General features: G+C 38.7%; 2 protein-coding genes across 6 annotated transcripts in view; both read right to left on the reverse strand.

The window, feature by feature from the left end:
- Window positions 1–24,506: 24,506 nt before the first annotated feature.
- Window positions 24,507–88,709, reverse strand: DICER1 (dicer 1, ribonuclease III). Of its 4 annotated transcripts, none has more exons than XM_088166181.1 (29): window positions 88,644–88,709; window positions 71,032–71,097; window positions 70,030–70,130; window positions 64,143–64,335; window positions 63,074–63,236; window positions 62,534–62,664; window positions 61,581–61,715; window positions 60,671–60,831; window positions 59,255–59,423; window positions 56,650–57,122; window positions 52,905–53,037; window positions 51,666–51,908; window positions 51,414–51,568; window positions 50,012–50,144; window positions 49,482–49,557; window positions 48,227–48,366; window positions 44,583–44,762; window positions 43,534–43,747; window positions 43,299–43,452; window positions 42,060–42,242; window positions 41,648–41,753; window positions 41,376–41,551; window positions 40,316–41,099; window positions 38,783–38,938; window positions 34,741–35,623; window positions 32,498–32,766; window positions 29,796–29,958; window positions 29,628–29,703; window positions 24,507–29,336 (listed from the first exon to the last, which is right to left on the reverse strand). In XM_088166181.1, exons 4-29 carry the CDS (start codon window positions 64,284–64,286, stop codon window positions 29,171–29,173), a joined length of 5,766 nt encoding a protein of 1,921 aa, XP_088022307.1. In that variant the 5' UTR covers window positions 64,287–64,335; window positions 70,030–70,130; window positions 71,032–71,097; window positions 88,644–88,709; the 3' UTR covers window positions 24,507–29,170. The 4 variants fall into 4 exon arrangements, with proteins under 4 accessions (XP_088022307.1, XP_014739949.1, XP_014739947.1 ...); XM_014884463.2 differs by lacking the exon at window positions 88,644–88,709 and adding an exon at window positions 88,423–88,550 and having other exon boundaries at window positions 64,143–64,332; XM_014884461.2 differs by lacking the exon at window positions 88,644–88,709 and adding an exon at window positions 88,423–88,550.
- Window positions 88,710–100,834: 12,125 nt separating this feature from the next.
- Window positions 100,835–144,179, reverse strand: part of CLMN (calmin) — a 68,371-nt gene continuing 25,026 nt past the window's right edge. Inside the window, exons 2-13 of one of the 2 annotated variants that reach the window (XM_088166184.1) lie at window positions 119,862–119,923; window positions 117,243–117,338; window positions 115,686–115,769; window positions 113,026–113,118; window positions 111,583–111,770; window positions 109,615–109,808; window positions 108,566–108,648; window positions 106,086–107,396; window positions 104,875–105,053; window positions 103,585–103,645; window positions 102,501–102,562; window positions 100,835–101,020 (exon numbers count right to left, since the gene is read on the reverse strand). In XM_088166184.1, coding sequence (XP_088022310.1) covers window positions 100,867–101,020; window positions 102,501–102,562; window positions 103,585–103,645; window positions 104,875–105,053; window positions 106,086–107,396; window positions 108,566–108,648; window positions 109,615–109,808; window positions 111,583–111,770; window positions 113,026–113,118; window positions 115,686–115,769; window positions 117,243–117,338; window positions 119,862–119,923 — 2,567 coding nt within the window. In that variant the 3' untranslated portion in view covers window positions 100,835–100,866. Of the gene's footprint in view, window positions 101,021–102,500; window positions 102,563–103,584; window positions 103,649–104,874; window positions 105,054–106,085; window positions 107,397–108,565; window positions 108,649–109,614; window positions 109,809–111,582; window positions 111,771–113,025; window positions 113,119–115,685; window positions 115,770–117,242; window positions 117,339–119,861; window positions 119,924–144,179 lie in introns of both variants that reach the window. The other variant, XM_088166183.1, reaches the window with a different exon arrangement.

Genomic DNA, 144,179 nt, shown 5'->3' on the forward strand with positions numbered 1-144,179 from the left:
AAGTCTAGGACAGCAGAAAGGGTGCTGAAAGTACTTTCCAGGTGATCCAGGCAGTCATTTCACCACCATCCCACTGCTTACACTTACAGGCAGTGTTCCACCAGGGGTGCAAACAGCACCTGGTTACAGCTGAGCAATGACTGCTTTGATGGAAACAGCTCTTACTGGGATGAACTGGGTAACTGCAACCTTCCTCCACACTGTCACTATGAGACCTTCTCAGCAGGGAAATGACTCCTCAGGAGAGTGGCAGAGCTTTTCTCACACAGGATGTTAAACACAGCAAGATGCTGCTGGAGCACCTGTAGGTGAGATTCCAACCAGCACACGTTGTACTGGCCACTGGCAAACCAGGGGGCATCTGCCAGGTCCTGACATATCTTCTTTCCTCTTATTCCCAGATGATACACTGCATTAAAAAAAAAATTAAAAATAAATAAATAAATAAATAAATAAAGTGAAATGAGGAGCAAAATTACTTTCTTCATGTCAAAGTGTTTGCTACAGAATTACAGGGAGATGATATGATCTCAGAGAGGAGGGAATAGGCAGTGGGACGGATCCTTCCTGTGCAGGAACAGCAATGAATCCACACAAAACTGGGACAGTGACTTAAAAATAATCTATGTGCTCCATTTGCTTAAAAAAGCAGGGTAACTGCTACCTGATCTCCTGCTCTTCAACCCTGAATAATGAGCTTGCTTCCAGTTCCAAAATTTTCTGTGTCATCATGACATCTAGAAATTTATATTTCTACATGCAGAGGTTAAGGAATATTGATTGTTTAGGCTTTCTTTTTTTTTTCCCTTCCAACACAGTGGGGCATTATGCAATATACTGGATATCATGATATTGGGTAGTTTTTCATATTGCGTTTCCATCAATATACAGCCACAGTTAGAAAAAAAATGGAGAAATCTTATGTACAATTCATAATCTGACAGACCTATCCCATTTATTATTTCTATGGGCCAAACCCTGAAGATATTTATTAGCTATGGATAAAATTCTTGCTTATTTTTCAGTGCAGATAAAAGACCTTGTCTCAGAGCAGGACCTTCTGCTGGATGCTGTATAAACCTTCCTTTTAGTTTAGGGAAAAGAACATTTACACACTGTTTTCCAGGCAAACATTGCCTTGCTCTGCTCATGCCCAGAGCAGACTGCATGCAATGGGGTTGTGTTAGCACATTCCAGGTAATTAATAGAGCTGCAGTAACCATAACTTCTGGTCAAGACAAGCCATAGCAGAGAAAGTTTCTGTTTGTACAGTAAGATATTAAACCACTTCAGAAAATGGACAGAGCAGGCTCAGATATAGGCAAGCTCTACAAGTAGGTGGCAGAAGCTGCTAAAGTTGGTGAAAGATGTAGAATTTTCTGCTGCAACTTAATATTTTTTATACATAAAAGAGGCTGAAGACCTTCTGAAGCCATAAATGTGTCTGGTGACAACCACAGAAATTGATGGAAGTTTTGTCTAACCTTCCTGTAAGCACCATTTGGTGATGAAGGCAAGACAGGAGTAGTACCTGGTGTAGCTAACTCTTGTGGTTAGCTCTTTGGAGTTCCATCACCACCCAAAACACGTGGTTTCTACAAAAACCCCAACACTTCTCCTGCCCCATGTTCCCCTTCCCACTTTACTCTGGAGCTGACTGACCTCTGAAGAGAGACTTGCCTGGAGAGCTGATATTTGGCAGCTGACACTGTGACCATGTTTCAGGCCCAGTCAAAAGATGCAGTTTCCAATTTTCAGCATTGTGCGGCACAGAAAGAAAATTAAGCTTCTTTGTTGGCATTCTTGAGGCAAAGAAGTTCCATGGTGTGCCTGGCATCCAAAGGCAGGGGCTTTCCTCTAATTCTCATTACTTGTGACAAGCTCTGGTTGCATGTAAATAACTCCTGCACACAATAATGCTATTATCCAGTAGTGTCTTTTTCTTGCCTTTCAATATCATTGTCAAGTTTATTTACATGGTCCCTTGCTCTTCAGTTAACACCCTTCCAGACATACTATTTTCTTGCTCTATAATTATCTAGCCATTGTAAAGCTGAATTGGCAGACACTATATTGTAATTCTGGCACTTTTAGCCTAATTGGGGATAACTACATCAAGAGAAGATGGTCAGTGGCAAATGAGCACTTTTTTACCCTGAAAAATAATAGTTAGCTGCTGCTTCAATCACTTTTTTTGACAGCTCAACATTTTTATATTTTTTTAATATATATTTCTACAAAGAGAAAGCTATTACCAACACACTATACAAGGATGTCCTGTCCATAAATCCATATTTTTTTTTATTATGGTATTGCTTCACAACTCAAAAGGGTGTGGGTGACTTTTTGCATTAATTTCAGTAGGCATGCCCAGCAAGAACTACAGCCTCTCCACCTGGTGAAGCAAGACCAAGAACTGCTAGACATCCTGTGGGCCACTGAAGGGGTCATGGAACAGCTTAATGGACAAACCAGAGAAATCACAGACTTTTTCTGGGCTCAAGAGAAACATGTGATAGCAGCAATGTGAAAATCTGGGACTGCTATCCCTGGGATTAAAGAGGTTTTCCTGCACTTTGCAAAGTATTTAATCTCATTCATGACATTTGGCCTTGGAAGTCACACAAGTCTTGTGAGATATTAAATATGCAAAGCCTTGTAGTGACAAATGTGCACTGCTGAACAGAGGCTAACAGGGGCCATGTCCCCTGCTAGAGCTGTCCAGGCACAGGTGTGGCATCCCAGGGGTGAGCTGTCACCATGCAGGCTGCCCACACCACACTGGCCCTTTGGCTTCCTTCTCTGTGTCTTTCATATTAATTCCTTCAGCCAAAGAGCAAAGGAATTTTTTTTAATTTGAAGAAATTCAAAGGAATTTCTTTTGGTGAGAAGCAGTTTGTAATCTCTTTGTGGGGGTTGATGTGAGCACAGAGCTCAGTGCTGGGACATGCCAGTGCAAACATTCTCCATGACCTGTCCAGCTTCCCAGCCAACACAGATCCCCATGGGCTGTCAGAAGAGACCTCAGATCCTCCAGAAAACTTCTCATGACACCACAGGGCCCATTGGGATGCAGGAGATCTCCTGCCTTTTCAAGTCTTTCTTCTCACCTCAGGTCAGCTCCAAAATCCCTTTGGTCTGTGGGAACCCAAAGCACTCTCAATGAAACACTCTTTCATTTCACTCCTGTGTTGGTATCTAGGGCAGCACAAGAATGAAATTACTCAAATCTTTCATAGGCCTTTAAGTGTTTCAACCTACACATTTGTACCTCTCTTAAATATCTTTCGTATTCCATCTCCAAATTTCTGCATAATCCATTCATCCAATACACCCTATACCAAATACTTTGGCCTGTCATCCCCTTGTAAAGAGAGGGTGTCAAATACACGGCCAGCTCATTGGACACAGCTAGGGAAATAGTTTAGTCTTCCCAGTGGAGTAATTAAAGAAATCATCCCATCTAGCTGGTCAGCTCTAGCCACACACCTAATCAGCCAGACTGGAAGCAGGAGACTTGTGATACACATGGAAGGGGAAGGACATGCAGCACATGCAGTCATACATGGAGAATTCATGTTTTTGGCACCTGTGTTCTCAAGGATCCAGCAGTGGGACTCAGTCTGAGAAAAGTGGCTCTAAATAGTGGAGAGCTGTTAAAAGGCCTGTGATGGACTGTCCTGGAAATGCCTCCAGGGAAGGCAAATCTGTGAGCTCAGCTGTGCTTGTGTACATTGTGTCCCTGGTTGATAAAATTGCTATGGTACTTTGGGCAGCAACTCTCCAGCTGCAGTCACAAGCAAGGAGTATTGCCCACCCAAACAAGAAGAAGGTTATTCACAAAATTTATTTTTGGCCAGTATTTGTATAGTTCATAAAGCACTGAACCGCATTGTATCTCACCACATGCCTGCCACAAACTCTGAGCAAAAAGGATCTGATAACCCAAAGACTGGAGATTCCTCCTTTTCTCATTTTCTTGAAGTTTCTTTTTGCCCTGCTTAGATTTGTGCTGCATGTTAAAATAACCCAAATTCTCCAAAACAATAATTGTCTGTTGTGACAATGCTCTAACTCAATAACAAGTCTGGAATTTAATTAAAATCTCTTCTTTCAGTCCTTCTATTTACAAGTTAGTAATCCTTGAACTTTTTGTGAACTAAGGGTCTTTTTCAAAGATCCAGGCACTTTGGCAGAGGAAAGAATGGAGATGAGTAAATTTGAGAAGTGCATTGGCATAGCTGCTCCTGCTGTGTCTTCAGTTCTTGAAGGGGAGACAAGAAAAGGAACTTGACTAATATTGACAGACAACACTCATCTTTGCTGTGTCCCATGCTGGCAGTGCAGGAATTGTTTCTTGGTTTTTTTATTTAGTACTAGCATTTTAATGGGCTTTCTTATTTTTCTTCTTCATCTCCATAGGGAAGAATATTTCTTTTCCTTTCCATTTTCTTTCCATTTGCCTCACCAAAGGAGCTCTTCAAAGAAAAAAGAGGAAACTACAACAGAACTGTTCATCCTAATGTGTTTCTAGCATGGTTCCACATTTATAGATGAGACTTAGCTGTGCTTCTGTTATGTGCTTTAATTAAGTCAAAGTGCAAAATCCCACCATACCCAATAGAAACCTTTGGCTTGGAAGTGTGACTGGAGGCATCGAGGGAAACAAGGAATTCAGTGGAACAAGGTAGTCAGTGCGCTAATTAGTGTCCAACATCTGCATCAGAAGTCTGAAAAATGTGATTTTGAGCCTGCATCTGAAAGGGCATGACCTGTTCTTTCCTTTGTGCTCAGCCACATGTACCTGTCCCTCGCTGTGCTCACAGCAGGACTCGAGGAGTTGAGCCCACTGGATGAGGGAACTGACCTGACCGACCTAGGGAAACACGAAGCAAAAGGACGGGAAAATCCAATACAACCAGTATGTCTCTAGGATGATGAGGAGGCAACAGCTGGCTGTAAAACTACACCCAGATATATGGAAAATAACATTTAAGACATCTGATCTATGATTATTTAATGCTGTGCATCAGCAGAATATCCTGTTAGCATAGAATAAATTTGCTCCAGAATTCTCCTGCCTCAGCTCACCAGAAAATTTGTATATTTATGTTCTCAAACACAAATATATTTCTTTGAAGAGTGAAGTCTGCTTGGAATTAATAAAAAGTGTTCTTGTATTATGGGTTTTAATATTTATTTTAACTTTCTGAAGAACCAGAAGAAAAAGCTCATTTATCAATGGTGCATTTCAGCAGGAGAAATTTGCTTCCATAGGGGTGTCTGTCTGCTGCTGTTAGGAGGAGAAAGGCAGCAGGTTTCCAAAGCTTTGCCTATTTCCACCAGAGGTCTCAATTAGGTCAGAGTGCCTTGCTTGCCAAAACAGGCTGCTTTGAGATTTCCAAGCTGACATTACTAAAATGCTGTGACAGAAAGAAAAACTATCTGACTTGTGAACTGAAATGAGGCTTTTGATAACTGCAGAAGTAAAATACATCCTATTCATCAGTGATGTTCAGATGGGTCACAGTGTAAAACACATTTCAGAATCATTGATTAGACATCTGCCAGAGAAAGGCAAGCAAACCTCATAGGAGAAGACATTTTTCAATCAGTAGAGCTCACAACACTGCCCATGGAAGCTGTTCCATTACAAACAGCTCTGTTTCCTCTCCTGAAGGTAGAGTGGAAACATCTCATTTTTATTTAGATGATCAGACAACCATTTCTTTGCAAAGTGGAGTGTGGTATAAAACATGCAGAATGAGGTCTTTAAGAAATTATACATTTTCTTGGACAGTTTTTAACTTCAGACGTCTGAGTCATATTACTGTCCAGTCAGAGCTTGCTGGCACTTGGGGAGTGCCAGCTTCCTTAGTGTTTGAAGTGACAACTACATGAACTGTGACATTTTAAAAGCATGAAGTCTGCTAGGTATGTCTCAAAAGTTGTATGTGTTTGTTAAGTCCATTAATCTTCATGTCCACTTGTTGCACTACAGTTTTAAATTCAGATTCCAACTTTTGCTTCTTTTTGCCAAAAATAATGTATATGCCAGTGTTTAATATTTCACTGCAAATTTATTAAAACTGGAAGAACTCATGTAGGGTAAGGCTCTTAGACAGAAGGTGTGTCTATACTGGAGCAGCCTGGAGGTGTGACTGTGACTTGAGCAGACAGCAGGAATAGCTTTCATCTGGCTTGCTGAGTACTGATAACAGTGCAGTGATGGCAGCAGAAAGCTGAGTAAGCCATGGAGATCTGTGCACCTTCCCATCATTTCCAAGCACTCTGAGGCTGCTAGTTTCAAGTTGGGTTGGGGAGTTTCCATGAGCTGCAATCCCCTTTGGGTTTCCATGCGTCGACAGAAAAAAACAAAAGGAGACTATATTATAAAAATATATTTTCCAAAGTATATGCAAAGGTAATTTTTGTAATAGCCAATGGCTATTGTGGTGGTCAAGTGAACAAGTCTGGAGTTTCAAAAAAAGGTCAGAGACCTGCTTTTCCTTGTGCCAGGGGTCTTCAAGTATAAGGTTGAGCTCCTCTTGCAGGTTAAAAATGGCTGGAATAAAAGGTATTAAAAATGCATTTCTGGTCTGACTCAAAATGGCCATAGTTCCATTCTTACAAAAAATATAGAACTATTTTTCATTTGTACAGTGGAAAGAAAATACCCACAAGGAGTTGTCTCAAGGAGTTGTTCCTGGAGTCATGCTCCTTAAGCAGGCTCAAAAACTGCTTGGGAAATAGAACTGGGACTCACTGTGGCTTGTCCTCTGAAAGTATCAGCTCTGGGTTTCACAATAGTCTAAAGAGCAATTGTGAATTTGGGGTCAGAAGAACACAACCACAGTGCTCATGGTCCCACTGTGTAAATGCACAGGGTCCCTACATTGTGAATCCCTGATGCTATTTTGGCTACCCTGTCTTTAGCAGGATGCATCAGAATTCAAAAGGGAAAGGTAAAAAATATTGGAGAAAAGTGCATAGAGGACAATGAAAGACAAGGATATTTGGAGCTTTCATACATGGAAGCAGCCAGTGGAAAAGGTACTTTGAAATTACTTAAGTTTATTCAGGTGGCAAAGATGAGCAGATAGAAGTGTGTAAAGTCACAAATGCTACAGAGAAAGTAGATAGCAAAAACCAAGAGGAGGCACCTTCTTACTCAGAAGGTGAGATACCATGGGATAACACTGCTACAGCATATAGTGATGGCCAAAATATAACAAGTATTCAAGAAGGAATGAAAATTTTAAAAGTGTGTATTAATCCCTGTGGTGGGGATATAACCTGAAGCTCCACTAGGAATCCACAAGGTATGAAGCCCCACAATTAGATGGTTTACCAGGAAGAATAACTCTTCCCTAACTCCACTGCTTGTGTTCTTTTCTCAGACACCTACAGACAACTGCACAGGTCCCTCCTGGGCAGGGCAGTCTTCCAGTCTGATCTGTTCTGACAGTTGTATATAGCTCATCCCCCAAACAAGACTGGCTTTTTCCCTGTATATATTTTCATTTCTAATGAGCAGTGAGACGAAGTGACAATGAACCATTCATATAATGGCAATCTACAAAAGTGACAATCCGGGATACAATAAGATATTGTTTTTTATATTGTTTGAACAAGCAGTTATTTTCCAGAGCACAGAAAGAACCAAGGTGAGTGCTGCTTTAATAGCTCTAGAGTACATCTGGAATACTGTATATTTAATAGGAAAGGTGCTTGACAGAATGGACCAGACCAGTGGTCTACTGTCTTCATCAGTAGTTATTCCCAGAGAGTTCACAGGAATGTGAGAGACATCCCACAATAGACCACTAGAAAATAATTTATTCATTAGAAAACCATCTCCTTAACTCTGTTTAATGATGTCCTCCCTACTTTGAAGGTTGATACCTTTTCCACTTTGGACCTCTTATTATTCGTATAAATTCCTAACCCTGCAGAGTGGTTGGCCTCAGTAATACTTCCTGGCAGAAAGTTCCACAGGTTAATTATGTGTTAATTACTTCCCATGTTCCCTTTAAAATATCTGCATCCAAGTCAAAGAAAATGCTCACCTCCCTTTGGTTTCAGTGGACTCAGGGGCTCTCGGCCTTGGCAGCTGGGGGTGGCACTGACAAGGTGGTAAGGAATCCAGCTATGCATGCAGTTTACATTAAATGGAGCATACTCCAGCTGCCCTGATTTTTGATAGAGATCTGAGCACTGCAGAGATTTAAGGTTCCCTACAGTGATCCATCACAGCTCTAGACACAAGCAGAGCTGCATTCTGGGATGTGCAGCTCCCCGTGGAGCATTTTTCCAGTCCAACAAAGAAGTCATTGTGTGTGTGTTTGTGTGTGTGTGTGTGCTCAGTGGATGGGGAGCAGGGAGCGAGCCACAGCACACAGACTGATACCTGCAGAACTATTAAGTAAATTGTTTCTGTCCCAGCCTCAAGGTAAATTGTTAAATGCTGTCTTGTGTCTGACATGAGGATGCTGAGCTGGTGATTTGATTCGTGCCTTCGTGCAGGTCCAGTTTCACACCACACCTATTCTGACCCACTGTCAACCTGAAACAAATGGCCCAGGTCTCTCTCACCTGTCAACCATTTCCAATGAGTTCCTTGTGCTGGGGCCACAGGGCTCTGTACAGACACATCAGCTCACTGAGCAACCTGAGCACCAGGGCAGCAGCTGGTCCTGGTGACACTTGCATGGCTGGTGTGATGGGAGACACGGGTTGGGAACACATGGCTGGGGATCTCACAGAAGCTCATAACCAAAGGCAGGGGAGATTGCTGTCAGCTCATGCTTCCCCTGCCTCCAGCAGCCCTGACTTCTCTCTCCTGTTGATGCCAGTGCTCCTGACATTATGCAGTAGGTCAGATGAGGAGCCTGATCCAGCTTAAAGCTAACATGACCTTAAACTAGAAAAATACCTAAAGACAGGCTGTGATGAGAACAGTTCCCTTGCCCAGCTCAGTGTGAAGGCTGCAAACCCTGCTGCTGGGATGGCAGGGGCAGGAACACAGTGCTGGGAGGGCAGGAAAGCAAGGTTGGATGTCAATCTACGCAGTGATTAGATTACAGGGATTGAAAAATTATAATCTTTTTCACCTTTTAGTCCTTTCATTTGGGAAACTCTAAACATGCTACCGACACAGCCAGCAGCCTTGGGTTTGCACAGCATGTTGTGCACAGATGCTGGCCCGTCAGTGAGGCTGAGTGCTCCCAGCACAGGCTGCACTGATCCCATGTGCCCTCTCACACAGGGGCAGGATGTGAACGGGAACATGAGATCCAGCAGGAGTCTAGATAAGGGGAGCCTTGCAAAGAAAAGGAAAACAAGCAGCACAAGAGAGTTCAGGGACATGAAATCAGAAGAGAATGAGGAGGGTAAGAAGCAGATTTGCTTTCCAGGGTACTCAAGCTTTATCACAAGAGCTCTGGAACATCATATGTTCGTTTGTTCTCTCCCTCTGGGAACAGTAGCTGCTTGGACATGGTGGGAGGTGACATCTGATAGCCTGGAACCTCTCACCCAGGTCTGAGAGACCAGACCAACACAATAGCCCTGCTAGACAGGATGGGCATTTTTTTGCAGACCAGAACACCAAAGCTATTATAACTGTGCTTAACGTCACCAGAGTTTCAATCTTATCTTAATGGATAGGCAGGCTCTATTTTTAGAATCAGTCAAGAATCTAAGATCAGCTCAAAAAACAGTTTCCTCCAACACCTAGGTTACATTGCTCTGACTTTGAGGAAAGAGGATAGATAAACCCAGAGGCCAAAATTTCAAACTAGAAACACATGAAAAGGGATATTTTAGGATATAATTTTCACAGGTCATGGAGTGCTTGATGGATGTGTCTGATGTGTGCTAGCATGAGAACTGCTGGCTTCTGATTCAGTAGCCTTTTACTTCCATATTTCCAGATGCAGAATATTTTTTTCCCATAGTCTTAGTGATACATTAAGGATGGCAGCAAAGAGACAAGGACCACTGGCCCTGGCCCTGCTGGAGCTTTCCTAAGTAATGGCACAATGACAAATGTCCCCACTCCAGCCTCAAAGACAGAATCTGAAAACCGGGCCTTCATTCTTTGTCTCTGTAAATGTTTAGTTTTCCTAGCAAGCCAAAAATCATAGCACCTAAATACTTGGGAGAGAACAGTCATCAAGAACAGTATAAGCACTTCTGCTACACCTTGGCATTAGCAATGACTGCACTGTTTTCTTTAGAAGCTTCTGAGTGGCAGGAAAGTGGATATAAAAAGAAGAAATAGTTAGAAATTGTACAATATTCAAGCAGACTGTAATAATGTTAAATACCATTTTAAAGCCCCTAAACTACTTTAAAAACAACAAAAAAGGGACTGATTTACAATCTGCTTCACAGCTGAAGGGTGGAGTCCAGTAGGAATATTTGCCTTTGGATATGCTAGTAAAATAACAAACCTATATTAATCCAGTCTTGAACATAACTGCCAACATTTTGAGTGTATCCGTCTGTTAACAGCATAGCAAAACAGTCAAAATAGACTTTATTTTAAAAAGGAATAAAAAGATGAAGGCACGACTAAGACAGAAGTCAGTTATTCATTATAATACTTTTTTCAGCAGTGCTTTACTTCAGAAGCTGGAGAGCTGGTGATTTTCTTTGCTTTGTCATCAGATGTTTGACATGCAAGTCATAGATGAACGAGTCACGTACGCACCCACTTACAATGTGTATGTATATATGTATATATATACAGATATATATATGTACTAAAGATTGAATTAGTGAACATTTTTACTTGGGGAAGAGCCATGAGGTATAGACACAAGTTCCAATGCACAGAGAAAATCATATTTTGATCGTGGTTCATGGGCACTGGGGTAGAATTAGGTCACCAATCATGTACCCTCTTGTGACCAGCTTATCACAGTGTCAACAGCTAATTGCCATGAAACAAGAGAGCAACTACCTCCATTGCACAGAACAGGCATGTTTGAATTGAGGTGATACATGGTGGGGTGCAGTCATGACTGGGAAGCAAAAGGGGGAAGAGTTACCCAATACCAGCAGCTCCCACGTTACACTGCCCTGTAGGAAGAGATGAGCTGCCAGAGCAAAGGGTGAGAGACAGAACAGCTCAGCAACATCTCTGCAAAGCTCAGCTGATCAGCTCATGGTGCTAACAGGCTTGCTCGAAATTGCTAACAGATTGCAATTATTCACACCACACAGAATACTGGGTGTGAGCCGAGATGTCTCTTATGGAAGCCATTACAGAACAAACCACTGGGCCCTATCTTCTCTGCATAAATGAACAGAGCTTGACAGAGTCAGCAGAGGCTCTTTTAACATGAGCAAAGAACGTGGCTCCCCTGCTTCAAGCCCTTAAAACATGCCAAAACTGTCACCTTTAAGGTCTGAGTGATCAAGGTTTACTCTTTGCCTCCCAAACAATTCTTTCACCAAGTCCCTCAACATGGTAAATCAAAATAAATTGAAATATTCCATCCTCTACTTGAATAAAAATTAAAATAAAAAGGACAGACTTACAGCAAGAAGTGCTTGATTCTTAGTACTAAACTCTTCTTCAGTGAGAAGTTTGACTTTTGTCTATTTGACAGGTAGTGGTAGACAATGTGATGAAAGCACGGGCCTGCCCTAGCACCAGCACCTGGCAGATGACACAAGGCACACGACAGGAGGAAAACACCTTCCTGTGATGTGCTGGGATCTTGGGGAACCATGCTGCTTATTGCCCTCACCCTTGCCAGTAGTTTGCAACTAAATAATAGCATCCAAGGATGTCAGTAATAGCTTTTCACTGTGGGGATTACTCTAAAAATGAGTGAAGAAACCTTCCCTTCACCACGTAACTTCAAACACAAAAAGTAGAAGTCAAAGGGCATAAGGACAGGCAATTCTAAAATAAAACAATTTTTATAACAGCTCCCTTACACACCTGTCCCAAGAAGTACTTGTTGGGCACCCCTCATTGTTCACGGCAGAACAGGAACATTTGGGGTTGAAGACAAGTGCTATCACCATGCTTTTGCTTTGCTTCACTGTACAGAAAGCAGCCCTCCACTACAGCACCATTCTTCAGTTAGCTTTCTTCTGGTATATCCACGTTAAATTCAGGATGACACTGACACCCCAGCTATCTTGGTCAGTCAGCTCCAAAATGACAGCTCTTATTTTAATGACATAAGTTTATAATTGTGTGATAATTATCTGTGACTTGGGCTTCTGGGTACCATGCTTACATAAAGCAAAAGAAAACATTGGCGAGCTCCTGAGTACACTGAAGCCAATGGGTCTGATGGATCAACCGAGGCCAACAGTTTGAGGTTCAAAATTTGGCCACAACAACCCCAGGCAGTGCTGCTGAGGGCAAAGTGTCTGGAAAGCTGCCCAGCAAAAGAGGACCTGGGAGTGCTGGTTGGCAGCAGCTGAATGTGAGTCAGTGTGTGCCCAGGTGGCCAAGAAGGCCAATGGCATCCTGGCCTGTGTCAGCAATAGTGTGGCCAGCAGGACCAGGGCAGGGATTGTCCCCCTGTACTCAGCACTGGTGAGGCCACACCTCATCCTGTCCTGTGTTCAGTTCTGGGTTCCTCATGACAAAGAAGATATTGAGGGGCTGGAGCAAGTCCAGAGAAGGGCAACAGAGCTGGGGAAAGGTCTGGAGCACAGCTCTGATGAGAAGCAGCTGAGGTAGCTGGGGGTGTTTAGTCTGGAGGAAAGGAGGCTCAGAAAGGACCTTACTGCTTTCTACAACTACATAAACAGAGCTTCTAGCCAGGTGAGGATTGGTGTCTTTTCCCAGACAGCAAGTGATAGGACAAGAGGACATTGTCTCAAGCTGTGCCATAGGAGGCTTAGATATCAGGAAGAATTTGTTCTCTGAAGGAGTTGTGTATTAGGCTGCCCAGGGAGTGGTGGAATCGCCATCCCTGGAGGTGTTCAAGGAATTACTGGACATGGCACTTAGTGCTGTGGTCTAATTGACAAGGAGGTGATCAGTCCAAGATTGATGATCTTTTCCAACCTAAATAATTTTGTGATTCTGTGACTTTGACCATCAGCACCAAAGGATCAGGATATAAATCCATACTCTAGCTCAGCCTATTAACTTAGCTGGGCAAATCACTTAATGAACCATTTAGCAATTTATTGCTTTTGGGAGAGTTACTTATTTTCCCCTGCCTTTGTTTTCTCCTCTGATAGAACACTCAGAGCTTTATAAACCATAATTACCAAGTTTTGAAAGCACTTAGAGATCTTGACATGACAGCACTCTACAGGTGCATGGTGTATTTATTTTTAACATTTCAGGCCAGCAGTCCTCAACCTAGGAGCTGCAAAGCCATAGCTTGCAGAGTTGGGCTGCAAGTTCATTGGAAGTACAAACAGCTCAGAAGTAGAAACCGTGACATGAACCCAGAAGTGGTTGGGAGTGAGGTCACGAACCTGGTGGTGAAACCAGAAGAAATGTCCATCAGTTTTGCTAGTTCCAGAAGAGCTTAAAATAGTAGGCTTTGTGCTGATAAATATGTTTCCACTCAAGGCTGCAATGTAAAGTCCCACAGACGTGCTTTTCTGTTGAGGTATCCCTCAAGAACAACAACAGAAAGTTCTGCCTATGCCAGTGATCTACTCAATTAGATTTTACTTCAATATGTGTTAAGAGATTGGAACAAGATTTTAAACAAATGTTTACCCCCAAAAAGAGCCTTAACAGACTCAAACCTATATTTCCCATGTGTATGCATCATCCGAAGAATAATAATAAAAAGTCTCTGGGACATACTGTGAATATCAGTTTGGCTACCAGCTTTACTGCATGGAAAACTTCCCAGCAGGTGGTTGTAATCTTTCTAGAAAGGAGCAGGGCTGGATCAGCAGCACCTTGGGGTGTTAGGTGCCCATCTCTTATTGGATTTACACTGTGCTAATCTAAGCACAAAACCATTGCTTCTTGGGTTACTTCATTAATAAGCTGACATTTTGGTTCATGAAGCCGTGTTTAATCTAAGCACTTGGCTTGCATTCAGTTTATCAATGGTAAGAAACTGTTGTCTTCAGCTTTTACAAAGCTTACTGTTTTTTTCCTGGGCATTGGACTTTCTCTTTGTCCTAAAAGTATATTTCATTTTCCAGGAACATTATGTCCTGGAAAGCATTTTTCATGGGGCAATGATAAATAAATAAAGAAATCCCCCTCCAAAGGGTTTTCATTTGTCACATATAATTTATGCCCACATAAGATTAATTCCTTAAAATAAGTACTGAAACCTCAGAGAGAGCCCTTGTTCAGGTCTGCAAAGGGGAAGAAGTGCCATGTAAATGGGAGTGGTGGTTCAGCACAGCCTGAGCCCCACTGGTACCCTCAGAGAGCAGAGCAGCAGACTGGGGTTTTTACTGGCCTCTGTTGTGTCTGTTGAACTGTTGCTCCGTCTTTAGTGAAATCTCAAGCAACAGAAATCCTCTATTAAAACCACCTGCACAGCTTTGTCAGCCGAGCTCCGTGCTGTCAAATGACTTAGCTTCTTAAGCCAATACAAGTCATTAAGAAGAAGGTGAATTAGAGATTTAGACGTTGCCGATAGTAACTATCTCTGATCAATTGATATCTTCCTCTGATAAAGCGGCGCTCCCCGGCCGACCCCCTTCCCTGCCTCATCCGTGCAGACCCCGACCACTGGATCTAATTATGGGTGAGGAACACCAGGCCCTCGTCAGCGCTGAAAGGCCATCAGTAGGCCTATCCATTAATAACTCTCCTGTGCGCTGTACATTGTAATTGTCAGACTGCAATTTACAGTAATCCTCCAATGCAAAAACTTAAATAGCTGCAGCTGATTTGAAATTCATACAACCAGTTGAAAGAGAGAAAAACAAGATGCACGGGTTAAAAGGCCAAATTGTGCAAGTGTGTGCGCTGAGTGACAGACATTTTAGTACTAGCCTGGGACCATATTTTAAAAGGTCACTGAAAACTTTTGGCTTGGGCCCTCTGACAAACAATGAACTTTCCATATATTTATTTGCCATCTCTTTGTTTTTACAGCAAGCAGAATAAATGAGTTAAATGACGTTGTGCGGGTCTGCACATTGTCAGCACAGGTTATAAGTCATTATTAAACTCCATCAAATCAGACCAAACCCGGTCTAGGCAATGAGACTAAAAGTTATTTGCATTCCTTCTGTCATAAAAAATCATATCCCCTTACCCAAGACTTTCGTTTCTTTATTAAATGCAGCCACAAGAGTATTTCAGGTCTGGCAATGTGAGCTCAGGAAAACCTACTCTGTATAACTCAGTGTAACAGCTTAGAACCGATTCCACTAAAATGTCCCAGTTGAGTGTATCTGGGCACTCAATCAAGACACACATATTACTTTTAAATAAGATTAGCCTTTATATTTTGCTGCTTAAGTTAAAACTTTTCATGTCATTCTCTCATTTTATGTAAACTCCAACATAATTCTGTTTTAGAGAATACTTCAAACAAATTAAAATCCTCAACTTGAATGTGTCTAGCAAAACTCGCCTAATGGCATAGCAAGCCGTTTGGTGACACTAAAACACTTTTAAATAAGATGAATTTTCCCTGCGTTGCCCTGGCTTTGTAATTACTGCTGCTGAACAGCAGACGCCTTTGGTTACAATGGCAAAAGCAGCGGCTTGTGCTCTGAAACTTATTTGACAAATAACTTACAAGTGACCTGCAACATCTGTTTAAAAAATCGTCCTTTCGTATCTGCCTCAAGTTGAGTTCAGCATCAATTATGAAATGCAAACATATCATCTGGGGCCAAGGGCAGCTTTTACACATACACAAGGCACGGTGTGGGGAGGGGTGGGCTGCAGGCGCCTTCCTTACGCCAGTCAAAGGGAAGGAAAATGTTTGAGTAAGACTCCATCCGAGCTACCAGCTTGTAGCATCATGCTAGTGAGATCCAGTGACACTCAGCCATGGGCCTGATTGCAGTGCTGCTCCGCTCCTGGGCTCAGGAGGGCATGAGCCATGGTGGGATGGGACTTGGAGAGGTGGGCAGTGAAGACCAGGACTTTCAGCCACTTGGACGTCAGCTGCAGCAGTAGGACCACAGAACCCCTGAAACTCAGCCATGAGCTTCACTCATCTGGAAGGTGCCAGCAATGGCTATGGAGGTGTGTAAGTCACAACAACCCCTCTGGAGCTGAAAACACCTACTTAGCAAGCAAAGGACTCTACACACCAAAGAACAGCAGCAAAAGGCTTTCATAAAACTAATGACAGCCTGGTTTACACTCAAAATCCTGTCGTGATAGAGATGATGTTCTTCAGCCTCTAAAGCTCTCCTCGACCCTACCTCTCAACAGATTAATACTGTGCTGCTTGGCATAACATCAGCTCAGGCTGAGATTTAGCTCATGGTACAAAAGCAGATGGAAGAGTGAAATAGAGCACTTCTCTCTTCTTCAGAGACTGGAAAAAATTTTTCAAGTTCTTATGAGTCTTTTTATGTGGAAGTCAGTAAAAAATAAAAATAAGAAATTCTGACTGTATGTAATCCCGAATTACATTATTTTGGATCTGATTTAAAAGCTATACTACAAGGTTTGATTCAAATAACATGTGCAGTACAGATATCCCTTCACATCAATAAATATAAATAGTTTAACTATTGAATATAAACTTTTAGAGAACTATTTCATTATTGCAATCAAAATAGTCTGCTTCTAACTTATGTGGAAGCACATGTAAAATACAGGTTGAACAATACTGAAAATATTGATTTCTGCAGCTTTAAAAGATATTTGCTTGTAAGAGATCAAAGGCACATGTAAAAGTTTACTTGTGCAGGTCTCTGCTGCTTTTTTCATTTACCTACTTATAGATGAACTTAGTCAGCAACCAAGCTCAACCATCAAGTGATAACATTTCTGCAGCTAATTGTAGCATATTGGAGCCTAGTAAGGAATATTATTAAACTGTCCTATAACTCACGTTTTGTGTGAAAAACTGGGACTTGAAAAACACCTGCCCAAACAATTCATAAACACACAGCACAGCAAATACCTATGGTAATTCACTGGATTTACAACCGTCATATTATATTAAACATACAGTATCAAAATTTATCACCTATTACACAGATTCCTGTTTTAATAATATCTTGTTCTCGTACAATTGCACCTTCTCTCCCAAAGGGTCCCAAAGCACTTTAAAACCATACATACAGGAATTGCTTCATCCACTGTGGAAATACAGCTGCCTCTGGGGTGGAGTGGGGGTTAGGGGAATTGTGCACATTGTGCACAGCCATTATAAACACTGACAGTCGAGAGAGATGGCTGGGGATGGGGAGCAGAGAAAATTACACCCAAATCTCGGGAGCATCGTATAAAAAGCACGATCACAGTTGCAGGTGAGGGAGGTGCACAGGCAGCTGTGGCAGAACCTAGCACAATTCGGGGCATTCTTGCCCTAACCATCACTGGCAATCCAACATCACTGTAGGGCCAGCCCCAGCCTGCAGCTCCAGCCCTCAGGCAGTGGGTCACGGGCAGGGAAGAACCTCCTCGTGGTGCAGCTCTGGCTGGTGAGGGAGTTGAGCTGAAGGCTCAAAGGCTCTGTCTTGGTAACACCACACTGCAGTGCCCAGATTCCCCAGAGATTACCCCAGCTGTGTTTCTGGGAAACCACAGGAAAATGGGAGTGCACTGATAGATATCTCTGTGGTGGGCAACTGGATGAAATTGTACATAAACAATGCAATATTAGAACAGATCAGGAAATGCATGGACTTTGCTAGGCTGCTTACCCAGTTAGAACTTCACTGCCAAAGACTGCTGCTGCCTACACCACTGAAAAATGTTTGTGCTCCTCAGTTGGCTTCAACTGCAGCTTCATCTCCTTCATACCTGCCATAATTGCCAGTCCCTTGTGCCTTCATGTCAGCCCAAATCTCTCCAGCTCACTCTCATTCAAGATCTTCTCTGACCCTCTTTGATCAAGGCAAGGAGTCCACTTCTGAATGGTTAGATTTAGCTTTACAAGGAAACCAAGTGAAAAGCTTAAAACTGGTCCTTGAAAGTCACTACAAATGGATTTACTCCTGCCTACTAGACTACTCTGGTTCTGCCTGTTGGCACCACTGCCCAACTCTTCCCCACAATGCTCATCCCTTTCTGGGGGTGTTATTTCTGTGCAAGGTTTGTAGAGGTCAATTTCCTTTCCTCTGTGTATTTGAAGTGTCTCTGAATCTTGGCATTTCTTCCAGCATATTTTCAGTCTACACCTTTCTCTATTTGTTGATACATTTCAGAAGTTTATGCAGGTCCCCCATCACTCCTTTCCTCAGTCACTGCAGTTTCTGGGATTTTCTGACACACATCAACAGACCATATCCTATAGAAAAAGCAGTTGTTGTATATCTAGCGTAGACTACATGCACACATGTAGTTTAGCTCCTACAGTCTACATGCCATAAGGCTCTTCTGCATCAAGTAACCCTTCATCTTAGCTAACCTGCCAATAAACCAACATCATTTTACAAGAAACCTTCCACAGAGGTTGCTGTATGGTTATTTCACACTAAATTCAACAGCTTGCAATTAAATGTTGAGTAAAATAAGGATTTCCCTCTCAACGTGCATGCACAAGGAAGTGTGTTTGATTCAGCCCTGCAAGGTGGATGGGGAAGGTCTCACTTGACTTTCTCTGCCTTGCTGTACCTGCTGAGAAGAGTGTCATTCTTTGGGAATTCAGCCCTCTGTGGCAGGCAGTATATTCCTGCTCCGTGCAGGAAAACCCTTCTAGCTTACAGATTCCACAGAAAGAGCAACTTTTTAAAACCCAACAAAGGCATTTGGTCCAGCAAAAAATGGTTACTAAATCTTCCACAGATCCCTTGCCATCTCCACCACAAGCAATTTCAACACTATTGTTGAGGCAGAGTCCTAGGAACTTTTGCCTTTGTTCTATGGGAGGTTTTTGCTGGCACAGCCCTGCACAACAGCCAGTTGGCCAGACAGAGACTACAGCTGCCTATGCCATGCTTGTTTGTATAATGAGATCTCTTTTGCCTAGAGCACATGTACTGTGTAAAGCTGGGAAAAAGGTGATGAGTGTTGCTGGTGGGAACATAATGCCCTGTTATTGCAGCTAGAATCACCCTGAAAGCAATAATTTCTTAACTTGAAATTGGTGCTGCAAAATACCATAAATTTGTATAGCTGTGTGAGAATAGGGCAGATCTTAGAATAGGCAGAGAAGTTGTGGATGCCTAGTCCCTGGAAGTGTTGAAGACCAGCCCAGATGGGGCTTTGAGCAAACTGGTCTAGTGTAAGGGGGTCCCTGACCATCGTGGGGCAGGATGGAACTACACTTTCAGATCCCTTTCATTCTAAACCATTCTATGACTCTGCAATCTTAACTATCAAGCTCCTGAGGCTCTACTGAATTCAGGAAGCATTCCATTCAGACTCTTTAGACATACAGGTCTTGTCTAAAGTCAGGCGGTCACTGGCAAATGAATGCACAAAAGTAAAAATAGCTGATCTAAGTGCCTGTAGCACAAGAACATGGAAGCAGATGTCTGCTTAACAAGAAGTGTTTGCTGCTTTTTTTCTAATGATGGTAGTGAGACAGGCAACACACACAAACAGCACTCCTCTCAATGTTGCTGAATAGATGAGAAACTAAGTAAAGTTAAAAGCCTTACTCTAAAAGTGATGTGAAAGTGCCACTCAAGTACTTGTGTGATAACTGCTTTTTTAAAGGAATATTAGTTGAGGACTGGACTGGTGATCCTGCAGTCTCCTCATGGAACTCAGTGCCTCAGTTAGGTAAGTCTGCAACTTAGCACCAGTTTATTACAAATGCTGGAACAGCTGCAGCAGTTCATTTCCCCTGCTTCACGCCAAGTGGCTGTAAAGAAGAGAGGATCATCCTCGCCTTGGCAAGAGATGAGAGCGATCCTGGAATAACAGGTGATTCCCTGGCCATGCTGCACTCTGATGAAATCTTCTTTTCTCCTTGTTCCATCACTTTCTCTGGAAGAATATTTCCAGCTTCAGGCTACTGTGTGAAAACCATGTCATCAGCTGAGTGCCATCCCGAGGTTAGGGAGGAAGGGACCTCCTCATTCAACTCACCTCATTTTGAAAGGGGGATCTCTGGGCAGGAAAACCAAATGGTGCCCTGCAGCTCCACTGACAGCAGAGAAATGGCTGGGAGTTGGCTCCAGTGCTGTCTGCAGAGGAGGATTCAGGATTCACCTGAAGGAGAATCGTCACAGAATCATTGAGTTGTTTAGGGTAAAAAAGATGTAAGGTCATTAAGTCCAACAATTAACCCAGCACCACTGTGTTCACCACAAAACAATGTCCCCAGCTGCCACATCCACATGCCTTTTGAACACTTCCAGGGATTCCAGGTGATTCTACCAGTTCCCTGAGCAGCCTGTTTCAGTGCCTGACCACTCTTTCAGTAATTTTTCCTAATATCCAACAACCTGCACAACTCAAGGCCATATCCTCTAGTCCTGTCACTTGTTACCTGGGAGAAGAGACTGGATTATCTCAGAAGCAGGCAGTGAATGTGCCACATTTTATTTAAAAGCCTGAAAAATCAGAGGCAGAACAGCAGAGGCTGCCTTTGCACATCACTGTGTTTCTCACCTTTTGCATGACATCTGGAATTTACACTTATCATGTCTGAAGGACTTTTGTGCTAAATTCAAATGCACACAAGTTACAGACCCCAAGTGGATGTCTTCCCAGTGACTTCAGTGAGAGCCAGACAGGAACTCAGAACTACAGGAAATTTTCAAGCTAACAGAAGAAAATTACTTCAATTTAAAAGCTAGCATGAGATTTCCAATAAAATACACATAAAAAGTAATGTTAAAAATGTAGCATAAGCCAGGTAAGTGGAGATGGTTAAGCAGCAAAGTAAATGATACTGTTTCCATAAAACCGGGAAGGTTCTCAGTTATTTTGCTCACCAAAATGAAATTATTGTTCACATTCTACAATAAGGAAAGACCTAATCACTGCTATGAGGAAAATAAAACGTGCTTACATGTCAGTACTGCCTGTGTCCACTGACATGGAGATTTCCTCTAAGGAACAGATCCTGCACCTGGACTCTGGCAGCAGTGTTAAGGGAAGCTCATACATACACCAAACCACTCCTCTGTGTTTCTGGATTTGAAGTTGTGATTAGCTTTGTTAATGCCTCTTTTCAGGACAAGCATTGTCTAAACCACTCCCCTCAGTTTTCAAGCTCCTTTTTTTTTTTTTTGGTAAGATTTTACTTTAGAGTAATCAGCTAACAAAATAGATATTTCAACTGATGCAATCACGAAACACATTTTATCTTGTAATAAGGAGATGAGAAACCAGTACCTGTAGAATCTTCCTCATATTGACAGGTGTGTTCTCCCTTCGATTCCTATAGGGTGAGCAGTGAGGATTATCAGAAGGACAAACAGCAGAGCTTTAAACTAGCATTGAAGGGGGAAAGGGGCTAAACCAGGCTCGGCAGTGGTGAATGCTGGGATGATGTGACAGAGCTTGAGGAAAGGAGCACTAATGGGATCTCTCAATCTGCTTCACCAGGCGTTGGCTGAAATGCATGACACCTGAAATGTTCCCAGAGAATTCGCATCACTGGCATAAGTGAAAACTGGTGGGATGAGTCCTGTGACAGGAATTGCCCTGCTGGAGGGTTCTAGGCTCTTCAGGAGGGGCAGGCAGGGGGTGCTACTGTAGGTAAGAGAAGGGGTAGAATGGAGATCACATCTGGCAATGGCACAGTTGAGAACCTCTGGGTAAGAATCAAGAAGCAAATGAATAATGTGGATGTCATTGTGGGAGTCTCTAATGGACCTCCAAGCCATTGGAGCATTTGGCAATGACAAATCATTTTTGAGCAACAAAGTGTCACTTCCAAGTCAACTTCCCTTGCCCTCATAGAACTTCAACTTGCCAGGAATCAATTGGGAGCATCACACGGCTGGTACAAGCCAGAAGATTCCTAAAAACCTGGATGACTTTATGAAAACAGGTCCTAAGTGAGCCAACTCAGAAAGATGCCCTTCGTGATCTGCTGTTTGTCAGCAGAGAGGATCTCATAAGCTAAGTGGAAATTGGTGACCACAAAGTGATCAAGTTTAAAATCTCTGGTGACACGAGGAAAAATGCCAGCAAAACCTCAACTCTAGACTTCAGGATGCTCACATTAGTACTAAGTGAAGTCTCCTGGGACAATGTTTTTGCAGGTGCTGGGGTCCGTAAGTGCAGTCACTTTTTAAACATCACCTCCTAACAGCACAAGAACACGCAACTCCCAAATGTTGGAAGTCAAGCCGGGCAGCCAGAAGGCAGCTTGCTTGAACAGTAATCTCTTGGAAATAAGGGGAAAAAAGGAAGGTGCATATCCAGTGGAGGCAAGGTCAGGTGACATAGAGGAATATAGAGATGCTGCTCCCCACTGGAGGGGGAAAATCCATGTGGCCAAAGCTCACCTGCAGTTGAACTGAAGTTGCCAGAAATGTGGAGGATAATAAAAAGTTTTTTCAAACATATTAATGGCAATAGGCAGTGTAGAAACATCATCAGCCCATTCCAAGATGAGGATGATCACCTCACAAACAGGGAAGAAACAAAGCATAGGTGTTTAATGCATTCTTTACCCCTGGCTTCAGCATTAGTGATGGACTAAGGGGGTCTCAGGTGCCCTAAGCTGGAGGACAGTGACTGCAAGAATGATCAAACCCCAGCCAACCCTGAATCTGCTGCTGCTCCACCTGGATCCCTATAAATTGATGGGGCCTGATGGGATTAATCTAAGAGTCCTCAAAGAGATGGCTGATGTCATTGCAAAACCTCTCTTTGATAATTTTTGAGCAGTCTTTGGAATCCAGAGAGGTCCCAGCTGACTGGAAGCTGGTGCACATCGTCCTTATTTTCAAGAAGGGCAAGGATGACCCTGGAAATTACAGGCCTGTCAGTCTCACTTCAGTGCCTCGTAAAGTTATGGAGATTATTCAGGGAGGTACTGAAAAACTCCCGAAAAGCAGCAGTCACTCACTGGTCACAGCCAGCACAGTTCCATGAAGGGAAAGTCCTGTTTATCAAACCTTACTTCCTTTTATGACAATGTAACCCACGTAGTTGATAAAGGAAAGCCAGTAGATGTAATCTTTTTGGATTTCAGTAAAGCTTTTGGTACTGTCTTACAAGAGTTTTTTTGGGCAAAATGTCCAGCATACAGCTGGGTAAACACATCATGGGATGTGTGAGCACTTGGCCCATAGGTCAGGTACAAAGGGTTGTAGAGAATGGGGTGACATAAGATGGGACCTGTCACCAGTGGGGCTCCACAGGGCTCCATCCTCAGCCCTGTGCTCTACAATGTCTTCATAAATGACCTGGATGAAGAACTGGAATGGATACTAAACAAGTTTGCAGACAAAAAATGCCTTTGATGCAAAACCTCTACTGATTTTACACCTTGACTTTCTGGAGAGCTCCATCTGCTTCACAGCGCTACCCAGCAAGGGATTGACCACTTTCTCGCAGACTCCAGTTGAGGAGGCCATCCCTCACCTCATTCTGCCACAATTAACAGGATGTAATGGCATCCTCAATTAATTTTTAATATTATTATTTTCAGACCACCTTTCCTGCAGAAAATTTGGGGGAAGTTTTCTAATTTGACTCACTTGCTAGAACTGGGGAGGTGGGGGCTGTGTTGTCATTCTGACTAGCCTACACACTGGAGCCTTAAGGGCTTTACCCTTAAAGGCCCCTTTTCCAAATCCCAGAAAAAGCTAACACCATGCCTACCAGCAGCCCAGCAGGCTTTCCTCTATAACTGAAGACAAAACATGTAGCAGAAGATGCTCAGTGAAGATGCTAAACAAGTGACTGCTACATTGAGAAGTTTTCAGAAAGGAAGACTTCTGATCTTTGTCTGGCAGGACTGACTTGTCTCCATAAAGATACATGACACTACAGTGCCAGTCAGAACATTCTACAAGCACACTGCCAATATTCAGGATAAGCCAAATACTAACAGAAAACAAACAGAAAAATAATGAAATTTACGTTACTAATGTTGAGACTATTAGCTCATATTAACATATTATTCTTAAAACATGCATCAGTCATGCAAACCTGTGTTCCAGAACCCTTGTGCTCTGGGGCCTCCCAGCTACAACAGACATTTTGCAGGTATAATGGTCAACACAGAGATCAAATCATACCACATACACCATCATTTTTAACCTGAGTGTCCCTTAAGAGTCTTCACATAGCTCTGAAGACAGTTCATTCATCAGAGGAAGGAGACAAGCAGACTTGTCTTTAAATAAGGTGAAGAAATACTGTTTTCACAAATGTTTTTGCAATTTTTTAGAAATTTAGACTGAACAGCTATTTTTTGGTAAACTCTAGCAGATTTATGGAGATATTACCAGGAATTAAAAAAAAAAGCAAAACAATAATACAAGGTGAACAGACCATAACTTTATTGGAGATATACTCAGCTACAATTATTACAAAAAACTATTAAAGGTAATTGTGATCCATAAGGTGCAGATTGCAAACTTCTGCAGCATGATTACAGTATGAATGAATTACATTTTATGTCCCTTAAAGACAGCTGCAGCATGTGATGGTAAATATTTTATTGTCCATCAAATTATATTTGTTATACTTTCTACTTGATTTTAACCATCTTTTCAGTCACACTATTTACAATAAAAATGCCTGCAATTTCCAATTATTGTTCACAAACATTTTTCTCCCCAACTTGCTGCTGCAGTAAATTCTGAGTGCATCTACAAAGCAATTAAAGTAGTCTGTGGTTGCCATTCAAAAAAAAAAAAGAGGGAAAACCCCAAGGACTTTATTGGATGAAAATAATTTTTAAGAATTGTAGTTAGCTTTGATAGAAGTTAATTTTAACTGCTAGTGGAGTATACTACAATGACCTCTAGATATTTGCTAACATAATTCATATTGAGTTACAGCTGATATTTAGATTACATTTGATAGTCATGAACTGTAGTGTTTAAAGTTTAAAATCTAATATGAAAGTAAAGAAATTAACTTCTTGAATATAAGAGCAATTGAAAAAGGATCAGTGTCAGTAATTAAGTACCAAAAATCAAAATGCTTCTTGCTTCATTCATATAAAAAATACAGAGCTTTCCATGAGAATGCGTTCATGGGGAACCCCATCCAAAACAAACCCAGAATACTGTCAGAGTCAAGTGCAGTATCACAGCAGACCACAATGCTATTTGTCATTTTTGGACTGTCTGTGTTGCTGTGACTGGGATACAAAGAATTCATTTTCTGTACAGATAAATGCATAGAATATGTAGCATATGTTATGTCATATGCAGCAACATAAACCCCCCACATTTTCCAGTTGATGGTTCTGTATCTGCTCACAAGGAGGAAAAACAAAACTCTGCAACATACATACAAGCACAAGATCTTCAGGTATGTAAATGAATGCAGTTCCATTGACTAAAATGATACAACATCAATTTGCACCAGCTGAGGATCCAGCACCCCATCCCTGGGCCACCACTATATTCCTCCCCAGCACTGAAACTGGTTCTTGTTCAAGTTCTGTACTCGGCAGTTGCAACATACTACTGTGTAATGAGACTTAAAAATAGTAGGCTTTTTTTTTTTTTTTTTTATGGACTTTAGCAGCATCATGCTGAACAAACACTTCAGAAGTCACTATTGGGCACTCAATACTCAGACTGGACAGATTTAGTTGAGGTTGACCAAATTACTAGGGGCTGGCTTCTCCCAAAAATTACATTATATGTGTAAAATGTTGGTTTGTTCAGAGATAATTACTGGAGTGTCAGTCAGAGGTCATTCTAATTTTAATTACTTCACATAACAGTAAAATGATGTAGTAGAAAAATAATAGCTTTAAAATACAATCAAGAGTTGTTACACATCTTTGTTGTATTTTTCCACGTACAGTAAAAATGCCACAGACGTTAAAAATGACCTATTTAATGTTGTGCAAGTAAATGACACATTGCAGGCATTAAAAACTATCTTTTTCAAAGTCATTAAATCAGAACAGCAGCAAGGCCAAACCACATTTTTCCTCTCTGTTAAGCATTTTTTCCTTGAAATGAGGTAAAGCATGGTACCAAGTGCAATGCTTATTTGTGCTACATGAACAGAACAGCGCAAAAAAAAAGCCATAAAAATAAAAACGCAGCATAGTTAGGAGGACTGTTTAAAGTACAGTATAACAGGACTTAGATAAAAAAACCCCAAGGTTCATGCCAATTAACTCCCACACTATTTATGATGAGCCTGTGTGGCTGCTTTTGAAGATGGGCTGCAACAGTCCGCTCACACTTGTGCTTATAGCATGTCAAGTGATTTCTATCCCAACCTTCAAATGACCAGATTTAGGTCTTTAATAGCGTACACTGTCCAGTATCAAAATCATATCAACTGTAGGGTAAAACACACAGATGTATAACATGGAAACTAATATGGATTTTCTGCCTCAAAGGATAAATGTATTTCAATGAGGTCACACTGGAAAAAATCGCGGCATTTAGAACACATTTAAAAATGCATCAGCAGCAGAAACTACTTTATAGTCAGCCACTACACATTTTGGATGTCCAATTCATACGCTTCATCTAGTAACAAAGTGATCATTAAACTGTTCTGAAACACAGAGTAGGTTCAGCTGATTTTGTCTGCACCCAAACACTCCATAACCACTTCACTGCTAACAATTACCTGAAACCCCTGAGAATCTATAACCTTGTAACAATCAGTAAGAATTTTAGGCATTCAAAGAATAACTAAAATTTTAGCTTTTCATAATGTAATTAAAACTACTTAAGACTTTCTAGATGGTCTGATTTAATCTGCTGATTGATGTCTGGCCAGAAACACAACTGTTGACATCAGTAATCATGTATTTTCACTATGAAACTTCAGTCCTACCACAAAGAGCAAGCTACAGCTTAAATCAGTGACCTTTTTTTTAGTTTTTTAAACAGCTAATGCAAAGCAATTTACATTTGAGAATCTGGACTGCATGTTTTTATTGTTCCATATCACCGTATCATCTACATTGTAGTTCTTATACCTCCTTTCATGACTGAAGTACCAAACAAATACTATACTTTTTTATAAGCTAGTATTTTAATTATTGGTTTGACTCCTGTAACAAGCAGCTTTCAAATACAAGAACAGTCCTTTTCACAGGCTGAAAAGTGACTGAGATAGCAAATATATGAATTTTTGAAAACTGTATTTCAGAAAAGCTTAATGTCTGCCCCTTGTCACTAAGGCATTTATTTTATTTTTTTGTTAAGAAAGCAAGAGCTGACAGTTTTTGTTTTGTTTTAGTGTGCATTTGTGAGGAAAGAAATAGGGTTTAAAAGCAGGAAATACAGTATTTGTTTGTAATTTAGTTCATAAGACACAGCATCAAGTTCAAACTATTGTGCTGGAAAACGTTAAAACACCTTGCTCTGCTTTCTCAAACTTCAAGCATAATTAACAGGGCAAAATTGCAGCAAACCTCTACTGATACTGGTGGGAATACAAGACCCACAGCTTTTTTTAAAAGGTAAATTAAGAGGTATTATAGTTACAGTGCAAAAAATTAAAATTTCAAGCATAATATATAAACATAGCACCAAAACAGAAAAAAACCCAATGCATGCAAAAATAAAAAGGAAAAGAAGAGAAAAAAAGAACTGAGGTATTTAAGTGAAGAGTGCCTACAAAACTCTAATTAAAGAAGTATAGGCAAAGCCTAAAATATACAAGTATGATTTCCCCCCACGCTCCCAGTAGACCAAAACACCAATGAGCTAGTTTCTCTAAATTAAGGACCTAAATCACAGATGTATCAAAAGTACGGCAGTTATATCTCAAACATCAACTTTCATGTTATTTAACAGCACAGCTTTGGTAGATGAAATATGCATGCAACTCTGAAAAGTACAGTAAGAAATTTACGTGGAAATATCTCTAAGTGTAAAGGTGCTCTGTTTGTTAAACACGTAACCAATTGACTATAAAATCTGCAGCATATCTTAGGTGTGATATGTCTAAGGTTATTTTGTTAGTGACAGTTTGCACTGTGCAATTATTTGTTGCTGTTTCCAGTATTGGAACTATCTAGCTTGCAGGTTTGTGTAAAATTGGAATTTTAGCCAAAGACCATATTTCATTTATGGTATAAAAAAAACTGTAGACTAACCACCTCCTCAGAATTGTTAAAAATAACCTAATTACATATATATGAATATAATTTCTATTATAATCCTGTAATAAGTCACAGCTATAGTAATGAGTTGTACTGTAAATATAGAGCTGTATCATTGTAAAATGCATAAGAAAATGAAGGGAATGTAAAACAGTTTGTTCCAAAAAAGATCAGAAATTAAAGATTATTAATGAGAGTTTATTTATTTTTAAGGCAAGAACCTTTTTTATGCAAGACTGTATGGCATAAGGAAACCGAAGTTTCACTCTACCAGTATGCCAGCCATTTCAATTAAAATCTGTCCCTAACAAATAAGTGCAATAATGATTGGGAATGCCATCTTAATGTAAAAAGATGACATGGAGAGAGAAAAAAAAAAAGAAAATAAAAAGGAGAATACTGGCACACTTAATCTTTCTTATACCCAATCATCCAGTACAGTTTATCAACTGCTTTATGACTGGCACTAGTGCACAGATTGAAGAATTCCAAGATTACTATATATATAAATCTAGCAACTGCATTAGGCATAAGCTCCCTGGCCTTCTAATACTAAGCAAAGCTGTACTGACAAGAAAAGTAAACCAAAAAGACCTGACAACAATTATTCTGAACACTTGCTAAATGTCATCATTAAAGCACTCTCGTGATTAAACAAAGCAGAAGTGAGGAAAGAAGACAAGATTGTGTTTGCGCAAAAAACTATAACTACAATTAGTTCCAAAATTTTATACATGTTAAATGTTTTGTTATCTATTCTGTTATCAAACAAACTTTAAATTCTGTCTTCCAATTTGTTCCTCTCAACATCAACTTTTTTTTAAAAATTTGCTTTATTTGTATGTTATTTTTTTTCCCCATTTCATTTATTTTTAAGAGGAGTCTCAGCTGTTTGGGACCTGAGGTTGATTTGCTTTGAGGCTTCGTAGTGCTCTTCTCGCTGCTGCAGATTTGGCAATCCTGTAGCTTCTGCCAACACCTTTAAACTTTCCCTTTCCTACAACTTCCACTGTAACTCTGACCTTTCCATCGTAAGTTCTTTCTGCAGGACTGCAAAAATATACACAAGAATTACTGCCAAGGCAAGGTAATATGAAATAAGAGACCTACATTCTTTATTCTACAGAAGTTAAAGCAGTAAAATTAAACAGAAATCATTACATTTCTCAGAAAGCTATGCAAGGAAAAAAAATAAGGAACAGTGGACATGATGATTAGGTTAGCTGCTTAGCACAAAAAAAATTACAAGTACTTTGTGACACATAAAAATTCTCTGTAGTTCATGAAGTACATTTTAGAAACACTTTCTGTCAGTGTGTATGGAAGAAAGCATATTCTTACCTAAATTTGGCTGTCTCTGGCTCCATTTCCAGCAGCTCTCGCACTGGGGAACGGGGCACATTAGCAGAAAATTTTTCTATTTGGAAGAAAAAGTGAAAAAAATTAGCTTTTTTCTTTTCATAGCAGATGGCACTTAATTATTAGTAATTTTCTGAAAGCTGGCAATACCTATGAGTGGCCTCATCATTGGATAGTACACTTGCCAAACCATTTCCAAAGACATTCCACTATCCATATAAATGGCACCAGCAAGGGACTCAAATATATCCCCCATGGCCTTTGGTACTTCAATGTCTTCCTCTTTTTCTTCATCTTCTTCAGATCTTCTGAGCTGTTGGCAATTAAAAAAAGACAAGGGTGGGAGTGAAAGAGAAGGGGAGGGAAAAAGAGAGAAATGATTGCTTCACTTAGAGTAAAACAAAAGATCTTCAGAAATGTAAGCTCTCTTACATCTTATATCCTGTGATGCTTCTTTTAAGTTCGCAATTGACAACTTTCCACAGCAAAACTATTGTTCTATTCCCCAGTGAAACCAAGCTGCTGATTATATAATTTTTCAAATAGGGAAAAAAAGTCCTAAACACCATTGTGTATAGGGAACTTTTATATTTTGTGAATTCCTTCTGTGATAAATCTGTAGGATTTCACCATGGGTCTGTTTTCCCCTATTAGAACCAGACTTCTATCAGTTAATACTAGAAAGCTACCCATAACAAAGGAAAAGCTCACACATTATATATCTCCCAAAAAGAGACTCTTAAATCTCATAAGTCCAGTCTCTGGATGAAAGTTGCATGTACCTCCCCTTACCTTACTTACCCCTGAAGACAAATATGAAACAAGCACTAGTAAAATAAGACATTAGTAACTGAAAAACACCACCACCAGACCGAGCTAACAAATACATTTAGGTGTTGAAGTGCAGCAGGCAATGTATTATTCTATGCTACCAATTTAAGACACTAATCTATTCTCATTATCAAAAATAAACAATCAGTGTACATCTTAAAGGTCTTAAGCTAAACTAATCCTTTACTAAAATACTTTAAACACACATAATACACATTTGCCTAACCCCACACAAAGTTCTCTAACTTGAAAACAAAGATTTTGACCATTATGCTACTCTGCCAGAAAAGAAATAAGTTTCTGTCAGTCTTCTCTCCCAGCAGCTGCCCTCTCACTCCATTTGGGGTTTAAAATCCAATTCAGTCCTCTAAACAGTGACCATAATACTTCATAGATGTGTTCCACCCAATATTTCTACCTGAAGAAAATCACACAAGTAGTCAGACCTGATGCATACAGCAATACAAACGGGAATTTTAATGTCAAAAATCAAGTTCAACTGTTTTGAATAGGCTATTTCATACCAAGTGTAAACTGAAGCACTTTTGCATTATACTGAAATAACAGAAAAAGAGAGAAACTAAGAGCTGTAAGGCAAGGGACAGATGTTTCATGAGTGAGATTTGAAAAAATAGAAAAGCAGATGACGTGGAGACACACATGGAAACCAGTCTAGCTGGCATGAACTGCAGAAACAAAGACTCTTACATTAAGTGATGAAATAAGAGTTTCAGTAATTCAGTGCCAGACCAAGATAGGGAGCAGGCACAGGGAGAGCGAAACAAGGATTTTATTTGAAACAGCTATCACACAATTTGGTCACAACTTTGGTGAAAGTTTTTTTGGATACTTGCAAAAACTGAACAAATCAAAAAACAACACTGTTTTTTGCTCTGAAAACAAGTTCCTAGCCTTTTCACTCATATTGTGGAGAAATCAAGAAAGAGTTTCATTCTCTAAGGTAATTTATATTATCTAAACTTCAGTGACAAATTTCTTATTCAATGCTTAATAAGTTTTTCCCTTAAAATATGGTTTTCACTCTGCAACAGAGTACAAGGATTGTGAACACATGTAACTGAAATATTTTGACTCCTTAAGTTTTAAATTGTTTGTAAGAAAAAAAATTACTAAATACAAAAATAACATCCTTATTTTAGTCCTGGCATGTTGTCAGACAGAATATTTTTTAAGAGATTGGTCAGTTTTTCAGAAGACAAATTATTATGGACATCTACTGGGTAACATTAATGAGAAGGCCATCTCTTCCAGATCCTGATTAGAACTCGACTCACAAGGTCCCTCCTCTCACAGACTTCCTAACCAGTTTATGTAAATAAATTACTTTTATCACATTCCCCAGAAAATACAGGTTCATTATCATTAGCTTTCCTGCACAGCACAAAATATGACCTGTGTTTGCAGGTCTTCTATTTTTCAAGTGGCTTACTTGAAAGATGCATATAATGTTTCCCTAGCTAGCAGAATGCCTTTAGGAACATGTCAGACATACTTGAGTATAGTGCAGTAACATCTCTGCCAGTAGAAATCATAGGAAAAAAAGCAGAAATCTCTTGTCAGTATATTACATTTAATAACCCCAGAACTGTGCCACGGTAGCTTTGTTCATAGTGTTGTATGGATACCCTACCCTGAATCAGCACTAGGTGATTTAGAAACTCTTCACCACAATTTTATGTTGTAGTAGTGCTTCCTATGAATTAGTGAAAGCACCGAGCTAAGTGTGTGTTCCACACTGTTCTAACAACATGAGCAAAACGATGACTAAAATCAAGTGCCACAGAAAAACCCAGAGGCAAATGGCTTTCAAATTAATTAATTTGGGTAAATTCTAATTGATTTTATACTTTCTGAAGGCTGTATTTTACTTTGCATCCTTTTATTACCAGGTGTCTGCTTCATTGGCTGCTGTGTGCATAATACATTACAAAAATGCTAAGAAATCCAGTGACATGCTTCAAATTAGATACTGAACACATATTTCTTCTACTTCCACTAACCTCGGAATCCATTCCTTGCATTTCATTCTTTTCCATTTGAAACTGCACAAAGTCATCAATAACATGAAACAGTTCAGGAGAGACAGCTTTGAAGTACTTGTGGTAGTCATACTTTACAGCTAATGATGCAAAAATGGTATTATTGACTAGAGCAGATCGTAGATCAGTAAGAACTCCTGGAGAGTGTTGCCGTGGGTCTTCATAAAGGTGCTTGGTTATGAGGTAGTCCAAAATTGCATCTCCCAGGAATTCTAAGCGCTGGTAACAATCTTAAAGCATTGGAAATAAAAGAATGTACAACACCACAATTAAGTTTAACACACACATTCTTTCCAGGCTTTCTGGATAAGAAGTTTGGTACAGTGCCATATAAATTCCACAAATTAACCAATGCTCAGAGAAGATAATCTGTTTTTTAAAACAAGTATCCTTGTGTTTAAAGAGATTGCTAATGAAATACTAAAAAAAAAGAAATCAGGAAAGCCAGGAGCTATATCTAATAATAAAGTCAATTTTGAACATGTTAATTTGGCAGCTAGAAAAACAGCTGTGTTTATAATCAATAATGTTTTTACTCACGGCTAATATCAAAAAGTAAAATTTAAGAGTTTCTGCCAACAGGTTGATCTGAAAACTGTAACAGTTAAAACTAAAAAAATAAATTTAAAAAAGTAAAAATAATTAATAGAAAAATCAATGTATTAAGAGCAGGGGAACACAAAATCTGAGCTTTTTGTCTAATTTGTGTTAAGACACTTTCCACAAAGATCCCTATTTAGGATATGTCTTTTAAACTGGAAATCAAAATTGTCAAGCCTTTGTTTTTTTGACAGTCGAAGGGCCATGGGAACAGAGAGCTAAGAACTTCTATTTTTAGAATACAAACAAAAGCAAAAACCCTCTTGAATGCAAACACAAGTAGGTAGGTTGAGAAGGAAGAAGACAAACTACTGAAGAAGTTACCATGAGAGTGAACTGACTAGCACTAAGTTGCTTTCATAGCAGCTGAATCTAAGACACTGCCAGATCTCAACTGCTATCTATTCCTTAAAGAGAAAAGTCACAGGTAACAGACATTCACAGTTGTCTCCCTTGGTAAAGAGAAATGAAATTAAAAGTTTTCCTGCAGTTTCAACAATGTAATTTTAACTGGACACTATGCCTCGAGGTTTCTGGTACTGCATATATATATTTATGTATGTCTATAAATGAAGGAATCGTTTACTCTCAATATGTTTTGTGAAATATTTGTAAAAAGTGAATACATATGTGGGTAATATCCCCCACAACAAAACACCAAAGGAGTGCTTCTGTGTTTTGTCAAAACTGTTCCTCAGTGTAGAAGCATTTCAAAATTACTTATTTCTTTAATGAAAGCAGAGCTTTCTCACTCCTTGGAATAAGGACCCAATTCACTATGGGGAAAAAAAAAAAAAAATCAGACTGCTGACTGCAAAGAAATTTGCCAATCACTACAAATAGGGTTGGAATTTTAACATGATTTGCTTTTGATTGCATATTATTGTAGGAAAATATGCACATTTTAGAATGAACAAATATTACCTTAATTAATATAAGCAAGAGCAATTAAAGATCACAAATATGAGATCATGTACAGAAACATTAAATGTTAATCTGAAACTAATATTTAGTTTGATTTTAAATATTTACTCAATAAAATGCCTAGACTTAAATTAAGACTTTGAATTCACAGCTTCAAAGGGCAGTCTCCACATTCTGCACTCCTATAGATTATTCAGCTAATAAAAGCTGTAGTCTATAGTTCATACTCAGAAGTACAGACAAAGTGTAACTCTTGGGATTCAATTACAGAACAAATTTGCTAAATATATTTGGAAAATATGACTGCTATTTCCTGAAGTACATGGCAATTTTCCAGAGTTCTACAAGAACTTATTTCCCTTAAATGAGGATCTAATGTCAGTCATACACAGCTAGTGATAGAGCATTTATCACTGATGCTCTTTCTCAAAACTTGGTGAGGCCTCAGTAAATGTACTTTATCTGCATTAAGTGAAAATATGAATAATCATTGAGATAACAAACTGAGCAAGTATCTCCCTCTAAATAGTGAGCAAACAGTATTTTTTAAGATATTGTATTCCAAGACTATTGTAACATGTGACATCTAAAAAGAGTCTATATATGGGAATATAAGCTATCACTTCTCTTGCTTTTGCAATATAGAGAAAAGACTATAGAGCTTTTTGAAAACAACTTACCAGTAATGGTATTATAATGGTAAGAGGCATGAGTAAATGCCTGAAGAAGATAAGCCTTGTTCTTAAAACTATAATTTATTTTCTTCTCAAAGTTTTCAAAACCAGAAATAAGGTGATTTAGCGTTTTTTCAGCATCTGGGTGATCAAACATACACCTTGGTGGAATCTTCAAACAGCCATACTCCAGGTCTTTACACAGAGAAGGCTCTGAATTAGATACAGAAGCAGACACAGAATTCGGTGAAAGATTTTTCTGCTCACTGTTACAGTTCTCTCTGGTAGCACACAGAGTGCCTTCCCAATCAGTCTTTTTAATTACAGGGAGCACCTTCAGCCCTAATGAACACAGGAAAAGCTGAGCAGCTCTTTCACCACAGCTGGTCAGATAGCAGCCCAACAGGGCTTCCACACAGTCTGCAATGCTCTTGTCAGCAATACACTGCTCTGTATGCAAGTCATAGGAGATCGACTGTTTTCCTGCATCAACACCACAGTTTTCTTCTGATGGATTCCAGAAGCCCACTACAAAATCATCCTCTTCAACAGCCTTGCTAGGATCCAGATAGCACATAGCATCCCAAGAGCTGTAGTCAAAATCATCAAAATCTGATGAACACTGAACATTACCCACGGATGACTTTTTGGGTGCTTTCCATTCATAGTTTGAATCAGCAGTTGAAAAGTGTGAGAGTGAAATTTTCTTCACAAAAGCGCCTGATCCCATTAACATATTATCAATGAATTTGATATGCTCCTGATCATACTCCAGAAAATCATCTTCAAAGTCTGTTTCTTCCTTGGGCAACCTCCACATTAGGTCTTCATTCTCTTCATCATCATTATAATCATCAAGCTTACCATTAGCCAACATGTTTTCCTTTGTCTATGAAAGAACACACAAAAAAAATGGTGCTGAAGAAGGAAATGAGATACTTTTACTGCAGAAAGATCAGAAAAGCAGGACTTGAAAAGTCTCTCCTAATAATAATACAGACTTTATGTTTCTAAACATTCTGATCAGATGCCCAAAACAACCTCAACTTACACAAGAACTGGAACAATTGTCCTGGAATACAAACTCTGTTACTAACCTACAATAGTGTGTTCTATACATAGCACACACTGTATTTCATAGGAACTTGTGCTTGTGCTTGAATGTGAGGCACACACAATTAACTTTATAGTAATTAAACATTATACACTTGCACACCAAAGTAAACAACAGAAAATTCTAAATTAACAAATTTTGTATAAGGAAGCATCAGAAAGTTCCAGGTGCATCCTCCTCTCAAGCTACTACGTAAGGCTATTACAAATGTTGAATCAATGCAGTTTTGAAGATTTTTTTTTCTACATCTTTATGCATTTAGTGCATAAAATGCATTTAGAGGGTTTTTTTTCAGTTTTTTTTTTACCTGCTATATTTCTAGTCCTAACTAATAAAAGGCAAAATTGTCATCAATTTTCTAATACTTACAGTACAGACACCCACAACAGCAAAATTAATTATGTCTTATTTCTTCTCCCTCCTCATATCGATCAAATTGGTATGGACTGATGTAAGTTACATATTGAACACAACTACTCCTAAACTATAGAATTCTTTACAATTTCCTATGGTCCCTATCCAGGAAAGCACTTAAACATATTAGCTACATGCACTGGTAGTCTTCCCAACATCAAAAGGACTATTAACAGGTTCAACACAGCAACACTGATGTCAGCAGGAATTCTGCCACTGAATTTGATAGGTGCAAGATCATATTCAAAGCACTTTCCTGGATTGGGTCCAGAAAGCCCACAACATTCTGAATCAAGTGAAACAGTCTTTATCTGCCCTGAATCTATGCATGTCGTATTGTAGGGCTCAGTCACTAATCCTACAAATCTGTGAATGAGATGCTACCATGGGGGATGCTTCCCTTGGGGCAAAATGCACACCCATCCAGAGGTGGCAGCTGAAAGGGGCACCAGGCAGCACTTCAAACTGTCTAAGGATCACACAAATCTCAGTGTTCCTCAGCAGGATGGACCAGGCTTAGTCAAATTTAGTAATCTGAAAGGAAAAAAAAGTGGCTATAGAAGTTCTTAATTGAGACAGTCTGCTGAAAAAATGTATGCTGCTGTAATTACCTCTCTCTCACACACAGAAGAGACTTCTGTAACTTAAACTGAGATATAAAAACTGGATTTAAGATAGTTATTTTAGATACCCGTAGTAATATAAAACTTAAGATGAATTTAACCAGTCCTAACAAGGACAAGTGCTGCTTTTTTCTTGTTACACACCACCAGTCACATTTATTACTGAAATTTAAAAAGTCTCTGAGTAAGACGTGTCTATATGGATTCTCCAAAACAGATTTTGGCATCTGTTTTTACAAAGATGGAACAAATGATAAATTTTTACTGTGGTTTCATTGACAAGTTTCTTAAAATGAAATTGTAAGTAGCAGGACAGCTACATGAACTATCCTAACATTGTCTATACATTACTTCATGTACATTGGAAAAAAAACTCTAAGGGATAAGGGTGAGCAGATGGCTAAAGGAAACAGAAAGCAATTCTGATCATTAATTTTTTTGTCATTAGCATTTAAAAAATAAATTAACAATGAACCCCAGAAGAATGATTTTTTTCTTCAATAATACCTGACTAATTTTCAGGAAGTCATTGCCTACTAAAAGGTGATACAAAATACACGTTAAGTGCTTTTTAAATGCTCTTTTGGAAATCAGCCATTTGATAAAATGAATGAAGAAAGATTCTTTCCCTTAATAAAGCTTGGTAAGTACTAACATTTGACTACCATGTTTTAGTAATAATTTGTCATATTGAGATCTCTATTCTCAGTTATAGACCATCAGCCCATGGATGGAGAGTGAAATTTACATCCAAAGAAAGCAAAATATCTACTTGGCACAACCCCCCCCCACTCCCACTATTTAGTTGTATCACTCTCTGCATTTTGGTCTGAAACCATATGCTTCATTTACAAATAAACAGTGACTATCACAGAGGAAGAGGCCACTGAAATGTTGTGGAAAACTGAAACCTTTTAAAAACCAACCATTAGCTCCAATCCCAAACGTACTATCTCATTTACCAGAAAGGTATAGCAGGAAGTCTCTCTGAAATGAAATCTTGGCACAGTACAGAACCACAATAATCAGGTTGTTTTATTCTGCAATAAACATTTATTTGCACAGTACATCCACCTAGCCGTACTCTCATGTGCCCTCTGGTGGTTCTACAGTCTGAGTGTGGTCTTCAGAACAGGAAAGAGGAAAGATGTCCTTCCACCTCCTTCCCCTGAACTCCAAACCAGTCTGAAACATTTCAACATCGTGTCACTGACTGCTATGATTGCTGATTTCTGCACATGTCCTTCTACTCCTAGAGTGTCAGAAAATAGTGTGAACATTTCCTCATTAAGATTTGTCATTGTCAAGCGTTTGGTAAGACAGTGAGGGTGTCATACAGTGAGAGAGCTTAAGCCAGCACTGCATTGACATGAGAAGCAGCTCTCAGTCATGGTGTAGCCACCAGCCATCAATATTGAACATTATCTTAAGCCGGTTCTACTCTTCAATCTGCATCAGCACTATGAAAAACACCAACACTTTCTCATATACTCTATAAAGGTGAACTCATTATTTATTAATAAGCAGACAGCGTTCTGCCTGAATATATTATAGCTAAAGCAATGATGAAAATACCATTTAAAATTTCCAACAGAAACAAAACTCCTGGGAGCAGGCTAAATATAACCAGAAAAGCTTTTCTTCTTTGCTTCCCCATTAATATCTATACTCAATACTGGACAATATGCAATCATCCACAAATTTCCTTACTTCAGGTTCTGGTTAGAATAAATTTTCCTCTCATTTTTCCTACCGAGAAGTTTTAGAAAGAAAATAAATGTATGGATATACCTTTGCTAACAACAGCAAAGTAACTGGGGGTGGTGGGATGAGGTAGGAGTGAAAGAATACAGACACACAAATAACTACTCGACAAAATAGTTAAATAAATTCATACCATTTCGTCTTTCTCCCACTTGTCAGTGTTGCTCTTGTCCTGATTCACTATGTAACCAGGAGGAAGCCAATTGACTGGGGGATCAAAAATCGACACCACCATGCGACTTGGCAGTCCTTTCTTTTTTCCAAGGCGATACAAGTTACAGTTGCTGACCTTTAAGAAGAACATTCTGATAAATCTTTGAACATACATTTACATAAATAGGCTAAAAGGCAAAAGGAGCAAAATGTTATGTGTCAAGCTGGATCTTGCATTATTATGCATTTTCTCCAACTCTCAAAGGGGAGTTCAGCTTTCATAATACAGTAGAACAAACTCAAAGCAAGATACGCATCTTCCTCTTTTTTTTTTTTTTCTGAGGCAAAGCATATTAGGTGTGACTGTTTCAGTTAAAGAAATTTAATATATCAAATTCTCCTCACAAAACAAACTGCTACTTTTAAAATAATAGGAAATAGAACTTGTACTACTGTAATTTATTACCAGTATAAATAATCATCATTCAGACTACATTTGGAATGAAAAGTTCTTATTTATAGGTAGATTGACCTAAACCTTGGCAGTAGAAAGTGTTAAAACAGTTCCATATAACACTTATTAAGTCATAATCCAGATGTTATTTTGATAGCCTCTAAAATTATTTTAAGTATTTCAAATGGAAGGGAAAAAAGCATTCTCAGATACAAATATATTTCCTTTTTAACTATTAACCACTGATCTTTTTTTCTCTTTTTAAATGCACTTTGCACATTTTGAAGTCTTAAAAGTTGAACTTGAATATTCAATAATTTCTTTTATTTGAACAGTGCAAGTTACTTAGTCCTCCTTCTTTTCCAAGATTAAACTATACAACAATTTCCTTTTCAGAGTGATGCATTTTATTAGAGGTAGACAATCAATGCTTTGGCATTTAATTGAAATTACCACATCATGTGGAAGAAAAAACAAAAGCTTTCACAGTTGATTATTCTAGCAGCAGAACTGAAGACTCAGTTCCCTACTGTTTATATTAATTCTAAAATACTTTCAAAAGTTTGGTTTCAACAGACTTTTTTGTTGTCTCATTTTTAAGTAAGATGCTAAAATTTCAAGGGAAGTGTCTTCTTGAGGAGACGAAGGAAAGGTCAAGTAAAGCTGCAACCTAAGGCTCTGTGCTGCTAATTCAATCCTTCATTCAAGCATTACTGTTGAAGAGCTTCTACTCAATACAGTTCTGGAGGTTCAGTGCACCCAATGTTCTCACTAACTCAGAACTTTTAGTTTCATTCAATCCTGTCCTTAGGTTTGTAATCAGCTGGTTTAGATTTCAAACTAAACTTCAGAAAACAGTTTCAATCAATCACAGTTATGGCAATATGAAGCCCACAGTCCTGTATTTTTATTCTTAATATGCATGATACTCAATGTATAATGAACGAAGCTGTGGAATTAAATCAACCTGTTCCCATTCAACCTTCCAGCAAAAATTTCATACGTCTGGCTTGTTACAGCATGCCTTTTACACAGTGTGACTGGATTGCTACTACTCACCTTTTTGCTTCTCATGTATGACAGTCGTCCCTCGTGAGCATCAGGGTAAGTGCAAAACAAGTATGTAGTGATGGCATGCTTTAAAAACGAATCACCAAGCATCTCTAGCCGCTCCAGGTTAAATCCATCACTAGCATTTGAAAGAGTCAAAGCTTGAAGAATGAGACCAGGATTAGGACCAAGAGTTTTTGAGGAGTACCCACTGCAAGGGCTCTTTTCAGAATCTGCTCTGTCTTTTGAAAGATTAATAGCTTTTGAAGTACTGGTGGTCACTGCCATTATGGAGCATCCATCTGAGGTAGATCTGTTAGCATTTCCATCAAGGTATTTATTACTCGGTAGAGTACATTCATTGCTGGGCTTGGGCTGGTTCTCACTATTGTATAAATTCTGAACGGGATATGAGGTAGTTGGTTGTACAGGTATTTCCTGCCTGCAGTAATTCAGCTGATTTCCTTGGCAAAAGTCTCTGTTAACTAAATCACAATTGCCATTGGCAAGATTTTTATTATAAGAAACACCATTAATTGCTGCAAGTTCTACCGAGACATCAATTTGGAGTTTATTGGGTGACTCATTGAGCAATGTTCTGTAACTCACAGACATTTGGTCATGGTTTTCTGCAGAAGAGGTTCTATTAGCACCTTGATGTGCAGCATTTTCAGGGACTACAATTGTGCTGTGCTTACAGTAATTTTCATTCTCTACTACAGAGGAGTTAGGAAGAGAGATGAAGGACTTGCTGTCAATAGATTTTTTCCATCCAAAGTCCAAGTTAGGATATCTGTAAATATAAACAGGAGGTTTGTTAACAAAAAATACTAGCAGAAGATGCGAAGACTCTACATGCACACATATGCCTAAAAAGAGCCACAGCCCTCTGAAAAGAACAGTGACTGCAACATGTAACTCTCACAATCAAGTATTTTTACACTGTGTTTCACTGAGAAGTGCCATGAGTTAAACAAGTTACCAGTTTTATCATTCATGCAGTAATAACTGTTTCCACCTTGTAAGTCAGATATCATATTGAAAAATACCTATTGAAAAATATACATGCCTGAAATCTGCAGGAAGTGATTTAACCCCTACACCAGCATCAGTGGCTGTTTGAGCTCTTAGTTCCTCTGCTGTCAAAAGGCAGTGCAGGCGGTAAAGTATGCTGGGCAGGCAAACTGCTTTTCTCCACAATGATGCTGGAATAGGATGTATAGCACAGAGCTCAGGAACCAGTATCTAGGAGAGGAAGGAGAAGAAAAGAATTTTCCTTGTAAAAGTAGCCACCAGATCACTATTAAGAGAGTTCACTTGAATTAGATGCTTCGATTTTACCTGTTTATTCTGCAAACTTTCCCACTTTGCTTTCCTCTTCTCAGCACTGCTTAATGGAAGTGCTTTTCCCTTCTGATTCAAATGGCGAGGAGTCAAAAGATTAAGTCTAAAAACCATGTGAAAATACTGTGGTGTAAGTATGTAATTAATGAATAGAACTTACTAGCCTAAACTTTCTTAAGTTTCTTAGTATTCAACTTCAATGCACTGTGAAGTGGCAGCACTATTACCTCTGGGAAAAAAACAGACTCAATTCTTGTTACACAAATTAGGTATCTCTCAAGAAAAAAAATCAGTAATTATTTTGGAAGACGCAAACCCTCAGCTTTATCCCATATTTAAAAAAAGATAAAGAAAAAGACACTTTACTGTCAACCTACAAACATCAGACAGAAAATATCACTGTGGTTACCTTGAAGATGTGTGGTCCACATCCAGCAGTGGCTGGTTAAGATTGGTAAGGTCAAGATTATACTTTGTTTTATAATATTCAGCAAAAGTTTCATATTCAGGGGAAGGGAATTTACTCAGTGGAGTAAGGTCAGTGTATACATCAGCTACGTAGAATCGATGAGGCTGATCAAAATTTCGGTATCTAAAAAAAAAAAAAAGGCATTATTTCGGCATTACAGTAAAGCTTTTATGTTCTTCATGTTCTAACATGGTCAGAAGATAAACAGTTAAACAGCACACTTGAGATTTTTGGTTAATAAGGGTTCTTTTTGTTGTAGAAATCGTTTATTTAGCTAACTCAAATGCTAAATGAGAAATGTACATTAAGACAAAGATAAATAAAGGCAATCTATAATCTGTGAAATTCTCTCTACAAGATAAACATTTAAATTAAATTGAGGATTCAGGTCTTCAATATGTAATAAAAATTAAGCTGCAGAAAACAGGAATGCTATAAATGATAATTTCTTAAGTCAAAACACCTCATCTCTAAACTGGAATTTTAACCATGTCATCCCCCGAATAAAGTTAAAATACAAAATCTCCAATACATAGCTAGGTAAATTCACAAGCCTTTCAAGGACAGTGAAGTAAGTTCTTGTATTACAGGCAGAATATTAAAATTAAAGCCAGATGCAACCTAGGGATAACACAAGCCAGTTGGTCCACAGGCAATAATTAAGCCTCCACAAAGCCTACTACTTCTGGAGAACCTTTGCATATCCAGTACATAAAATGAATATCACTCAATATAAAGATTCTATTAAATGGTCTTCATCACTTGCAATTTTCCCATCTACCAACATAATACCTTCCTTTAGCAGGCCTTTGGTATGCATAAGCAGCAACCAGAGAACAAGACTCACATGCAATCTTCCAGACTAAAATTGGTTTCAGTAAGCCACTTCTTGATAAAGTTGCAGTTTTATTAGAATACTATCTAAGTTTTGTGGTGAGCTCTACTATTCCTTAAAAAAATGTAATGAATCTTGGGATGTGCAAACACTTAAATCCTACTAATATACGATTAACTACTGATCTTAAAAATCTTTAAATTATTTGAAGTGCTACCAGATACCTTCAGACTAACAGCATACAGTTCTTAAAAAGCAATTCTGCTGCAGATACTAACATACCCATATTACAAGTGTTTGTATAAATACAATAGGTACACATCTAAACTATGTAGAGTACTCACCGTGGAATGATAACTGCATCCTGGTAATCTTCTAACTTGAAAATAAAAGGCATTTCTTTTGTATACTGTGTACTAGGAATGCCTATACGTGCCTCAGATTTCTCAATGTCTTCCATAAACTTAAAGTCAATGTCCAAAGTGCTGGAGTCATCAACTTAAAAAGGAAAATGCACAACTCAGTTTTCTAGGCTGAACTTTTCTGACAAGTTGTAAATTACAAAATTTTTGTTCTTACCAACATTTAGAGGTAGAACACAATAGGCTGAATCAGCTTCTGTAGGTTTGAATTCTAGTGCAGGTTTCTCAAGACGAAGAATATGTGAAAAAATGTACTGGTGGAGTCGTGTTATCAACTCAAGCATTTGCAGAGACAGAGTAAAACCAGATTTCTTAAGCTCAATGGATATTGTAACCTCTCCAGAGCGAGTATACACAGGAAAGTGAGGAATCTAAACAAGAACAAAATTGAAAGAAATCACAAAAGAAAATCCAAAGTGGGATTCCTTTACAGAGTACTGTCTGTTTAGTGCAGATTCTGAAGTAATGCTTGATTGACCCTACAGCAAATCAGATCAAATAGGATCTGAACTTTGAACTGTGATGACCTTTCAATTACAGATGAGACTCTGAATGTTAAAGAATGACTGATTTAGTTTTCTTAATAGTTCTCCTTACGTTTTATAGCTCTTGTCTTTATAAAAGCTAAGGAGAAAAGGGAGTATTTTCTATTATGAAGAAAGAAATGTGAAAACCAGCATATTCCTGAAATGTCTTATGCGGGCAACAGAAAACACAATTTGAAAAAAATCTTCCTCAGCTGAGTCTCACGAAAAGAAAATGCCTATTAAAATTTTCTGAAGCAGGAGGTGTCAGTTTCAATTAACATGGCCCGCATTTTCTGCTGCTGCAGACGAGGAATGCTGAGAAGATTTGTTACCATAGCTTTTGCATAGATAAGGTAGTGCAGTGCAGGCCAATTCTGTCGCTGATATGTCTACTCCTATCATACCTTATACAAAAAAAGGAGGGACATCCTGAATTTACCAATGCAAAATACTAAATTTCAAAACCAAAAGTTCAGCAAAAATAGATTGTTCCATCCCTAAAGACAGAAAAAGAAGTGGTGACTTGAATGGATGGATAGTGTTGCTTGTTTTCTGGAGGTTATTTGATACAAGAATACTTTATAGTCATTTCCAACTCTTCATTCTGTTGGGTGGGGGGTAAGTGGAAAAAAACAGACTGCAAGGCATGCAGAAGAAGGAAAGGAAATAGATTCCTTACTTGAGGTATAGGTTTGGCTGTCAGTATGCCAAAACATCTTGTTGTATCCTCAGGAGGATATAGCTTTCGTCTCCTGAAGTTGAGTTCATCAGGTAGAGGAGTCGTTAACACCATTCCTATTACATACAAGTAACAGGGCTGATCAGGTTTGGGATAACTATCCCTCAAACACTCTGGAATCTGAAAAAAACGAAAAAACATTAACATTATAAAAATCAGCAAATAAACCTCTTAGGTTTATTTGGAAACACATTGCTAAAAATAAGGAACAAAAAAGAAATTATTCTGGGGTCAAGCAGTGGTTTTTTTCTTAAGCAAAAATGTTTGACCAGCAGCATGGCATGGCAGCCATGAGATTTCCTTTGTCCTCAGTAGGTGAACTGGGGGACAGAGGATGGCTTTTCATAAGAAGACTTACCAAAAATTCTAAAGGAGACTTACTAACAACCTGTCCTATACACTCCCATCAAGTTCCTCTAACTTTTCTAGTAGATACTGGAGCTCAAATGTCTGCCCTCAGAGTTGAAGATGCCCTTCACATAGATTCATTCCCTCAAATAAAGGTGTATTAGTGGTGGGTGCTTTTGGACATGCATAGCCTCAAAAGATTGCTAAGGTAAGGTGCTGGATGATGGGGAAGGAGAAAGTGATTGTAACTCTAGTAGTTTTGGGACACTTCCCTGCAAATCTATTAGGACTGGACCTCTTGAAGACAAAGCAAAGGACTGATGATGAAGGTAAAATATGGGTGTTTGGGAAAGAAACTCACCATCTATGCCAATTAGGTGCTGCCCCAACTCTTCCTCCCACCCTTGTAAACAATGTCAAGCCTTATCCCTTACCCTTGGGAGCAAGTACAGACCACCCCAGTTACTGACTACTTGAAGCACAAAGGGGCATTGATTCCAGCACATTCTCCCTGTAACTGAGTGTTGCATTACCATCCATAATGCCTAATCCTCCATTGAGGTGGCATGAGCCAAGATGAAAGAAATAAGAGATCAAGCTGGAGAACCATTTCAATCAATGCAAACACGAGACAGGTTTGATAGATCAGAACCTAGATCATGGGTTATCACCCTCCTAAAGTCTTCAGAGCTTACAAGATGGGGAAAACAGTTAGCACAAAGAGTTGCAACTGTCACTGGATTTCTATTTTTAATGGTTGGCACTAGCCTGGTTATGTGCATGATAACATGCTTATTCATCTCACTTTTCCCCTCTGTTTGCTATACTTGCATCACCACCATGGGGGAAGAAGCCTACATCCATGTTCCTCAAGGCAATGTAGAGCCATGGGGTTGAATGTTATGAGGGAGTAAAAAGTAAGGAATGTTTCTCCAATGCCTCTTTGAAGATTAAGGTTTGAAAAATCAAGTTTTAAATTGCCTCTAACAAAAGCCTTAGAAACTGCTTTGTTCTAGAAAATGAAGCACCTTGTTTGAAAATAGCTTGCAGTTGATACAGCAAGCAAGCAAGTAGCAGACTTTCAATACATCAAGAAACCCAGCCAATGAACTTTATGAGGTGGAGGCATTGCTGTTCTCAAAATCCTCCATAAACAACTGCCCAATCTACCACAGGTGCTGCCAAATTACACAATGCTGCAATCTTTGCTGTCTGTGATGTCCTACAGTGTCCTGTGAGGCTGCTTGTGCCCCTACCCCACATGCTGGTCCCGCTGCTGCGGCTCTGCTCTGGAGGGACCTCACTCAATAGAGACACATCACACCCGATGCAGATCTGCCCCACCGCACTCTGTGAGCCAGTGCTGGACCCATGGTAGTGACAGCCCCTCTCTTGTGCTTCCTGTAATTATTCTGGGCATTTCCTGACTTTCCTTACTCTTTTATAAAATATAAAGTTGTATTATCGCTTTGGATCATTTAACCTCGTTTGGGTTTTAATCCTGCTTTCAGGTATGCTCAGAACTTTATTTTCTGCAGCAGAGGATAGAGGCAAAACATGCCTCTCCTCACATTAAGCAGATTGAAATGAGCTTTGATGCAAATGTCTGCATTTAACCAGTAACACTAGAGCACGTTTTAAGTCTAAGACTTTTGGAACTTAAAAGCAGAACAGGAAAATACAAAAGGTAAAAAGAAAAATGTGTGTACTCAGAAAAAAAGAAGTTTTGACTGAACTTGCAGCTTCATTAACACAGATTCTTTTCCCAGCAGAATTCTTTAAAAGTATCAAAAATATTTTGATACACTTGGGACAAACACATAAACAAAATTCAATACACTCCCTCTTTGCCCAGGCACTACACTATATGAGTTTTTTCATTACAATTCTAGATTGCAGATGTGAATATTTGCAACAGCCACAAGCACTTTTAATTCTGCTGCTCATATTTGTCATATACATTAAGAAACCATGCTTTACGTTTGGTAGAAGTTCATTACTTTGCAGGTCTCAAAATGATCCTCCTGTTTATCTAAAACTAAATTGCAATACATGTAGCCCTGGAATTTAAAGTTACACTGCAGTAAAACTATGGCCTTGGCTTAATGGAAAATTACTCATAAATTTAATAACTACATTAAACCCAAGAGGATCTTGCAGACCTTAAACCTTTGCCAAGGCTTTTTTTCCAGATGTGAGAAGTTGAGACAAAGGCAAGGGGAAGGTATTCATAGACTCCCTATTAAAAAAGAAATAACTGAGAAAGAATGATGCATCACTTGACAAATCAGCTCCTCTGAATGAGACATCATAATCTTGCATTTTATGAATCACCTCTATCCCAATAATTTTACCTAGTGAGGTAAGCGGACAGAGAAAAGCACTTGTAACAACAAACACTGTGCAAAAATGCGAACTGTGCATCTTTGTAATGTGCAAAGACTATCAGATTCTATATGAGTTACCTGTCCTAAAAGACCTTAGAAAGAACCTGTAACAGCTGCAGAGGAAAAAGGAAGGTTCCAGACAAAGCCTCTTTTCTCCATTTTCTTTTAAAGTATTTTCAATTCCCCTACAAATACCATTTAAGAAGTCCAATTTTACAAGCCGGTGTGGTTGAAACCTGTTGTAACAGATTGTGAATACATTACTTAACATAGAGGTGTATTTTCTTGTGTAAGCCTTTCAACAGATCAGTATAACAAGTATAATATTTAGAACTACTTTAGAAGTAAAAAAAAATTTAGAAGTACACTTATTTGATATTCTAAGATTTAAACCAGAAATTATGAAATTCTGTATTCAAACAGCAAACTTGCCAGAACTAAACCAAGCAATCAAAAAAAGACCCCAAACATATTTCTGTATTTAGCCTGGGGCACATCTTTAATATTCAATTATTTGTCCTGAAAGTAATAAGGTAAAGATTTTACAGATTATTAATGCAGGACTATTTTCCTCACAGTTATTTTCATACTAGACAAGAAAGTAATTGCCAAGAAGCCCTACAGAAGGTGAGTGTTCTCTGAGCTTGCAGGCAGGCTTCCAAAGCATGTGGTACCATAAACTCAGGTAGCACTGCAGGCTTCCACAGAATTAGAACAGGAAAGTATTTCCACTTTAAATATATGACTTCTAAAAATTTCTAATCAGCTAAGATTGAGAGATAGCAATTCTGTCTTATTAGCACATAAAGCATTAGATCAGAGATCTGGACAGCAGGAAGTGATACTAACAGCTTTAGGATAGCACTGTCTTCGTTTTGTAGAGCCTGGCCTTCCTGGAACACTGGTTTCTTCTTCATCATGTAAATCAAGCTCCTCCTCATATTTAACCGTTTCTTTACCAACTGGCATCAAATGATCATCCAGTTCACCTGAATATTACAAAAGAGTACAAAGAAATAGCATTATGAACAATCAAATCTCTGTTTCTTCAGATCTACACAGTTGTGAGGTTGCTTGTGAAAACACCTCACATGTAAGGTTTTAAAATACATGGACTACTGCAAGGCTCCAAAACTGTAATTTTGGGGAAAGAGCGATAAAGACTGAATTTTGGGCAAAAATGCTTATTTGTAGTAAAAAACCTCTTACGTTTAATTTAAAAATTGAACTCTATAACAAAAAAAAACCAAGAACTCTTTTTGCCCATAAAAAGTGATCTTTGACTGAAACACTTATTTTAAAATCACTCACATGGAGTTATACAAAGGAAGAGGGAACATTTTTATTTCTCTACCATTCTAATCAGCAGATTACTGCTGTTGAATGTGCACTTCCAACATTGGGTTGAGCCACCCAACTGAGTGCCATTCTTGGATACATTTGTTGGTATGAATTCAGTGTTCAAAAGATTTAACTCAGAAAAAAAAATACAAACCTGAGACCTACAATTCTTTTTTGCTTAAAACATATATAAATACTTAAGTACTTAATAAGAAAAACAGTAACACAGACTTATCTTTAAAATGTTCCACAATGAAGAACATACTCCGTTATACTTACTATAAGAAAGAGCTTAAGTGGTTCTGCAATGTCCTATTTTTGGATCATGACTTAGAATACAGTAGAGAAAGCAGTAAATTAAGGGTTGTGTATTTCATATTTTGTCACAATTCACTTTAAAAACCACATTCTTTTGGCTGTAGGATGACCTGACCTACAATCAGTATCATCTAGAGAACAAGACTCTTTTCCCCTATTAAGTATATTCCATGCCAAAGACTTTGTCTCTTGTACTAATGTTGCTTTTGCTGTTTAATACAGAATTTGTTAAATATCCAGATTTTGCTAGAGAATTTAACTTCAGCTTACAAGGTGTAAGCTAAATTAGTAAGTACATGATTGCATCATGAAACAAGGCAAGCAAAAGAAAGCTGCAATAGATGGCTACAGCAGAAGGACATTTACATACAGAACACCCATACCGTATGCAATTTCTCAACTATAAAATATACTTTAACAAAGAGGTTGTTTTTCTGGTTCTTACCAATTTTGTGCAGTTTTTCACAGCAAATAAGAGCGACAACTCTCTCAGCCAGTCTTGCACAACTCATTGGAGGGCCCTATAAACATTTAAGTAATTAGTAAAAACTTTGGTTTACTAGCAAGTTACTTAAATATGTTTAGTTTAACACAAGCATTTCAGGCAAGCAAAATTTTTGGCATTGATGACAGTTTTGTATGTGAAGATATTCAGGTTTTTCCATGTTTCTCCATGGAAACCAAAATTACAAGAACTCAACTACACTACTGATCAAAACTAATAAAGGACAAGTGCATGAAAAAACAATGTACAAGGGAGAATATAAAAATATTTTTGCCTTTGGCATAAACAGTAACTGATAGAAAAAGGATTACAACAAAAACAGACAGTGATCAAAAACCAGTTAGAGAGTACAATACAGAAAAAACTAGTTTTCATTACCAACAGTGAAACTAAATCTAGAAACAGCACAGACCAATTCTTAGCCCAACATATTCATGTATTTCCATGCTTTTCCTTCCCCAAATACCTACAACAATTGAAGCTCGAAGAGGTGAGTTGATTGGCAGGTAGAGAGTCGAGTAAAACGTATGGTCAGGTAGTTCCCGGGTCTTACACTTGGGAGCCAGGTGTGTAAATGGATCACTTGGTAATCTAGCACAGTACCTAAATTGACAAAACATTTCACACATCATCAAAACCTGCAAATTGAAACCTAAACACGTTTCAATGGAACTTTACCTTACTGGCATGAATGCTAGAGAAGATGATTTCAGGCATACTGAGCACTATAAAGGTACACTGCTGACTTGTATTCAACTAACTTCTGAGCAGAAGACCTCCAAATCCTTTATTATAAACCTGGTCTCCACAAAGGTCACTCCAGCTTGTAATGATGCACAAGGCTATTTCCTGCCAGGTCCCAGGATTTTCATTATGTCTCCTGAGTTTACTGCTGTCTTATTCCTCCTGTTCATCACGGTTTCCCCCTCCTGCCTTTCCTCCTTCCCAACTTGGTATTAAATGCAAACATCCTGATGTTAAACTGTGCTGGACCTCCTAACAGTCCAGCTGCCAGACAGCCTCTGAACCATTTACCATTCATCCTTCAAATGTGACTGCTTTGAGAGGCTTTATTTACCAGGCAGTCCATCAAAATGGTCTGCATCTTAAGAATTTAGCTACTAAGGTAGTATTTTGGCAATTTCATTACAAGCTTTACTTTACTAAATGACATTCACTTTTCATAGAGTCAACCACTTTATGATATTGGAGATAAAAAGCCCTCAGTAAAACTTGGTTGGTGTCTACCAACTCCCTTTTCTTTATGGGCCTAAAAACTGTTGCCATGAGGAGTTGGTCCATAGCTTTCCATATGATTACAGATAAACTGATTGGTTCACAGCTCCTTGGACCTTCTTGTCTTTTTTGTCTTACTATCACCGAGAACCTCCTCTAATTACCACTGCCTTACAGACTTGATATTTGAGTAGCTCCCATCCTGTCTTGTGGACTTTAATTACTGTGGTTTTGTTTGTAAAGATGACAACAGATTGCTATTACAAACGTGAATATTAGAACTGGAAGATTTAACTACTGTTTTAACAGTTTGTTTCTTTATTTTTAAAGCCAGCTTGACAAGAGCAAAAATGCAAATTTACTACACATTTTGAAGCTGAATATTTTCAGGGAAGCTTTTAATTAAACAGGAATCAGCATCACTACATTTATTATCAGAGCTAAAACCTTTGGCAGGATAAAGAAAGCAAATGACAGCTTCAAACCTCTGTGACCACTTTCTTTAGGAGAGAAGATTCTATTAAGATGTCTAAGAGGAAATGTCTAAAATGCCCCAATCCATGCATCCATGCTGCGAGACTGACTAAGAATTCTTTTATTCAATGACAGGAAGTAAGAAGTGAATATGCCTCTTACCTATTTATGTGTCCAATAGCAGTGTTAATAGTAACCCTTGGACTGTTCTCATCTGGCCTCAATACATAGGGTGGAAAGATGTCATCATCATCAACAATGGGTTCAGCTTCAGTTTCATTGGCATCAACAGATTTTGAGCATTTGTTTCGGAGGATCTTAACATTTGAAGAACAGAACATGATGAGAGTTTTTTCCTTAAAAAGTACTATGACACATTTTAAAAAAACCAGGCCTATTCCTTTGACCTCATACCTTCTCAATTGCTTTGTATGTCTTGAGATCTTCTTCAAAACTTTTGATTTTGTCTGTATCTGCTAACATAATGTAATTGGAAATTGGTGCTCTAGCTCTTCCTTTTGACTGCACATAGGAACGGTACTCTGTGGGCAAATCAAAACGCACCACCAAGTTGCATTTTGGTATGTCAACACCCTCTTCTACAATACTAGTAGCAATAAGTAGGTTGGTCTCATGTGCTCGAAATTTTCTAAGAACCTGCAAAAGTAACAAAGACAAATTTGACATGTTAGTCAAAGATCTATTTCCATCATGAAATTCAGCACAAGGCAGGAAAACCAAGATGAGTGGCTCAATAACCCCCAAAACATGTCCAGACTTGAAAATACTAAACTTACAAAGAATCTTTTTGGAAACATAACAATTTAGTTATAAAGAAGCTCTATTTATCAGAATCAGACTTCTAGGAATAAAATCAGGTATGTGGAATCAAATGTGTCTAAGAAGCTACTATAACCCCTATCAATGGAGAGGATTCCCCCTACTTACTTACAATTTTTCAGTTGTGGTATTAAAGCAAAAACAAATGCTGCTTTCAGGACACCATCTTTCCCCAAACATTCCTGAGGCTGAAGCATCCTCAGGGGGTAGAGCACATTCTAGATACTTATATTATACTTCTGATATTTATACTACATAGGAAACTATACTAAAGCAAAGTGTGGTGTCTGGAGCACAACTCAGCCAGGATGAGCTTTAAATTATGTAAGATCAGAGGCGGGGTGGGGGAAAGGGGGAGGTTAACATTTATAACAATTAATGATTAATCAAACTTGGAAAAAATAAAAATAATTTTAGATCTAGAAATTTAAAATAATTTCGAAAAAAAAAATATAAAAATCAGCATAATTACTGAAAATGTCAGTAAGTCTGACATTCTTTACATTCTTAATAAATATTACCACTAACACAAAACAGAAAAATTAAATAATGATGTGACTAGATATAAACATGATTTTACATGAAGTTTTAATTTCTATTTGTGTAATGTGACATAGCAATGTTGCCAAACATGCTTTTATTGTTTTATAAACAACATATGTATCTCAAATAAGTAAGCATATTTGTTAAAACAAAGCTATAAAATTCCAATGACTGTGCCCTGGACTCTGCCTGTTGATTTGTCTTGTTTTCAAAAACACACACACCCCTAAAAAGGGCATTGCCAGTTTACATTTTTTTTCTTGAAGTTACCTCTTCCTGTTTTCTAAATTCTACTTCCATCTGCTTGTTACGAGGCTGGTTCTTGCCAATGCCATGTCCAGTTATAAAATTGCTACTGATGTAAGCCAGTTCTGGATCTTGCTTGCCAGCTTCTTTTATCAACCTAAAAATATTACACGTGTTTTTAGAAGTTACACATCCTACAAAATGGAGGAAAATCTATTATTTGTAAGACCTATATTAAAAGGAAAAGTGGAAGTATGACAATTAAGTCATGTTAACAAATAAACTGACTGCAGTCTTCCTGAAAACCTCTGTAAGGTTACCACAAGACAGACTGCATACAGAAACACAAGGAATGCTCATGCATCACACACATTTCAGACCTATCATGGTAAAACTAGATATTTTTAAACCAATCTATTACTTTAAGGCTCCCTGTTGTTAAAGCACTCTACTCAAAACTACTATTTTTATTTTTTTCTGTAAGCTCTGGCAGATTTTAGAAGAAAGACCACTAACTGCTTCTGCAACAAAAGTATGTTTCTTCAGTATAAAATGTTAACTTCTAGGTTAAAATATAAGATTGTAATCTACGTAATATTAGAATATGCATTCCGTTCAAGTACACTGGTGACAAAATGTTGACCTGTTTTTCTCAAGTGATGCTCAGCCTACACAGTGAGATGTTCACTAATTGTGAAATTAACCCAAATAGAGGACATAATGCAATTCTTTAAAAAGAATACTCAACAGGGATGTGAGAAGTATCTATGCTCTCACTTTATTTCCACTCAGTTTGTTCTTTATGTTACAGAAGCAAAAAAGGCTGGCTTCTGCAGTCTCTGATTTCACAGATAAGGTAGAAGATTGCTTACCTAAATAAAGAATGCACTAATTCAAAGAATGAGGCATTTATGGATTTAAAACCACAATTACAGTGTGCAGTCAGAGTAAGTATGCTGGAGCATCGTTAGTTGATCAGTTTTCAGGATGAACCCAATTTGGAATTATTCAACTGCAACAGGCTTTTGATCAGGAGAGCCAAGGGATTATATACAACAAATAATCCCTTGCATGGGTCACTATAGCCAGACCAGTACGGGTCTGCTCAAAGCATATCCATCATATCCAATACCAGGTGCTCCCCACAGCCAGGGAACAGCCTGTCTCTCTATACCTCTGGCAGTAACTCAAACCTTTCCCAAAAAAACTTCTAGCACTCTGTCTCACACAGAAGTAGATGGTGCTCTTCCAGTCCCCAGCTACAAGCCTTCCATCTGCCCAGCATGCTGCTGCCAAACAAGAGGGAAAATGGCTCTTTTAACCCTTGGAAAACTACTGAAGTCTTGCCCCTTTTCCTAGTCCCCATTTTAAACTAAATTTATGGGAACATATAACACCTTGAAGGCTTTCCTCCTTTGTAATCTGTTAAAAGTGGAATGAAGAGGGTGATAGGCAAGAGGACAGAAAAGAAGTATACAGCTTGCCATCCTTAGGGAAATAGACTAGAAGGATCCTCGTGTGCTAAAGTGCAAACGTGGCTTGTTAGCTCAAGGCCAAATAGAGTTACATTTCTGTATGCAGTCTAGGCTCTTGAAAAAGTCACTCTGAGAAAATATGGGTTAATAACTGGACAGAATTTTTTAAATTTCTTTTTCAACATGGCATTTCTGTGAAGCCATACAAATTAAGTATCTATTAGACATCTCAAACATTCTTACTTTAGTTCACTTATATAGAACTGGACAATTAAAAGTATCTGAATAAAGACTTCATTGCAAATCTTCGCCAAGCTCCTGAGAAACATATAGGACTTCGATCTTGTGACTAAAAAAAACTATTTGTGGTAGGTAACAGGTGGTGTTTTTCAAAGAGATACAAGAACTTCTGCTTTCAAATCCTTCTCTTAAGTGAGCTGAGAGTGCTGCAATGCAAATGGAAGGAAATGGGCTTTAGAAAATGTCTTCTATTCTGTAAAGGAGCTTATAGGCACCAGAACTAAACTGCATACACCAAATTAAACAGTGAGCAAGCCACTCCATCAACTGCATGTAATAAAAATGTAATGTAATAAAAAGAAAGTACAACTCATGCCATGAATTTTGCCCTTCTTCAGTCATCCCGGATTTCATTAAATGGTATTCTAAATACTACTGTAATAATTATGTTTAAGAAAAATTATACTTCTCTTTTAACCTAGTTCCATTTAATGATCCATACTGGATTACTGGAAGTAGCTGTGATACACTAATTCAAACACTCCTGACTTTCTCATTCAGTAAAGAGTCTTTCCCTTATATATAGCCTAAAATAGCTATCATCAGCAGAGCTGATTTGAATTAAATGCACTCTGCTGAAGAGGGCCTACAGTGAGCTTCTCCACCAAAGGCTTCCAATCTTATTTCCAAGAGATCAAGTCTGATGGTCAATACAATATCAGGTATTCTGAAATCAGATGCTACATGAGGTAAAGGAGCATTATAAGAGTCTGGCAGCTAGCTTTCAAAAGAGGATAAAACATTACACATAGTTTTATATTTTGCCACCAATAACCTCTACTCAAGGTGCCTAAAGCTTAAAGATGGCAGAATTTGATCACTTATTTCACCTACAGTCTGTATTCTGTCAGGTTCAAGAGCAGTTAGGATACTGTATAGTGTATAAATCACGGAATACAAGAATGCACAGTGGAAAACCAGTATGATTTAAATCACATTCATAGCTGAACAGAGAAGAAAAAAGTTTTCAGAATTCTGTTCATTCCCTGTAGGGTAATGAAATAATCATTTCAGCTCAGCAAAAGATTCTGTTAATGTTATTTCTTCAGGACTTATTAACAGAATATATTCATTTTGCTGAACAGTTTGGTTTGCCTCATACTGCAGATTTATGTGAACATATTTAAAATGCAGAAAAGGAAAAGATAAAAGTTGACGAAGAAAACATAGGCAAGTCTGCAGATCAAAGTTATAGTAAGTTATGCACTTATTAACTCGAGCAAAAATGCACCAACAAAGGAGTCAGATTTAGAGGTATCCAGAATGCAATGAATACCTCACACAGGACATTTGTTATTCTGTCAGGGAAACCCATCAAAACCAAAACCAGGATAGGTGAATCAATCACGTCATTCACAGTCTGTGGCAAATCGCTTTTAACAATTAAGTGTTATACATAGCTAACATATATCACATTCAAGAATATGAACTGATAAGGAACTACAATATTGCCAGTTGGCAATTACTCCCACACTCATGTTTTTCTTGGTGGAGACTTCAAGAAAGCACATAGTGTTTGACTAAATACTGCTTTATAAACATCAACTGTGAGATATTTGTGCAAGGGGAAATTTGATTTTCTCTAGACTTGGATCATATAACATTGTGATTTAATAGGGTAATGGTGAGATTTCCAGAAGCATTGCACACAGTAGGCTAGAGAAGTTTCCAACATTCATTGCAAATATAAATCTAAAGACCTATTACAACAAATCAGTATATGCTTATTTTACAGGTTTAGTACAGTATTTCATTTTGCCTTCTAAAGGAGTCAGATCAAAAACTCAGGTCTGAAACAAATCCCTGAGTACAACTTTCAGACATATGCTCTTCCCATATGCTTTAGAAATATTTTATATTATCTCCTAAACCAACTTTATGAATAGAGTTTTGAAAATACAAGGCAATCCCCTACATATTCATGATATTAACATCCTGGCAGCTGAGTCTGCCTTTTTTCTGCAGAGTATTTTTTTTTAAATAAAAGGCTTTACCTATTTAGAACAACTGCTGTGTATCTTCTTTCCACAAAAATAATTCCACATAAAATATTAGTAAAGGGAGACGGGAAATTAGTCTCTGGCTTCTCTTTCTCCTCAATTTCTTCATCCTCATCATCATCTTCAGAATCACTCCAAGATACGTAATTATCCTGATTCCTATTGTTATACCATTCAACACTTTCAAACTGCTGCCGTTCATATGGTTTGTATTTGCGCAAGATTTCAAGCAGCTTTATTACTTTTGGGGTCACAAATTTCAGGTCAAGTGAGGCAGGCGAGAAGTGCTCTTCACAGAGTGCATGTATTTTCCTTAGGAAAGTGTCTGTAAACAATAAAAATTTCCTGTGCAGCTCCTCTTGTTCATGTTTGATATACTTCTGCAGCTCTCTCACCATCATCCCAGCTACCTTATCTGCACACCACGGTCCCAGAACAACCAACACAGCTCGACAGTCTGACAATATCTACAACAAATGAATTCAAATATCAGTTCAAAGAGTACATTCATGAACTATTCATTTAAGACTAGGGGCTTTTTTTCTCTTACAGCACAGTCTTTGTAAGGATTACGACAATTTTTCTACTTTAAAAAAAATGCAGAACTCTGCTATTCTTATTTAGATGACTTTAGGAAGTTTGATGTTTCTAATGGAACAAGTTCCCCCCTCCCCCTTAAACTACTACCAATCAACTTCAAACTGTACATTTCTGAATCTCAAAAAAATCACAAGCTTAATAAAAAATTTGCCATTTCGTAGAACTGCAACTTGAAATTTATACTAAAAAGAATACTTTTTGAAGCAGTTACATAAACAAAGCAAAAATTCTTATCTTTATTACATAACATAGAACTAATAGAATAAACAGTCTACTGGGCATTTTTACTTTATTTACTACTGATAGCTGGCAAGGTTTCAGAAGTATATAACCAGAAAGTTGCATGGTGGCCTTAAGGTAGCTTTAGATAGTCTGTCATTTCAAAGGTAAAACAGAACATAGTGGTTTGAACATGTGGGTGGGCTAATAAGAAAAGAGAACTGTATTTAGTCATAGAAAACAGAACAGGCATTAGAGTACCATCATAATCTTATCTGATGAGAAATTGTTTCCTCAGGAAGAGTGACGTTGTCAAACAAACTAGGAATTCAGAAATGGAATTCAAAGGACTATTAATAGGACTTATCGTTTGGATGCCCTGTATTTTACCAGAACTACAACTGAACTATAAGTCAGGATGCTGGTTTTCACCTGCTGCTTTGATTTCTCTTCCTTCATCCCTTCTGTGAGGAAATAAAGAACAGGTTACCATCCTCTTGATGCTATCCTATCCTCTGTGAAGTTTATCAGTTTTAAGGGCAAAACTATCTATTCTAATTGTAACTGCATACAGATACTTGATACTCTACATTGCCAAGACATAAAGCACCTCAGTCTGAAACTCATTTCTTTTCTTAATACGGGTGCCTCCATCTTCTCAGAGAGCTACTGGTTTAAAACAAGCACAGAGGGTTACAAGCTTTATATGTATAGCAGTTAATCCACTCTTCTGGACTCTGCAAGTCCTAGAGATAACCTCCAGCCAGCATTCCTTATGTATTTTAGTCTATTACGGTTTAAGCTTAGCACAGAAGTAACCAGGACTTCCAATTCCCATGCACTGTGACAGGCTACCTTATGTACCATCTTTCCCTCTGGCACAAATAATATTTTACAGAAAGCATCAGAACCTTCAGTTTAAAGTTTAAACCCTCAGTGCTAAAGGAAACCAGAGTATTTTGGGCAGAAGAAAGACATACGTTCTCCAAATTTCTCGTGGACTACTACAGGAATAGTCACAGTAGTGACTCACTACTGACTTCTTGTTCAAAGACTTACATACCTACACAATTGTAACTTAGCAAGCAATTCCAAACCAGAAGGCCAAGCAGGGTTAAAAAAAGGTACCTGGACCCCCTGTGTGAGAGGGGATAAACGCCTGTGATAACTGATAAACGCAGCTGTGGAGCTCATAAACGCTCCACGCCTTCTGGACCATCCTGTGCCAAAGATCAGGACAGCACAGAGGCAAACACAGAGTAAGTCAGGGGCAAGCCTGAGATTCAGATTCTGTTGCAGCAAGGTGTGGCACTAGTCCAATATTGTTCTAAGATAAACTACAGACAGCATACATAACGAGTTGGAATTTTTGCCTAAATTCTTCCTTTTTCAACTTTTAATAGAATGGGGTACAGTCCAAATTCTTCCTGAAGCATTATTTCCTCTTCTGTACTGAATTATTCAAAGGTCATAGGAGATGGTGAAAATATCAAATTCTTGATTTCAGAGATAAGGACCTAAAGCATTAGGGTGCAGAATTGTTTCAGTACTTTAAGCAAATCTGAATCTCAAACCAAATGAAATTCTAATCAATGCCTCACATTGAAACCCAAATCATTTATGAAAACTGCATGTTAATGAACACAAAAATCAGTTCTTTTGCTGCAGATAGTCAAGGATGTCTATCTAAGGAGGTTTAAGTTATGTAGCATACATGGGAAAGAAAAACAGTAGTAAGATTTCTACTCCCCAGTTCTCTCGCATTTCTTGATATCCTTACCTGCTTAGAAATTAAGGTAGAATCTCTTTCTTTTGAATGTACAGATATGTTGCAGTCATTTAGGAAAGCAAGTGCTTCATCCAATTCCTTTAATAATCTTCCATATAACCCACTTTTGTCAGTATATGGTCCACAGTCTACAACAATCTCACATGGCTGAGAAGTATATCTTAATGAGGACAAAAATCAAGTTAAACACAACTTCTGAAAGCTAGAACTATTTCAGCTCCTAAGATTATACAGCAAACACAACAGCAATATGATATGTATTCAAGAACATTCCTTTCCCCACCATGAATCAATAATTATTAGAAGTTATACAGTTAAACCCTTCAGAAAAACTTCCACCACCAAAAATACTGAACTGCTTCATTCTAGACACTGTTCTAACACACTCCTAAAAATAAGGCTAATATTACTAACCTCATTTCAAATACTGGAAAATTTAAGCAAATTCTATTTACTTCACCAACATCTTCACTTGTTTTTCCATAGTGCACTCTCTTGCTATACAAAAAAACCCGATCCACATAATGTAAATTTATGTCTATATATACATTTGCACAAGTAAAATAATTACTGTTTTTGAATGGCAGCAAGAAATTCTTAAAAGGAAATGGTTCAGACAAGTTAAAAAAAATGCATTTAAAACATTTACATGCGGACGAAACACCTGTTCTATAACATGAAAAAAACACCTTTAACTTTGTCTGAAACTCAGTAATGCAGTACAGGTGGTAGAAGAAAACAAGCTACACAGCAATCATTTCATCCTAATTAGCCCAGCTACACTACAAGTCATTGCATTATCACCACCTTCAGTTTAAACAACATTCACAGGATTCTAGATTGTGTAACTCACTTGCTCTATTATTTAAGTATTTACTGCCTCCTCTCATCTCCCTCTATCTTTCATTAGCCTTTAAAACTGAGGTTATTTGAGGAGATAAAAAAGGCAATCTCACAGGCATTAAGGGCACATTGTACTGTGGATGTTGCCACATTTTCCTAAATAGTGACATTATGGCATACACTGGATATGAAATACTTACACTCTACACAGAAGAGTACGTTTTCAAAGTTCAGAAATATTTTGTGAAATGTCAGTTTTTCAGCTTGGTGGTGTGTTATAGGGTTTTTTTGGTTGTTTTGGGTTGTTTTTTTTTGTTTGAGGATCCATTTTGTTGTGTCTTGTTTGTTTTGTTTTTTAACTACAGAAAATCTCTCCCTATGAAGGCCAATCAGCCTTTATACTCAAAAGATTTAACATTCCATCTCCACCCTAAATGGAATAGCAGCAACATATACCCACAAACTTTTGTAAAATTTAGAAGATTAAATATTGCTACTGGTTTATTCCTCTATCCAAAATGAAAATGCAGGCATCAATTTACCATTTATCATTACAAAACACACCTGTCTAAGACCACCAAATCAGTTGCAGTTTCAGCATTGCTCTTCAAAATTTGCTCCAGTTTCTGGATCTTCTCCTCTAACTCAGCAGGATCACATTTCCCATTTAAAATGGAAGCTGTCAATCCCAAAATTCGAGGACATGATGGATAATCCTCACAGATCTGTGAAATAAAATCAAATTAAATTATTTATGGAAGGTACTCCGTTAATCTACCTGCAAACTTATGATGCTTAGGCTAGAAACTTTTATTTCAATAGCAGGTCTTGCAAAAAAACAAACACTGAATTAATATTTTCTCTTCTACTGACTGGAAGTTAAACAGCCATCACATTTAAAGGTAAATATTTACAACATGGAAAAACAGAAACAGATCGCATTAAACAGAATATTCTTGTCACAGTTACAATACATAACATAATACTTCCATGCCATATAAAAAGGCACGTGCACTTGAAAAGATATTTGGAAAGATACTTATTATGCAGGTATCTCTCACTTATAAGCAAAAAACAACACAGAGCCATGAATATTCTGGAACGATCCCCAGAAACAACTTTAGAGATTAGCATTTTTAAAAATAATAAAAACCGATTAGCATATCCCATTCCCTAACTCAATTATTTTATTAGTGAATTTAAAAAATTCCCCTAATTCAGTGAATTTAGCTTCTCCGTTCAAGACAGGTTTTTGTTTAATCTCCACTATAAAATACAGGAAACATATTATTCTTCTACCACATAGTATCACTGAAGTCTTAATACAGTAATTTCACAGCCCCAGGAACATGCTAACGTTGGTTCCTCTAATATTTTTTTTGGTAGCAAAAGTTGCCTTAAATGGTTCCAATTCTCCAGCCCTCCCACTCACTTTTCCTCCTCAACCAAATAAACAATCATGCAATAAATGCACCTTCATAATTTCACGGTATGGATGATCCTGGATAGCAAGATGGCACTCATCAAATACCAGAAGATTAATATTTGACAGGGATAAATACTCATTTCTCAAAACAGTCAAAGCAACATGACATGTCATAACCAGAACCTAGATTGAAAGGAAAAAAATGTCAGTACAAGAAAAGCACAAGCTGTCTGAGGTGAAGGAGGAAAAGCCTTCTGCAGGTCTTGTAAGACGGCATGGACAAATACCAACCCCTACTCATCTACTTACATCAGATAAGGACAAAAAAGAATAAAACATTCTCTACTGGAGAAAGCCATCTGTCTGAATGGTGTATTTAAATATACCTCTATATCACTCCAGTCACATGCCCAGATAAAAAATGAATACACCGGACAATCTCAACACCAATCTGACCACACAGAAAAAGTATCATTAAATCCTAATAAATTTACTGTCCTTATGTGTGTCCCATCATCATGTCTCTGGCAAGAAAGATAGTTCTTCATAAGGTCTTAACTATTTGCAGCTGTACCATGAGCTGGATGTTATCAGAATATTTTAAAGAAAAACTTATTTCTTCTACACTAACACATGAACATTGAGTTTGTTGATAAAATTATGTAGTTTTTATACTCATTTTAGGTCACAAAGTAAACTCCAAAATCCTAACATTTAATAAAATTTTAATAGCATCTGAAGTATAGTATGCACACCCAAAATTTCTTCTGCAATCAACATAATGAACAACAAGTCAGGGAGATTGAAAACAAAGGACTTAGGGGATGGCTTTATAAAAACAACCTGAAAACACCTACATATATTTGCCTCAAAATTAACATACAAATATTACCAATATGCTGGATTTCTTTTTTAAAAAAACTGAATGTATAATTAAAAGGAATCACTTCTGATCCAACCTCTCTGTATGCTTTGCTTACAGTTTTTACTTAATACATTACCTGATGCTTAGAGAATTCCTGACTCCACTTCTCTTTTGTCCATGATTCAGTTATCTCCAAACTTGAATACTCTCCCACTTTAAGGTCTGAATGTGTCCTGACAGCTGACACTTGTTGAGCAACTTGATTTGCTTAAGGAAAAAAATAAATCTCATTTACATAAAGGTCTTCTCATGCTTCAGTTTATAAGATGTGCATTATATGACCTAACACCACATTTCATAATGTGATCTTTGGCTTAGACTAATGCTAAACTGTGTGTACGTGGCAACTGCCTCTATGCAAAACCACATCAAGGAAACAGATTGGTAACTAAGTTGCACTTCAGATTCAATGTCTCAACTTTAAAATAGAAAACAGAACATATTATATAGACAAACAGATTGTATTAAACAGATGATGAAACAAAAGATGAAAGGCATCATCCTTGCTATTGAAGACTTTACGCAAAAGTTTCTCCCAACTTTGCTTTCACAGAACTTCTGTTACAGAATATTCCATGGAAATGCTAACAGTGTGTTTAGGAACATTTCCTCTTACCCGAGTTGACCAAGAACACAGTTCTTTTTCCATTTTTGTTGAAATCTCCCCTGATCTGATAGGACAGCTCTTTAGTGAGTAGTACTGCAATAAAAGTCTTCCCTGAGCCAGTGTTTAAGCAGACTATTGTATTATGATCCAAAGCTGCTTCAAGCAGTTCAACCTAGGTTTAAAAAATAACAATGTCCTTACTTGCTTAAATGCAGTGAAAAAGCTGACAAAAAATAACAAAAATGATAAATAAACCACAGACAAGTACAAGTAAATATTATTGCTTGAGATCTTTCAAGTGCCATATAACTAACATGTCTCTTTCATAAAAATGCATTCTCACAATCCTTCAAAAATATCAGCACACTATATATAGCCCAGCTTTTAAATCTAAAATTCTTCAGCACCACAATCTGCTCTCAGGTAGCTTTCTGAATCTATCTTTTTAATAAATGACTCTGTTGCTGTATATATGGTGTAAAGAAAGAAGCTACAGCTTTTCAAATCTAATTGCACACATCAATTCAGCCCAATAAGCAAGTAGACTAGATCAAGTTTCTCAGTAATGCTAACAAAATGCTTCTGGGCACCTCTTCAGTGCAAAGAGAACTGGTATTCTAGAATGCAGTCTTCCTTAAAGTGAAAAATCAGAGTACCCTGATGGGGTGAGTTTCTGACTTTAGACAGCTGCTTTGACTAGTATATGAACCAAAAATCAAAACTAGTACATCATGTGGAAGACAAAGTGAGAAGTGGAAGGATATATGATGCATACATACAATTGAGAGGCACAGTTTATTTGTCCCTAGAAGCATTCTGCAGAGAGTGGCAGGAGGACAATCAGCTTAAAAGCTGCTCTGCTCATTAGAGCAAACTAAGAAGAGGGATGGGGGGATATAACAAATGTCAAACAAAGTCAAACTAAAGAACTGGCTCCCAACAGGTGGAGCTGAGACAGATATGTCTTGACAGTGTGCATCACAGCACATTCTCCACCTGCTCTCGGTTTGCCTTCCACTAATTAATGGATTTAATTCTATTTCTTTTAATGTTACTGTATTAGTACTATCACTAGTACCTGATATTTTCTTGGCGTGTAAATGTTATCATGAATTGCTTCTTGTTGCCATGGTAGTCCAAAAAATGGACCCATTGGGGAGGAAGCAGGGGTCATGAGCTGCAGTCCCGCCATGCTGAGGGATTGCAAAGCAGGGCTTTTCATTCATTCATCCAGTGTTTCTTTCATTGCATTTTTGTTCCAGCACAACCTACTATGAGAAGAAAATGAAACAGTATTAGATATACTTGCCATCTCAAGCAATAAGAGAAAATTTTTATCAAGAAAAGGACATTGCTTGATTTTACTTACAGAAGTGTTTCTTCTCGCACTATTTTCAGCAGAAAAATGTTAATTTTACATTTGTGGCACTTTTCTACTTGAAGATGTGTGCTTATCAAAATACCCCAGAAATTCGAAAGGAGATGTACTTTACAGGACAATGCTCTTTCCAGGCATTTGAATTTACACACATACCTTTTAATATGAAGTTCCATTTATGGTCTAACAGAATCTCATTTTAGATTTAAACTTCAAAAAGTAAAGCTGTCTTAGCTTTACTTCAGGAAAGAAAAACACTGAATTTTACAGCACAAGTATCAGATTTTCCATTTTTTTTCCAACCAAAAAGACCTTTAACTAATTAAAGCTTTAAATACATGCAAACAAGAATTTTATTCTAATTGCTAGGAAAAGAATAGAAACTACACAAGAATTTCAGTATTTTCAAATCATCAGATTCTGATAAAATTATCTTTTTAAGAACTGGAAGAAGCACTATAGATAATTGCTGATGACTCTGGTAAGGACTAATAGAGAATGGAATCCTTACCAGGTTAACCACCAACTTCTATAAAGACACTAACTCATAAACAAAGCTTAAAGAACTTCATGGCAATTGAGCACCAGCAAACACTTTCTTACTAAAGATACGAAGTCCTCATTATCAGTGTGTGTGTTTTAAAAACATTTTCTATTTGTCAGAATGATCAAGGTTAAAACAGACAAAGCCAAACAAAAAAATCTACCAAGTAAAACAAATAAAAACCCCACAACATAAAAACCTCTAGCCTGGGAAAATTATTATGGCCTTCACTACTAACCTTAGTGAAGCTTTTGTATGAACTGACAGCTTAACTGCAGGATAACAGGGAAGAAGGGAAAAAAAGCAGGGAAAAAGGTCACATCCCCAACACCCCGTACTCCAAGCTCATAGATGGTCTCCTTTAATATATCTAGCTTTTCTTTCTGTATTCCCGTGAGTGGAAGCACTATTTGGTAACAGAGACAAAAAAAATCCTTAGAATTACAGAATGGTTTGGGTTGGAATGGACCTTAAAGATCATATAGTTCAAACTCCTTGTAGTGTTTGAAGAACACAAAGTTCTTTTGTATGACTACTGTATTTCACTGAAACAGTCTCAATCATGCTTCTCTACTTACATTGAGCAACTGGTGAAAAACAACTAATGTTTGCTTTGTTTAAAACAGCACCTCACTGTCATAATAATTGCTAGAATGGACCAGTGAAAAAAAACCCAAACATTTTCCATAATAAAAGCTGAAGCTGACTCCTCAATCATTCCTGCACATAAGCTCAGCCACTTCAGTTTTATAAATCGCTTTAGATGAACAGCTCCTCCTCTTTGTTTACTGTTCCATTTGTGTTGTGTTTCTTTTTAAAATGATAAATACAACTTTGGGAACATATAAAACAGCTATATCACATCACCAGGAAGGAATTAAGGAGAGAAAACCAACTTTATTTTTAAAGGCTGCTAATAAAAAACAAGTACAGGATCTAATATTACAAATAATTCACCTCTTTTGCTATGCACCAAACAACAGTGATACCAGTTTAGCTACCCTGCTGTAAGAAGCCAGAGGATTTATGCTTACATGTGGTTCCACCTTGATCTGGAAAGGCTGTGAAACAAAATACACTCAAAACTACAGCTTTGGTTTGTGCACCTTCACAGAAGACCTGCTCTGAAATACAATTATGTCATTGAGACCAAAAAGCATTCTCAGAAAAACCCTTTGAAGTGTGAAAGAAGAAGTATATGCACATTTCTAACTTGAAAAGTACACATGACCAAAACAGCATTGTGTGCCACTGCAATCATGCCTGGGTTGAGCTTTCATGAGACTTAACACATTTGAAAGAACATATAGGGGGAGGGAATTTAAGCTAAGTCAGGTAAAAAGAAAAAGTTATTCTCCCAAATCAATGTTTCTTTCTGCTATACTAAGGTTTCCTAGTCCTGGCCCTCACTTCTATGATTTGTACTGGAAGTATATAAGATCTGACAAGATCAATGTCAACATTATTACGGCAGTAAGCCAGAATAATGTAGTAATTGTATCATTCTAGAGTGTCTATTTCAAGAGGGAGGAAAAATATCAAGTTCTTCAATAAAAAAAAAGCAGTACAGGGTCATCTAGAAATAAAAAGGGAAAGAACACATCTACTCGAAGAACAGATTTTTAAATTGAAAACATTTGAGATGTAAGCACATATGTTCAGAATCTGTGGACAGAAAACTGAACATGAGCTAACTGAAACTAGCTAACAGTGATGCAAACAAAAAGTCAAACCAGTCCTGCTCAGCCTTTACTATTTGGGTAATAAAGATACTTGTTAAGATGTTCCATCTTTGTCCACTGCATTATTTTTGAAACCTGATAGAACAAGAAACTGTAAGAATTTGCTGAAGCTGAATCCGGAGCAAGAAACACCTGAAACGAATCATACTTCTGTGACCCTAGACTAGTTATGGAAGCTGGATAAGGCAGCACAGTGCTCAAGCGCTCATTTGAGTGCTCACTTGTTCTACTAAAATAATAGTGAAAGTTCCAGTTTCATGGCCATCATTCTTGAGAGTTTTAAGAGCAGAATTCACAACCTAGTACCCTTATTTTTATGCACATTTATGTGAACAGAGAGTAAACTGCAGAGCTAAAATTAACCCCTTATTCCATCATTTAAAGAACTGTTTTTCACAAAAAACACGTTGGAAATGAGGTCAACATGCAATAGCAATTTTTTCCAGTCTGCAATAAATCTGGAACTGTGGTGTAGGTTTTTCAGTCACATGACTATATCCAATTTGAAGCCATCCCCTGGCGCACAATAAATTCAAGGTTTACTGTACTAAGGAATACAAGCCACACTGACCAGAGGCTTCACCTGGAATGAGACATCCTGGATCTACTCCTGCTTGGAGGACAGTTTAAAACATTTATAGAATGCCACTGAGGTATACAGAGAAGAGAGAAATGTCTTTCAAGTTTTTACCACCATTTGTGAGCACAGTTTGTGCTGTATTCACAAGTTAATGCGAAACTATAATCATCTTCTATTAACACTAAAAATTTCTTACTGCCATTTGCAATGTATTTAATTTGCTTTCTATATTGATTCGTACCTTTGTACCTAATATAATCCTTGTGATACAAGCATTATTTCTGATGTTTTAGGATTTCATCCTTGTCCAGGAATGTCTAATTTATCCTCTAAAAACATTTTCAGCACCAGTCAAAACAAGATAGCCTCAAGAGGTAAAAACAATCCACTTATTCTAAAGGAAATAAACGACAATTTATAAAAAAAAATATGAATAGAACCTTGCTGCTTGAATATTCTCTTACATGAACACTTGAAAGTCTTAACGTAGTTTCTTTATAGCAATTTTTATGTTCAAGTGCTACATGAAACATTAACTTGCTGAATGATCTAACAGAGCAAATTCTTACTGGGGTAAAGGACCAAATAAAAAGAAAAATGTAAACTATTACAAATACAAAATACAGAGTAGAAAATTAATGTAAATGTTAAAATACAAGATGTCACTGAGAATGTTACATACCAACTTACACTGTAAGCATTCAGTGGCAAGAATTGGTTTTTCATCAATTTAGGTGACCTTGCAATATTTCTATGTTGCCTGATTTCTAAGCTTTCTTTCTAAAGAAGTGTACTTTTTAAAGGATTTGACTTTTTCAGTGACAGTCCAGAAGAACACACTACTTCTTCCAAAAAAAGAAGTGTATTCTGTTAATATTACTCCTGCAACTTTAGTTCTCTTAAGAGAACTTGTATGTCCCAAGGCAAACACTCCCAGTTTTATCTGAAAAAAAAAAAAAAAAGTCCAAAACTCAAACATCAAACAACTGTCAATATTACTCAGTAAGATGAATCAGAAATCTTTTTTATATTGTGGTCTCTTTAACACAGAACACATCTTACGAGACATTCTTTCTCTCTCATCCTTCAAAGATCTTTATCCCATGCATTGCCTAACAGCAATTTTTATATTTGGTCTTCTAATATTCTTAAATGAAAAAACAAGAATGCATTTCAGATGTGTTCCTTTCCAAGAAGGGAATGCATAGATGCTTCCAAAGCTCAAATATAAGCATCCCTTTAAGGACCATCTTCCCTTGTTTCCCTACCATATTCAGAAATATTCTTTGTGAATATTCATTTTGAACTACAAGAATTCTATTTTTTCTATTTTTCTGATATAGAACCAGTCTAACATTGGTCATTAATAGCCTACCAAAGCATACCAGCACAACGACAGCTGCTTTCTTGTTGTCCAGGAAAAGTTTCATTAGAGCTTATTAAAACAAAAGTTAAATTGAGGCTCTACATTTGGATAAGCTTATTCTGAAGCACTTCTACAAGCAGTACAACAGTTAACACGTGAAATTCCTGGCAGACTCCTCCTAAATGTCTGTTTGTAGGAGAGAAATGGAGTACAACATGACACTTAGCAGCCTCAGAAAACCCCTTAAGTCCTCCACGTATGACCAAACCTGGACTTGGAGCAAAAGCCTAATAAACACTTTGTGCAATCAGTCCACCTGGACCAACAGAGCCAGCAAGTCATCGTTCACACAGGGGTTGTGCTGCTTCACACTGAACAGTCAAATGCAAAAGGATTATGCCACTGTTTATCAACACAACGCACACAGGCTGCAGGGCATTTACAAATAAAGCAATAAAATGTAAAAACAAAAATCAGTTTTGTAGCACATCTCTAGTGGTACCAGTGCATGAGGCATTCAGAATAAACATTCAGAAAGGGGATGTTTCTCCTTTAAAGAATACAGACATGCAGCCAGATTCTACAATAAACTTTCCTTTTCTAAAATTATATGTACAAGGCCTGTGCAACAATCCTAATTATGCAGTTGCTTAATCAGCAGCGTAGAACTGGCGCTGTGCAGACTCCTTTCACCTCCCTAACACAGATGACAAAAGATAAAGTATGAAGTATATGGATCTAAGATGCAAGGCAAGGTAAGCACCAGCAGACCTAAATATATTTCTGTCTTCCCTATGTTATCAAAGCACATTTTTCTGCTATGCAGTTTTAATCAGATAGAATATTTCCCTAATTTTGTTGAACTCATATTTCAAACTGAAGCATACTATTGAAACTAAGACCTTAATTCACCTGTAATTTCTTTTCCTTACCATTTACTTTGTATCTCCTATCTGTAACAACATATGAATGCAATTCTAATTCTAACCCCTTGTGTCAACTCGTTTTTTTTTTTTAAACTGATCATATTTCACCAACACAACCACATCTGAATATAAAATCCACAAGAAAAACATATACACATCCTTTTAAAAAACGGAATAGATTTCTAATCATATTCAGCTACATAAGAAGTATCAGAGCAAGTGTTTCATGATAAACATCTAAACTTCTATGAATAAAAGAAAGTAGCTACTTTCATTTTTCTTTCCAAAGACATTCAGTCCATTTCTATAAACTCACACATGAAAGTTACTTTACTCTATGGTTCTGAAACATCTTTAAATATAAAATAGGAGAACATAGTGCAGTGATACATCAAAACCTGCTTTTCCCACACTACAAAGCAGTCTTACCGTTTTAATTTCTGCAGTCTCTGTGTTTATGCTTCCTGAACTGCATTTTGACATCATGATATCAGCTTGTAGATTAATCACATAATTTTCAAGCCTTGACTCTTAAAAAAACAAGAACAAAAAATCTATGAACTATAAAAATTATTTGAAATGGAAATACAATAACAGGATTAATTGTGGTAATTCAGGTGCTTATTAACATTTATATCTTGAGCCTACACCACAACTTGCTGACAGAAACAAAATATTTAGGTTTGCTCTGAACATGAAATATTTTATTTACTATCAGAAACTAAAATTTAAAAGATTTAAAAGAATTTAGTTTAAATGTGCACATACTTCCCTAGTCCTACTTCCAGGTTACTATTAATAATTACTGGCTCATGTGAGAAATAGAAGAGTAGAGTGTTTGATATAATTGCACCATGGTTTATGTAACTGTACTGCTTTTTCCATTCACATGTATTTTCACTTTGAGTTAGACATTAAAAAAAAAATCAGAATTCAAGCTTCTTTAAACTATTTCAATTTGAAAAGTCAACTCATGAAGAAGCAACAACCATTTCTCTTGAAGTACACCAGTCTTTTTAGTAAAATAAAAATTACTGTGCACTTAAGATGGCGATTTACCCATAAAATTAAAATTCAGAAAGACAGAAATTAATGACCGTGAATTTCTAGACATATTAGCCAAATACATTTATTATGTATTTATATCAAGCATATTATATTTATATAAAACTACAACTTAAAGAAAAAATACCATATTTAAGCAGATCTAGAGTGTTCTTAAAGCTATAAAATAAAAAATTTGCACAATATATACACCTGAAAGTGTGCATTTTGCCAGACCTAAAAAGAGATTGTGAAGACCAATTTTTAAAAATCAATACTGAAAACTTAAACACAAAATGAATCTTGATGAAAATTTCTCCTCCAATCAATTCCATAAAGTTAACAAAGAGGACACTCCCAAGATTAGTTCAGTATGTTCATTTTTACCTCAAACGCTGATGCTGAGCTTTTCCAGAGTCTCCAAGCCTGTAATTTTGTTTCACCCTAGGTAACCTAAAAAGCAACATAAAGAGAGAGCATTTTACCATGAACTGCCATTAAAATCATCGGTGCCATGTGGTAGTCTGCTTTCTTGCATTTTAATATTTAGCTCCGTAGCAAGAGCACATGGTCCTTCAAAATCTAATTATCATATGCCCCTTTTTGGCTAGAGATGGAGACAGTCAGTGTCTGAATGATTACCCCTAAGTGCTCAGGAGATATTTGTATGTTTTGTTTTTTCTGCTAAAGTAATTGCTAGCTAAGGCCAACTAGATTCACAGTTTTTCTCCCCTGTGCTCCATGCATGTTTCATCATCCAGAAGCAAATTATTATTCAACACATTTAATAGAGAGATCTGAAAGAATGTATGCTTTTCCAGAAAACAAAGTTAACAGTTATCATTTTATTTTACAAGAATACAAAAGGAATGCAGCACAGAAAAATCCGATAGATACTGCATTCATGTAAAAAACAGAATGACAAAAAATTTACTCCCCGGGCTACATTTTAAATTTGTGTTTGCAGCATACATAACTACATCCTTTATTTTCAGCACAAAATACAGCAAATTGCTTCTAAGATGCAGTAAGCAGAACTTAGATTTATTATAGCAAGTTCCTGTTATGCCTAGGTTATTCATTTATTCACTTTAAACGTGAACTAGAATATATATTCCATAGAACCAGAAAATAACCTAACAACAGAAAACTGCGACATCCACGGTAAAAATACAGAAATATACTCCACTCTCCATACATTTGCAAGAAATGTTGAAGGGAATAATGCAGCATTTGGATATCCCAGCAAAAAGGAAACATGAACGGAAAGAAAGGTTCAACCTTTGCCAATAAAGCTAATGCCGCATGTGTGCCTTAACAGAGCAAATTTACTTCACTGCCAAATCGCAGATGGCAAACAAAGCACGGAGACCAGCAGGTAAGATCTGGAGTACCAAAGAAGTCTGTAATTCTAATTCTCCACCGGCACAACCGCTTCCTTCGGCACACTGCAGCCAGAAGAGCTCGGCTTTAATCAATCGATTGGCCGGCAGGAATTACAGTAGGCCCTTTGAATGCCAACCTAAAACCAGACAGGCCACATTCCTGAGATGCAGTCAAGGTCTAGCACAAAACCGCAGCGTATATCACATTAGCATCTAAATGGCGCTGGTGCACCCACTCAGACAAAGCGTGGTGGATCCTTCCCGCGGGCACCTGCCGGGGCCGCGGCCCTCGGACAGCGGCACCGCCGGGGCCAGCGCCGAACATCCCCCGCGCTGCAGCCGGCAAACACTTTATACCACAGTCAGAAAAAGAAAAAAAAAAAAAAAAGTTTCATTTTGCTTTCTAGTTTCTGAGGATCTTGTTAAAAAACAAGCAAAAGAGACCAAAAGAAAAATTAGTGACATTTTAGAAACCTAATTTTTAGGAATGTCAATGTCTTCTATCAATCAGCAAGGCTCCCCCTCCCTTTCTTTGAATGTTACCTCTTCTTTTAAAAGCTCAGTGTTCACATATTTTATCAACAGGCAGAAGGCAGGAGTTCTAAGATAAGCAGACACTCTGAATTGCCTTCCGAAAGACACCACAAACGCAGTAAATACTCAAAGCATTAACATAAAAAATAAATAATTTTCTATAAAGACATCAAGAGGAACATCCAAGCAGTGACACAGCAGGCACTTCTGCAAATCTCCATCGCTCTAGAAATCTGCAAGCGACCACAAGTTACTTCTGCAAATCTCAGCCAAGATCTTCAAGTATCTTGGCTATTTGCTACTGAAACACTACTAACGCAAAAATCAAGTATCCAAATATATCAGAAAATACAGAATACATCAAAAGGTTTCATTTTTATTTCGTGGGTCTGCAATTCAGTCCTTCAAAATAATCACATTGATACCTAACTTGCTATTAAAAAAGAATGGTCAGAAAAAGGATAATTGAAATTTACAGTGTAACACCTCCTGTCACTATATGCAACAGACTGGATCTGACGACTATCAGCATTCTTACTCTTCAACAACTTGAAATTAAACAACTAGTCCCTGGGGCAATTAAATCACTATTCAAACGGTTAACAACTTGAAAATGAAACTATTTTGTACTAAGTTTTATGCAACTGGACTCTTAAAATCATACGAGTTATTCAGTGAATCTTTAGGCAAGTACAACTAAATTCTAGAATGAACAAAGTCCTGCATGATCTTTAGTGGGTAAGGTAAAAACTGCATTTATGATTGGGAAAAAAAAGTATATCCGGGCTGGCATCCTGCCTCTATAATCACAGCTGGTCGCAGATGCTGAGGGCAAGAGGGAAGAGGCGACTATAGAACAGGACTTATCCTTTTCTTCTTCTTTTTATTCCAGCAACTTCACATTTCAACTTTTTTCTTTGGTTTATTATGGTACAAACAATAAATTTATGCCAGAAACTTTAACTCCCGTCTGCCTCAGATTAATTTGAAAGCAAAATACTCTTTGACATCCAAGGACCTAAGCCTTCATGGAAGTCAGGAAAAAAAAAATTACACTCGGGACACATACAACTCTAGATAAAAACATCTGAACTACACAAACACTTTGAAACACATTTATTAGTTTTAATAGCAATGAGAATTAAATTTTGCCACATATTTGAGGGTTTTTCGCTGCATAGAAAAATTGTAGCTTAAAGCATAGATTCTAATTTATGGGTAACTATAATATCAGTATCACAAGTCGGGATAACTCACTGATATCTGTGAGTTTATTTGTCATTTGGTCATCTACTTGGGTACCAAATTATTTACTTATGATTATTTACTTAATTTAAAGGTTATGTTCAAGCTTTTCAGGCACTTAAATCTTTCTACAGGAAGGCAATTAAGCAGACATTACAGAAGGGATTTCTCTCTTCCCCAGTTTGGGGGCAAGCTGTGAGGCAAGTACAGTTCCAAAGCATTAATTATTCTTGCTTTGGATAAGCTTGCTTTGGATTAGCAGCAGCTGCCCTCTGAATACAACCCCATGTAGAGACTTCAATCCCATTATTTGCATAAACATAAACCCTTTCTCTGCATGTGGCTGAAAGTCAAGCTCCTCAAAACATAGGTATTCAACAGTTCACTGTTATCACTGTGCCACAACATCCAAAATTACTAAGTTCCCTACATTACAAAAGGCTTTCTCTAAGTCAGTAATTGTATGACACAAGGCCAGCAGACACTTGGATTGCAAATCCAGTTCTAAAACTTCTACCAAGCCAAAAATGAGAGTTTAAATCTACTGCAGTTAGCTGTATCAATTTATATACCACCCAAGAACCAGTGTTCAAGTTCTAGCCTTAGTTCCAAAAAAACCACCAACAAAACAAAAAAAATGTATTCATCATGAATGATGAATCAAACCAACTCTTTCCAGTGCAATCTTAAAATATGTATTATATGTTGGTTAGCACATTATTTACTCCACATTTTACACTTTATTTTTAAATTTCATCCTAAAAAAATGAAGACTTCTCACCAGTTACACTACTTGTCTTCACATGGCCTTTCCCTGAAGTGAATTTGTGGGCACACTACTGGAATTTTCTTTTAGGTGAAGCTGGGATAAAAATCAGTATTAAATTCATAAAAATATGTAGTACAAAGAAACTTTTTTCCTCCCAAATTCAGAAGACATTCAAAGCTCTTCAACTGCCACAGAATTCACCAGCAGAGAGAAAAAAAACCCACAACGACCAAATACATACTTGATTATTTTACTGAAGGAAAAAGTACGTGAATAACTTCAAAGACATTTCCATAGGCCCTTCGGGTTGCTCTTTTTTCGTTTCGTTTTTTGTTTGCTTGCTGAGTTTGTCTCCTTTTTTCTTTTGGAATATGAAATAATACGTAAAGGTGAAGATGCTACCCAGGTTGAGTCGACATACCTGGAGGTGTTTAACAAAATGTGTAGATGTGGCACTTACGGACATAGTTTTGTGTGGACTGGGCAGTCTTACACTGAAAGCTGGATTTTACGGGTCTTTTCCCTAAATCATATGGAAGATATAGTATTTCCCTCTATGTAAATACATGCATTTAGACTAGAACATGAGCATTCCTTCATGTTCTTAACAATTAAACCAATGTAAGGCTTCAGCAGCTCATATCAATTAACTTTTATCTTTAAATGCAATCTTTATTTTTCAATATTGCCCAAAAAAGCAAACATTTGCACACTGTCTAGGGTTCAAAAGTGGTGAGAAGCCATAAGTATTACATTTTGCCAGGACAATGCTTCAAGCCTCATGTAGCATTTTCGTTATCACAGGTTATCTGTAGCACTACTGGCCTTCCAGAACAACTGATACAATAGTGAAACTGAATCAAAAATATTCAACAAATTACTTGGCAAAAAGGTAGTGACAGAAGAACTGAAGTCCTTATCTAGGTTAATACTATAAAAAATACCTGGGAGATGAAACATGCTTGTTCAGTATACTGTGAGTCCTGAACTATTGGTAAGAAAAAGTGGAACAATTTGCACAGATTTGAGGACTTCCTCTTATACTAAGTAATTCTAAAGGTTTTTATCTTCAATTAAAGCTTCTTTTTTAATAGATGCCTTAAATTATTAGGTTTAGGAGTAAATATGGAATCTCAACTGAATCTGAAAAATAAAAATACTTAAGATCCAAAAAAATGTGATGTGGACAGCTTCTTTTCCCCAATATGTGGGGTCATAGGTGTCTAAACATTGACTGAGAAGCCTTATATTTTCTTCCCTTCTTTGAAAGCTTTTCATATTGTGATCAACCATGAAAGCTGGAACAAGGTCAAACATCACTGCTAACAGAGGAGGTGGTTTAACCAGCTCAAAGATACCTTAGCTCCAATCCTGTTGCAACTAAGCACCACTAAACCCTGCGGTGCAGAGATCCAAATCAGAAAACACCCGTTCCTGATTCATCCATCAATCTTCCACAGTAGCAGAAGAAATGCAAGATGAAAAAGAATAAATTGAGATAAAATAGGTATCCTTGAGAGAATTCTGAGTGTATATTGATAGGTATCTTTCCCTAATGCAGAATACAGTCCAGTGCGGCATTAGTCCAATTTCCCACATTAGATCTGCTCACAACATAAATAGTGATGGATACTCTTAACTATGCGGGTTAAAAAAAAATATATCCAAGTTGTTCCTACTCGTTGAATGATAACAAAAGCATCAAAAACAAATAAGCTGTTTGCTACAACCATCATTTAAAAAAAAAAAAACCCAGGGAGGTAACTTTTTACCTTTCATTTTTCAGAACGGAGCGAGAGGTATTTCTGCATATATGCAAAAGCATTCCCAGATATGTAAACGACAGGATTGTTCCAGACATTAAAGCAGTTGTTGGTTACTGGATACAGCATTTACTGAATACTCATTTAATGATTATAGAGGCAAGTTAGAAGGAAAGAAATTAAATTACTGTAAAACAATTCCATTTTTTATTATCTAAAACTACTCAGGCCTGAGAAATAATTTTTAAAGGAGTTAAATCTCTGTAAATGGTGTAACTGAGGGTTTCTGACAATATGTTGGGTTCTGGAAGCAACATAACTAAGTTAATATAGTACTAAACCTGTCAATTAACTCTTCTGCTAAGCACAACTCAGAATTAATATATTCCTATATTCGTTTCAATTCCAGACCCTGTTTGTATTACTGGCAAAATATTACATTAAAGGAGACACACATATGTACATGACCCTAGTCCACAGCCATCAGTTGAAGAGAGTTCTTTTTTTCTGTAGCATTAAAATAGATAGTCCTGTAATTCAGTCAGTTGTGAACTGCATTTTCAGAACAGAACACAAACATACAAGTATGAGTAGAGACACTTATCTCTGAACAACATAGCAGATTTTGCTTTATTCAGGATTACCAGCTCCACAAACCCTGGTTATCAAGAAATAGAAAATACAAAGCCAAAGAAAGAATTCCATCCTGATCTTACCACATTAGCTGTAGTTTGCATCGATGTTGCCAAACCACCAATTATTATGCCTGGTATCATCTAATTACCAGAAGTACAGTAGCCTGATTGCAGCAACATTAAGTAGCAAACATCAAGCAACTATGAGCAAAATCTCTGAGGGGTTAATTCAGTAGTTCTCAATTTTCAGAAAAAAATGCACCCAAATTCTGTGAGGCTGACTGGCAGCTGCATTGGCAGAGCCTGGACTACCTCCCCTTTCTGCTGCTGCTGCTGTGCTCAGCTTCTACTTTGGATATATTAAGACCTACCAAAAGAAAACACTAAAACAGCCTGGCAAGTACATTCCTGGTGACTGACAAGTAATGACCTGGAAAACACAGAAGAATGAGATAAGCAGTAGAACACATCTCTACCATTTTAAATGTGGGAAACAAATTCACACACAGTCTCTCACAGTTATCACTGTATTACTCCTCCAGTCTGGGCAGCTCTGCACATGCATCAATTCTTTCACTTAATGATGAGTACTGGATTAAGAGCACTTTCTTACCCTCATTTATTCTCACAGTACCCTGCAGATGACCAATGCCAGCAGGTCAGACTATGTTTCTCCAGAGGTCAATCAAACCCAGACTCTCTGAAGACATCCCTGAAGCAGCACAGAAATGAAGGGCAGCTGTAATGAACACACAGTCAGACCGCCTGGATCAGAAGAAGCACTGGTAGCATGCAAGCGACAAAGAACTCCACCTAGTTATGAGGGAATTAAAGGAAAGGAGAAAGTTTCTAGAAGCAAACCAAAAAAAGACATGAATGCAATCAAAGACTTGGAAAAGCTGAGATATTTCAGATTTTTAAAAAAGAAAAAAAACAAACCAAAAACCTCCAAACCTTACTAAAAGTCTTTAGATATCAAATAATTTATCAACAAGGAATAATCAAGTGTTTTTAAGTAAATTAAAAACTGACATGCCAATATAGCAAGCCAAATTAAATCAGAGACATTAACACCCCTAATTTTGAAGTATAATGGTAAACATGCCAGATTTATACTGGGAAATCTTACATCTAGGGTTATTACAAAACTACCCTATTAGTTGGGAATTTACATTGTTTTTGTAGTTTTCCGTAGAAACAAGTGCATCCACCCACTTTTAAGGAAATTATATCCATTGGTATCATTTAAGCTGATCCACAACATAGGCATCTCACTAATTAGGAGAACAGCACCACAACCATCAACACTGCAGTAATCACACCATTTACCTTATTAATTGTTAAACTGAATTATGTAGAACAACTTTCCCCTGCATACTACGGTGTATTTGGAAAGAATTTGTAACTCAATTAATGCAAGCATATTACATTTATAATAAATAAAAGCTTAAGTTATTCAGAATAAATATTTAAATACAACTGACTTTCAATTTCATTGACTAATCATCTGCTTTCATCAGCTAATGAGCAGATTATTTGAGTAGGCATACACAGATGCATTAAGAAGCCTAAAGAGGCAGATAATTGATGACTTCCAGAATGACTTAAGCAGATTAAATGCCTAACTTTCAATGGAGATTTCCCTCTTCTTCCTCAGCACTGCTTTCTCCACCCTGAACACGAGGTCTCCAACTTCTGTTTAGCTAATGATTTTAAGAAATTACCTTTTTCATAATTTCCTAATTTGCAATTCAAGCTACTTCAAATGCATACTAAAACTGATGAAAAGCCACCAAACCACTAAAGGGAAAAAAAAGGAAAAAAAACCCCAACCCTCTAGGCCCCTAAGACTTACAATAGAAGTAGTTTTGAAATGAAATTTTAAAGGTATGTGATCTTTAAGTTAAAAATTGAGTTTTACCTTGTTGCACAGACAAGTCGCTAGAGAAACTGAGACTAATCAACTAAAGCAAGCAAGTATATTGAAAAGGAAAAGTGCCTTAAATCCTTATGAGCAAGCTGTTACTGAGAAGAGAGGCCTTACTAGTCCTCTTTTAGAAGGATTAAGAACATGGCATATGCAGAGGTTTTACATCCCATCATTTTAACAGATCAGTATTTCACTTTAGCTTTCTCAAATATGCTTATAAAAATCTGTAGCTGGTTGTACAGTCAAATTTTTCTAATAAATTTCTGATGTAAACAAAGTACAGGAAAGATTATTTTCATTTTACCACTTTTCTTTCATTTTCACTCAGCATCAAGACAAAACACCATATAAAAGAGGTTTCCTGATCACAGCTTACCACATTTAGTATGCATGGTTATTCACCCAAAGCATCATTCTTACACTCTGCCTCCACAACTGTTTCCAAGTAATCAGCAACCACATCTGAGTCAGACCATAACACAATGAAAATCACACAGAATAAATTGTTTCTTAGATGAATTAGACTTGTTAATTTACTTTACCATAAAACTTCAGAAATGCTTGCTCCAATGAAGCTTAACAACAAATACCAGGATGTGAGGGGAAAAAGCCCGGATTTTTTTCTAGGTAGAAATGCCATCTAAAATGCATGCCAACCGAGAGCCTCAGATACAGGTACCTACACTTCTCAGGTGCCTAACAGGAAAAAAAAAATTACTGTTTTGAGTAGCACTCTGTGATCATGTATCCCCTAATTAGAATGTAAAATTTTAAATAATCCAAAGTCTTCTGATTTTGTCTTTCCAATTAACCCTCTGACAGTATCATATTCAATACTGAAAATACTCCTTGCCTTAAGCATTGGCTACTGCTTCATATGAAAATTACACATACACTCAAACACTATTCCTAAAGTACCAAAGGAAACGGAAATTTGTAAACATTGTTTACCTCTTAAATCCAACTGGATACAAGAGTTTAGCCCAGACTCAACTGCTCTACTCGTAACATTGAAAAGTACGTTGTTTACATTTTGGACATTCTTGCTTAAAGATCCAATATACTCATCTATGATAAGTTTATCACAGCTGCGTGGTATGACCATTCAATTACATGTTTTAACAAAAACTGCAGTATATTTTTACCATAAATTTGAGTTTAGCCTATGGAGATAAACAAACAAACAAAAACATTAAAACCATGGTTTGGAAAATCTGTATAGCCTAAGCCCACCCCTAGTTCCACTCTGAAGGCAAATTTATGGGGTGGGGAGAAACATCTTATTCAAGCTGGGGGTGGGGGGAGCAGATCAAACAAGAAAGGTTTCCTGATTTGCAAAGGTAACCTACCTTTCTCAACTACTCCAACTTGTTACTTCTCAACTTCCCACATAATTATAGAGCAAGTTCTGCTCTGGATAGTGTGGAGTTCTAAAGCTCTCATTTTAAGTGAGTGATTACAAATCTCCACCAGGTTCACAGTAAACATACTAGAGAATTGTTTGGTTTTGTTTGGGGACAATGACGGTTGCCTTTAGGACTTTGGTTTTTTTTTTTTAAATCAGGAAAATGATTTCCCCTTCCCTCACTAAAATGGAAACACTGAGCGTTAAAGAGTGTTTAAAGCTAATCAAATTATACCCAAGATCTTGAACATATCATTACAAAAAAACCTCACCCCACCACTTTTATAAGAATGGAAAATTGGATAGAGGAAAATATTCATTTTTAATAAAATTTAATAACTTGAAGTTAAATCATTGATTTGTATCTAATTGTATAGTGCCTTGGAACATATAATCACTACGTTTCAGGCAAAAACGAAAATAAGTCCTAGAACTTTAAGCAGTTTCTTGTACAGATTCTTAATTATGGAGTCACAACTACAAATTACCACTAGGTAAAAATGAGACGTTTCAAACTAGGCATAACTTCAGATGTGAATTTTTCAAGCTAATAGCTAGTCTAAGTGTTCCATCTCGATTACTGCACTGATTATAGTTACTTTTATTAAAAAGTTATTTATATCTCAGAATAGTACTTGCTAAAGAAGTGTTAGTAAATCCAACTGCATTTTATTTCATTTTCACAGCATAATTTTCCTCTCACTTTGGTTCTTATCCTGAATTTACCACAGCCAATTTTTATACATGACCCCATGAAACTACTGTCATAACACACTTGTTTATAACAACAGCTATTAACAGTAAGTGAGAAAGTACAAAGTCGATAAAAACATGGTACACTTATTTAAATTTATTGATGAGAAGTAGCAATTTGAGGTTAGTTTTCATGAGACTATAGATCGAAACTGATGAAAAACTAGTTGTCAATGAAGCAACCCCACTGTCAATGCTCCTTCCCTTCTCTAACAGCTTTGACACTTGTCTGCCTTTCCAGGAGAAAAATAGTTCAGGACAATATAACAAGTGATTTTTTTTTCCTTGACCTAGGCAAGTTTCCTACTGGCTCAGCAAGCTGAATTAAGCACCTGATATGGAGCACAGAAGTATTAGAGCTGGCATGAGGAGGAGGTTGTCATCCCCTTTGACAGCCACTTGAACACCTTCATTACAGAAAAAAAGGAAATTGGATTCAACAGGTTTTTGACCGTGTGATTTAAAATCAGACACCAGCTTCTTTTCTCTATTGCCAACTGCTGCTGAACTGTGTTATACTAAAATCAGTAAAAACTCCAAACCCAGAACTCCTTCCTGTGTAGTCCAAAATTATTTAAATGGTGCCAGAGGAAACACCTAGAGGCAGCATATTGCAGTAATGGGATGAACCAATAAAAGGTTTTAACAACTCCTAATAGCTGGCAACGTATACATTAATGGCATACTACTCCAAATGCCTGCCAGAAATCAGCAGCTGCTTCATCATTATGCCAGTCACTACATGCCCTAAAGTCATTCAATAATTCCTTGCAGACCCTCATCAGCTGAGGTAACAACTGGCCAGTAGACAGTCTTAACGAAGCATTAATTTTGTCACTAAAAACTCAGCCTGTATTCAGTTTAGGCAACACAGTCATTAGAAGACCATTTTCCAGACAGCTTACTATTAATCAAGGCAGGTTTAACTTCTTAACTTAAAACATAGCAAAGCATTAACTATGCAAGGATTACAACAGGGAAAACTGCTCATCTCCTGGAAGTTGATCATATGTCTTTCAAAGACCCAGGCAGGTCATAAATGACTTTGGCATTCTTCCAATCCTTTTTTCAATTAAATACTTGAAGATAAAAATGCATTACTTTCCTAAAACCTACACACTTTCTCCTCCAGAGCTTCATCACCCATCATGCCTCAAACTCGTTGCTCTCGAATTGCTCAGTAGGTGGTACAGCCACACTCCTGTGGTGGAAGATTTCATTAACTCAGAGCCTTTGTGACTGATTACACAGCAAACAAATGAACTGATCTATTCAGAATATAAGGATATACTGGGTATACACTTCTGGCAATACCTGGATATGTTTATTTTTTGATTTATAATCTTCGAAAGCATACAGATGGTTTCTTGTTGCCCTGTCACTTACAGCTTGCTATTTTTCTTTAGTGTCAGTGAACTCCTGAGGCCAATGTTGCTAGAGTTCAATATTCTTTAGAAACAATGAACTTTCCTCATATGCTTTTTTAACAAGTTGTAAAAAATTGTAAGGCAGTCTATGAAACCTTGCTGACAGTAACTGCAGAAATAATGAAAAAGATACAAAGGCAATCCCTTGGCTCACAGTAACATGCTTCTGTCACTTCCCCCTTACAGTCTCTGCCATACATGCTGACTCTGTTCATTAAACTGGTAGAAAACATTCATATTCCAATTTTCCTCCTATTTTGTCTCACAGAAACAGGAAAATATAAGCAGAAAGAAGAACAAATGACAAAAAACCACACATCTTGGGGACTCAAAAAACACAGCAGAAACAGATTGAAATGTTTGCTTGTTAGAGGGTTTTCTGTTTTAAGAAGTAGTGTACTTTTTTATACCCGTTATCTATCTCCAACAGTAATTTAGTTTCTACAGTCTTGGCAGTCATTGAGATAGCACTACATCAGACACCAAGAACCATGAAAAACTATCTTCAGTAGCTGGGGGGAAGGGAGGAGCACTGATTTTATTCCCCAAAACAAATTGTACCAGAGGTCATATCCCTTCTTTAACAACTTTATATAGCAAGTTGACAATATGGGCATTTAACTTTGGTTGAAAGATGACAAAAGTTGTAGGTCACTATAAAAAAAATGTACTGACCAGAGCTTTTGCTTGTATTGTAAGCACTAACATTTTTTGTCCTCTTCCAAAAACAAAACCCTAGTAGCCACTAACCATGAAGGTATAGTAAAGCACAAGTTTGCCTGCTCAGAAATACACAGCTTCAGTGAAGAATTAAGTCTTGCTTCAGATTGATCCCAGACACTAATATCCTGAATAAAGAAGAAATAGTATCAATTAATATTATGAATTCATAAAACCCCAGTCAGTAAGTCAGATTAAATACATTTAAATGTTTAAATGTATACAGAATATAAACATCTCGAAAAGGTCTTTTATTTATGCACTTGAAAGTTAAATTCAAAAGAGGAGGTGAAAACAAAAACACCTGAATTAACTTGCCAAAATTAAGTGAGAGGAGTTAGGTCTTCTATGGTTTGAATGCTGTCTAGAATTCAGATCACTTCTAAAAGTTTTTACTACAAACTACAAGGCAACTTCACCTTTAGATAGCTAAGTCTTTTTCATTCACTTCTGCTTGAACAAGAATATATAGAGTGAAAATATAAAAGGCCAGTAACAGTTCAAAGACAGCCGTAAGAAGCTTGATCTAGATCAGAAACAAAGCAGACTTTGCAAACAGAAGAGAAACATGAATTGCAAAGGTAGCCAGCCCAGACATGCTTGCACAGCCAAATCACCTCAATGGAGTTAAACAAATTAACTTTGAAAAGCAAAATGTATTTACCTCACTTCCTAAGGAAGGGAGATTTATGCAATCAGTAAGTGGGCAGGTCTAAAACTCCAATTCAGCTTTCAAAAATAAAATATTTATTAAAAAAATCCTCAATTCTTACATTTAAGACCAACTTCTTTACTGCTACCCAGCTACTTACTAGCATCCCAGCTAAGGAGAAGGCTTGACAAGTTATCAAGAATTAGAATCCAAGAGACAGGCACTGGAAATCAGGCTTTAATAACTAAAATAAGGGGTTGGTTCAAACAGGCATTTGGGGTTGAGGTTTTCTTAATGCTTGTATGTGCATTTGCACAAAGGAAAAAACACAAGGATACTGATATTTAAACCAAACAAAAATCCCAAGGCCAGCTAAAACAGTCCCAAACTGAGCACCTCTGTTTCCAGCAACCAATCCTTCAAGTTAGTAGCCACCCTGCTGCTTTCTCAGATCTCTCACGGTCATTCAACGAACCCAAAGAAATGAATCCTTTATGAAGAATAACAGAATATTTAAGACATGGGCAGAAACTGATCATGCCAGCTTACATTACAGAAGTACTGAGTAACTGACATAAAGGGAAGACAGCACAGTAAACCAGGATTTCCTGCTACCATCAGCAAAGATCAAGAGAGAACAGTTTTGATTTTTCGTCTTGGTAAGAAAGAACTCAGTAGTAACACCCGTGCCAACCAAAACACAGATCACAGACTGACAAGTGTATTGCACTTAAAGGAAGGGCCACAACAAGCAGTACTGAAGTCTCTTGGATCCAGGACAGGAGAAAGTGGAAAATATTGCTCTTTCTTCTCTCCCATCAGAGAACAGCCTTTCAACACCTGCAGGCCTTCAACACCTGTGCAACAACACAAATTCCTTGACACAAGTTTCAATTCTCTGCTTCTTGACTGTACGATTTTGAAGGTGACAAATATAACAGAAAACTGATTTAACTAATGCAATCTGCAATATAGAGCAGAAACAAGAGAATTCCAAATATACTGCTCAGCTTGCAAACTTAAAAAATTATCATGTTACTAGATAAGCATGCAAGAACTACCAAAACCAAGAGTTTACCTAATATAATAACACGGCATACATTAAAGTGGGCACTGCTTTGCTCTCTAGATTAAGTCTTCTAGAATGTTTACTTTAATAACAGTCCTAAAGACACCATACCCCCAATCAACACAATTTAAACACCAAAACTCCAAGTATCAAACACTGTAACTTCAGCTAAAAATTAACTTTTAGTTTTTACTATATATCAACTTTCTTCTCTTCTGGTTTATCGCAATACATATGGATACTCACAAAAGGCTAGTGGATGAGAAAAAATGTCAGGAAGGTATAAAGCAAAATCACGCCTTCTGATCTACTCCAACTATTCTTAACCTTCAGGATATAGCATTCCAAAAGCACACTGCATACATTTTATAGAAGTTCCTGTTTTACACAACCGTGTAATTGTATTTTTACTTTCTTTAAAAGTAGCACTTCCTAAAATATATATAAATAAAACCAAACTTCTGCTATCCGTCTGAAGAAATTACTTGAACACATCAAGGTGATGGGATACAGATGGCGAGTGGTTGGTTACACAGTCAGGCACCAGGACACAGGAGCCACCTTACTGCTCTGCCAAGAACCTAGCACACTCAGTACAGTCCCTTGTTTGTACTAACTACATGAGAGGGAAAAAGAGAGAGAATTATTATTAGCATATTCAGAGAGTATTATGGAACAACAGAACAACTCATCTCAGAATGTTCTGAAGTTCTACCTGCTGCCCGATAGTGATGCCTTTTCACTGGCCCTAAAATCATGAGCCAGACACTGTTAGGTGATAAAAAGGGGTTACCTTCACAAGGATCCTTATGGGAAACACCATGCTGGATGAAAAGCGCTGAAGATGCACATGTAACACAAGGGGGATACAATTTTTATAAGTTTAGCAAATTAGCATAACTGACAAGAATTTCCAATTAGAGACACAAGTGATGAGTCAATTCCTCCCTGGTTCTACCCCTTTCTGAAACTCTCCCCCAGGATAACAAGTAGACTTTGTTCATGAAAATGTGTTTCGACAAGTCATTCTGACCACAGTTCCCAGAGAACCTAAACTTGAACCCCTAGGGCTTGGAGCCACTGAGGAACTTCTTGTGTCTTTCTGTCTAATGGAGAAGGTAAAATGCTAGCTATAAATGCAATAATAGGCTACAGAGATACAAATATATATGCAAAGAAGGCAAAACTCAATTCGATATCAATAGATTAACCCAGGCCCCAAAATAAAAAATCTGTCTGTAGACTTAGCACTTACTATAATGCTCATAACTCCCTAAAGCCCTAAAATCCTTTTCAAAATCTTCCTGAACTCTTGCTCTCACTTATATTCTACAGCTTATCTAAAGAGAAATCAAACTATTTCAGCTGTTTTATCCATTTTTCCTAAAAAACTCTTCCTTCTTTTAAGAATGCATGTGTTTTCATTTTGTTTTGCCAATAATTTGCATTCAGTACAGATCAATGCACATTTGGTCAGTTCATACCGAAAGCCAACACGGGTCAAACTGTGATACTCAGACTCTGAGCACCTGTGCCGAGGCAAATCCATACACTGTGAAAAAGTGGCCAAGTACTTTACTTTACGTTTTTAAGGTGGGAAAGGAGAAATATCTACAGACAACATAACAAACCCCCATGAAAATACACTTGCTTTTGAACTGCAGGTTTTAGGTTTTTTCCATTTGTATGCTAGAAATGATCAAGGTTATAAAAAAAAAGAAAGAAAAAAAATTCTAACTTCTAGAAAAAACATTAGTGTAATGTAACAGACAAAACAGCTTGGTTGGCTTCCCCCTACCAGTAACCAGTGGAGGACATGTATGGAGCTGTATAATTGCACGGCAGGCAGAAGCAGCTTCCACGGACCAGCCACCTTGGTGTTTGCCAAGACTGAAAAGATCCTCTTGATTTTATAGCCTTGCATGAATTTCCCTACAAATCAATTGTTTCAACTGCCTTGTAAATTTCTGGTATACCCAATAGACTGATGCACCATGTCTTTCAGTTAAACACAGTACAAAGGAGTATCACATTTGTGTTCAGCCTGTAGGATACAGAAATCCTTCAAAACAGGAGAAATAAGCAGACAACCAACAACACTTTCCTCTTCTATTTTTTTCATAACTCTCTTTGTGATGTTTGGTATCCCTTCACTGGTATGTTCTTCCTCATGTAAAAGGTCCCATTCAATCTATGCTTCTCTTAGCCTTCCTAAAGCAGAAGAGAAATAAAGAGAAAATACCTAAATTGCATTTAATATTAAACATACGGACTGAGAACAAGTTTATACAATGACATATTGATGTCACTGCCATCTCAGTTAATCATCAATTCTTGTATTAATCAATTTCTGGCCGCCAAGTACTGACCTGCCACTTTCACAGAACTGTATAATCAGGATGCTTTGAAGAACAGCAGTAGCTAATTCAGGGTCTACACTTCTAAATATATATTTCTTAACCCTACCAATTAATAAAGTAACAATCCAATTATTAAACATGTAAAAAAAGCACCTTCCAGCTGAAAACTGCTAGTAGCATCTTCAAACCTCACAGACCACAATGTGGAGATAGACAATAAGAAAGACTCTCTTAAGAGAGGAGTTTAGGAGAACAGTTATGAAATGAGTTTGTATCTGTATGAACTTGCTAAAACAAGCACTACCCCCACCTACAAAACATATGCGTGCAGTCAGCATTTCAACAGAGCAACATCAAAAATACTCAAAGATGATCTGAGGTGTCAAACATCCTCCGGAATGTTAGCAGATAGCTGAGATTTCCTATTCACTTTGAGAGTTACTTTTATTAAACACTAATTTCTGCTTGAGCATAATGCACACAGAAAATACCTTTTAGGATTTTTTGGTCAGATACCAGTATCACCCCCCCATTTTCTACTCATGCGGGCTATTTATATATTACCTAACATAGAAACCAACAAAGTCCTGTGCAAAAATATATGTCTCTTTAACCTTTCACTTTTCAACGGATATTCACACAGCACACAGTCTGCCATAATCACGCTGCCTTCATTTACCCTGCAAAAGGATGAAAAGGAAGCAAAGAAGAGAGCCAAGACACTCTTATATCGCCTTCAACATCAGCACTGCCGAGTTTAAACTCCTTTACTACCCGCCAGTGCTTTCCCCGGACACGGCGGGAGGGCCCCAGAGCCCCCGGGAGGCTCCGGCGCGGCTGCCCGGGGGGTGCCGCTCACAGACAAAGCCGAGTGCGGCCGCAGCGCGGCCCAGCCGTGCGGGCCCCGCCGGCGCCGGGAGAGCTGCCCGGGCCGATCCCGGGACCCAGGCGTCGGCACGGGCGGCCGCTGGGGCGGAGGCGGGGCAGCAGTGCCCGGGCCCCGGGAGGGAGGGACGGACTGCCGCCATCCCATCCCGCTGGCGGCGGCGCCGGGGCCGCGGGAGCTGCGGCCGGCGGGCGCGACACACCCGCGCTCGGCCGCCATGCAGCTCCCGGCGCGCCGTCTCCTACCTGCTCGGACCGGACCCAGCCCGGCGCTTGCCCCTACTACAGGCCGCGTCTCATTGTGCTCCCGCCGCCGCCATTTCCCCGCCGCCGCCGCCTCAGTCCCCGCAGCTGTCAGGTCCCTCCATTCACCTGGGCCCGGGATGGCCTCCCCCTCCCTCCCTTGCCCCTGCGCTACGGCTGGCGCTACGCAAACGGAGCGCCGCCCCCGCCCCTCCCGCCCGTACCAACGGGGGCCGCCCAGCGCCCGCGGCGCAACCCCGCTCCGAGAATTCCTCCCTGCGCAGTCCGCACGCTGCACGTCCCCCACGCTATGAGAGAAAGCAGGCGATTGGCGGCCGCAGCCGGGTAAAAGGTGAAAGGTTCGCGAGGTGGCCAATGGGACGGCGGGATACAGCGACTGCCGGAGAGCCTCTGGGCGCTCACGTGTGTGCGCGCTCCCTCCCCTCCCCCGCCGCAGCGGTGCGAGCGCTCGGCCGTGCCCCGCGGGCGGGCGGGTCTCGCGCGCTGGGGCGGGGGGCGGCGGGCGCGCGCAGAGGGGAGGGCGGCGCCCGCCATCTTGGGAGGGGGGGCGAGCGCTGGGCCTTGTCTCCTTGAGCCACTGGGGGCTGGTTATGGAGAGACGGAGCTGAGGGAATGGGGTTGTTCTATGGCACGGCGAGCCCTAGGGGAAAAAGGTGATCCCTTTTGGCAATGTGGATAGAGAGCAGCGCTGAGCTGTCTCATGACTGTGTAGCAAAATCCCGCCTTTCCACACGTAGGTGGCCATTTCCACCAGAGTCACCTTCCTGCCACAGGCTAAGTGCTACTTTTCCACGGGGGAGCCTTCAGTCCTTAATGGTGCAGGGCCCAGAAGGAGGAAGAAGAAAGGGCAGCTGGAGGTGTTTGGGTTCTGTGGGGTCCCAAGGCAGCATTTCCTTCTGTCACTGCATGAGGCAGATTGTCGCCTGGCTGGACCATTGGTCTCACTCCAGTAACTCTGCAACACTACGTTGAGCTAGTAGATGTTACCACGAAATATTTTTTAAAGTACCCTGAAATGTGTGGGATTAAACAGCTGACTTTTTTTGCCACCACCAAAACCCTTCAGCCAGAAGTGAATGAGTTACATTTGTGTTAAGCCAGAGGAGCAAGTGAGAGTCACAGAATCCACAGAATTCACAGAATGACTAGGTTGGAAGAGACCTTCAAGATTATCAAGTCCAACCCATGCCGTAACACCTCAACTAGACCATGGCACTAAGTGCCACATCCAATCTTTTGTTAAACACATCCAGGGATGGTGGCTGCACCACTCCCGGGGCAGACCATTCCAGTGCTTCTATGGTTGCACGTGCTGGTGGTGATTGGCCTTGGTGCCTAACAAAGAAGATGAGCATAAAATCGATGCCACTTCTGGCCAGCCACTGCCCTTGTAAGTTGTGTAGAAGGCAGTGTGTTTTCAGTGGAAGATCTGTTGCTGGGCATCCAGCTTCCTCCTCCCATCTGCTCTCTACCAGGGTCCTTGCCATTGTAACACAACTGTGCCTACAAAATCAGTATGAAAAAATAAAGCTGACTGGAGCACTTCTAAGGTTCATTTAAAACAACCAGAGTAAAATTACTTCCGATTCAAAGTGATCTAGAGGCCTGGGGTATTATCAAATTAAGTATTTTCTTGGCACAAACCTCTGCTGATTTTTAGAGTACATCTTCTATAATGCCTGCCATTACGTTGTTAAATGTTACAGTACTAGGTATTTTTATAGGATTGAAAGGGCATCCTTCTGTTTCTTTTATGGATGGAAGAATAATTATATCCCATGACAAAAGCTGAGGAAGAAGAGCAGCTGTTCAGTCTTATCCAGTGGGAACTGTCAGAGCATATGGGTCTATTTTTCCAATTTTAGCTGAAGTACTGAAGGAAATTGGCATTCTTGATTCTTTATAACATAAAATAGAGCAGAAAGAAACCCTCCTTATTGCAGGCCATGGTTAAATAATGAATTTTATCCATTTCAAGTAGGTTCAAAGAGAAAGCAAGCAGAATACTTAGAAAACAAAACAGACAAATGCCAGGAGAATTCTGGAAGTTATTTTCTTATAAAATTGGGTGTCTTTTTCCACAGCTATTTCCTCCTTGAGCCTGCCTGCTGACAGGGGTTTTTTATATAAAAGCACAGGATGCAATCTGTGCAGTTCCTTACAATTGTTTCCCCACTACCCTCCCACCATTCTAAGAAACAGATATTTGATGTCATATATTTGTGTAATCAGACCTAACCTTCAGAGTTTAAGCCCATACTAAAAATTTACTTTTATGTTGGTTTCACAAATTCCTTACAGAGATTTTTAAAGTGAAATTAACTCATCAATGTGAGATACAACTGAAAAAATTCCATATATTTCAAACTGGTTGGCATTCAGAGTTCAGTAAAAAAACACACAACCAACCATAAAAACAAAGCAAACAGGCTGTGGGATGAAAAGGACATACTGCCCAACTATTAAAATCTGGAAAAGAATAAGTAACAATGTACCAGTAACCACCTTGCCCATATCTTTAGTACTATAAATACTGATATTTCCTCTATGGAGTAACTGTTGTTAGACAACAAGAAAATAGAGACATTTATCTCCCTTTTAAAAAATCAGTAACGGATGTAGAGTGGAGGCTTTTCTGGCTTTTTTGGTTTTTTTCTCTGTTGACTAAGATTAAAAAAAGATTCTGTTTGGGTTAGAAAAGGGAAAACTGACATTAAAAATCACTTTGTCACAATGAATTGTCTTTGTTCATGCTACAGAGCTCTCTAATCACACTGGTGGGAAGCAGGCGTTTTGGCTCCACTTGTCACATCAGGTTCTGAAATGGACTCTGAAGAGATTCCTTCCTGCGAGACAATGGTGACCTCTGTTGTTCCCTGCTGTTGGTACCAGCCACGATGTCTTCTGCCCTCCTGTCACACACTGGTTCAGTAGCTCACTTGCAAACAAGCTGCACTTACTGAGGAAATACCCAAGTATTACCCAGATATACTCAAATGCCCAAGTGTTGCACTCTAGTTTCTGGCCAGGAAGTGATGTATCTATTCTGCACTCCACTTGGGAAATTTTTCCTTGAGGCTTTCCTCTCAGGAAGCCTTAACTGGCTACAGTTTTCCAGCTCATAGCTGTGAATCATTGCAGGAAGGAGCATTTGCAAACATTTTAAACCACAGTACTAATAATAACACCTGCAAATGTATTATGAGAAAAAGCTGCAGGTATGATTATAGAGAGGGAAGTTGGAAGAAAGAAAGAAACTTTTTTGAACAGATTCCATTTCTAAAACTGAAGCTTAGGCTTTAACAAGGTGTTAGGTTGCATGAATCTTTCTCACCCTAAAATGCATTTTAAAAAAAAATTGGCATGCTTTCCCACTTCAGTGACCCAGAGGATAATTCTGAGGATATTTTCCTCAGTGCAAGAGAAACTTCAGTATTTATTTTTTTTTTTACCTCTTTAAATTGCTAACATGAGGATATGAGCTGATGTAGTTTGGAAACTGACCTCTCTCTCTTCTGGCAACATTTCCCAGGCAAAATTCTCTGCTTTTTCCTTGGATTTCTCCAGACTGATGACGTCCTCCATCATCTTCTACTTACAGTCTCTAGAGTGTCTGTATCACAGTGACACATCACTAAAGAAACTAAACAAATTTAAGTCACTGGTAAGGAAGAAGGATGGAGAAAAATAAATGTTCTGTTAGGAAAGAAATCTCTTTTTGACCCCCTATAGCTACCAATGGATTTAAAAAAAAAAAAAGGAACACAATTTATGTCAATCCCAAGATTTTTATTCAACTCTTGAGCTTTTAATTGTGTTGGCCGTTCTGGAATGTCTCACAGAAAGAGAATATTTTTAAACCAAAATTGGCTTCCAACTCCTCTAGAAATAATTTTGGGCTTATTTTGATGCCATCAAACCTACAAAGGGTTTGGATGCTGTGATTAATTTTTCTATAGATTTAGAAATACATCAAAAATAGAAAAAGGAGGGAGTCACAAAAAATTTTGGTGTGACTAAAAATGTCTGAACATAGGCAGCACGAAGGAAAAGTTTTGCTCAGGTTTACTGATGATGTCAGCCCTTGATGAACTGAGCACTGCACTGTTTCCTTTCAGGTTTGGGTCAGTAGGGAATCTGAGGAGCAAGGGGGAAAGGCTCTTCTTTTCTACCTTTTCTAAAAATGGGTGTAAGGTTTCCTTCTTACCAGTCACCTGAGGCTTCACCTGATGGGTTTTTTTACTGAAAGAGGGGAGCAATTTCACAATTAGCTGCAATGGCACAGTACAAAAGATCTGTCATACAACAGTTAACAGAAGTTTCTAATGTCCTTGAGATATACCCTTGTTAATGTTCATTTATGCCCAAGAACCAAGAAATACCACTTTACAATGTATAAATCTATATTTATGTAGATTCTTGACAACATGCAGAGTGATAAATCTGTTCCCCAGGGTACAGAGCAACCATAAAAAAGAAATGTAAAAATAACCAATTTGAAGTATTTACAGCAGATGGAGCTATACATTTTGCTTTGATTATATGTTATATGATATTCCAAGATAAAGTGTAGTTTGCCAAGGACTGTGGTAAGCCAGTGGTACTGTCTCACCAAGGAATGGAGGTAGTCACAGAAGGCATCTCATAAATTGCTGCAATTAGCTCTCCTGGAAATAATCCTTGTAACATCAGTAGAAATAGCCCCTCAAGGAAAGATTATCGCTGTATTGTGGTGTCTCAATAGAGATCACAGCTCAAGTCAAAGGCTTTGCTATATCTACTCACCAGTTTGAAGGTTCTCCTGCTCCTGCTGGCTTTTGTTTACCAACCAGGTAAAATGAGCCCTGAAGAGAGGATGAAGGTTTTGGTTTTTGCTACCAGCAAGAATAGGTGTGATGGCCACAGGTTATCCCAGGGAGGTCTGGGCTCCTGCACAACCCAAGTGCATACTCAGTGTGTACACGTGTAGGGATCCTTATATGAAATGAACCCTGCGCTTGTCTTTGTTGCTGCCAAGATCCAGATGGATCCAGGGTGTTCACTGCATGTACATCATCTTCAAGCTGCAAAAATTGTGATTACACAGCAAGGATAAGGGAGATCATTTTTGAGTTTCTGTCAGACTTACTTTTATCGTAGTTAAAAGAAAACCAGTCCTATGGTTCCTGTTTTACTATGTTTGAATTTGAACTGAAGTTTGGATCTCATACCATTATAAAAGTTTACTCTGCTTCCACACACTGAAATGACCCATCTGGACCCAAATATCCCAAATTCTCAACAGCACCATGAATATTTTCTTGCTATGTGTGCTTAGGTATGTGGGAGGGTGGTCCAATAGGCAGGTATAGCTACTGCAAGAGTGGTTAGAAACACTTTGAAAGCATGTGGGATGATTTGATTTCGTAGAAGGATTAGAGGATATTTACAAGTCCTAAAGCATGATACCTATGAAACTTCTAGAGAAGAATCATTCCTATACCTTTCCCATATGCCATTTCCTTTCTCTGTGTTTATCCAATTTAGATGTATTTTTCAGGACACACATCATGGGGCTGATTCTGAACTGTATAGCAACTCTATTGTACTTTATTTTCTTTTTTTCGTATACTGGAAAGGCAATTAAGGTATAGGGCGTAGTACATAGTAAACATGAATTGGTACTGCAGCTAGTAATTTTCTAATCCCCAAGTCTAAACATGTATATAAAAACAGTTCAGATAAACAAATTATAAGAACAGTAAATAATTAAGCACAACTGTTTTTGTAAGCTTTCCCATGGCTCCTCTTTATAATGCCAATTTCTGTGCATTAATAAATGAGTAATTCTTCCCCTTTATAAAAATTTAAAATCCATTTGTTTGTTGACCAGAAAAAACTTTAGATTCTTCCTCCAAATAAAAAGTCACTTTTTGCATAAGTGGGAAACAATGCACTTTGTGAATCTGCAGTCTTTACTGAGGTCTTCTCTCCTAGAAAGTGCATTTAATTTCTGGGCATGAAAATATGTAAATAGATAAAAATAATAGATGTAATAGATACGATATATAATAATAAAAATTAATAAATGAAACAATTCGAATCCACAAGGACAAACCCACAGGTAACAGATCAGATACAGGAAGCCTGCCCATTTATTTCAAAACTGGAGATTGTGTAAAATAAATTGGAGCTATTCACTAGTAAATACTATTCTTATTACAGCATAACAGTTTCTAAAAACATTTATTTTACCAGCTATACAGAAGAATTTAGTTCTTTCTCACAAAAATTAGCTTTGATCAACTAGTGCAAACATCCAATACAAGCCCCTTACTGAGTGTTCAGAAGAAATGTATTTGAAATTAAATGAAAATGCATTTCCTTCAGTATATCTGGACACCATTCAAATCCTCCCAGCATTTGTTCTCATTTTAAAAAGTCATCATTCCTCACCACTTGCCAAAGAGAAACATGTATTTTAAATATTACATTCCTTACTTACAAATGATTTATTTAGGATGAAGTCTCTCATTAACTCTAGCCATATAGCACTTTACATTTTAAACTAGAGAACTTTCACAAGAAAGGTAAACAAGTTTATTCAGCTTTTTACACAGCAGTATACAATAGCACAGGGTGGTATGCCTACTAAAATGTTTTGTTCAAGACAAAAGTACTAGTTGAATTTTTTATTACAGTAAAAATACTTATGTGACTTCTTATTTGGCATTAAAATGTGACTGCATTGTTTCTCTTAAGAACTCAGCAGCATATACCTTGAAAGTTACTTGATTCACATCAGACCAGTCATTTTGAAATAAACAAAAGTGATTTTCTGTTACAGTCTTAATAATGGCCATTGACCAGGGATCCCCCTGTACAAACTGGTCCTTGGACACAGAAAATCTATTCTGTGAATCAGAGATTCCAGGAAGGCCCAGTGAAAATAATGGAACTATTTGGGGAATAAGGTATTACCTGGCCTTAACATAGTGGCGATGACCAGGAATTAGCCTTTCTTGGAATGGTTAGTTTTAGTATTTCTTACTAGGTAAAACATTTTTAATTGGTCCTTCTAACCTTTTAATGAAGAAAAAAATTTATTAATCACTCAAGGGCCAATTTTGTGTTCCAGAAACATAAACTTAGACATTTCACCCACTATGGGGAGAAAATAATACAGGTCTCTTTTTCCAGTAGCAGCAGTAGCAGCTGCTTGGAAAGGAATTGTCAAAAGTGCCACTGAGGTGGAAGGAAGTTTTCCACGTCTCACATTTAGTGGAGGAAAGAAATACTTTGATGTTCCAAAACTTCAGTTAAGATGACCCTGAAATGATTATGGCACTTGAAAAAACTAAGGATTAATTTTTCACCCTTTGTGAGCTCTGGAGTTGTGTGAAGCGATGGACAGAGCAGGCGAGCTACTCCACAGAGAACGTGACTTTTCCATATCATTTAATGTACATGTATCTCTTTCTCCTTCATGAACAGCTTCATGATTTTGGGCTCGTATGGGTGAGGGCAAGGCATACTGTGTGTCCTGTTTATATACAAACCTGGAATGTGAACAATGGTGAGTTGGGCAGCTGTAAATTAGTGTTATCAGTGGTGTGCCTGACAAAAACCTGCACAATGCAGAAATACAAAGGATTTAGTGGTTTTTACCTCCATTCAGATCTGTTACTTATAAGCTTAATGGAAACAGCAGGCAACCTATTGCCAGGGTATAAGCTTTCAGCAGTAGCAGTTTGGGAACTTCCATGGCCATAGCCCAGCCTGAAACCTCACCTTTGTTTTCCAGTTATTTGTTCCCTGCTTCTGTTCTCTTAATTGAAGACGGAAGTAGATGTTAACTTCCTCTCTTCAGAGGGTTCATTCTGCAGAACAATGCTCTGTGTAAAATGGAGGTAACTGAAGTGAGTGGTGTATGGTTGGTGAAATTGGATTTGCATGGGCACTGCATAGGCTTCAGCGACTGCCTGGCCTATGTGGTTGATGTTGATTTAAGTGCCCTCAGGGCCAGATCTTGTAATGTGTGCTTAGCACACAGTTGTGTTGCACTGACTTCCACAGAAGTAGAGGAACTGAACGCATCACTGGATGCATTCATGTTTGTGCTTGGCAAGAAGGGCCTCCCAAGTATTTAAAGCTAGCATAAGTGATAATGCACTATTATAATTGTGTTAGATGGCTGAGTGTGATACTACATACACTGGCCAAATCAATCTCCTAAAGCTTGAATTCTTTGAGGATTAGTGCAGAGAACCTTTAAAACCCCCAGTGGGTATGGCATGTACCCTTGTAAACTCAGTGGAGCACTACTTGAATAAAGAATTTACAGTCATACTGAACAGGAGTAAACTGAGAGGGTCCAGAAAATGTATGGGATTTAAGTGTGTTTACACACCAAATATCAACATATAGAAATTTCAGCTTCAGGAAGTTTTAATGGAAGAAAGTAGCTTGATCACTCAGTATATTTTGCAATTTTAGCTGAAAGTTTAACATCACAAAATGACATACTGCTATGCAGCTTTAAGAATCACACAAATGTATTCAATCATTTCCCCACTTTTCAGATGTGCTGTTCATTAAAAGCTCTTCTCCTGTTTGCAGTTTCCAGTTTTCAAACGGATGAAACAACCAATGCATAGCTTAATGTTCATTCTCATGAGTCATAATTAATAAATAATCGTATCACATACATAGAATTTTACAGGTACTCTTAAAATGGTTTTACAGTTCTATTAAATATATAGATAAAATAATCACTGCTATATAAAAAAATCATTTTAAAACAGCTGAACTCTGAAGCTTTGCATAAAATTCTGTAGACACATTCATTACAATCTAGAAACTCAATAAAAATACATTTTAGAGCTCAATCTCTCAAAAATATTCATGGCGTTGTAAATTGATTGTCGTTTTTTACTGTAGTCTGTGCTTGCCATGCCTTTGCACTGATAATTTCCTACAATTTGGCAAAAGCTATATTCTGGTCAGTTTGTAGATTATGTGACTGTTTAACTCATTTCCTCAACTCTAAGTTATCTGCCCCATAAATGTTTAGTGTGGTTCTGTCTTTAATAGTGCATCATTCCTTGCACTTTATATAAAATCACAATGAAAGACTTTGCAGTTAAATTACATGACTATAGTGACATTGAGCCATCCTATTACAGTTGCCACTCAGTCTTTAATGCTGCTTCTGTGAACACCAAACATCCTTTATCCAGTGATCCTCAAGGCACTTCCTGACACTTACACTTCACAATGCTCTGCTACCCACATTTGCTCAAAACCGGCAGGTTTTAGAAAGAGTCTTAACAGATCAGTACCCTGGTGTATCTGAATTCAGTCACTAAATCAATATACCAAATGTGGGCAGTTCAAGCTTACCATTTTTCAACCCAGGCAAAAGTTCAGCAAAAACTTCTGTATTCAGACAGTGCACATATCTGTTGCAAAATGGGTAGACAATGGATTGCCCACCAAGCTTTAAACCCTCTGGGCAGCAAGTTAAAGTAGGCTTTGCCATAATAAATGTTTCATAATCAGGCTTTTAGGCAGCAGCTCAGAACAAGCCACAAACCCCAAAACCAAGCAGTGTTTTCAGAACAGCACACTTGCATTAAGGAATTGGATCTTGCACTGTGGAAGATGCAGGCTCACAAGTCAGTTTAACTGGGGGAAGCTGCTGCTTATGCAGATGTCAGTCTTTACAGTTCCAGGTAAAGGCAAAACTCTTGAAGAGTTCAGTTGTTTTTTAAGCACAGTTGACAACACCAATCACTCTTAGCACATCACCCTGGATCTTCTCACCCATGGAATGGCTGGGTAAGGTACACTGCTTCTGTTATAGCACACCCACAACAAAACAAACCCAGAAATTGAAAGCAATGTAATACCAGGTATCATGGAATGCCTTAGGTTTTATTTTTCATCTATTTTGGATGGAAGAAGCAATCTCTGTCTCTCAATCGGATAGGCTGGGAAAGTGTACTGGCTGAGATGGCCAATGCAATTGTGGGATGGAGTTTGACATTTAAACTGCTCATTTCAATGTATCAGTCCCTGTTCATCAGTGGCAACTAACAAAGAAAACCTTGGGTTTTCTCCTTCGTGGACAAAAATACTGTGTAATGACATTTCTGGCATCAGCACATTCCCATTCACCTTTCCATTCTTCATGGATGTCAGTTGTTTAGCTAAGACATCCAAAGAGCTCCTCATCCTGATTAATTTTCTTAGGAGAAAGGAAAGAAGAAGGGAGCATACTTGATTGAATTTTGATAGCTGTAAAGCCCTCTAAAGATACTGTAATCCAACTCCAAATAGCCTCTGCTGAAGATTAATAAACATGGAAGAATCAGAGTAAAGATACAAAGGGTCAGAAAAAGTTATCCTAAACCAAAGAAGCCTATGAAGAGTGAAACATAATGAAAAGCTGTCAATAGTTTTGCTGCAAACTAGTGTGGTACACTGCTGCTTGCTGCTTTAAATAGATGCCATACCCCAGCCTGGTATACTCCTGTTTTCAGGAGAAGCATAAAAGGTTTCTTATACTAAGTTTTATTCTTTCAGAAGAAAAAGCACTAACTACTTTCTATTTTAGCCTACTTCCAGAAAGCACCTTCAAAAATTCTTATTTAGGTTTTCTTTTGGAAGAAAGTATCACTGTCTTCCACAACAAGCACAAACAGGTTCATGGATCACAGAATGAGCTGACTCAAAATCTTGACTATTTTCATGAAGCAGCTGAAAGAAGTGTATTTTTTTTAAACTTGAGCTAATTTAAACCAAATTAAGTTGGGACATTTGGATCTCTTCCTCACCAAGAAGAATGGATCTTATTTCTAGGTTCATGGAGTGAATCCAGTCAGCAGTGGCAGGACAGAACAGGAAATATTTCAGCTTTGTTAAAAGGTGTTCAGAATTTTATCTTCAATGTTTAAGATCTCTTGTCATTCCTTACTTCTATTAAATTCTAACTGCAGCTCAGTTGCTATATATTTTGATGTATCTTGATCCTGGATGCTATTAGTTCAGCTGAAAACTTAGCCAGGGTAGGGATACACCTTATGCTACAACAGAATGTGTAAAACTTATAGCCATGTCATTTAATTTTCACTCACTGTAAAATTATAAAACCCTTCATTTTAGGAAGCACATTGCAATCAACCTTCTGAGTTTTCAGGTGGAAACAGCAACGTGATGCAGTCTCATAAAGCATATAGTGAAACTAAAAATCTGCCAATGAGAAGTAGTGACTTCACTAAAAGTCTCATGGAGAAAAGTTACTGCTATGAAATTGAAGATTTTGTCCTGCAAAGCATGGATTACACCTTTTCTAGCAAAAATCCTACATCAATTATCCTAAAGTGATCATTGATGTGGACAAAAATTACAAGAGGCAGAAGTAACTGAACTGTGCCCATCGATAAGCCACAGGAATCTCTTCAGTTGCGCCAGTTGTCAGCATTTCTCTGTACTGAGTTTTACATCTGTCATTTCTTTCTCAATTGAATTGGACACTTAAAATATATTTCTAATTCTTTTACCATGCCCTAGTGCCTTAACAGTAGCCTCAGCAAAGGCGCTTACCTATTATTTTTTGTATCTGCAAAAGACAGAAATCTTTATGTGATCTGTAAGTAAAAGCAGCAAAGAAATTGAAGCAGAAGCAGTCTCAGAAGCACTGAGGTACTTTTAAAAATCTTTAGTTTCTGGCCTGAGATTTCCCATATAAAGTCTCCTAAGCAGCAGTAGCATGTATGTTCTTCACATTTCTCCATACCCAATTTATTCCTGCAAATCAAAGATACCAAAAAGTGCAGGATAAAAATTACTTTAAATCGTTAAAAAAAACCCCCAAACTTCCCTACCCCAATAAACCCTCAACCTGATTTTGTTGCTTCACTGGATTTGCTGCTGCAACTGTAATCAATTCCTGATGTGTGTTTCACTACCTGTAGCTCTGCTCTGCCTCTAACTCTTTCAAATGGAAAATGGGAAGAAGCATTTCTAGCCTTGCCCCTGCAGGTGGTCAGATCCAAAGGAAAGAACACCATCCCTCTTCCACAGCTATCAGGCCCTACATAAGAAAATGGAGCCAGAAGAATAATTTTTGAAGACTAGAGCTCTGAATTGTTCATACCTCTACTGATAATTATCTGGTTTTATTTAGCATCTTATAAAGCAAGGCACAAATGTACAAAATCGCATCTACTAAATCAGATAATTTTTATATATATTTACATGATTACCATAATATAAAACGTGCTTTGACACTGTCATAGCACAACAGTAGCGGAATTGAGGACAACCTGATAATAAACACAAATACCAGGTCCTGGATTTCTGTTTGTGCTTCACCTGAAGAAACATATTCATATGCAGATACACAAAGCAATCCAGCCACCATCCCTTTATTTCTCACACAGATCAAACTTTGTTGCTAAGAAGCTGTGGAAGGAGTAAAAGGCAGTAAACCAGCACCCAGAAGAAAATTACAAAGTAGAATAGCTCTGGCTGCTCAAAAATCGTTATCTCATGAGTTGGTGCTGAAGTCTCACTTGCTTCCAAGTCGGTTTTCTTCCTGAAAACAGGAGAGAATTCAGTAAGAGGCAAGGAAAAGAAGAAACCTTCAGTGTTAATAATTACTGTGAAGATCAGAGGGTGGACTAAAAGACAGCAGTTAATGAACCTTTTCAGTCTAGTAAGTTGGAGGGCCCCAACTAGACTAGGAGGGGCACACTGGGTGTTAGCAGAGTGTTCCTTCCAGAGTCAACATATGGAAGAATCAATCTTCTGAGAACTCCAGATAAATTCTCAGGTAGTTTAAGTAAGTGCCATTGCAGCACAGCCCTTATATATCTCCTGATATAAGGAGATTTCCACCTGTCAAAAAGATACCCTTTTATTATCAGAACAGTAAACACAGCACTGGGCAACAAATCTCACACTTCCACTGGATCTGACTTTCCTCCAGTCATCTACTTTCAGAGCCTCTCATCTTAGGCACCAGAATATTAAATAGAAAAAGCCCAAGACCTCCAACCAAGAAACCATCTAGCAGCTGGAGGTTTGCAGGACAACTCCAAAATTTTAACTTTACAAATTTCCAGCTGTGGTTCATAAGGGCAAAGACTGATGGATTCTGCCAGCACCAATGAGCTCTCACAAAGACAAGGAAAGATTTTATTTTAAAAGGCACAAGATGGTACAATCATTTTCCAGTACTGTAAGAAGAACACTCCAGTAAACTGTTTTTAATCTACTTTTGGAGAAAAACGGTGTTTTTCTGCTTGGGGCCTCCTACTGGACATATACCTGAGTATTACACAAAATTCATTTAATATCAGCAAATTGTACAACTGGTACAACTGTAACAGCTATTTGTGTATTTTTTTTTAACAGAGAGCCATGCCAGTAGATCCTGATAATATTTTGTGTGCTTTCTGAATATAAATATAACAAACATTTTACCTAGAAGTTCTGAGAGGTACTATTCAGTATCAGCTAAGAGGCAAAACCTAAAGCAATCCTTGTTTCTTATAGATATTTAGACCCTAATACCAAAGGGATGCACACTCTGTGTTCATGACCCATCATTTTAAGTCTAAACTAAACACACATACAAATTATCAAAACTCATAAAAGCTCCAACAGAGGCCAGTCCTCCACTGAAGTAACTGACTTTCCCTGGCACTGATCTCACTAAACACTGTTTTGACAGTCTTCCAAACCTGGAAAGAGTGAGTCATTGCTGCCAGAGGGACATTTGAAGTTCTCCCACTCTTCTCTCAGCCTGACATACCCACAACGTGGGGAAAATGCTCAGAATCTTGCTTAGATAGCTGAATCTTTCAGGTCAAGAAAAAGCATTTCAGTCAAGGGACAGATTGAGCAATAGGGAAATTTTGTATCCTACACCTATGGGAAACATGGACTCTGAGCCATTACAGAAGACAGTTCCTACCATTATAATTAATTGACAGCTCCCTTTGTATCACTGCTAGTACTACCTAGGAGTTATGGCTTCCTTGCAAAAGTCAGTCTGAATAAGAAGCACTCACCCGATGATTAATGGATTTTCACCCATATCTGTCATCTTCTGCTCGTTTACACCATAGGTTTCCTTAAACAAACCAGGAATAGATTAGATAACAAAAATAAAATTCAGCATCTCACAGAGGTGGTAATTGTGTATTTTATGCAAATTGTATTTAATGTTTGCTCAAATAAAATGAAAGTGTGCTTATAAACACATTTTCCATTGCACATCCAGCACTGCAGTCTGGTGTACACACGGAAAAGGAAAAAAGTTGTGATATAAGGCTTTTCGCTTTCAACTGCTTTCATCAGCTGAATAAAACTCCCCTCATTCCTATGTATTTCTAGTAGCTCTGACAGCATTGCAAAACTAAAGCATCTGTGTGAAACCTCCCTTTCACTGAACACTGGTGGTAACATTTTTTTAAAAACTCCAAGATGGTAAAAATTTTATTTTTGTGTTGAAAAAAAGCCATATTCCTGTCCTTGTTCAGCATGTCCAGATTGCTGATGCTGGCCGTTCCTCCTGACTTTAAAAATAAAAATCCAGACTTCAGCTGTATCGTGTACTCTCAAGAAGCCAGTATGAATCACATCTGTCATTAGTTTCATATTACAACTAAAATTCTTTTAGGGTTAGCTGCTGCTACTGATAATATAATAACACTGCTACTGTGAGGAAAAGGGACAGAGCCCAATTTTTCAGAAAAAGTGCTCTTCAGGAGACATCCAGCATTTTTGCAGTGTTGAGACCAGGGCACCAACATCATACAGAGAATGCAAAAACGAAAAGAAACTGGGGCAGCAAACAAAAGCAGCTTCAAACAAGCAAAATATTGCAGCTATACAGGTATGATGAAGTAAGATTTAAAGTTACAACAGATTTAACTGTAGTATTAGGTACTCTTTTGTGAATTTGCTCAAGTTCATTAAAGTTTAGCATGTATTTAGGAGAGTTCAGTAAAACTTTGCAACTATGCCTGGTTTTAGCACTAAATTATTAGAAGTCACAAGACTTTCATACTGTCACAGGCCTTTTTACAGTGTGTGAACTTCTGGAGTTTAAGAGAACCAGAGAAACAGCAATAAATAAATGTCCACACTTACCTCCTCAGAAGCATTACGAGAAAACCTTTTTCGGAGATGAATGTTGGCATCACTGTCACTGCTTCTGGATGTAAAAGCAAAGTTTTTAAATTCATAAAGTTAAAAAGAGACACTGCAAATGGATGTGACAGGTTTAAGCTACACAAAACCACAAATATGCATTGTTGCATGTATTAGAGTATGGACTGGAATTTATCAGTAACATGATAAAAATGACTTTGGGAAAATGTGACCCACAATAAAAAATTCATATGCTCAAAAAGGACTCTTTTCTGAAAAATTGTATCTGAGAGCATTTTTGCACCTTTGACATCACTGACATTTAAGTTAGAGTATACCCAAGATTTGTGGCCATTCATATAAAAAAAATTGGACTGCAGGGAACAGAAAGCTTGAAGGGGACAATAGGCTTTTCTAAGAAAACTCAAATTCATTAGAGTTCTCCAGTGATAAGCATCAACAAATTACAGATCATGTCCTGCTCAAATAGATTACCTAAGAATAAATTAGAACATTAAAAAAAAAAAACAGAAGTAAATGGAGCAAAAACAGCTGAGTGTCTCTGTACTGGGCCTGGCTGGGCTGCAGTTAAATTTCCCTAGAGCAGTGAGCTGGGGCTGGGCAAGAGGCTTGGTGGGGACACAGCCAGGACAGCTGACCCAAACTGACCAAAGGGCAGTGACACACACACACACACACTTGTTCTTACATCTATCTTTTGAAGCAATCACTATACCCTGCTTCCCAGGAACTAGCAGGACACTGCCATGCTGATGGGAGGTAGAGAATAAATAAATTTTTTTTTGGTCTTCTTGTAATTTGCTTCCACACATGACCTTTGCCTTTTCATTAAAATGCCTTTACCTCGACCCATGAGTCATTCATCTTACTTTCTCTCCAACACCTCATTTACTTGTTCATAATCAGAAAAAACATCCAAAAAGTATCTACTGAAATCAATCGGTGTCATGCTTCCACAGTGTTACAATGCATATGGACTATTCCATCTACATTACAAAATACTGTCTCTGTTAAAAAAGCAGTTAGAAAAGTTATAACATTTCCATGTTCAAAATACACTGGGATTCCACTTGGGTTTTGTGTGGCAAAGTTTGTAGCACATTCAAATCAAGTCCCACTGAATCACTCGACATGTTTAAGAGAAACACAGGGAGAAGCCAATGAATCCCAATACTTCTTCTTAAAACAAGACTACAAAAAACATCCAATGGACAGGGCAATTTCGAAAGACCAGTTAGCTGTATTTATGACAAAATTAATGTGAAATACCTGGTAAATTCCTTGAATTCAGCATTTTCTTCCAGGTCATCTTGTGATAGAGTAGTAGAGGCAACTTCTAAGATCTGCAAATCTTCTTCAATCATATTTTTCTCTTCCTCCTCCCCATTACTATTTTCTTCTGGTGTCTTTATGGCTATTGGTAAATCCTCCAGATCTTCTACGATGGCCTGTTGAAATTACAAAATGTTTTGCTTTAGACAACAAGACCGATTCCCCACCCTTCCAAATATCCTAGTGGTGCAGCCTACTCTGACACTCAATTGCAGATAGTATGAGACTTCACTGAAGAGACTAAAAAAGCAATTAAATTTCTTGAAAATCTTTTTGGATACATGGAATCATCAGTTCAACATACATACATACATACATGCACACAGTAGGAAAGTCAGATCTTTCTATTAAGAAATGTCAAGACATGACATGGCTCTTTGAAGCAATCCACTAGACTTTTTAAAATCTACCCCCAATTAACTTGCTGTCCTTCAAGTTAACAGCAAACTGACTTCATTACTGTTGTTAAGAGTCAGGACCAAAACATGTTCAAGCAATGTGTCTAAACAACATGTAGAGCAGCATTAAATGGACACTCATTCCTGAAAAACGCTGTCAAAAATTACTGTGCTGGAAAACATGGAAGGCACTTCAAAACTAGTGTCTGCAAGAAGAGATGCAGGAGCAAACTGCCTAAACCAAATACCACCAAAGTACCCACTTCCTTCTCCTCCTCCAGTGCAGACAAGCCTTCATTTTACCCATGTAATATATCCTACTCAAATTGTTTTTCTAAGGTTTTGTAGGCAAACTGTTCATCTGTTATACCTAAGGATTATACACCATCCTCTAACTATTTTAAAACACAATAAAAATTCACTTTTTTTCAGTACTTTTAGATAATCTTTTATGCTTAGGATTTTAGAGATTACAGAAGCTTCAAATTATTTTAAAACATAACATAAATTAACATTTTTGCGGTGCCATTAGTATAAGGACTTATTTTCTATTTTAATGTTAGATCTTCTCAGAGATCTGCAATTTCATTCATTCCAGTAGGGGGCTGTGGCAAACAGTGTAATGGAACAGGAAATCAAGTACATTTTAAGTATTTCTCCCAAACATTGCAAAATGAAAGCAAATGAAAACCACTGGGATCTGATGCTATGCCCACATATATACGCAAAGAAATGCTGGTAATAAAATACCTCAGGATGTTGTTGAATAGTGGAATCTTCATGGTTGGTGGCCTTACTGCCATTTTCTTCTGTTTCTAACTCTTCTACTATTAATGGCACTTCTTTTTCATCTGAAGAATTCACGTGACTGCTTGTTTTTGTAGTTTCCTCCTCACTGTTCTCAGTATCTGTTTCTGATGGAGAGGTACCTAGCTTATTTTCCAAGTCTGGCTCTGGAGCATCTTCCTTGTGCTCCTGTTCTGTTAAGTTCTTGTCATGTAAAACATCTGTTACTGTTTCAGAAGCTTTTTCATTTCCTGTATCATAAGCATCGATACAAGGCTCGAGGTAAGCGTTCAGAACTGCTGATATGGGAACATTATAATGTGGATAATAAAAGAGATCATGGGGTATCACGGATACTTTCGAAGAACTGGGTAGCACTTCAGCTGCAGACTCAACTTCATCACAGCTGTCCAGGTCCTCTGGAGTTTTAGGTACATCTGAGAGAGAGTCATCAGATGTTTCATGCTGTGTAGATAGTTCTTGGCTTTCGAGATTAGAACCATTCGGTGAGCAAGGGTTTGTTTCTATTGTCTCAAGGCCAGGTGATTCCTTTGTATGTTCATCTTGTGGAAGTGTCTGTATTTCCTCATTTAGAAGGTGCAGAATGTACTTTTGTGTATCTTCTTGTTTTGATGTATCTTCTGGTAAAATAATTGAAGGCTGGGGTTTGATCTCTTCGACTTTATTAACAGAATCATCTGTAAGTATACCTGAAGTCCAGGATAATGGACTCAAAGAAGAAGTATTGGCTGAAAGGCTCTTGGTTTCATTGTCATATTCAGTAGGAGTTTCTTTAGTTAATTCTTCAGAGTATTCTTCAAAAGAGTCAAGAGAATTTTTCTGATTTGCCAGAACAGCTGGAGAAAGGTCATCATTCTGTTTCAGTGGATCATCAGAGATGCTCACTTCACTTAGCATGAATTTATCATTTAGAACCTCCCAAGAGGAATTGGATTCAAAACTGACAGGTCCTGTAATTTTTAGTGAGGTAGGCCTTTGAGGCTCCTCTTCAGACATTCCCTGTAAATCGTCTAGCACTTGATTCAGTTTCCCATTACAATTTTCAGAAGTGGTTTCTGATGAGATTGTCTCAGGGATATCATGAATATGGACCTTTGGAGGAGCTGGATGACTCCTTTCATGATTAACAGTATACATGCTTTCTTCACTTTCACTTAAAATCAAGATTTTGCCTTCCTTTTCTGACGGTGTGTCTTTGATGTGGACATAAGTGGATTCAATTGGAAGCTCCTTGTCAGGATCTGTAAAGTCTTCCTGTAAGTGATGATATAGCATTAGAAGATAAATCCTAGCTCAGATACCATTTTACATTTCCCAAACACGATGGAAAGAATAAATACTTAGTCTTTCAGTCGATTACCTTATGAATGGCCAATTAATGACTCACTTATTTTGAAAGTAGGAAAACTAATTTGGCAAGTCAAGTGCCTTGAACAAAGCTCAGCATCAAGGCAGCTGAACAGGAAGATCAGAATGCAGACAAGCCTACTTCTCAATTGTTAATGTATTTATCTCTCTCTGCTGCACCTGTGGAGACAACTGACTTGGCTTTTTGACACAATCCCAAACCCTGGGAATAACATAAATCTAACAACTCCAATAAAAAGAGAAATATATTGATATACCAGATTATTTCCTTCCAACACACTCTATTAAAAGAAGTTTTTTACTTTGTCCATTAAGATGCCAACAAGGCTTAATGTCAACCAATCTTATTGCTCATCTAATCTAATAATAATAATTAGATTATTATAATAATTTTAATTCCAATGACTTTAATAATGCCCATCAATTTTATCAACTACAAAATATATCCCAACTGTAACTTTTAGTCAAGAAACAAGAGAAAATGCCTGTTTCTCCAAAAGGCCTTTGCCAGTTCTTTTCCCTGTCAGCCCTTGTTTAATCCTCAACTCTTTATTTTAGCATTAAAATCCTGGTCATTTAAACTGTAGTTTACTTCATGCTTGTAATGAGTGCTTTTTACTGTTGTATTGACAAAATTCAGCTTTTGGTATCTTGTGTCTCATACCTGCTAAATTCAGACTGATCATGGCCCTCAAACTTGAGAAGATAGAAGTAAAAATTGAATTCAAAGTCAAATGAGTCATTATAGATAAAGGAATAAATTTCAGCCTTATTTAAAACCAATATAGCAAAGCAATAGAGTCCTATGAAACCAGTTCTAACGTTTGAAAGTTACAATTGGATGTAAATGTAAAAAAGCACAATTCTGCCTAAGGCATTTTAGTAATCAGCAATGAAAGCCTATTTCACCAGATGTAACAAAAATGTGAAAAATTAAATCCAGGTTTGTTGTTTATTTTAAATAGCTTAGAAAGAAACCTAGAAAATAAATCTGACTTTATTTCATACACCAAGGCAAATTAAAGAAATGACATGACATAGGAGTAAACACATACCCCTTCCAGCTCTGGGAAGTGCTCCAGAAATTGTGCCACATATGTCACAATTGACTGTTCATCGGGTGACTCCACCATGATATCTGTGGAGACAGACGTGAGGGGCTTGAGCACACACAGCTTTGAAATGCTTTTGCAGAGGAACAGATTGTCAGACATTTATCCTGCCATTATGGTCACAGAAATAACAGCTACAAACACTTCTCTTTTTTTCTGAGAGATAAGAGAGATGCTCTTCACTGCTGATGGCACTTGACAGAGTTTGCAACATGCTATTCACATTCATTTTTTCCTATTTCCAAATCATACTGAACCCCGATCAGGGTTCCCTTTTCATTCACTTTTATACTGCCATTTATGCTGTTGTCACCAGACAGTTGACAGTTGTTGAGTGACAATAAAGAGGTTTATTTTTAGCAGGATGGTCTAGTCTTCTAACAGGCAACAAAAGTGCAATTATGCTTTCAATCATGACACCAAGGCCTAGCACTGGTCTAGTAGAGCTCAGTAAAAAGAACAACAAGAAATCCACTTATAAATATTTCATATACGCATACACACTTAGGTTTACATGTATAAATGCTTGTGTGCATATATGCACTGTAAAGGCAAAACTGGGAGATGCAGATGCATTTGAATGGGTACCTCTCAATTTGCCTGGTATGGCAGCCTTGCACAGTTCATCCTGGAGGGACATTTAGTCTCTGCAGCCTAGGTCTTACAGAGCAGTGGTAATGCATTGAGACACCATTCAGCACAACAACTGATGCCCTCTAAGGATGCAGATGTCACAAAGCATCTAAGCATGAACCAGGACCAGCGTACATAGCTAAAACCATAGTAAGATCTTTGACCTCAACGAGCTTACAAATATGACTGGAAGCATACAATTACAAGCCACTGACCATTTTTATTTTTCTTATCAAAAAGCTCAGCACACTGATCCTATCAGCAGCCTAATCACTGGGAGGTTTTTGGTATGTATCACAACGCAATATTCATGAATTCACTGTGGTCTGAGCGTTACCCAACAAAGCTGATGTGTTTACCTTCTGGTTCGAGGAGCCGAGGGACACCCAGTTTATTCTGTGCTATGCTGAAAGCATCCTCCAGGTTTTCTCGTGCTGATTTCTCCAGTGCATGCTTCATGTCTACCAACGTACAATCTATGGCTTTTATGACAGCTAAGAAAGCAAGGCCACTCCTCCAGCTACTTGTGAAGTCCTGGACTGCAACGCCATACCTAAATAGAATTACATACATTTTACATGGGTGGTTTGTTACAAAATCCAAAGGAAAGGCATCATCATTTTCAGACTTAAAACGTCAAGTTGCTGAGTAGCACTTGTCACATTTCAGGTATTTTTGGATTTCAAAATCTAGAAATACATTTAGAAAACATGGGTTCACAAACCAAATTGGTGTGGCTAACAGCTAACACCAACCTGCTTGTAGGAAGTAGTTAGTAAAAACAAAGCCCTTAAGAATTCAGCAACCACATTTAGCATTCACAAAACCAAATGTCTCTGTGATTCCTGTTTCTGTTGCTCTCCAGCATTTTAATGCCATAGCTTGGGAAAACTTCCAAGATTTAAATATTTAAACACATAAGCATAAATGATTCACATTCTTGTGTACTTGGCCTTCTATAGCAGAAAATCTGCCAAATGAAAATGGTGTCAGCATATGCACAAACCACAAGAGTGTTAGATGCCCAAAGTTTTGGAGGAAAAACAGCCATCAAACTTGCAATGGAAGACAGCCCCAGAATAGAAAATTCTGCACAGATTATGGGATAACAGGATTTAAATGATGCTATTATGTTTTAAATACTGCAGTTGGAAGAACAATTTTCTCTTATTAGATTTTTTCAATTTGCACTCTTTGACTGGGCTGAAAAGTCTGGGGCCTTTACTTCTCAAGTCCTCACTTTCTTTATACCACCTATTAATGGTGACATCAGCATTATTTTGGACTATAACTGTACTTGCTCTATGGTCTGCAATGGCAGCAGTGAACTACAGATCTCAATGGGACAAGTTCATCTGCTCTACAAGCACCCTTAGGTTCACTGGAGATAACCAAGGGATGATGCAGTCACAGGACTGAGTATTCAAGATGTAAATTTTTGTCTTCAACACTAGATACAGAAAATTTGTGTTCAAAGGCAAGATATAAATCCAGAGACAAAATGCCAAATATTCAGCTAAACCAACCTGCAAATATTCAGGTAAACCAACTTTGACACATGCCCTCTTTAAAACTCTCTGCCAGTCACGACTTCAAATAATAATAATAATACATGTAAAATACACTCCAAGCATTTGCAAGTGCATGAGACATCTTACACTACAGTTTTTTAACCTGACAGTAACTCTGCCAAGATAAAGCATTACTGCACAAAATGCTTTAGTGAAAGAACCGCTTTTTTAATTAAAGAGGAGAGAGATGTCTTATGCAGTGGAAATGCACTCAGATGTACACGTTCAAGAGAAGTTACTTAAGCTTCACCCCCTTCCCCTCTTCAATTCTGAGGAAAGAGGGACTCTAGTAGGGGCTCTGTCCTTCAAGGCACTCTGCAGCACAAAGAGAAGCTTCCTCTGGGCTACTTCTTATTTTAAAAGGCTGCTGATAAAGTCTTTCATACATTTATTTTCTCAGTTCACCCCTGGTTATACCCAACTTTTAATCAGCAAAAGATGACAAATAGACTGCATGAAAGCCAGCATCTGGAGAGTAGAGAATGATCCCGTTTTAAACAGCACCAAGCAGGTTAGTGCAAGTTAACATTTAACATTCAAACCATGGAGCCAGCAGCAGCCTGCAAGGTCAGACAGCTGCTGTAAACACATGGCCATAGTGAAACACCCCTCTGCAGAGACCCTGTGCTCCCAAACTGCAAAAGCAGAAGCCACAGCACGTGGTAACACACCCATGGGACAGGACAGAGAGGAGAGACTCAGTTTCAAAGGGGCAGGTGGCAAGACACTGTTTTGTTCAAGGGTTTGTTAGCTTACTTTCTGGTTTTCCTTTGAACCCAGATAAGAAGGGCCCTGATGGCTTTCCGCTGATCCTTCACTGTAATGGACATGTTTCTCTCCACGCTGGGAGTGCTGGGGGATGTGTCTGATTCTGGACCACTGGGCCCAGAGGACAGGCTGGAGGAGGAGGAGTTCCTGTTGAGGTTGCCTGTAAGCTCCTTAATCTGTAATAAAAGGTGAAATACACAGTGTTCTGCTTTATCACTGACTGCATCGTGTCCTTGTTTGCATGCAAACTTTAAAGAGATCAGTGCCATAACTGAATTTTAAGTGATAATTATAAACCTGTTCATTTTAACTCTCAACTTGTATTTCACAAGCATGACAACCAGCAGCAGCCTGGGCAACAGAAAGGGCAAGCTACCAGTTCAGGCCAAACTGCACAAATTAAACAAAAAGCAGAGAAACATGTCCTTGAAAGAAAAGTTAGTTTAACTGAGATTGTTCTCTTCACAGGAATTGCTTGAGTGAAATATTTTTTGTCAAGAAATGGTGATCTGCAGCAGCACTCCTGTCCTTGATCAGCACTGACATTTGAAACTCTGCTGCTTTTGGGTCCCCTGTGCCCTCTGCTGCCAGGGTAACAGGTTCTGGTCACACCATCTTTGCCTGTGAGCCTGCCTGGCCAAACTGGTTCTGTGCAGCACTGTTCAGCCTGAGGACCTCAGCCAGGGAGAGAAGCCCCAGTGCAACTTTGAGATAATTTTTCTTAACCTTATAACCATTTTTTAAATCAGAACAAGAGTATGAAAGGGCCTCACAGTCTTACAAGAGTTGCAGAACCCTCCCTCCATCTCTCTCTGTCCATTACAATTTGGGATTGTCTAGAAGGTAATTTTCAAACTATGTGTAGGTTAGGGAGCAGTTTTAATCTAAGCCTGTGGATAAATCAATTTTCAGGCTCAAATATGTGTTATCAGTTCCAGGTCCTTTGAGATCTTTCATATGACCATGTATATCAGTTGCAAATTTTTGTCATGTTGAGTAAGTCTCCAGAGAACAGTGATGCTAAATGGAATTTCCCACCACATTGGACCAAATCCAGTAAAGGTTATTGAAAATAAACTATGACCTGGAACCATACCCAGGACATTGGTTCAGATCCAGGGAATGTGGAACAGAATCCTGAGAAGGCACAGGAAAGAAGGGAAAGTAGTAATTTGAAGCTCTATTTCAGGTCCAAGTTAAATGAGGGCTTAAATTGTCTCCAATTTACATCAAAATAGGTCCAATGAAGTAAAATGAAAGCAGCTGCAAGTATAAAATTAGTGTACATTAGGAGGGGAAAAGCCCAGGTTTAGCATGATTAATTATGTTCTTTAGGATTAAAAATCAATTTAAAAATCAGTATTCAGCTGGAATAGATGGATATCATGAAGACTGATTACTTATGGTTAAAGTATATTCAAATTTTATTACCTGAAAAAACAAGATTATATTCCATATTAGTCCAAGTACCAGAGAGGAATTTCCATCTGCTATTTCTGCTGCATCAATGCTAACAAGCTTTACCTGTAGAAGAGATCATAAATTCAGAGCCAAACTCAAAGTAGCAAGGTTTACACAAAAAATGCACTGAGACTACTCAATATGTCCATACCACTGTTGCCACTGACAGGCCAGCAAAAATGCAATACTGCAATTTTGTATTAATGAAAATGTCTCTGGTCACAATCACCCTTCTCCTGGAACTCCCATCTGAAACCCCCAGCATAGTCTGGAGAACAGAAGTGAACTCAGTTCTGCATTTTTAGGACTACAAATGTGTTTCCTCCATAGAAAAATGGAAGAAGATGGGGCCATCTCCAGTCGACCCCACTCATAAAAAGTAGAGAGTAATTTCTGACACAAAAATCTGGTAAGATCTGCTTGCTTCTTCTTTTCGATGCATTTTTCTATGCATCTTTTTTTCTATGCATCTCCTTTCTCCTTCCTTATCCCACCTTACACAGCTTGTCACAGAGTTCTGATTAAATCAGTTAACAACGGATAGGGTTGCCTAATCCAAGCAAACTCTTGACTTTCCCACACTGAGTTTTCTTCCAGCTGATAACACCAAGATGTTATTCTCCTAGACAACTGAGACTCGGTTTTGGCAAAGGTTATGGAGAAGGGAGGAAACAAGGAAGCTGTCAGTACTGCACATGGCACCCAGACCGAGTTAAAGCCCAGCAGCCCATTTATTTATCAGGGAGAAGTCCCGGACACGGTGAATCACTCAGCAGGCTCTACCCTGCTGCCTCAGTTCCACAGGAGCACACTCTGTCAGGTTCCACCCACTGTGGTTTAATATGTAACCCTGAAGCTCCTGGCAGCCAAGGCATTTTGCCAATACTTTCATCACCACCCTTCACTAACCAGATTGGTTAAGCTGAAAAAAAAGAAAGCAAAACAACTTTTTATTTAGTATTTTCAGTCTTAGCAAGAGGACACCTCTAGTTGTCAGATTTCAAGGATCCCATTTCTTGCTAGCTCCAAGGTGTTTGGCACGGGAAAACCTTTAAGACATAGCACAGTGGAATAGCAGTTTCTCCAAAATGGAGAGCAAGTCGCATTTATCATTGCACTGCTCAGTGTTAACTCTGTCCTCTTACTGCTGCTTATGTTTGTCACCCAGCCCAGCAGAGATACTCAGCTAGAAGATATTGACTGCTTACTCTTAAGGGAACAGGAAATCCATAGGAAAGTAGTTTTTAGCACTACTAATTAAAAAGCCACCTGCATTCAAGGTTCCTCCTTCCTGGCCTTGCTGACTGAGGACCTAGTGACGTCCTGGAAACCAGATATGCTTCAGCTGCAGCTCTGCCAAGTGCTGGTATCAACAGAGAGAAATAACCTCATCTGCCAGTGGGCCTTAGCTGGATTTGGGTAAAAAGCATCAACTGGGAAACTGTTAAGAAATATGTGAATATGTAAAATATTTCTTAGCAGTTCTACAGCAGGAGGTGTAGATGTACACATTTAGGGCAAGATCAGCCCCTACTGATGGAATTTCCATAGGGAGGCTGGAACACCTGGCAGTTACTGGATAACTTCTTGACCTTTCACATCCTCTCCTGGGAAAAAAGGCAAAGGATGTTAAACCTCCCACATCTACAAAGCCATAAGACATGTGCTAAGACCTCACATCATGCTCATCCCTACACTGGGGTTTGCAGAAACTCTCCTGCATGACAAGCATTGCTGCTGGAGCAGGAGCTAAGCTCAGTGCAGGGAAGCAGCAAAGTGACACCAGGTGCTGTTGGAGCACCCCATACAAAGAAGGGTTTTGCACACACTGATCCCTCCTCACCCATAGAGTTTAACCTTACTGGAGTAATTTACAGGAATAATTTACAGGAAATAGCCCAATATCTGTTTTCTCTTTCTGGAAGATCTCGGTATACCATGGATATGAATTGTTACATGGCTGGGGCTTCTCTTGAGCCCATTACTCTCAACAACACACAGGACTTTGGAATAAACCCATCACAGGAGAAATAAAAAAATGAATCAATCATTTCCAGCTACAGGGTCTGATCACACTTGGTCACTTAAAACTGTAGGAAGTGATGCTGTGGTAGTACAACACTGACTATGAAGGAAGTTATATCCCTGTAAGGCTTTGATTCCTGGAATGATGCATTTATATCATGTTCCCAGATTTCACTTTCTCTTGCTTTTGACTCATGATTAGCTGCTGCAGCAATCAGTTTACCAGATAAATACATGATTTCTAATAGTAAAAGTATTTCTGAGAAAAAAAGTCATCTACCATCAGTGCAACTGAGGTAATGCCACTATGACCCAGATCATAAAAATTACTTGCATTTCTTTTTATTTTCTTTTAATATTGGGTTCCCAATCCTTTAATCCCTTTGAACTTTACCATATAAAATGAGCAAATAATCCTTGCTTTAGACTCTGTAGGTGTTCTTGTGCATTTTCATGTGGCTTTTCAGCCTTGCTGCTAAGGTAAGTCACAGCCTCTTGAGCAGTACATTCCTCTTGCATTCATGCAGCACATTAGATTAGCAATAATTACAATTTGCAGCATACATCAAGAGAAAATATTAAGACTAGTCTTTGAAAATACTCACGTTACTGTCCTCCAAGAACTTAAGTGCTTTGGCTATGTTGTTCAAACGAAAAATGCGATGGGTTGAAGATTTGTATTCATGCATCTAGAAAAAAATGTTTTTAAAACTGGTGGAATCATTCACCACATCATACAAAGCTTAAAACACTACAAGCACTGAAGCAAAATAAAGCTAAGGAAATCTATCTATGAAAAATTATTGCCATCTTTTGTGAGCAGTAAAATGCTTCAACTGCACGATTGTAGCAAAATAGGGTTAGCAACCAGCTTTCCTGCTCTCCAGATGTTATCACTCTCTTGGACCTGCCACATTGATTATTTATGTAATCACTCCCCAACCGTGTTCAGTCACAGGATCAGATTTGCCTGAAAATTCATAATAACAGATTTTCTTTTGCCTTGAATTAAATGACATTATCCTAATTAGGAAGCATGAGCAATTTTAATAGCAGGCACAGGCAGGTGGGAGGCAAAAATCTTCACTTTGGCAGAAAGGGGAGATTTTGCATGCCTGTCTCCCTGCAATTCCACTTTGGTACACTGTTTTTATCCCATGTGTGCAGCAACAGCTAACAAGAAATTCAGCCAGCTGACCTTACCCCCTTCTCTCAGCTCCTCCCTGACCTCCCAGAGCATAGCCTAGGGTTTACCATGATGTATCTCCCCCTTAAATTCATTTCAAGCCTGGCCCTCAATGCAATCTGTGTGAATGCACATAGAGACACTGCTCCCTCTGCTGCAGCTCTGCCAACCTTCAAGAATATGAAAAAAGACTCTTGACTCTGAATGTGTGAGCACATATTCAGGGGCCAGTCCTGCTGCAGGGTTTGCAGGTGGTCAGTCACTACAGAGCATCACCAGGTGCATCTGCAGTGATGAGACAGCTGCTCTTCTTATTCAAGTGTGATAGCCACACACAGGAGAGTTCTGATGACAAGATTGATGGAGAAAGAAAACATTAAAGTCAACTGGGCATTTATATTTGCATTGGGTGTTCCATTTCTAGTATGTGTAACTTTACACAGCTCTTACAAAGAAAGGAGGAGAGAAGTTTCTGATTAGTAAAGCTTTGCCCTGCTGATTTAGGCTGTATTAGTAAGACTAATAAAACCTGAGCCAGGATACCAGAATGAAACTTAGACCTACAGCAGGCATCAGAAGACCTACTGAGTGTCATAATGATCTTAGACATTAAAGGGATCTTAGGGATTAAAAAAATGATATAGCAAATATGTGTTTTCTTGGTAATGTGACTTGGGTAATCTCCAAACGGAATGTGTGAGCATTGGAGTATTAAAGCCTTAAAACCCCTGAGGGGTAGGAACATTAACACTGATCACACACCATTTACACCTCATTGTTATATTTCCTTGAAATCTACATTATAGCTCAGGACACCCACCTGTAGCATAAGGAAATTACAACAAAGTTGCCGAAATTCTTACTACATTACTCAAGACATGGGCCCAAATTCACTCTTATTCCTTGGATGTCCAGGTGCTCTTGCTTGTACATACCAATCTCCTAGGTATGGAGGTTTCTCCCTCTCTGTACATACCAGCTTTTGTCCTGACAGGACTTCCAGGAGCGCCATCAAGATTTTGCCATCTTGTATGTCAATAAACAAGTCTTTCACTTTCAAAGGAGGCTTGCACTGTGAAGAAAAGAAACCAGGTAGTTTTTAAAGCACTGCTTTTTGATAAATCATTATGACTTCAGAAAGGTGGAAGGAGAATTTTACAAGACAGAGATACAAAAAGTAAATCATAGCCTGCAGTAAGAAAGAGCTGATGGTTCTTCACATCGACGGCAGTTCTGTCCTATAAATGTTGGAGCTAAGACTGAAATCAGACAAGGACTAATTCCAGATTTCCCATAACAGAATCTAACCCTAAAAACTCTGCCTAAGAAATAACCACCCAGGGCTTGGGTGCTGATCCTTCAGACAAAGATCTGTCCAGCAGATGCAAATACCACTTTGTGCAGAAATAAGCCCATGATCCAGCCAGCCACAATGTCCCTTCTCACATGAGAGACTGCTGGTGGTGCTATTCTGTCTCCCAGCATTTTCTAAGTACTTTAAAAAGCAATTTCTTGTACTGTGTCTCTCTTCTCAGCAAACTCCTCCAAAGGGAACCATCTCCTCACTTCACTGCAGTGTTGGTAGATGTGTGCACTTCAAGGCACACAGCCAAGTCAGCTCAGCCCTTAGGGGTAGTCCCAGCTGCAGCAATTACACTCTGCTCCGGTGTCACTTACTCACGTGTCCCTAAAGAGCCCAATCTTTTCATCTTTGGTTGGGCAATGAATTTCTATTTCGATTCAGCACTGCTTCTTGGCAAACCAGGACCACACATTTTCCTTACTGGTCTTTAATCTAGCCAAGAGACTAAACAATGCTCCGTGAAAGAAAGCAAAGTATCTTTCATTTCAAAATTAAATAACTTATCTGAAAGACTAAAACCCAAACACTTTCTATTCTTTCAGTACTTAAAGCAAGAATAAACAGAAGTTCAGACTACTCCCAATTATCCCATGAACAGCAGAGCCAGATCCTCTCAAGAGATGACCCAAGTGGGATCACACCAAAAGTTTCCTGAAGAAGCACAAGAAGACTTCATTGCTGCTTCTGAACAAAAGAAGCCACTCTGCAAGAAGTACTTCTTTGAGGATAAAGGCAGAAGACACCTTTCTCAGTGAGTGTCCTCAGGGAATCACCTATAATTAGAGATAGCTTTGGTGAAGCTCACTGTTTACATGGTTTATTACAATGTTATTATGCCACTTCCAGGAAAAACATTAATAAAGCAGAAGGCTTTCACCCTTTCTCCAGAAAAGCATTTTTGTTTGTTGAATCAGAGAGGAAAAAAAATTTGTATGCACTCCAGAGAAAGCTGACCTGCCCACAAACGTTCTAAGACTTCATATGCCTGCCACAGGAGAATTAACAGCACCCTACAGTCTTTTTCATTATATAATTTCCTCTGTAAATCAAAGACCTTCTTTGCAGTCACATATTTGACAATCCTTTCTGACAAGTTCCAAAACTGCGGTTAGTTTAAAGTCCTAGAGCCTGATTCACAAAGGCATCACGTAACACTGTCTTCGTTCTGAGAGCCTTTGGGAGCAATTGCTAGTCAAAACATTTCCAGCAAGCCTTATTTTGATTTTCCAGTGAGATTTAAGAGGATCCCTTTATGCCTTCAAAAACACTCACTGCAGAGTAGTGGACTTAAGCAAGTATATATGTGAAGTCTTTCTTCTAAAACCCCTTTAGTGTGTCTGAAGTGCAATCACTTCTCAAGAACTACTAAACTTCAGCCCCAACCTAGTCCCAGTCTGTATTTTTTTAAATTTAGCCACACATACTAAAGCATTGTGAAGCTCAATCACCAGTCTGAGTTAGGGCTCTGTCTAGATCAGGAACCTGGTCTCATTCCTTGATCCTGCACCAAGCTTTGCTGCTGTCTCAGTAATATTAGGACTTTTTTTTTTCTCTTTTCAACCTCAACAGCAAAAAAACCCACATTCTCTGCATGACAGACTACTCAGGAGAGGTAGTACCTATCTACTATCAATAAGAATAGTAAATTAGATTTAACAGCCATATTATGGTGTCATTAAGAAACAATTAGAACTTAAAGACATGACGTCCAAACATTAGCTCTCTGATGTAAGTGGAAATGAAGATCCCATCATATTGCCCCCCATAACATGATTGACAAGGAATTATTTACTATTTTCCATCTTCAGATCTGGGATGAAGACAAGTTCTGAAGAACAGCTGTCTTTAGCCATGATTGCTCAGATGTTCAAACTTCCAGTTCAGGGAAGAACACAGACACCATCACCTCAGAGCCTCAACCATATTTGATTTTATGTGGGTGCATTCTATGGGAAAATTCTTCCCTCGTGGTAACAGGCAATGGCTTTAAAGATTTAAATGTACCTGAGATGATGAATACCAGTCAAGCATTCATTCATTCATTGTGCCTAGAAATGAAGTTTAATTAATCCAGAAACAGGCTTTGACCTTCCACTTACTCTCCACCAAACATCCCTATAAGCACAGATGTCAGCTTTGCTTCCAAAGTTTAACTACTTAAGAGGAGTTAACTGCAATCTGTCTATGGCTATGTCCTTGTATCCCAATATCAAGGCAGTTTGTCAGTCTTACCTTTCCCAAATGCAGGTTTATCCATCTGGTAAAGGTCCTCTTCTGTACATTTTCGCGTTCGACTAGAAACACCAGAAACAAAAAACAGCACTTAACTTTCCAGAAGAGGGAAAAGTGGTAGTAAATTTCAGAAACTGATACACAAAAGAGTTAGAATTCACGAGAACTAGGTGAATAAAACAAACATATTCAAAATCAGGAGCTATAAGGTCCAGTTTCAGTGCTTTATTCAATTTCTTTGCCCAGGCATGAACTATACATTTGTAGATGCACTTTAAAGGCAGGAGGAAGGAATTTCTCAGTTTTGCAATCTTCAGTGTTCAGCTTCTGAGAGGTGAACATTTATGTGCTGTGCACAGCTCTCCAGTGTTGTCACCCTCTGAGCAGGCAGCTTGACCCTTCTATGTCAATTTATAGGATTATTGTTCTGACACCCTCATGCAGATTGGGCTGGCCTGGATTCCAATGTACTTGCATGCACAAGGAAAACAAGACCAACACAACAATTTTGTCTTCATTCTTATGAATGGAAAAGCTTCATGAAATCCCATCTTCCAGTCTCCTAACTAGTGCATTTAGAATCAAAATTCCAAGTCCCCAGACTGAAGAATCATTTTATTTATACTGCAATAAGACTAGGAGTGCTTGTTCCTCGCCAGAAGTGCTGTGCCCTGGGTGCTGTACAAACAGCTCTTGGGCCAGCTGAAGAGTTTTTAATCACATCTGCCATTTCCTGAATCCATTTCCATAGTGAACTATGGCAAGAGTGTAAGGGGAATTATATTACTGCCCAGCTTTCATTTACCTTCTAATATAAAAAAGTAAACCATATATTTAATATAAATGAAGTAGACTGTCAAAGCAATATTTCATTTTAAAGACAATTATTCTCAAGTGGTTCTCAAGTTTCACTTGAATTAAGGAAATCTGGCAATTTATGAACAAAACCCATTAAAACTAGTTATATGCTAGTATTTCAATTTACTCATAGAGCGTATCAAATATATTTTAAAACCATTTTGTGTTTATTCAGCCCTACAAAAACAGCTAACCTATCTACTGGGAAATCACATTCTCAAAAAGTCTGGGTTGCTTTTATTGGTCAGACTGATTATAGGCCAAGCAGTAGCTTCTGTAAATCAAATTTTAATATTGTTCTTTTTGATCATTTTAACCAAAGGGTCAGCAGCTTCTAATCATATGTATAACTGTTTTCCTTATTTTGATGCATTGGAATAGAGCTTTTTCAGATGTACTTTACATCTGTCACTGATGTCCATTCAGGCCTTTTAAGTCGTCTTATACCATAAAGCCTGATTTTCTCCAAAATTGGTTAAAAAAAGTCATTACCCTTTAAGTGCTTTAGAAAACATAGAAAATGCCAAACTAATTATTGCTGTTGGCTTTTCTTTTAAAAAGTCTTAGAAGAATGTGCAAAGATTTGAAACAGCTCTCTAGAAATGAAACTGTAAATTATATTAGGACTCCAGAGTATCTGTAAAACACCCACAGCATTTACCACCTACAAATCCCAAAGTACAATAAACTGAGAGATGTGTCACATATTTCTTGGGCTGCGCTTTCTTCAGCACCTCAGCTTCAGAACTGGGTTTCCATGCACTCACTCCCACAGCCACAGCTGAGCAGCAGAAGTGCTGTGTGTCACCCAGGGTGTAATTTCAACAATCGAGCTGTTAAAATTAACCTTTGACAGTGGGTGGAGGTTAAGGCAGAATTGTTCCCAGATATTTCTTTCTGTTCAAATACAGGTGTGGGTGCAAAGGGGAAGGCAGAACAGGCAGAGGAGCTAGCAGCAGGCAACAGGGCCACCCATTAAACTTGTCTGACGTGCTCAGGAATGCTTGGATGGGCACCAGTGCCAGGTGTCAGAAAATAAAAAGGAGACCTTATCAAACGGGCTGGATATATAGATTTCCAATGTCAGCCAAAATAAAAAAGGAAACAAGGAAAGGTTCACAGAAGCAAGTGTAGTGTTTCCTGGTATCATCAGAGGCTTGGATTCTTGTCGTCAGTCACTTTGGCAACCTTCACTCTCAGTGTAAATAAGGATGCAAAAGAGAGCTGTGTTTATTTACAAATCATCCATAAAACTAAGTGCACACAGGCTCCTAATTTTGCTGCAGAAATTCTGCCATGATGCAAATCAGGAGTTGCACATATGCCTCAAAGGCTGGGTGAGCCAAGCTGGTATAACTGCTTTGGGAAGCTCAAACACCAAACAAAATAAAAAGGCACATTCAGGAAAGCACTTGCACACATACACAGATTTCTGAGATGAATTTGTCTCTATGGCAAACAGCTTCTTTCCAGGAAGAGTGTTGACCCCAGAATGGGCACTATTTGATTCTGTAAAATTCTAAAGCAACAGTAACTGGAAGGGGAAAAGGAAAGGAGAAGAAATATGTTTATAAAATCCCTAAGGCACACAAACCCCTAATGCAGTCCATATGCTCGATGGCAGAATTAATGGGAAAAGTTCAGCACAAGTATTTACTGATGTGTGTCTTTAACTGCTATTCTGCTCTGGCATTGTGGACCTCCCAGTTTCAGTACAGCCCCTCTTCTCCACAATCTTTTCATTTAAGACAATTGTAGAGACTCTATAAACTTTATGCAGCTTCTATAAATTATATAGAATCTTTTTTACTCCTTCACACCTAATATTATATAAAAGTGAAGAAAATCATTCAAGTCCAAAGTTCCTATACTTTCATATATAGTTTACTAAAACTGCACTGTGTTTACTGGGCAGCTAGAGAGCAATAACACTATTATAAAATAATAATTACACCCACCATATGGCTGGCCTGCACACAAATCCTATACTGGAAAAGAAGGATGCCTGCTGTGAGGGTTGAATTGAAAGATGTAATGCTGGAAAGTGGTAAAAATTCAGGAATTGCCTTTTTGATTCAGCTCAGCTCAGACCTTGATACAAGAGAAAAATTAGAGACAAATTCTGACCACTTACAGAAGCTGGGTCTTCCACACTCCTCCAGTAAGCCCAACTACAACATGCTTTCACAGCAGAATTTGGCAGAATTTGGCTCAGCCCCAGTAACTGCACCCTAGTCAGTATTCAATATTCACTGCTTTGTAAAATCTTATGGCAAAGGCAACTAATTCATCAAAGAGTAAAACTAAGCTAGTTCACAAACCACTTGGGCAAAATTCAAAGTTAAGCTGCTAATGCACAAGGTAGTTCAGCTGCTTTCCTGTGTGGCACTATTTCCTTCCCCATCAGTCTAGAAATTCCTCAGGCATTTGCTAATGCCATTTCTTCCCCTCCAAAATCTCCTCAAAGGTCACTACTGTTTGCATCACCTGCAGGAAGCTGATCCCTAAGAGCCTCTGTGTTCAACAGCAAATTGGAGATAGCAAATATTGATTTGCTTCTAAACACTATTTATTCTGTTGTTGTAGAACCAGTTATGAATAATCCTCTGAGGCACACCACCATGGGGCTGGGCACTTCAAGGGACTAGTAAACATGGAAGCTGATTTGAGTAGAACACTTGTCAGTGTGTAATTACATAGCTTCAGGAAACTGCTTGATTTGCATGTATGGATATTACTCCCAAAGCAAAGCAGAAGGTCACTTAAATTTGCTTCCAAACCTATTAGCATTTCATCCAGGATATCATCATCAAATGACGTTAAAACCATCACAACAGGTAGATCCACTTATGACTTACCTTCTGGACAACTTGCCAAGTTCCAGTTTTATAAAAAGCACAAAATACAGCTTCCTTCTTTCTACCACAAGCTCAACCTCTACAGATACATTAGTTATTAACGAGAAGCAAGTCTTCAAGATGGAAATGCTGGTGCTGGCCATCTAACTGTGACAGAGGATGCTTTAACCACCCTTGGCTTCAGAGGCAATAGCTTGCCAGGATAATTGCCTCATGTTCACCTCGTAAGTACCCGGTGGCCATCACAGAACCAGTTCATAATGTGCATGGCTCTGGATGTATCCCAGCATTTGCCAAAGTCTTTGATCTGAAGAAAATGACACTTCTTATTACACAACAAAAATATAGGGGAAAATGTATGATAATTAAATACTACAGCCTTACTGCAAAGTGGAACATGGTTTAGACACCCTGAGTCTGGGGAAATGCAAATTTTCTCCTGCCTTCCTCACCTCTAAGCCCACATTCATAGAGTTAAGCAGTCAATCAGTCTCTAATGAACACACATTGAACAATCCATTTTCAAGCTCCAGGTCACTAAATAAAATGAGAACTGGATTTTAAACTGGGCTTCATGGTGTTCCTGCACTGTGACACAGCGTAGGTATTTCTGATTACTAGGCGTCATACTAACAAAGCTGAATACTCCTTTCTCTGCAAACACTGTTCACAAAGGAAGCTAGACTGACATCTTAGAAAATGGATTTTACCTAAAATTGCTCATTTGAGATGATGACAGATGCAAGTAATCGCTTATGGGCAAATAAATACCATGCCATTACTCAGAGTACTCAGTGGTCAGGCACTAGATACAGGATGCTGGTGATAGACACCGGATACGGACAGCCCTGAGGAAGTGCAGATCCTTGTCTGGGAGACCTTCCACTGTTCAAATACAATATGTGGGACAAAGTTCAGGTGCACAGCCCAAGGACAGAGCAAGCAACACATCTAACATGGGAAGGATGATTAAATGTACTGTAACAAAAGCAAAAGGGGAGTGAGCAAGGGAGACTGGGTGCGGGGGTAGCAACCGACAGCAAAAGAACTGGAGAGTTTTAGGTGAAATGTGGGCAGGGGAAAGTGCAATTACATTTTGTACTTTTATTTCATCTGAACAGAGTTACATTAAACACACTGAACTATGAATGGTCAGAGACATAATTTCTATTGCATGTTTTCACAAGAGGATGAAAACATAGCTCACAACATTCCTCTTGAGTATATGGTGCAGTTCAGCAACACTGCTCTGTAAGCACTCAGTACTTGCACATAAAAATCTCCATATTTGTAGGAGTGTGAATTTTAAAGGCATAATCAAAATATAAGGAATAACCTTAGCCAAACTGCCCACAAAATTAATTTTATAAGCTTATGAATTCCTGCGAATTCTGTATTTTCCTTGTGCTTAAGAAACCCCCAAACAGCTTAGAAGATTAATATAAATTTTCTGTTTGATCTATGCAGGGGTTGAAGGCTTTGTTGTGTACCATATGCCAATTTGATGTAATCTGGAGCACATGAAATATTAAATCTTAAAAACCCTGGTTTTCTAAAGGAAACATTAACTACACTATATAACATGAGTCTGCTCTCAAGTTACCTCTTATGAACAGGGCCTCTAAGCCCTCCAGATGAAGTTGTTAAGTTAATTGTTTGTTGAAACTGACCCATTTATTAGGGTCCTTATTAAATTTCTATGGCAGGTGTTGAAAGCTTGAGGCTTTTTCATTCCATCAAAGTTGCAGAGTCCAAGTCCTATTGGCTCAAAATCCTTTAAAACTTAGGTTGATGCTGCAGAACACAAACGTTGTAAGATCCCAAGCATTACATTTTCATTAGATGCAGCTAAACAGGTTTCTTTTGGACTTCAGTGTCTGGTTATAGCCAAATATTTACTACTGCAATTGGTATATTAAGATTACACACACCAGACAAATATTACAGCATGAATATGAGATTTCTAAAAATCTCTTAGTGCTTCAATCCTCATAATGTCTGAGACAGATGTTTCTCTTACCAAGAATTAGATGAATTTACTTGTAAATTCTATTGGGCTTTGGAAGAGAAATCCTACATGAAATATTACTATTAGAGCTGATCAAAATAGCTTCCAATAAGAGGGATTTATATTTTCCCTTGAAAACTAATTTAGTAGTGGCAGATGGTAAAGATTCCCCTCCATGTACCCTTCAATCACAGAGCAAACATCTTTGTTCACATGACTCTTTATAAACATGGGAAATGTTATTGAACAGATTAACAAAATTTCTCATTTACATACCAGGAATGTTATGAAATAAAATCTGACAAGGTTAAAAAAGAGAAATACAATTCTGTTCTGAACACTGAATGAAATAGCCGTCAGAGTTTACTGTGAAGATTGCTGGACCCAAATAAAGTATTAATTAGGTTAAATTCAATGGGTTTGAAATGGATCTAGAAAGTGACTTAAGTGTTGATACAGCAAGGGGTTTTCAGGCTGTGCAGAATACCTCTTGTGGTTTATTACACACTGCTCAAGGACCATAATACCTCCTTCTGTGTGTGAAGAGAAACAGGATTTGCTGTTACCACCAATTGCCATTAGAAGAAATGCAACAACCACCAATAACGTCATGGTTCAGGAGATGTTCCGTGCCCAGAGTTCATGATGTTCCAGTGCTGTTTGCTGCACTAGTTCTGGCTTCTCCAAATGGTTTGCCTCCTGGGACTGCTGATGTTTCTTGAGGCAACTGAGGCCCCAGCTCTGCAGTGGGCAAAATATCCCACCCCTGTCATTGCTGGCATATTGAACTCTGCTTTAAAGCACAATACTTAATTTCAATTTCAGCCTCTTGCACCTTTTCTACCTACTTGAGTATATTCTGTCAGATTCTCTGCACTTGCTCAAAAGTAAAATCAGGAGTGCACTTCTGAAACTAACAAAATCATAGCCAGGTACCAGTTAGCCCTATCTTTTTATCAGTTAGAGAAATGGCTCTTGTATAAAGTTCACATTGACACGGTTTTACTAGCACAGACCGTTCCACAGCCATATCAGTATCTATGTATCACTCCTAAGTGATCCCTGGCAAGATCTCCACTCTCATCCTGTGGCATCTAAAATGGAAAATACATCATCCTCCAGAAACCATCCTACATCCAGCAAGTAAGGGCTAGTCACAGAGTCCAGTCCATTCCATCTCCACTTTGCATTTACCTTTACTTGTTATGGCAAACCTAGAAAGCTTAAACTGTGAAGCATTCCTCATTCTTCACATTTTTTCATTTCTAAAAAAAAAAAAATCCGTTTGGCTGGTTAACTTTGTTAAGACATCAAAATTTGAAATGCAGTAAGATATTCTGCTATACATCAGATCTGACAACAGTGCTAAAGCCTGAATAATTTGAGATGAGCAAAGAAGCCAAACAAAACCCACATTATGTGTCAGGGTTATTTCTTGACATTCAGAATCAAATGAGAACTAGAACATGCCCAGAGTCCCATTGTGTCCTATATTTGTCAGTTAATGTTAACAGTTGGTGTTTAACTGTATTTTTATGCACTGGAAACCACTGTAATTAAATCTACGAGTAGAATGAAGAAAACACAGGTGCAGGGGACTGGAGACAGGTCCACTTTCCACAGAAGAGTCCCAAGCAGTTTCCTGAGCTTCTTTAGACAAATCAATCTTTAACACAACATTTGAACTTTCCCCATTATTAAACAGGATCTTTAAAGCACCACAGGATGGTACAGAAAGGCTGAGAAGACAACTGCCAGAGATGTATAATCTTCTTTGGAATTTGCCTTTACCTGAGAGAAACTTAAAAGACGGTAGCTTCATCTTCTAAACTCAGGTAAGGAAAGGCAACCACAAACATGACAAAGAACTACCTTGCAAAAGCTTTGAAATCACAAAGAATTGCTTGTTGGGGTGCTGGTGGCTTCTGGATTTCTCTTGTCTCCTTCCCCCATTGTTCCCAAAAAACTCAAGATTGCCCAGCCAATACGTTATCCAAACCAAGGAATGCTTACAAAGCCTTCTGGACACCACAGCACTAGAAGAGGTTCAGAAGTAAAACTTAATTATATTTGTGCAGTACTGAAAGAGCAGTAATGAAAGATGAAAAGAGTAACCCAATGCAGGCACCACCAAAACCTAGTGGTGTGCTCAAGACAAGGAGCAGCCTTGGATGGATATGCAGAATCCAGAGCCACTTCTGCCTCTCTCCCACTTATTCTTCCTTTTAGTGTCTCTTATCAAAGCCAATAAGCAGCATGAAGAAACAGAGTGAGGATCATGGTAATCAGGTGAATATTAGAAACATGCAGAAATACATGCAACTCTAAGAGCAAAAGATTGAAGAGATTTACGGAGATTAATATTAACTAGAGAAAAATCCTCTGGCTTTGAAGGAATAAGCAGATGCTTTGTTCATTGTGGGCCAGACATGTGATCTGAAGTAGAGGGTACAAGACTCTTTTGGAGGGACAGAGAGGAACACAAAACCAAAACACAGTTACACTATATACACTATATAAGGTGCTGTACTGCAGCACAAGGCAACCACCATTCAAAACTGGATGAAGGCAGACTGTAGGCTGCCAGCATTACATTAAAATGGATAAAACGCTAAACTACAGTAGAAACCCTTTTTAAGATTCATTTTATAAAATGCAAGAGCCTAGCAGTGAGCAGTAGATACTCCTGAGGAGTTGCCATTTGACTTAAATGACCTGTTGGGAGGTATTCTAGGAGGCTTCAAGAGAGTTACTCCTGCTTTTCTAGAAAGGGTGGCTGCCACAGAAGAAGTTACAGGCAGACTAAGGAAGAAAAAATTCCAGGTGTTCAGCGAAGTTAATAATGCAGTCTCCCCCACAAGACCCCAAGCCTGGTCCCTCTAGCACTAACACAGGCTTTGTAGGCAGCACAGCAGAAAGTCTGGTCCCCTCTGCACCCTGGTGAGCATTGCTTTAGGTAGCACAAGGAATTGGGAGCTGCAGGTCCTGGGTATTATTCTGGGTGATGCTATCCAGCTACCAAAAGTGAGCAGATAAATTATTTTTGTAGCAATCTCTCCTTTGCTCCAGCAGGCTCTAAGAACCAGGTTATAATGTATGGACGTAGTTCAGAAACAGTATTGGCACAGCTTACCAGTTAGTCAAAACTAGAAGGTATCAGACAAAATCTTGGATTGTGTTTGGCTTAAAGTCTGCAGTAACACTCAGAATCCCAGTTTTTCCTGAGTCTCCCAGAATGTGAAAATGCAGTCCTTAAGTGACTGACTGATGCTTTTGATGGAGCTCCACACTTTTAGCTATATACCTGAAGGCAGGTTTGAACAAATCTGCCAGAATGAAAACCCAAGGAAGAGCAATGTGTGTAGGAGCTCTCTTGTTCTGAGAATCCAACAATAAAATAGTACCATTTTATGGCATTAAACCAATGTCATCAAACACCACAGTACAGGAAGCTGTAGATACTTCATGCATCTTCAACACTGACAGTCTAATGCCTCCTCACTTTGTTATTGAATAGTTCACCTGTAGCTTCCAGGACAGCCACCACCTCTCTACCTTGCTATTTTTTTGCAGCTATTTTCCAAATTTCAAATGAAAACATGGCAGGAACCATGAAAATTCACACTCCATATCCAACATGGAATATCCACTCAGAAGAAAAGGCAAACATAAAAGAATTTGGATTGAAGTGCCAAGCAAATATCTGTGTTGTTTATGGACATTTCCAAAGACAAAATTTACCAGAGAGATATTTCTCACGTTACAGTATTATTCATAGCAAGAAAATCTTCTTTCAAGCAAAACTCCTGCTACCACATAACTATACTTTGTGTCTGCACTGTACCTTCAGCCTCATCAGCTCTGTCATCCTCCTTATCACACTTTTTCATCCCTGGGGACAAGACATAGCATTGTCTTCTGTTACAAAGAAGCAAATGAGAGTAGCTTCAGAACTTCAGGGACCAATTATCACGCAAGCAACAAGCCCTCCCTTTAATGCAATCTGCAGTGCTCATATGGCATTATCACATCTTTCCAAAAGCCAAGTTTAAAATAAAAAAATAAAAAACAAATAAAAAAAAAAACTTATGGGAAAAAAAAAAAAGCTTATGGAAAGAGCATGTATTTTGTTGCTTTGAACTGTGTCCAGCATGCGTAACGATCCCTCCTGAGATGTGTTTAAGAGATAACACTTCAAAATGGGACACAAGCCATTTATTTGCTGTATTAGCTTGCACTCAGAAGTTAACCTGAAATTCCAGAGAAAGACAGACCTTCCAATATATGTCATGGTCCCTAGCAAGAGGAATAAAGGCATTTTGGCATGAGAGGGAGGACCAGCACAAGGGAGGGTGTCAAACCACATTTTGGCAGCAGAGCTGTCCCACTGTGTTCAGCAGCCCTTGGCCCAAGAGCACTTACAAATACAAACACTATCACGAGCTCACTCTTGCTCCCCATGTTGCACTGCCTTGCATCTCTCACCCCAAGCCCTAACAACAGGATTCTGTTTAGTGCATGTTCCTCCTGGCTTTTTATTCATTTGCCATATGAAATCAGGAACGTTGTGCAATGGGAATAACGCAGAGCATGAGGGCTGACAGCATTCCTGCTGCTGTAGGAGTCAGAAGAGCTCTAATCAGTCAGCTCCTGTTCTGCCTCTTTTTCCTCTCTCTGACAGGCACACCTCTCAATTTCAGCCCAGAGGAATGCTGGTATGTGCTGGATATGGTTAATAGGTGATACCTCCACCTTCTTTAGGCCTCCCGTTGCCTTTAGAGCTGGAACATGCATAGAACACCAGGAAAAATCAGTCCCTTAGCCTTGATTTTTCTTCATCCATTGGAAATGAGATGGATGGATGGATGAACAGCAGAAGAGGACACTGCTGCTGTGAGGACTGCACACGCCAGTTCCTTATGGCAATCCAGGAAAAGACACCAAAAGCATAAGGAAGGCTGCACTGCACACAGACCCTGATGGCTGAACACTTTGTCACCAACACTGAGATCAGGTGAGCTAGTACCAGCACGGGCATTGGCACTGAGGGTGAGTGGGATGGCCAAATCTCCTCACTCAGGCCCTGTCTGTGCTCAGATTTAGAGATTTCAAAGCTGTTTTAGGACTGTTCGTATGTGACCTGTACAAGATTCCTTTATAAGAATCTCAGGTATCTCACAGAGCTGTGTTAGAGCCATTCTGCCTTTGCATGGTGCTTTCAGCTGAGAAGCTTTTGCAGATGGTCATGGTCCTGTGCAGCAGTGCCTGGCTCATGCCATCCAGCAACTGCTTCGCTTTGAGAGCCTGGTTTTAAGTTGAGAAGCTTAACTCTTGTGAGGAGTTTCTACTCTTTGTATGAAATGACTCAAAACAAGCAAAACATTTCAGGAATATGAGACATGACTCATGGATTTTGAGAGCCAGAGTTCACATAGCCCATTGTGTGTCATTTTGAGATAATGGAAAGGCATTATTAAGTATTCCAAGGACTCTGGCAGGCTTGAAAAGTGCATGGCAATAAGCACCATCAAAGAGCTTGCAGCACTCATAGTAGAAGCAAAGTCAGTCCACAGAATTGAGTCATCATGACTAAAACATGATCATACAATCAGCTCCCCTCAGGATTAGAAGCACAATGAAATGTTCATAGAGAAAAAAAAAATCAGGAATGCAGCAACCTGATTGCAGCCTCTTGCATGGCAACAGGAAAACACCAAGTCTTTAAGCAAAATATGCTACTTTGAAACTGAGGTATCATTAAAAAAAAAATTACTCTCAACGCAAAACAGCATTTAGACTCTACTACAAAACATTGCTAGGAAGGTCATGGATACCATAATATGACCTCTATCAAAAAAATCCTATGTTAAGTATGTCAAGGAGAAGGCTCAAAATTTTAAATGCCTGTGGGAATTCCTTTCAGGCCTAGGGTAAATTTTCAGGCTCTGTGCTTCTCATCTGTAACAGTGAAATCATTTGAAGCCAACTTCAAATTGAACCCACAAACATTGACTGCAAAGTCAGGCCCTAATGTTTAGAAAATAAGGAATTCAGAAGATGACTTTCATGATTCATCTATGCAACAATACCAAAACTGCTGATCAATAACATCATTTGCACAGCCAAGGAAGAAATGCCAATGGGACTTGATACAATAGTGTGCCTGTCTTGTGCTAGCTTTGTTTGCACCTGTATATTGATCCCAGTGCAGTAAAGCTGTAAAGACAGAAAACACCTTTTACCTACTAACCCTGGAAGTTACAGAGCAGAAAATGTTACACCTAAACTTCATCAGCAGGCCATTCTTCCCTTGCTCACCAACATGACATTCATAAGAAAGTCACCAGAAAAGTCAGGATGGGAATTTTGTTTTAGTGTAACTTCACAGAGACTTTTCATGGTTATCTTCTAGTTTATTTTTGCCATTAATAATTATGACTGCAATTTAGCTGTAAGAATGGCTTTGAAAATATACTTTTCCATTTCAATTTATTTCTACAGCTGCAGAATTACATTGTTTAACTTTTCTTTCTTAGGTGGATTTCCTTTGGCTTTGGCTCCCATTTAACAAAGTAACAAGTTTACAGAAAACAGCCTTCGCAGTTTCAGTGGATTAGCAGAGTAAAGCCTAACTTGATTGAAAAATAACTTCTCTTGATGTTGCTTTACTGCCAGTCAGCTCACACTATTGCCTACAGCTGCATCTGGCAGACAGACCAGTAATTTCACTTTTTGTTTGTTTACAAATGGTCAGCAACAGCAACACCAAGAACATGAACACTCTTCATTTTCTGTGGTGTGTGCAGAGTAGGTGGGAATCCTCTAAGAGGAGACATTGTCAGAAAAGGGCTTTGCTGCTCTGCTGGAGATCAGCAGTTGACAAAAGCGAAGAAAGCATGTATGGACCAAAGACAGCAACATAATTACTTACAACTCCATGCCAGATGAAACACGTGGGTGGCAATTAAGTACAAAAAGCTTGTCAGAAATCCCTAAGCACATAATTTAATCAGGATTTGATGCTATGACACCACAACATGCTGCACACCTCTTTAAGGTCTGCAGAGCCTTCATTCCTCACTCATCTCACATCCTGCAGTGTCCTGGGCACAGCTGTGTCCCACAGAGGCTCTTCCTTGACAGCACCCACAGCTCAAGATAGGCATCAGGATTTAGCTTTTATTCGTCTGCTAAAACAAACAGATTTAATCTGTAGATCATTTCATTATAAATAAAATATTAAATAACAGTTACCCTGTTCTCTCAACATTAAACAGATTTAATTTTATAGTTGTTTTTTGTAGGATGGCCACATTAAACTTCACACGTGCAAGCAAACAAAGACTCTTTGACATTAACAGATGAGAAGAAAAGATCATGGATCATTCAAATTCCCAAGACAAATCTTGTCTGCCTCTCCTACCTTAGCCAGAAAATTAAAATTGGAGATAACTGGTGACTTTTACAAATACCAGTATTGGCTCATATGCCTCTGCTGGAAAAGCAACAACCAATTGATTTACTTCTGTGACCACTAAACATAGGATTTTAAAGCTTAATTATATAAATCCTTCCACTTAGACACTTTTAGACCACTCTCTCCATTAAAAAAAATTAAAATATATAATCAGGTATAGAAGTACAATTATATAGCAAAGGACATATTTTTGTCACAGACAACATACAGAGAAATAAAAACTTTGAGTTTATGAACAGATTAAAATTTACAAAATAATGACAAAAAGTACTTAGACAAGTTCATACTATTTACAATTTCAACAAGGATCTCCTTGCATAAAGAACATAAACTTTGCTCACTAAGTGAGATACAGCTGTCTTCTAGAGAACTTCACTGGTAAGGAAGCTGCCAAGGGGTTAAGAGACAAAGTCATCTGGTTTCAGAAGGAATTGCCAGTCCAAGGAAAAACTTTCTGCTAGTATAAACTGACGCTTTTCCTCAGGATTTTTAGACACTCATAAAATTGATCCGTGCAATTGCAGGGTCAAACACAAGAAATTATCACTATACTGATTTTACAAACAAGTTCCATTTGATTGATTTGTCTGATGTCATATAAGAAGCCAAGTTACATCTCAAGCCTTGCTCTTTTAAATCACAGTTTGCATGGTATGCCAGGATGTGCTTAGAAAGCACTGATTTGATTTGAGTTGCTATGCAAGAGATGGATCTTTGAAATGCAGCTTGTGTGGGCCCTTTTCTTAATGAAATCCACTGAGATACTGAACTCCACAGTTAAAATAGGTTTTACCATACAGGTTTGAAGCGAATGAATTTGGAGCAGAATGTACTTGCTATAAAAAGTAAGGGGAAAAAAAGTCTTCAAACTTAACATTTGTCCCAAGAGTCACATAAATTTTCATCTTTCAGGGTTGTCTTCCAGGGAAACTAATGTTTCCCTGGAAACATGTTTCTAAATACAGTTGCTCCACTCACATCTTGTACTAACAGTTTGTTCTTCAAGTACAGAGATGGGCTAATCAATGCTGAGTTAGTATCCCTCAAACTTGCCCACTCTAGTCAAATTCCAGAATTTCTCAGGATCCACCTATTTTTAATAACTTAACATTATGTAACAAACCTAACCTGTGGTTCAAGTTACTTCCAAAAGTCAACACATGCAAGTCCTCATCTCATACTTTAGCAGTAGCCCTAAAACATTTTTAACCTCTGGCATAAAAATAGAGATGCACGACTAATGACTCTTCCAGTCTGAGGCAGCTGGTGCTCAGCCAGGTACCAGAGCATTCCAGGAAAGGGACTGTATGCTGACTTCATATCATGCCTGGCACACTGGAGCACTAATCACTTCCAGAGCTGGACCAGTAAAGCTATGATGAATTACACATTTCCCAGGAGCTCCTGGGAACCAGTGGAGGAAATCTATGAAGTCACCATGGTGTGTGGTTTCCCTCCTTACCCAGGCACTAATGTAAGCATTAGTCCCAGTTTCCTCATGGATAAAGCATAAATGCTGGTGAATATTTCACTTCTAGAGTGCAAGAAGGAGCTGCATATTTCCAACATTCCTTCTGGTTACCCTGCATTGAACTTCTTGCCAATATCCACCTACAGCTAGAAGGCAGCGCTGGTCCTGGCATGTTTCCTAACAAGATCTCCATGTTGCAGTGGGTTTGGCAGAGTGTAATTGCTGTCTTGTGTCTCTGCCTAGAAAGAGCTGGCTCTGAAAAGCCGTCACTGGGTGATACCAGCCTTTGCCGTGTCATCTTTATGCTCTACCAGAACAGTGGTGCTGGAACACATCATGCTAATCTCTTGTCACTACTTACCTGGCAGATGGATATTTTTGGTGACAAACAATTCTTTTATCTTTTGATACAAGAGTGGTGGCAAGAGTAAGATTATTTGATCTTAGAAGAAGCAAAGACTTAGGATTTGACAGAATAATTTTTTCTCTTTGTGTGAGGTATCTCATGAGTGGCACCGAGACACTAATTTGCTGTCTCTCCCAGCAAAAGAACTACGGAAGATCAAATGAAAACACCAGGGCACAGGTTTAAAAACAAAACTAAGGGAATTGCCTCTTCACATAGTTCACTGTTGAAGTCATCATAGCCAGACACTGAGGATTCAATACATTTAGTGAGAGCTTAAGGGAAGGCACAGTCGCAGAAGGGAAATTCACCCATGTTGTTCACCACCAAATTCCCTCCTGGCTCTGAAAGTCCCTGTTTTGCAAATGGTTGCAACTAGACGAGGAAATTGTGAAAACTCTTGCCCTTTTCTTATACTAACTAGATACCCCCTTTGGCACTGTCAGAGAGAGATACTTGGCTGGGCAATCCTTTGTGTGAGTACATGCCTCCAGCACATTCTCCTATACTGCAGTGGATGAGTCTCAGCTGTGGGACATGCCAGAGAGAACTTGGACTGAAGGCACACTGACATGTTCTAGGCTGAAGCAAAAGACCACTTCAGAAAAAAGGCCCTGGGAGGTAGAGAAAAAGTGAGAAACCTTTGCTTTTCATGCTTGCATAGCAGTGGCAAGGCAAGAGGCTTGGGTTTGGTTTTTCTTTTTTCCTACAGTAGGACTTCCAGCACTGCAGATAAGTAGATGATTGTTACCATACCTGACATCAATTTACAGTCTTCTTTGCATGACCTTGTATGGTCCCACCCTTAGACAGACTGAAATATTAAAAAAAAAAAAAATCAGGGAGAAGGAAGGACCTGGATAAAACAACCCTTTTGGCTTCCTGCTCCAAGAGCCTTTCACTCACTTTTACTGGTAAAAACTAACACACCTTGTTAAAGTCAACTGCTTCAACAAATTATTTTATTAATTTAAAACGTACTAGCCTATTTATAAAACAGCTGGCCTTGTTAAACCAGCTGTCTGTTATTAAAACAGCCATGAAAAATTTCTGCAGTGCATGCATTACATGGGACAGCTATCACAGAGCCCAAGGGTGGGAGACAAGTATTGTCATCCCAAGCTGGACACTCAGAAAAACCCCAACAGTAAGCATAAGAACCCAAGTAAATAAATAGGTCTCCTGTCACACCCTGAAGGTTGCCACCACCCAGTGCTTGCCAAGGAAAGCACATTCCAGATACGGGGCCCTTCCTGACTGCCACAATTACTCCCAGAAACAGGTCTAACCCATCAGGCTCCAGATCTCTGTGGGAAATCAAAAGCCAGAAATAAAGTCAGGAAAGTAACACAAAATTATTCTCAGACGCCACAGAGAATATTTTTAAACCAGAAACAGTCTGCTCAATGTGGACTAGAAGCAAAGAGCAGTTACTTTCTCTTACCCTCATAGTGAGCACTATTTCACTGATGCCAATATCCTCTGGAGATTTATTTCTCCATCCCCTTGCAGATGTGTTTATCTTAGCCTGACCCCTAATTCTTTCCTGGAGATCAGAAAATGACAATTCTGTCTGCTTTGCCTAGGGCTGTGTGAACACCCCTCTTCTTTCCCTCCCTTCATATGAGAGCTTTTTGTAGTGAATCAGGTTTGCTGAGCAGCTAAGAATACAGAAAATGCTACTATTAAAGATTTTCCTAACAATTCAACTGCTTGACAGACAAGGTCACCATTGTATTTACTTGCTTTAAGAAGGAAACTGAGTGTTTGTACAGAAACCTGCTGCTTCCAGGCCTGTCAGCACCTACTGTCCAGTATCCTTGTCTTTGGCCTGTAAGAGCATCCTGGCACTTTTGGAATAAGCTCTGGGCAGAGAAATTATCAGTCAAAGAAAGAATTTTAAGCAAAGAATTTGACTCTGATAAATTCTGTGGGTATGGTGATACAGGAGAATGTTCTTTCAATTCAAAGCATCTCATTGCTGCCTCTGTTCTTTTCTGAGAGGGAAATAAAGATGTTTCTTGACTGGTATTTTTTTCAGGAATTGGACCTAGAGCAAAAGAGGATACTACAGTTACCAAAAAGGACTCTGTGTTCTTACTGAGGAAGCAGCTCATTCCCCATGCACTGCAACTACTCATGACCTACACACAAGGTGCATATCCAAGCACTTTTCCCACGAAGTCACCTGTGCTGCACTCTCAAGGACACACTCCCTTCAGTCTGCCTGCCACCCCTTGCAGTTCTGGGCAGGACCTTCTCACACTGTAGTCCTTAAACCTCAAATTATCTGCACTGGTCTGGACACACTCATCAGCAGTTTCTTATGGCCTGGAGACTTTGTATTCACTTCAGACACAGAGGTGAGAAAGTAGAATTGTTTTGCATTAAGGAAAGCTGTCAGCAATCCAATTTTGGAGAAGAACTTTCTTTAAAAAGTTTATAGTTTCCCAAGTTGCAACATGGATCAATGAGAAGTCGATGGCCAATTATGGCACACCTGAATTTTTGCCCTCAGTTTGGGAGCACCAACTCACACTTTACTTTTAAATGCCCTTCTGGTGCTTGTTTGAAATTGTACAAAAATATCCCTGACACCAAGTTACCCTGTCTGCAGCTGTCTGTACTGAAGAGGTTCACAGGTGTTCCAGCTAGCTGTGCACACCAGTATGCTCATTCTGGGTGAATGCTCATCCCAGCAAAGCCCTCTGCCCTGAACGGAGTTGGTGGTATGAGTAGTATCAGACATATCAGTCCTTGGAAATGGGTCATTTTTGTCCTCTGCTCTGCTGCTTTAGAGAAAAAAGAGAGTTCCTTCCTCGTTAGAAAGTTACAGTGAGTCCTAATTCAAGCCCACACGTCCCCTGGGTGCTGTTTGCAGATGCACGTCCTTGTGCTGCACACGGCTCCTGTCAGTGTCCCACATCCCCGTCCCAGATTTGTACCCCCCTGCCAATTCTCAGAAGCGCAGAGGAGCTCACAGCCAGCCCGGCTGTGTGGAGATGATCCCATTTTCTGGATCACCTGTGCAGCCACCGTGGCTGAGCCAGGGCAGGAGCCGCGGGGTGCGGCCCCGGGGTGCGGCTCCCGGAGCAGCGAGGGAGCCCAGCCTGCCCTGAGCCCCGCACCCCGAGCCTGCAGGCACCAGGGCTGCCCCAGGGCACTGCTGCCAGCCCGGCCAGGGGCATCTGCCTCCCTTCCTCCTCCTTTGCCCCAGCCTGCAAGGAGGAGTTTTACTCCCTGCTTGGTGTGCTACTGCCCAACATATGCACTCTGGATAAGATGCTACTTTTTCTTTGAGCTCCTTTAATTGCAGCCTGGAAGCTTTTTCCAGACTAGTGGCTGGCATCATTTTATCCTTTCCCTGAAGAGTTCATCTGCCTTTGCAATTTACAGGCATTTCTCTAGGGGTGAATTTCAATTTTTCCTGGGATATGGAGTCACAAGTTCCACAGATTATCCCACCATCCATCCTCCTGCTTCTTGAGTCAAGTCAGAAAAAAAACCCCAATATGCATACTTCTCTCTCCCCAAAAAGTACACTCTATCCCATTAAAAATTGATGCAGCATGTACTTCAAACAGCAGAAATAAATCTGCAGATTCACCAGCTTGTCATTTCCTCCCCCATGCTACCACTAGACAATAATATTAAGTAAGGTTTTCAATTTTTTTTTCCCTATGGGCCTCTCTGCACTCAGGCTCTGTATTTTTTCCACATGCAAGCATTATTTGCCAGGGAGCCCCTTTTTCCAGGTAGTTTCTGCTGGATGTACAGCCCTTCTAGTTATTGTTACTTTGCTTTCCTGTTCTATTCTTTACTTGTTAAATTGTTTATTTGATTCTATTACACATACCAAGTACCAGGAAATACAATGTTTCAGAAAAGATCAGAAAAAGCTGGTTTCTGAAACACCTCAGCTTGTCTTGTGTCTCTCTAGCTGCACACAAACTCTTGGGGAGCTTTCCAAATTCATTCCCTCTGTAACCTGAGTGTATTCCCCAAATCTGAATGCAAATTGCTCCGTGTTGCTTTTGAGCAGTTCTTATGTTTCCTCATAAACACACTACATCTCTGTCTCTTCTCCAGGTTTGAGAATTTGACCTTCAGTAGCAACATTTTGAGGAGCAAGGAAAAAAAATGTAGGTGCAAATCACAGGCACTTTAATTTTTTTCTTCATGCATATGAAAGGCAGATAGATGGAAAAGCAAGCACAGCAGACCAATATTGTAAATAATTCAGGGACATGAAAGGTTCCTCTACAGAAGCATCATTATATTTTAAACTGCTTTCAGTTTAAATGTTTTCAGCAATTAGGAAACAGCTGTGCAGGCCACTTCCTTTTAAAAGCATCACTCTCATCAATAAGCACAGTGGTCCTCAGCTGACTAAATGCTATTTGTTAGAATTTCCAAAAGGACCACTGGGTCCTGTCATATAATTTGGGTGCAACTCCTTAATAAGATTAATCAGCAGCTCAGAGCTCGTGGGAAGTGTGCAAGCGTGATACATCAAAAAGAACCATGCAACTTCAGTGTGATGGAAAATAACACTTTCCATGCCAAAAGGATTCTGGGTGAAAGGAAGGAAGGAAGAAAGAAAAAGAAGGATTTATGCACATTATTAGGCAAGTATCAGCCTGTAGATTTTATCTTTGGAGTAATGTCAGCATCTCAGATATTTTTGTAGCTCCAAAGATGACTATCCAATTCAATTCACTGCAGCATAAAGCTTCTGTAAGTTTTGGTTAAAGTTACACTGAGCTGTCAATTGTTTTTTGAAAATGCAACATGTACTAAGTTTTGCTGAATCACAAATCATCCATTAGATCTGTTGATTTTTTAAACTAGTTCATTCTCTCTACATATCAGAATGAACTTTTTTATTAAAAACCCCCAAATCTAATTCTGTTATGTGCAAAATATCCTTGCACTGTGACTAGGATATAAAGCCTGCAACCACATCTGCTGAGAGGCACCTGAGACTCAGCTCCTGGTACAGAAGCAGAGAAAGGATAAGGATGTGCCACAGGGAGACTGGTGATGCTCACAGCATAGGACAGATATCCTGGTGCACCTCTGGAGCCAAAAGCTTTATTTGAAGATTTCAGGTCACCTACACGTTAGGAGTCCAAGCAATGTACCTGTTGCCTAGCAAACCACTGAAATTACTCACCGGGTATTTCTTTAGTAAGCTGCCAGCATTTTCTGGATGTGTTTATTTAATTTTTTAAAATAGGATTACTTTTATAATCTTCTATTTCTTTGTCAGTTTAGCTTTTATGTTGCCTTCTGAAAAAGCTAAAGTACTTGCTTAAAGCTTTCAGAAAAATGCACTCCTACCCTTTCAAAAAATGTCATTTTTAAACATTTATTGATGTTCCAAGACTCATGACAAGAAACACAATTAGAGACACTGTGATTTTCCCCATATGTATTCAATTTCTCTACTCCCCACGGTCTTTTGGATCCCAAGTGAAGGTTATGTAATTTTCTCAGAAAATCATTCAAAAATATACTCTTAATGTTGGTTGAGGCTATTTTCCCTAGCCAAGAATTTGCCTCCTAAAACCTTTGCAAAGCCAAGTCAATTTTTAGTTCATTTTCATTATCTTCAAAGATAAACATAATAACTTAATAACATTAAGCAGCAAAGAACAACACTGTAGTTCAGCAGTACAGTAAATCCATCCTAAAGCTTGTTGGGACTAATTTTTTTTAAAACTCACATCATATAAAATGAGTATAATCTTAACCTAGCAGCTTTATTATGTAAAAGTTGGAAGCCAGCTTCCTATCTCCAAGTTTTGGATCACATCAGTTACTGTCTGGTGTTCTGCAGTCAGCAGGTCAGTGCAGAGCTGGCAAACTCTTCATTGCACATTCTGGCAAAGGCAGGAGAAAAGTAAATGTGAGCCCACATGTGCTCTCAATTACCTCCACATTGTTTTCTTGTACAGTAACAACATATAATCAATATTAACAGCAATGGGCAAGCTAGTGTTAAAATAACTCCTGGTTTTAATGACCTGGGGCAGTAGGATACACTTCCCACATGAGTTAGGTTGTCACCCATCAGCCTGTGCATCACATCCTGGCATCCACCAAAAGGAGGGAAACACTTAATGACAAATCTGTTCTTGGCTCATCTTGTATTTTAGCACAGCCAGTTGCAATCCAACCCAGGAGAGCCCCAGACTTCTCTTTACAGGCTCTGAGTGGACCTGAATGCACAGCAAGAAGAGCAGATCCTGCCCATCTCATTTTGCCCTCTATTCCTTCTCCATGAGGGTCTGGAAGCAAAACAGCCCTTATGCCTCTAAATAGGGTGGCTGTGCAATGCCTGGATCAGAGCTTATTTGCATGGGAAGGGATATTCTCACCATCTTCAAAAGCAAAAAACAGTTTTGTTTGCTACTTTTAATGCAATTGTCGTATTTGAATATGTTTATAACTCAATCATTTGTAATTTGTTATAGCCTATTCTTGGAAGAGAGGTTGTAACTAAAATACTACTACTACTTTAACTTGGAAGCGTTCATGTAGTTGGATTCAAATCTCCATCCTAGGAAGCAATCAAAATGGAGAAATGCCTGCCTTCATCAGCCACATAAGATGTACCTCATGACAGAGCTGCAAGTCTGCAATGCCCCATCAGGTAGAAAACACCCAGAATGACAATTTGCTTTCTTCTTCATCCTTTAGTGCTACATGACTAAACGTGACGTGTAGGGCTGTATCTGCTTTTCCCATCCTTTATCACGGATTCATGGTTTACATACTCAATGAGAGCATGCAGATAACTCTTGTGCAAAGATTTGCCTAATTTTCTCCATCAGCTCAAATGGCTGGGAGTGGGGGAAAAGGGAGAGCTGTCTAAATCCTTCTGTAATTCTATGGGAAACCAGATGCAGGATTTGATGCCAGCTAAAGTTAACCTGTTGGACAAAAGGGTTTATTTTAACTTGGTCACTCGATCCAATTCACTGCACAGTCACACAAACACTTGTGCCTGTATGAGCCAAGGGGGAAAAGGGTGTGTTATAGCTCGGCCTGTCTTGGCAGCAGCACTGGTTTATTTCTATTTAAACTGTATGTTAAAGTATGTCTTAACAGCCCTAGAGCCATTTTATTTAGTCTCTTGAGTCACACATACATCATACAGATTTTTGCTGCTGTCCAGACTGGAGACACTTCATAAACAAAGCATGAGTCCTCATACAGGAGGGAAAATTATGGCATGTCTAACAAAATACTCAGTAATCCAATGGCTGCATACAATGGTTGTATTTTCAGATGTAGTTGCAGTTTGGTAGTTAAAGCAAAGGACTGCTGAGGTATGCCATCAACACGAGAGAAACAAACAAATGAATTTGTTTTCATGCCCCAGTCTCCTTACCTTCCATAAGAACTTTGTAACGTCTCAGGATGAGAACTAACATTTTGATTGCACATCTATGAAAAAGACAGCTGACAGAACCTTTAGATTCCGAAATTCTTAAAAGCATTCAAAAACGTAACGGAGCTGTGATAAAAAACAGGTATGTGTAATGTCTGCCAACAGGTTGACTGTCCATTCTCTCCTGTGTATTTGCAGGGTCTGCACTACAAGAAAAGTCCTTATCTTAAGAGTTTCTTCATTTTCTCTCTCCCTAATACTTACCTGTACCTATCCAGTGATAAGCCACAGAAAAAAGTACACATATTGCTGATTTATAACATTTAAGTTACATATTTTGTTAGCCGCCCATCCCAATCCTACTCTCAATGATGTAAATGGAGGACTTTGTTTTGCACTAGTGGCTGGAGACACAAGAATCAATAGCTATCTTCCTCCTTGCCTGGTTTGCATTTATCATTCCTACCTCTCTGTTTTGCTGGTGCTGATTTCCCCATTCAGTCTTTGATCTTGGCTATAATCTTGGCACATGTTTATCTCTTCCTCTTCCCTTCCCTGTTCATTCTTTCCATCTCACAGCTGATAAAGTGGTGCAGCTCTATAGAGGTAGTTTCTTTCCTTATCAGAGAACAATTTGGAAAACCACAGCAATCATAACCCATTTGTGACGCTGCTCTGTGATTAGCTGTGGTTAGGGGACTATTACACATACCTAGTCACTCCAGCTATAACATTTCAGGCCAGCACAAGATGAACACAACACCCCTCAGGCATCTCTGCATTATGCTGCCCAAAGACAGCAGCTGATGCACATCTCAGGAGGCCTGATAGCAGCATTCAGTCCTCACTCATGCATTAAATATCAGACTCACAAGGGGCTGCTACCTTTTAAATCCAGCTCACCATAAAAGGATCCTCTCTGTTGGTTATTTCATAGCTGAATGAATAATTAAAAGGCAGCAGGTACTCTTCACCAGAACTGAATCTTTAGTTAGGAGCAGAACAACATCCAGCAGATCGAGACTTTCTTACATAAGAAAGAGTTTAGATGAGTCAAAGGTGCCTTGGACATATGCAGAGCAGGCTGGCAGCAGAGGTCTGACATGTAGAGCTCACCTCATCCTGAGACACTCTGGCTCTCAGCTGCGGAATGTGTTTGCCACACAGGCATCCCTGCCTTCTGCAGGACTCACACAGCTGTCCAGTTTTCACCATGCTGGTGGCACATTACCAGCAGGAAGATTAAGATTAAGATTCTCTCTTTTTCAGTTTAATTTTACAAGCTGCTTCAGGATGAAATGTACCACCTAGTTAAACAAGAGCTGGGCTCAGGGTGTGGGATTTGACTGGATTTGATTAGCTTGAAGATGCCATATCTGTGGAAATGAAACAAATTCATCTTGTTCCAGGGACTTAATGCTGCACAAACAGGAGCTAGTTAAATATAGACTATAGCTGAAAAATAATTTTCCATAGGTGAAGCCTACTAAAATCCCTGCTCTCAGCAAAGCTGCAAAGCTTGCTGCTAGCTGACCTCCCTGGCCAGTTCTCCAAGGGGGCTTGGTGCTGCCAGCTATGCTGGGGCACAGTGGGATGGACTGGGCACACCTGGCTGATCCTACCCAGGTAAGATGGGAGGTGCACCAAATGCAGATCTCTGTGTTACAGCTCCGTGATGGAGGCTGGCTCTGCTGCCCACAGACACGTGTGAGGTCTATAGTCGAGCTGTCAGCTGCACTTTCCTCCTTAAAGGCCTGACAGCTCTGAAGTGCCAGGGGCACAGTCAGAAGTCCTCTTACCCTTATTAGTGCAGGAAGAGTACTATGGATGTGCCTCAGGCT

This window comes from Sturnus vulgaris, chromosome 6, assembly GCF_052056855.1.
Source record: "Sturnus vulgaris isolate bStuVul1 chromosome 6, bStuVul1.hap1, whole genome shotgun sequence".
NCBI classification, from domain to species: Eukaryota; Metazoa; Chordata; class Aves; order Passeriformes; family Sturnidae; genus Sturnus; species Sturnus vulgaris.

Coding starts and splice junctions, on each gene's coding strand:
- DICER1 (XM_088166181.1), bottom strand. CDS start 64,286: ATGAAAAGCCCTGCTTTGCAATCCCTCAGCATGGCGGGACTGCAGCTC. Junction 50,145..51,413: donor GCTATTGGACACATAAATAG/GTAAGAGGCATA, acceptor TTGTCAATTTAG/GTACTGTGCTAGATTACCAA. Junction 38,939..40,315: donor CATACATGAGAAGCAAAAAG/GTGAGTAGTAGC, acceptor TTCTTCTTAAAG/GTCAGCAACTGTAACTTGTA.